This window comes from Saccopteryx leptura, chromosome 3, assembly GCF_036850995.1.
Source record: "Saccopteryx leptura isolate mSacLep1 chromosome 3, mSacLep1_pri_phased_curated, whole genome shotgun sequence".
Taxonomy (NCBI): Eukaryota; Metazoa; Chordata; class Mammalia; order Chiroptera; family Emballonuridae; genus Saccopteryx; species Saccopteryx leptura.
The window spans coordinates 251,141,764-251,285,942 of record NC_089505.1 but is presented as its reverse complement, the minus strand read 5'-3'; positions in this window follow the sequence as shown (position 1 = coordinate 251,285,942).

The following is a 144,179-nucleotide window of genomic DNA, read 5'->3' as shown; positions in this document are numbered from 1 at the left end:
CCTCAGTTTACGGTTTCATCATATTTGGTAATATAACAAAAGAGCAGCACTGGACACTTGGGTTCTAGCATTTGCTTTGCCTGAAATAACTGAGTGATGTGGCCCCAAGCACTTCTTGTGCCTTGCTTTTCTCAGAATATTCCCTTAGTCCCTTTTGAATCTAGCAACAGTGTTTTCTGTACAAAGAAGACATTCAGAACCTGGAATTATTTTTATGTAGACAGGTTACAAGAGATGTCATTTCAGACTAGATTTACTACAAACATTTGTTATCTTGTTATGTTACTTATTTTGGAAGTAAGACTATCAAGGCAGTTATGAGTAGCCTGTTTATTTTGTGTTTCATTCTTTTTTATTTTTTTTGTATTTTTCCGAAGCCAGAAACGGGGAGGCAGTCAGACAGGCTCCCGCATGCGCCTGACTGGGATCCACCCAGCACGCCCACCAGGAGGTGATGTTCTGCCCATCCGGGGCATTGCTCTTTTGCGACCAGAGCCATTCTAGCGCCTGAGGCAGAGGCCACAGAGCCATCCTCAGTGCCCGGGCTGTCTTTGCTCCAATGGAGCCTTGGCTGCGGGAGGGGAAAAGAGAGACAGAGAGGAAGGAGAGGGGGAGGGGTGGAGAAGCAGATGGGCGCTTCTTCTGTGTGCCCTGGCCAGGAATCGAATCCGGGACTCCTGCACGCCAGGCCAACGCTCTACCGCTGAGCTAACTGGCCAGTGCTGTGTTTCATTCTTTAAGTCTGATGGTCCATTAAATTAGGATAATTATAAACATGCATGGAAAGGAAGTTAAGATGAAGGAAAAACTAATAATTTTGGCCAAACAAGAGGATATTAGTGCCCTTACTTGAGAGAAAAGCAGATATTGAGGAATGAGCCATTCTTACTCACAATATGGTCACATTCTGATTCAGAAGAAATCACCTCCTCAGGGCTTCAGTATCCTCCTCTGTCAAGTGACAGATTTGAACTAGATGATCTCTAAAGTCAATTTTTTTTAATCTTTCCTTTAACATATTTATTAAAAAACAATTACTGAGGGCATACCATGGGCCATGTGTTTTTCTAAGTAGTGAGTAAAACAGACAAAAATGCTTACTCTTGTGAAGTTAACTTTCTAGATGGAGAAGCACACACAAGAAACAAATACATAATAAAAATCATAAATACAAACACATATACTGTATGTATATTTTAGAGGATGTATCAGCACGATGCTTTTTATGTTCACCCGTGATCCTTTGTCAATTAATAGTCTGTGTATAGATTAGCATGGCTTTAAAATAGGGGCCTGCCTGGCATAAATGAGAGCCTTTTTTTCCAAAAAATGAATCAGACTCTTGCTACTGAAAGGGAAATGTAGAATTAAAGTGTAAACCATGTCCCTGGTGACTTCACTGCTGGATTACCTATCACATTTCTCCCGTTTTAGGGACACCTTTTATTAGTATCAATGGGCTTCTTTCTCCCTTTGAGTGTCAAAGGAGCCCCCATGCTTGACAGTGGCTTGTTCTCGCCCTGCAAACATTTAGCTATCAGTTCCAGAATCCCAGTCCTAGGGGCAAGACCACTTGGTCTTTCCTATCACTGATAACCTAATTATTTAGCCACCCCATCAGCCAGTTAGTTCCTCTGCTCCATCTCTACTGCAGGGTGGAGCAGCAGTCCCAGTTCTGTGGCTGCAGGTATCTGGCACACAGGTGTTAGTTTTGATACTGAACCAGGTGAAAGGATTCCACTGGAGTTGGTGAGGTTCCCAGGCTCCTCCTGTAGCTCACTGCTCTTTTCTCGCCCTCCCACTGGCTGGTTTGAATGTCAAGGCAAGCAGAGTGGGTATCTGAGGCTAGGGTAACTGTACACCTTGGGGCTTGTCTTTGAGAAGCAGTTGATCTTCCTTGTGATCAATTACAGAACAGGGCCAGCCTAGAATAATCAAGGGAGGTGATTTGGACATGCAAAAAAGCACACCTTAGAGGTGTTTTGAGAGTACATAACTCCAAGTGCACAGTTTTAATGACACGGTAAAGGAAATGATTTTCCTAGAGAAAAAGAAATTGCATTCTGACAGGTGACTTGGCAGGGTGTTCAGTTAGCCACTTGCAGATATTTCTTTGATTCCCTGGTACAGCAAAGAAGGCCATTATCACCGGGGAGAGGCGTGGGAATAGTCAGTGGTACTCTTTAACAACCCGCCCTAGCCATTCACACCTACAGTCTTCCTGAGCAGCTGATGGGAAACAGCAGTGCAACCACAGGCTGTGTAATCAAAGGGTTTGTTTTACCTGACGGGTCTTTTCTTCCCCATGATACAAAGGTTTCTTCTCCTCTTTTGAAACCCTAGGCTTTCAATGGATGACTACACAGTGATATATCCTATAGTGGAATATTATGTGATAATCTAAATGAATAAATTAGAACGTGTCAAAGTGGATGTATCCTAAAAAGTACGGAGTAAAAAAGACCAAATTACAAATGCACTGCATGATACCATTTATGTAACATTTATAAATGTTCAAAATGATTCTGTGTCTAAAAGTTAAAAAGATGCTGCAGGGTGATAACTTCCAAGTCCAGCAGAAGGTTTTCCTCTGTTGGGGGATGGAGAACAATGCATTTGGGGAGGGGTACACAAGAACTACAATTGTGCTTATAGTATTTAAATTTTTAACCTGGATGGCTGTCCCAAAGGTATTCTATATTGTTATTCATGCATTTTTGTATATTCAAAAACATTTAAATATATAAATTTAACATAATTAGAATAAGACTATTATAGGTTTTTTAAATTCTCTAAATCTTTAAACTTCTAAAGGTTTATTTACTATTTATTCATTTTCACTAGTTACTTAATATCAGATTTTGGCAAAGAAATAAAGTTGAGAATGAATGTTATGTGATCTCAAAACATCTAAATATCAGCCCTGACCAGTTTGCTCAGTTCGTTAGAGCGCCATCCCGAAACACCAAGGTTGCGGGTTGGATACCCGGTTAGGGCACATATGGGAAATGACCAATGAATGCACAGCTAAGTGGAATAACAAGTTAATACTTCTTTCACTCCCTCTCTCTAAAATCAGTCAATTAAAAAAAACTTCTAAATGTCAATGAATTGTTCTTAGAAGGCAGTTTTATCCTCTGAAACAAATATATAGTATTATTTCAACCTAATTAATGATGTGGAACACAGCATATTAAATAAATGCTGTCATAACCCTTTTCTCAAAGAATTCTATGATTTATGTATTCATTGATGAAGTATTTATTGAGACTGCTATGTCTATTGCACTGTAGTAGGTTTCATAGTAGGGCAGGGGTGGAAAAAATTTCACTTTACAAAATGTGGAATACCAAATGAAAAGCAGAAAAAACCACAATGAATTCCAGCCTGTTTCCAAAGAGGAAATGCAGCAAAGCACAATGGACATGAACCTACTGGGAGCAGCTGTCCCAGGATGAATGAGGGGTTTGCTGAGTCACTCCAGCCTCATTCCAGTCTGGAGTGGGGTCGTAAGAGTTGGATTTGGGTCAGGAGCATCTGTAGCTGCCCAGGCCCATCTGTCCCTCTTTCTCTGATTAGCAAGGTCCTGTAGCTCACATACTGTGGGAAGAGAGTCCTTTGTCCATGAAAATCTAAAAAAGCTACTCTGAACTGGGGACCCCACTGGCCTGGCCCAGAGCATGGGCCATGCTGACACCAGGGTGCTTGAGGATGCAGGTGGCAGCCTGTGCGGATAGAGATGTAAGGCAGGGGAAGAGAAATGATGCAATTTCTTTCCCAGCTAAGGAGAAGGATAGCAGAAATGAGCGAGATCTGTGAGGAAATTTATATTAGGGGATAAACAAATGAGTTTTGTGCCCACCTCTTTAAGTCTCTTCAATGCCACATTCATTTCTCTTTTTTTGATTACCAGGTAGTACTGTCCTCAGTCTCTCGGGGCTTACTTCTTTCCTGATCTGGCACAAACTACCCCTCAGGGCTTAAAGACAAGCGCATGACAGATGATCAAGGTTTGCATCTCTTAATCAAGCTGCCTCATTCGCCCATCTAAAGAGCTGTTTAAAAAACACATATAGAAGATATCAGCCACCAATGCTCACATCTTATTTACTCCAACTTTCATTTTTGAAGAATCGGAAGAAATTTTCATTCAGGCTGTGGCCAAAGGAGGGGGCAAGCTGAACATTTCCTTGTAAGGGAAGGATACGTCTTTATTTTAAATTCAGTTGCTAATTTTATTAGCTGTTGTCTTGACCTTCTGGCCAAATTAAGGATTGTGTAGGTTAACAATGAAAATGTAAACTGGTGTAGCCAAGAATGCTTTTTCTAAATAATGCTGTCCAGGTAGTTCTTTATTTGTTGGATGATAATGACTATTGTCTCTTTTGACTTGAAGCTGAAGGGAAGTACTGTAGCACATTTTTCTTCTCTGTTTACTTACTGAGCCTCTACCATGTGTCCAGCCCTGGGCTGGGTCCTTTCTAACCAGTACTATCCATCTACCAATGTAATGATTTTCTTTATAACATTTTTTTCTTTAGCTTACTTTATTATAAGAATACAGTATGTAATTCATGCAAAATATAAAATATGTGTTAATTGATTCTTTTATCTTAATGCTTCTGGTCAACAGTAGGGTTAAGGTTTTTTTGGGAGGAGGCCCTGGCTAGCTATCTCAGTTGGTTAGAGCATCTTTCTGATACACCAAGGTTGCCGGTTGGATCCCCAGTCAGAGCACATGAGAATCAACCAATGAATGCATGCATACGTGGAAAAACAGATCAAAGTTTCTCTCTCTCAGAAGTTTTCAGCAAGTCAAAAATTATACAGGAATATTTGACTGCTCAGGGCCTCGATGCCCCTAACCCACACATTGTTCAAGGGTCAACTGTACTTTTTAGTATTTACCCTTTGCAGGAGGATTTTGGTTGTTTCTCTTAACATTACATGGGATATCAACCTGTAAGTTTGCTATCATAGCTAATGAGCCTGTTCACACAGTGAAGTTTTACGTTTTGATCTCACCAGAGATGAAAAGTGTGGCAATATGACATGTAAACATTACACCTAACCTCTGCAAACCTTTCAGTGGCAGGAAAATTGCTTCTCTGTGGTACAAAGGAGACCTCCTATCTGCCACTTGGAAAGCTGGGATAAAATCAGGCCCTATTTGGGGTTGTTTTCGGAGGGCAAAGGGTGACGCTGTCTATCTGATTGCACTTAGCAATACATTTAAATCTATGATTTATGCAACCTGACTCTGACGTTCATTTAGCTCAGATTACAAGCAAAGTAATTCGCTCCTTAATGAAGTGTACCCTGCATGACATATTGACCATGTGAGCTGACAATCATTGCTTTAAAACAGGCCTAGGTTACAATTTCTTTTGTCATTGAAAGTAGGTTGTCAGTTAATAAACTTAAAACAAGGCCTGCTGACCCGCCATTCTTCCAGAAGTACTTTATTGGTGCATCAAAGAAGCACATATTAAATCAACTACTGTTATTGAGGGAAAGAGTAAAAAAAAAAAAAAAAAGCATGTATTCAGTGTCATTCAAATGAAGGGCTTTCCCATGCATTTATGCAAGCTTCCCTCAACTTTTTATTTTGAAAAATTTTGAACCTATAGAAAAGTAGAATATATTGTACCACAGATATTTGTATACCTTTACTTAATTCATCAACTATTAACACTTTGTCACACTTGTGCACCCCTTCTCTCTTTTTTGTGTATGTTATATGTGTTTGGATTATTTTAGAGAAAACTACAGACATTATGACGTTTCGTTCCTAAATATTTCAGCATGTATTCTGTAAGAATTAAGATATTCTCCCATATGACTAGAATGCCATTTTTACACATTAAGAAAATTAGCAATTAGATAATATGATCTAATACACAGTTTATATTCCAGTTTCCCTAATTGTCCCCAAAGTGTGTTTTAAAGTTGCCATTTTAAAATCCAGAAATCAATCAGAATATACACCATGAGTCTGGTTAAACATTTATACAGAATGTTATGAGTAAAAATGAAAGCACTGGAACTTGATCCGCAATGATCTGAAAGGCACAGTGATCTGGTGCCAGTAATGTCTGGTTCCAAAGTATTTCTAATAGATGCCACTTGTAAGGCATATAATCTACATTAATGGTTATTTTTCCCTACAGTATTGCAATCCATTCCCATTTTGCTGTATGTAAATGGTGGGCATATGGAAATATTATTACCTACTTGTAACCTTAAAAACTTTAATTTTATAGAAATATTATGTTATATTTTAAAATTTCAAAATAGTTGTAGGGTTAAAACCCCAAATTTAGAGGATTCATCGCAGCTCCACTCTGAAAGGGGAAAGAATCATGCACTTTCCTGCTTAAAGCAAAGTTTTTTGGAAAGATATTTAGAATGAATTATAAGTTTCAGATAATTGAGTTTTCTTTTAATTTAGACTTCTACTTATTCTCTTGAAAGCAAAATGTGTTATAATTAAAATTGGAAGGAATCATTAATTTTAGAGACCATTCACTGGGGCAAATGATGGTTTTATTACTGCTGTGGACATTCAGAGATCAAGTTTAAGAGAATGTGGTTGAATTCAGTGTTATCAGATTCACTTCTCTTCTGTAATTACACATGTTTAAGGTCTTGTTAAATGGTGATATAATTGCTTTAGAGTATTTAAAGAAAATATTGAGAAGCTTCATTCTATGAATTACATACAGTTTGTGTGGATTTAAAAAATATTATTACTGATTGATTTTAGAGAGACAGAGGAAAAGACTGAGAGAGGGAGAGAGAGAGAAAGAAACATTTATTTGCTGTTGCACTTAGTTGTGCATTCATTGATTGCTTCCTTATGTTCTCTGATAGGGGATTGAACCTGCAACCTTAGTGTTTCAGGACAATGCTCTAACAGACTGGGCCAGCCAGCCAGGGCCTGTGTAGATCTATGTACTTTGTCATATTTTCATTAGTAGGCAAAATCTATTGCAGAAAATAGAATCTTTTATGTTACTTTGTAGAAGATAATAACTTTGTTTTTAAATAAACAAAAACAATATTATCCTTTTTCATATCAAAATATAAAAAAGGTTCATGATCAATGCAATATATATGTATATATGTATATATAAAACAAAACAAAAAACCAAAAAACAAAACTCCTGTCCATTGGTGATTGTTACTAAATTTTAAATTAGCTAGAAGTTTCCCCAGCATTCTTTTTGAGAGTGCAAAAAATAAATTTTATCACATTTAAGACATTTTTCACCTTTTAATATCTGAAATAAGGCAAAAGAGGTGTTATGAAAAACTTAAAATTAGGAGCATTTTCCCTTTCTTAGTAATATTACATAAAATAATTGTTTCGCATTATGCTTAGTGAGATAAGTCAAGCAGAAAGACAAATACTATATGATATCACCTATATGTGGAATCAAAAAAATCAAACTTCCCTGGCCAGTTGGCTCAGTGGTAGAGCGTCAGCCTGGCGTGCAGGAGTCCCGGGTTTGATTACCGGCCAGGGCACACAGGAGAAGCGCCCATCTGCTTCTCCACCCCTTCCCCTCTCCTTCCTCTCTGTCTCTCTCTTCCTCTCCCGCAGCCAAGGCTCCATTGGAGCAAAGTTGGCCCGGGTGCTGGGGATGGCTCTATGGCTTCTGCCTCAGGTGCTAGAATGGCTCTGGTTGCAACAGAGCAATGCCCCAGATGGGCAGAGCATTGCCCCCTGGTGGGCGTGCTGGGTGGATCCAGGTCGGGCGCATGAGGGAGTCTGTCTGACTGCCTCCCCGTTTCCAACTTCAGAAAAAACACAACAAAACAAAACAAAAACCAAAAAAATCAAACTTGTAAAAAGCAGTAAAATGCTGGTTCCTGGGGGTGGGGCACAGCTAGGACTGATGGTGTTTAGGGGCACAGATTAGTAATGAGCACCTGGGGTAAGTAAGCAGTGATGACCACAGACAAGAATATTGCACTGGCCCTGGCCGGTTGGCTCTAGAATGGCTCTGGTTGCAACAGAGCAATGCCTCAGATGGGCAGAGCATCGCCCCCTGGTGAGCATGCCAGGTGGATCCTGGTCGGGTGCATGCGGGAATCTGTCTGACTGCCTCCCGGTTTCCAACTTCAGAAAAATACAAAAAAAAAAAAAAAGAATATTGCACTATAATTATATAATATAATAACTATTCCTACAATGGCAATCATATTACAATATATAAATGTATCAAAGTAACATGCTATCCATCTTAAACATACACAATGTTACATGTCAAATTTATTCAATAAAAAGTAATTGTGCTTCTTATCACTAACGGCTTCTTAGTTTCAATGAAATATAATATTCAACAATACAATATTATGTTAGACTATACCCACTATGAGTACTCTATAATAAAGAAGAGTTTTTATGAAGGTTCTAGAATTGAGTGTTTCTATGGTTGAAAAATTAGATGTGTGGTTCCAAAGACCTGGAACACAAAGGATGTGGTATCATTGGCTTAATCAACAAATAAAGATTAGAATAGATTTACTCAAAAATATCAGTGGCCAATTTATCAAGTGTCTTTTGGGGGAATATACTTAAAGGTTTTAATCTAGTCAGCGTCTGCATTTCCATTTCTGGTTTTGTTGGTTTTATTAGAGAGTATCAGCTTTCTGTTCAGAGTGTCAACCACTTCTATAATCAGAAGTTATGCTTTGAAGTCCAGGCAATGTGGATATAGCCTGGTACTCACTCAGCCTGAGAGGACTGTTTCTGACAAACCATTTTGTTACCAAGAGCAATCTTAACCCTGGAAGAAATAATTCACAGAGTATTCTGAAGATACGAAATAACGTAGTCATAGCACTCTTTTGTATTTAAAAGTGTTAAAAGGAGCTGAATTCTTCTCTTGGAAAATATGTGGTGGCCCAAGGAAAACAACTGTTTCAACATTTATGATTGAGTCTGGCACCCAGGGTGATTCAGTGTTGTTACAGATAGCGGGTGAGTCTTGTCATGAGATGTCTCTACCTGTTCTGGTCCTTGGGAACTACCGGACATATGCACAGGCTCTGGGAACTATGTCCACTTTTCATGTAGTTTAGGTTTATTCTTGCACATCAAATAAAAATTTTGTGTTTAAGATACAGCTTCACAGTGTTGCATTGCTAACTGTCACTAACAAGCAAAATTCACATGTGGCCCAAGTCAGCCTGGCTGCGTCGGGCTGCAGCGCTAGAATATTAATTCAGCATGAGCCAAACACCCTGAGCTTTTCATGAAAAACCAGGCTGATCTACACAACTCTCTATAATGAATCTAAGGTCCTTTTAGAGAAACACTGGGTCCCAGATTCCTGGACACAAAAGGTCAGCCAGAAACTAACTGACCTCCCCACCCCTCTGTATGCCACAGGCTTCACTTCATAAGAGAATTAAGATTTTTATTTTTAAGTACCTTTTTTTGAAGTATATCTATATATAATATATATAATACATAAATATATATATACACACATATAATACATAAATTTATAAGCTTAACGAATTTTCACCTACTAGAAGTATGTGCATAACCAATACCCAGCTCAAACATCCAAATATTTCCAGCACTCTGGTAGCCTTTCTCATGTCCTTTCAATCCAACCACCCAACGGGACCTTTGGTACCTTACTGGTTTTGATCTTCACAAATAAGCTTGCTCTAAATTTTGCCCAGTCCCATTACTTCAATGTCCACAAACTCATCTTCATTTTTATTAACATACTCAGTGCAGAAGGCACTATCTCTTCGCTTCTGTGTTTCTCAAAGGCGTCTTCAGGGGGTTGGTAGATATGATAGGAAAGTGACATCTCAGTTTTCCTCACAGAAAATTCTCAAGGGATGCAAACATGGTTTTTTTCACCTTCATGTTTGCAGAGTAACTCTACTTTATACCCTACTTTCAAAAAGAGACTGCTGAGAAAAAATAAAATAGGGTGTTTGAAAGCATCTCCCAAAAGAGTTGTAACAGAGGCAGAAGGAATTGTCCTAGAACAAGTTAACAGCAGTATTTATATAGGATCTAAGGTATAGCAGAGGGAAGACTGGGGATTTCTGAGTCCAAGAAGCAGAGAATTTAAATGCGTTAAATGCTGGCAAAATCTATAGCCTTGGATAGGAGACCTTGGATAAATATCTCTTTACTCATGAGCAAAGGTAATATGGACCACTTTCTGTATCCACTAGTGTTATTGTCTACCTGAGCTCCCAGACAGCATCAGTGTGAGGATCAGAAGATCCACCCTGTGAACCAATTTGGGTATTGTCTTGCTAATGGAACAGCAAGAGGGGTGGGGAGGTCAGTTAGTTTCTGCCCATGCTAAAGGGTTATGGACTGGAACCATCAACTCCTTTCTGCAGGGCTGTCAATACAAACTTTAGAAAAATAATTCTAGAGATGTTAATATTTGACTCCACGGCTTTCATTGCATATGGCATGGGTATGGGGGCGGGGCGGATATGTCACTGAAACCTGCAGCTGATGCATGTCCACCACTCTGAGAACTGTATCCCCTGCCTGTATGATTTAGCATGACAACCAGATTACATTTATATAATTAATTAATGTTTGCTTGACCACTTTTATCCAATTTCTTTCCATAGCACATAAAAGGGAACCTGACATAAATTTCTCTTTCAAAACAATTGACTTAGCAACTGCTGACCTTCTGTTCTGTCATTCTAAGGATTGATTGGATATTGTGGAATTGTTTCATTCTACAGTAATTAAACATAAAATTAATTATGCTAGTAACCCATTATTTCTCTGAACCAAGGACTAAGTCATTTGTTTTCGCTTGGTTACTCTGAGAATCAGCCATCAGCTGAACAGGGGGGAAATCATATGTTGCAAACAGAAACTAAATATTTTAAGACTCGTGTTAACGGCTAAAATATAATCTGAAAGCTTCTCATTTCCATATGCACAGCATATTGAATTTGTTTAATGTAATTTAGGCCATAAATCTTTTACCTTATGATATGGTCATTTAAATATTTTCTCAGGTGGCTAATCATTTGAAAACATGTCAAAGAAGAATGTATGTTAAGAAAGAGAGACGAATTGATAAAGCTACGAGCATCAGTGAAGTCATCATGAATCTCTAATTCTTGATTTGGTTTGCTGCTCAACTGAAAGGAAATTTAGTCCACAAGTCATTTTCTTTGTTAGTTTTGCATAGAAAATGCTTAAAATTACCCAGCTATTTTGAGCACTGACTCTCACACTGAGAGGCACACAAGTCTGACAAGACTAAATTATCAAAATGTATGTGCTGATAGAGACCAAAATAGGTTCTTATGGTTTTCATTAGTGCAGGTCATATTAATTTAATTAACATGATTGAAGATGATATCACTGGGTGAGGCAGCAGATACCTATCTTTGACCTATCTCTCACCTGTAGGCTATAAAATGATGCACCTGACAAATGGGTATGAAATTTCTTAGATTTCAAATATGAAATTGGCCTTTTGCTATAATTTTTCCTGTGGTTTTGGGATATATTCTGAACTTCATCAGAGGAGGTTCTTGGTGCTTTTCAAAATTCATGGCTATGGTCAATATTGTAATTATTGAGCAGATTCTTGGATATACGTAGTTATACCCCATAAAATTTGAACTGTCATGGTATCTATATGCTTTTCCTGTTGAGTACCTTGTCCTGGCGGTTGTGCCTGACTCCCCTTATGCTGAGAATCTTCTACTAACCTGCCTGTGGTTCTAGTTGGGGCTGTGAATCATGATAGCTCACTATTATGGCCACAAGTGGGGGCTTGGGGTCCAAGAGAGCCAATTAATAGCCTTTTTCAGAATTTGTCTAGTTGGAAATAAGAGAGGAATGCCTCATGGCAGACAAGTTGCCCACCCAATATTTATTCTCTCTCTTTTTTTTTTCCTTAGTAACAAAATCCTGGGGTGTTTTTTTAGAGTAGTAATATTCCCAGTTGAAAACATCCATCTCTGCACACTCTCCTGAAGTCAAAGGTGACCTTGTTCTCCATTTCCAGTCAGTGTGACATTAATGAAAGTCCACTGCATGGGACTTGTGGAAAGTTATTGTTCTGATAAAAGGGGTCACACTCAGCTGACAAGTGACTTTTGCCCTTACTTCTCTCCCTTTTTTCTGCTTGAAACTTGTACACAATGACATGTCATAAGCCTGCTAAGGCCAATGCAGTAGGAATTAGGAGGACCTTGAGTCACTGGGACTGTCTCAAGTGGCTGCACCAGCCTCAGTCTGCTCATCTTTATAATTCCTTTTTAAAATAATTTGTTACTAATTTATTGATTTGGAAAGAGAGAGAGAGAGAGAGATTGATCTACTGTTCCACTTATTTATGCATTCATTGGTTGATTTTTGTATATGCCCTGACCAAGGATTGGACCTGCAACCTCAGTGCATTGGGACGATGCTCCAACCAACTGGGCTCTCCAGCTAGGTCCCACTTTATAATTCTTGCTATGTGAGAAAAAGAAAAACCTCGGTTTAGTTATGCTATTTTGTTTGGGTTGTTGTATTCCAAAGGACATAATCCTAATGAATATAGTCCTTTCCCTATGTTAGGGAAGCTTCATGGGAAGGTCAAGCTGAGGAAATGAAGTCAATTCACAAAATAAGTCAAGGGACCAATAACAAGTCCAGGTGTCTTTTGTCCCGAATTTCTGTGTAGCCTGGAGCTATTTTATATGAACCAATGGAACTCTGTTCTGCTAAAATTTTTTAAAGTTTAGAACCTGTCACTTGCAAATGAAAGAATTCCTGCTGGTAGGAAATAAAAATCAACACAATCTCCATACAACAAATATCCAAAACCAGCTAATGCTTTCTTTAACTTCCCATCTGCTGGGATGGAAAGAAGAACTTGGGTTCTTGATTTGATAGTGCTGGTTTAGGGGTTTTGGGATGTTTCCTAACATGTTTGAACCTCAGTTTCCTTATCTTCAAAATAATGAGAGCAGATTAGTTGACTCCTAGGGTCTCCTCAGTTCCATTATGATTCCCTGCTTGTTTTGGCAATATGGGCTGGCAGAACTCATATGCAAAAAATAGATCAATTATAAAAGAAATGTATTTGGAGATTTTTCATAATTGCTCACTCCTACAACTTAATTCAAATGAACGAAGTAATCACACAGATAGGAATTTGCTGTGTACGTGGTCACACAGGTCCTAAGTGTTCTTTGTTTATGAAGGTGGTATGGATAGAATGAAGGAATGATACAGGTATTCCTGAGGATTAGATTACTATTACTTCTAAGCATCAAATTTTAGATCTGAAGAGGACTTTCATCATCACATATTCAAAACCATCATAATAATAACAATAGCTAGAGAACTATGTACTATGAACTCTGCTATATATTTTGCATGCATCATCCCATTTGTCCTCATAATAATGCTTTAAAATATAGAATCATATTATTCCCATTTTATAGCCTTTTGTTTTCCTTAAAGTTATAATCTGAATAAGTTCCCATTTGAAAATAATTAGAGCTTAGTTATTTGCTTTTTTTTAAATAAAGTAGAGAAATCTGAATATCTAAGCTCTTTCTCCATTTTCTCATTGCATGTTCAAGGAAATAGTGGGTTCCAAAGGAAAAGTTGATCAGGAGTTAATTGTGTAATTACACCCAAAACAATGTAGTTGATTAATATACCAGTGCAAGAAAGTCTTTTTCTACTCTATGGGTTAGTGGAAATTCAGAGGTACTTATTGAATCAAAGTTGTCTTCACCTGGGAGAAGATATGAGATGAACAAAATCTATATACAAAATTGTTTTCTAACAAATACTGAATTAGACTTATGAATCATATAGTTTCTGTCCAGACCTTTTTTTTTTTTTTTTTTGCCTTGTGGACTGGGTTTTGAAAGGAGACAAAACTAACACTTGTCGATCCCCTTCTGAGAGGCAGGCACTGGGCTAGATCTTTTCTACAATGCATTTCATTTCATCTCCAAGGCAGTCCAGTAAAATAGATATACTTCATTCCGTTTTACAGGAGAGGACCAGAGAGAGTAAGTAGCTTGCTCAAGGTCACATGGGCAGGGAATGACGGATGGGACTGTGAATCCAGGTCTGTCCCCCACTAAAGTCCTGGCTCCCACAGCGAGTGGGAATGCAGCGTGTCTGTTTTCCAAGTCCCACAAGGAGAACCATGGGAAAGTCTAGATGTCTAGTGAGGGAGAGCAAATGTTAGCTGTAGCTCATAACTGGTGGTGTTTTTCAAGCTGACAACGAGCTGAGAATGAAGAGTTTAACCTGAAGAAGATGAGTTGCGTGGGCTATAGAACTAAATCTGTTTTTCTTCTCCAGTGGTTTTCTCTAGGAGCTCTGGACCCATGTTGAAAGCAGCCTTTTGGTAAGTTTTACTGAGTTCATGTCTGGGATTTTTTTTCAAAGGAAATAGATGTGACCCTTTTGATTTGGTGCTTTCTTAGCACAAGGAGTAGAAAATCAGAAAGGTGAAATGCCCTATTTGAACTGTTCTTTTGTCTCAAGGAAAGGGTATAAATTAAGCCATTTCAATGCCCTGTGAGTCTGAAACACTCCTGCAAGACCAGAGGGAACAATTACATATCACTCTGATGGAAAACAGGAACAAAATATTTAGTAATCCGGTTCACCAAAAGGTAGTGGAATGGGTTTGGGCCCACCTGAAAATAACTGGTGCCCCTGATGTCATCTGTTTTTCCTTCTCCATTTAAGTAGGATATATACATTCTTAACCCCCTCTCTCAGCCCCCCCACCCACCCCGGCGCGGGGAAGCAGATAACAAAAACTTCCTCTTGTAACCTCTAAGCCCATCTCAGTACTTAGTAACCTTACGGGGGGGTGGGGGAGGTTTCCCTCTAGAGCAAAACTAAATCATTATGACGTGGGTTAATTCTATTTCCTCTTTTTTCTCTAGTGAGCAGAAGGAATAGCTGTTGACCATCTTCCCAAGAGGAGAATTGAACACGCCTGAACAGACAGGTGTCGGATCATCCTTGGACTTTCATCATTTAGACCAGGGGTCTCAAACTCGCGGCCCGCGGGCCGCATGCGGCCCGCCCACCAATTTTGTGCGGCTCACACGAAGTTTGATTAGTCTGCGGGCCGCACAAAATTGGTGGGCGAGCCGCGAGTTTGAGACCCCTGATTTAGACAATATAGCATTGCTATGTCAGTAGTTCTCAAAGTGGTTGTCTGACCAGTGGCTTCTGCATCTGCTGGGAACCCACTAGATGGGCAAATACCCAGGCCCCACCTCAGACCTGTTTAATCAGAAACTCTGAGTGTGGGCCCAGCAATTGATATTTCAGCAAGACTTCTTGGGGATCCTCATGCTCCCTAAAGTTTGAGAACTACTGATATGGTAGATATTTTGATCAGATATGGCCAATTATTACTAATAATAATTCAGTAATTCATAATAGCTTTTTAAAGTTTGTGTGTATGTCTGTTTATAACCATGCAATATTTACGAACTTATTGACATGAGACTCATTAGCCAGCAGTTGAACACAGACTTCTGTGTAAAGGAAGGTGCCATCTGTCCAGGCACAAACATTCAGGACTGGCAGTGTAATTATGCCTCCTTGGCTTTATACAATATGCATCCAATTTGTAAAATAAGAGAAAATATAAATGAGAAAACAGAATATAAGAAGAAAGAAAAACCCTCTGACTAGGAAACCATTATTAATTTTTTTTTCTGCGTTATCTCTCAGACTTTTATTTCCTATGCAAAACGGATAGATCTCTTCTCCCAAATGAACTCATACTATGTATATGGTCTTCTAATCGTAATTTTGAACTTCAGACTATGCGATGAATGCCATCAAGACCCCCCCACACACACACACACAAAGTCATTTTTAATACTTTCATGGTCAGATACCTATTGACAGACCATTTGGTTATTTTCAGTTTCTCTTACTCTTTTCTTTTTAACCATTACAGGAAACTGAAGTTTCCATTAAGCACTGAATAAATTGGTTAAGATAAATCTCAATATCCTCAGGCTTGTGTGGTCAGGACCTCACTGCTCTGTATCAGCTTTGTAAAAGTTAAAAAACCAAGTGTTATCTGGGCTTCCACAGATAAGGCCCTCCATTTTGGGGGGAGTGTTTTTCGGGTATTCTTTGGGCTTATATTTAAATATGATTGGAAAGACTTTTCTTAGGGAATACTGATGTGTGGTACATTATACACACAATATTCCTATTCTTAAGTAATATATTTTGAAAGTTTGATCAATTTATTTGTAAGCTGCTTCATTGATATTTTCCCCCTGATTGGCAGTGACCGCAAATATGTATTTTTAGGAAGACTACTTGCATTTAGGACCAGTTGATACCCGTGAGATATGGTAGAACTAATTAGAGAGCATGAGAATTGTGCCCTTGGCCTTGGCTCCACGACTACACATTGGAGCAAGTCTAAGGATTTCAGTTGTAGTAAGAGCTGTATGAAAGAGGTACAGCCTAAGGAAAAATGTGAGTTTCTCCCAAACACTTAAAAAGCTGTGCTGCAGTACTTGTGCAGTCTGTCGCCCCTTCATTTTGAACCTTTATACTTTACAGAAACGTTCATGGCTCCGTGACCAACAAAATGATAAGCTGCCACGGTACCACAGACACGTGTCTTTTCCACCAACTCTCATTAAATTGAGCTATGTTAAAGCACTCTTTCTTTGTTTTTCACTCAGGTTTAGCTTTAGGAGCTTGGGTATACTAAAGTGGGACGAATGCCTTGAAATGTTACCCAAATCCCTTTACTAGAGTCTTGATTATTCAGATTGTGTTGCTCAGTCCACATAACCCCCATTCTTAGAGGAGCTGGGAAAACACATCCAGATTGGAAGACTAGTGACAAAAGGGTTTTCAACATTGTTTTAAATTATTTTTTTATTTATGAATTTTTAGAGAGGGGGGAGACAAAGTAAGAGAGAGAGAGAGAGAGAGAGAGACAGGAAGCATCAACTTGTAGTAGTTGCTTCCTATATGTACCTTGACCAGGCAAGCCCAGGGATTTGAACCAGCAACCTCCGTGTTCCAGGTCAATGTTTTATCCACTGAGCCACCAGAGGTCAGGCGAACATTTTCACATAAGTATTCATTAGCCCTCATGGACACTTTGGCATGGTCATGTCTGCTTAGTTCACTGGGAATAACAACACCTGGCCCAGGTAAAGATTCAGGGAATACTTGCTGAAAAGGTGAATGAAGAAAAATATTTTCATGACTTTTTCAATGGGGCAACCTGGAATGCTTGTTTAAATGTCAGCTGGAAGGGTATAGAAGAAAGTTTGTAGAAAACTTCACAAAAACGTTCATCCAGGCACATGTCCTTAATAATAAAAAAAAACAAAAAACTACTAAAAATATTTGTTTTGGGATCTCGACTCAGGTTAAGATGTTCCAAAAACATGGCATTTATTTGCTGAAGTCCAACATTTAGTAATAAATATTTGCCAAGGTACATGTAGCCTAAATATCCAATGCTTATTTAACAAAATAACTTGCCTAGAATAATGCAAAGTTCTCAAAGAACTATTGGTTATGACTAAGGTAGGCTATTAAGACTTGAAACATATCATATTCCAAATCCTTTGAACCCTTAAAGATATATATTTTTTCATATATTTCACATAGTTTTTGCTTTGCATATTCTTCCCTATGTTGGGTAGAAAAAACCTCCTACCATTTTTTTCCATGCTGTCACCTTAAGATGTAATGTGGTTTTTCTTTGAATAGAGTACAAGAAGAAAGATCTTATTTTCAAAATAACTTGAAAGGTATAAATATTATTTTTAATTAAACATTTCTATAGCAGACAGTGCTATATTGCACAAATATTAACTCAATATTTATATGAATGGTATATATCCATTAGTCTGGTGTTGCAAGGTAAATTGAGGCACAATGAGGTTATATAACTAACTTTCTTGAGGTCATAAGTCTAGAGAACAGAAGAACTGAGATTCAGACATGTATAGTTAGGCTATCATCCATGCTGTTATCCATGAACTACTGTACTATAAAGCTTTTCTGGAATTATCGCTCTATTAGTCCATCAAAGGTCATTGCCTCCAACCTTGGGATTGGGGCGGGAAGGAAGGTTCATGTTTGAGGGTTTATGGATTAGAAGCTGCAGCAACTGCCCTGATTTTTTATTTTACTCATATAAAAGTGATGAGCTTAAAAAATCTGATATTTGTAAAGAATAATCATTTCTGAATTGGGAAGTAGGCTTTTTTTTACTGTTGAAGTGGGAATTTTAAAGGAATAAAAGAATTCACTGAGAGAAATAGGATGTTTTGTATCTGAATTACAATAACTTTATCTTTTCTAATGGAGGTTAGCACCTCAAAGGGACAGTTGGTGACGAAAGCTTGAGCTGGAACCAGGATGTTCGCAAGCAAACCCCCTCTTCTTATTTTGCTCTTTTCCTTCACCCAATTATGTGGAAAGTAGAACTGCCAGGAAGAAAAACAGGGAAAATGATACTATTAAATATAGCACAGGTGCTATTTTCATAGGTGCTCACGGTGTTAGGAAGTGTTAGCTTTCCTATTTTTTACATTCTCTACGAAGCTTTATTACCATTTTTTTCCGACATACACATATTGCAACAGAGTCCAAGATTACTAGGGCAAGAGGTTTTATTCACTTCCCTTGTTTTAGGAAGGAGGACAATGTGAAGGAAGAGATAAAGAGTGAGAGCCTTCTAGATCAGGATCTAACTTAACTGGGAATGCAATTGGATGAAATTGTTGGAGTGGAGGAGTACAGCTTTCTGGTGTTATTTATTTTTTATGGTGAATCTTGTTCAACTTTATATAGAAAAACAGAAAGAAAAGAAAAGTAACTGCCCCGGTTCCAGCTTCCCTAAGAACAGAACTGAATTAGGCAACTGCTCCCAAAAATCACCCCCCATGGAACACCTACCAATTCTGTTTTCAGTTGAATTCAGTAAGAAAAGAAAGATATCACAAAGTGTTGAAATCATAAGAAATTTTTTTCAGAGGAAGTAAGGTTTTATGTAATTCAACTTGTAGACTCCAACACTTTGCAAATTGAGGAAGCAAAAGGCTGGAGCCTTTCAACTCAAATCCATGGACAAAGTCTTGATCCTTAACATGTAACGAACATATGTAAATAATAAAAAAATATTTTTCAACTGCTGATTCTTTTGCCACATGGTCATGAAGATTGTTTCTCAGTTTCAAACCTCACTGAAGTTAGTTTTGCTTCCTTTTCTTCCTGTAGTAAACATATTCTAAATTTGTATGTAAAATCCCCATCTCCTTTTGGCCTCTGACAGAGAGCCTAGACAAATATTGCAAACAAGCAGTTAAACTCCGTCCATTAAAACTTAGGACAAGACTATTGGTACACGAATCATCTTCAAGGTTATGTCAAGGTGATTAATCCCTCTGTTGTTATCTTTATTTTTTTTCTTCACTCTTAAAAGTGAAGTTAAGGATGCTAAGGAATAAAAATGACTAGACACAAGATGCTTGAGGACCAAGTCACCTGGATTTTCCACGTGGTCGTCTTCTGTTGGAGAGTCATTTACAGAAGGAGCTGACTGCTCAGGTTAACGGTAGGGTGGAGGGGTAGGTGGTCAGGAATGAGGAAGATGGGGGTGGGAGGAGTGGAGTGCAGTACAAAAAGAGACCACAGTGTTTCACCATGCACTGCTGGAGTTTTCAGATTAAGATGGGGGATTAAGGAATTTTACTCAGCAATTTGAGATGCTTTGTTAGGGACTGAGGAGATTTGAGCTGCTTTGTTCTCAAACCACATGTTAGTGAAAAAGCAAACAGGCACTTAATCCTGACGGACAGCAGAACTTGACATCAATTTGCCCCTTGGGAGGTGACCAGGAGTTCTCTCTGACGGGCTAAACTGGCCAGCCCTTGTTTTCCTGAAGCCTAATGCCAACGTTTCGTCCTAACCTGTATTTCTTCTCAGCAGTTTGGCCATAACTCAGACAGTTGGATTGACCAAGAGTTTCTAGATATTAGAGACCTGTGTATTTTTTCCAAAAAACAAAACAAAACAAAAAATCTTTTAAATGCAAACAACTTATAAGATGCTAAATTTTAAAATGTATTTCAAACAGGTCTAACATTTTGGCCACTCAGTTTTAAAATGAAATATAAAAAGGCATTAAGATTCTTTCCTTTTGAAAGTAATGGATGGTTTCCCTAAACAATAAAATCACAGTGCAACATATCAATTTTTGAGTCTATACATGGTTGTGAAATAAACATCAATCTTATGTAGATCTTTGAGGGAAGTTCTACTGAATAACCAATTGTACTTTAAGGTCATGTCCTTCAAAGTCACTGAAGTAGGACAAAAACAAACAAAATGAATAGAAAAGGAATTAATGGCTTTTTGAATTGGATTTGATACATTAGTAAACTTATATGTACACAGTTATGTAGTCTGGCATATAATCTAAAATTGTGGTGTAATGGTAAATTTTGCCATCTTGAGTTTGTGTCACCCGTAACCATTGACCTAAAATGCACTTTTTCATGAGCTATTGATTTACTAAACTTTGGTATGCATAAGGAAACCATTTAAAAATCAGAAATGAAGAATACTTATGAAGCATATTTCAAAAACAAATCTTATTATATTAAAAAGATGTTCTAGTTGAATATTTAGATAATCAATAGCTCCTGTACTGTGGTAGGATGCAAAAATCTGCTACATCTCAATAATTAAAAAACAAATTTTGCCAACAGTGCAAGGTTGTTACATTTTTTCACTATTCACACACAACTTTGAGCTCAATTACATCTCTGCCCCACACCTTCTGCCCCCCTCCCATATAAAATCAGGAAAACCTACCTCCTCATTAACTAACAACTATTAACTACTAAACCCACCTCAACACTATTATAGGTGACTTTCGCCATGTGCTGTGGATTCAAAATTTTCTTCTTAAGTAACCACAGAGTTATTATTCAAATAATCATTCTTTTGGGATTGGTGAGACCTTCTTTATGTTTAAATAGTAGCAAGCTAATTTTTTAAATGACCATGAACACATGATCATAGAACAACTTGTATAAGAAAATTAAATCACTTCAGTTTACCAAAGACAGATGGTTGCCTTCAGTTTTAAAGTTTTAATTTGAAGAAAACATACTTTGCATTGGCCCGTGGAATAAACACATAAAGGTGTTTGTAGGCTTGATTGCCTATTCTGAAGACCAGAGACCATTTCCAATATTTTGTATGTCCTTAATTACAAATACCAGTGGGAAAGAAACCTGAGACGTAAAATACATCTAAGAGACACAGGTTCATTCATTTCATTTAAAACAGTCTATGCTAGCCTGTAGATGGCCTTTGAGTGGTCTTGTTGCTCTTTGTTTTTATGATGGTTTACCAAGCATATTGTAAGGATCAAGTACAGGGTGAACTGAAACCAGAAGCACAGTATTCATTCATTTAACTCCAGTACAGTAGAGCAAATTCAGGGTGACTCAAGGGACACAGTATCTTGTAAAACATATGTACTTAATAGAAAGGTCATAAAACTTATTAAATTAAAAGCCAGGTTAAAAATAGGAAGAAAATTTATGCTGCTGTCTAAAATAGCAATAATTTCCCTTTGGCCTTTCCCTTTCGAGGTAATATGGATTCTGGTCAAGAGGAACAAAAAAGACAACTTACAAAATCTTCATTTGGTAGGACCAAATGCAAGTCTCTTTTAACTACATCATACATTCTAATGGGCATGTGATATGGCTGAAAAATAGAGGAGAAAGATACGATGTTCAACTTTCAAAAGTGCACTTGTGCCTGGGTTTCAAGGTGGCATTGTTCCTGAGCCTGAACAGCCAACCCCATCAGTGTGAGCTGGTATCCAGGAAGAATAAATCAAGAAATACGAGACAATAGAAATAATATTTTTTAAATAGTCGAGCTGGCTATTTAAACACAGCAATACAGTGAACAGAAGCATGGGCCATAGACAATCCGTTTCCTTTTGAACTGCCTGGTGGTGATTCTCTTTTCCTGACTGCATCCTGAACTAAACCTTCTATCTTTCTTCAAGCAAAATTTGACCTCTTATTTGCATCTTACTAGGCCGCCTTTGGGCCACACTGGGGTAGAAAATGACACATTACCTTGACAGACATCTTCAAGGGTTTCAGACTGAGGGTGGTCTCAATGTTTCAAACACTTGTATCTCTTTTTAATCCACACCGCTAAGCTACCTTGTTTTATGTTACCCTCAACATGATAGCCATTATCCTAGTTGGTGCTCCTAGGTGTATCATCTTAGGAATTTGAAACCAAAATAAATATCAGTTTCTTTCCACTGTATTCACAAAGGAATTTTAACTTCACACAAAACTCTTAAGGCTGTTTGCTGAGAAGGAGCCTTGCTTGGTTATTTATCTGTTTGCTCTGAGACTTAGATGCATTCCCGCCTCCCCCCTCCCCGTTTTGTATTCTAGCAGGTTTAAGCCAGCAAAGTACATTCTCATCTGGATTTCACAAACATTCTGCAAAGGGAGACTCTGAGCAGAGAGTTGGGGAGAGGCTGGGATATTCCAGTCTTGCCACCCCTAACCTGCTTTAAGTCTGGTTCTGGTCATGGCTGCATCTACTGTGATGTCCCAGAACTTGACCCCTCCCCTTTGATCCTTCTGTCTACACGTGGCAGTGGCTTTGTACTGTTGCCAGATTCTTGGGTGTTCTCCACTTAGCCTTTTAGTTCTTCCAACACCTTTGTAACTAGTTCCCTAGTTTGTATCCCTCTATTGAACTGCCTGGTGGTGATTCTATTTTCATGATGGGAGGATGTAAAATACATCAAATATAGCAAATACTGACTAATATAGCAACCAACTACTTTTGCCACTTATATGCTATTGGTTCAAATGGTAAGAGATTCTGTTTGAAGTCATGGGGTAAGGGGGGGGGGACATCTTATTTGATGTTGGCCAGTGGGTAGGTGGCTGGGTCACAGTGGTCACTTGGGCAATTGGCATTCTCTTTAGTAGATGTGGAACAAACAGGTTAAAAGGCAAAATAAGGAAGTAAGATCCATGAGCCTTACAGGATGGATGTTTTAGAGGTATAAGAGAAGGCTCCTGAAAGGGGCCGTGTGGACATGCTATTGACCTTGGCTAACTCCCCTGAATGGGATAGCACCAAAAATAGAGGCTTCCTATGGACCTTGGGAAAACTCTCCTAAAACCCCATAACCCATTTTTCTTTTGCCCTTGAAGTCTCTTTTATTTTTTTTATTTTTAATTCTGCCAGTAACGATCCTGCTCATGTAAAAATAGCCTCATCTGAACTAAGATGGGCAGTGCACACACGCACACTCAGAGGTCCTACTAACTTCTTTCAATCAATAGAGGAATCTACAAAATCCTAAAATAAGTTATCTCTCCCCCACCCCCTTCCTGAACTTGCTCCCGAACAATCTACAAGTTGATTTCCTTGATATAACTTCATAGGCTGCTGTCTGGAATGAGTTTGAGAGAGTTCTAAATGCTAGGGAAGAAAAATACCCAAACCCAAACCAAACGGTTTGCCTTTCAAAATGCCATCTTGAAGGTTGACATTTGCAAGGACCTTGGGAATACAGCATGTGGGGACTTTCATCCTGTTTTTCCAATGATAGCTGGGCCTGGTCCAAGCAGCTCTGCCACTAACGCTGTCACTGGGTGGCATGAGTGGAACTGGAAGGGAATATGATTTTTGCTTTGAGCCTGGAGCCTTTGGGCCTCCCTTCACCGTTTAAGGAGCTCACGCTGGTCTGAGGCATATTTGCATCAGGCTCTTGGTAAGGCTTGAAAAGCTTGAAAACGAAATGCTCATTTTTTTTTTGAAGTCTTTCTTTTGAACCCACTAATTTTACGAAATTTAAGCACATTGTTCATTGTGTAATTACAGATGAAATATTAGAGAAGTGGACTAATTACACACAATGCACTCAAGCCCAATTAAACTAGCATCTGTGGTGAATGTAAGGGTATTCTCTTTCACTAATAAGAAATACTTTCTGAACAACAGAGAATAAAATCGTTAAATTGGATATGCTATAGAGATTATAAATATCCTATTAGCATATAAAATGAGGATTAACCTTACTTAATCACTGTATGCCAGACCATCAAAAGTCATATTTAACCCCTGTAATGTTGCTGTATCCATTCTGCAAAATAAAAAACCCACTCTTAATAAACATTGCTGTCTAGATGCTATTCCCGTGCACTAAATTAAACTGTTGGAGAAATTCAAGTATTTCCTTAACTGCTTAACAAAATAGCAAAAATATAAATACATTTACCTCTGGATTGCGATGTTATGGCTGATTCAGATTTATGTCATCCTATATCATGTCATTATGTTGGAAAGGTGTGTCTCCCTGGCTGGGCAAGCTAGCCTACTTCCAAATAAGTCAAATGTATAATCCATCCCAGCCAGCACTACAGGTGACCTTTGGAAAATGTAAATTAAGTGTTGCACACACTCGGGGGTGTGTTCCCAATGAAAATGTATGTGCTTGAGACCTTGTGTCACCATTGCTTTGGGTATTAATTGGCAGACTCTGAATCCAGGGATATTTGTTTTAATCTGGGTCACAGGATGCGCCATCTGAAAGGTACTCATAACCCTGATTTTTGTGATAAATACTCAGATCTGGACAGAGCAGCCTCTGGAGTTCAGCAAGAACAAGGGGTTATTCACATGCAAGTTAAAGCTGATTAGACATATTGGTTGTGTACAGTAACAGGAATTCAGTGACAGCAAAGCTGAAGGCAGCAGGTTCATGTACCACTTTCGGGGGCGATGGCCTTTCACAGCTCAGGGACTGAAGTTGGAACAGCGATGGGAGCCGCCAGTGACTGTTGGGTTAGAGCGAAAGAGCTGAAACCAATCTTGCTTCCTCTTTCTTTTCTTTCTCTTTCCTTCCTCCTCCCTCCTTCCCTCCCTCCCTTTCTTCTTTCCTTCTTTCCAGTTTGTGTTTATATTTCTTCCAAGATTTGAAGGCCATTTCCTTTCATTCTTGTGAAAATCTTATTGAGCCTGAAAGATAAACATATTTATAAATATTGAGAGTGATTGTGGCTATTACAACTTCATGTTCCTAAATAGGTGTATTTATTTTTTAAAAAAAATTAACATGTATACTTTTATTTTTTTAGTGAAGCCCTTCTTCTTACTTTGCCTAGTTATTCTAACCCGAAGAAACAAGTTCAGTCCAAACTCCTGTGAAAACTCAGGCGAAATTCGAAAGAAACCGAGAATGAATTAACTGGAGTATCCGGCATGCAGGAGGCAGCAGTACACCGCTGCCCTGGCCCAGGGGCAAGGACTGAACCAAGGGATTAAAGAAAGGTCTGAGTGGGAAATTGAAACTTGGAAAAACACATTGAACACATGAAATAATACAAATTATTTCACAATGCAAAGAAAACAAGGTGTATTTGCAAGAGAAACTGTAGGAACTCCTCTTGCGTCCCCGCCTGAAGCTAGCTCAGCTAAGCAGCTTTGCTTTCGGTTCAATGCCATTCACCCAGGTCAGTTCTCCTTCAGGTTCCTTGGCTTTTAAAGCCACTTACACAATTAAAAAAAATAAGAGGAAGAAGAAAAGAAAAAACATATAAAATCTTCTACAGCTTCTTTATGCTAAGAACGCTAAGTTGAAGGCAATTTACTCTTTTGAACAAACCAACAATTAAGAGTTTCAGCTTTTATTTTGTTCTCCTTAAACCCAATTGAAAGGTACTCTGCCTTTCAGAAGCCATTTTTACGATTCATCGGAAGGGCTAAATTAAAGAATAACCTATACTTTTGACTTTTCAGTAAGACTGTGGATTTGCCATGACAATATCACTTTAAGTAGACCTTTTTCTTTCTTTGTTTTTCTTCCCTTTCTCGGTTCTAGCTTGCATAGCAATTTAGCCTAGCCTTAGAATCATTACATTATGGGTAAATGGTTTGGTTGTGACACAGGATCATTTTGACTTCTGAAAAGCAGTAGACAGTGTTTAGAAGGGAAAAAAGGCCTTTAGTGAGACGATCAAAAGGGATATAAAGACAGAAACCGACTTTCCCTGAAACAGGACTGGGGACCAGGTCTCCAGTGTTCTGACTATAATTCATTGCTTGTTTTCTGGGCCCCATGGTAGAATTATTCCATAACAGAGAGAGGACTTTGTGAAATTGTAAATGAGTATGACTTCAAGCACTCTGTGGAAATATATTCTCCCTCGATAGCCCATACATTATTTCTGCTTAGTGATGGTGGCTCACATTTCCCGTAACTATCAGAGAGAACTTAATTCAACTCACACCACATCACTTTAAAATTGTGCGGCTCTCTTAATCAACCTTTGTATCAGCCACAAATGTGCACTATGACCTAATTTGAAAATGTCTCAAAGTGCTGACTCAAACTGTTAGTGAATAAAGGTTAGTCATTACGATTATGACACTAATGTGATGCAAAAAAAAAAAAATTGGGTTGCATCAGCTGAACATTAGTTTGCAAAAATATTAGTGATTGAACCCATTTTTTGTTCATATTTTATTTATACTTATCTGTATATATACATATGCATATGCACACACACACATATTTTGAAACAGCCATACAGTGAATTCTTAAGTACAGAGGAAGTAAGTCACATTTTTAACACTGACAAAGCTACAAGATTAAAAGTAGATCGTATGTAACCATCATCTCCCTCTGTAAGATGAACACATATTCTTGCTGAATTCTTATTAGAGATTTATTCACAGATAAGCCATACCACATGAAAATTATCATTTTCCCCTGCACCTTGGTGTCTGATTCCAAGATTTCCAATAGCTCTGGTGCTATTTACTTCTTAATACTTCGTATCACTCAAAAATTCTCTGACTTTTGTCTTTTGAAATAATAGGATTTGAAATTTACCTATTTTATGGACCCCCTTTCCCATTCTTTCACTTGACCAAAAATTTTTTTCTTGAGATCAAAGTAGTCTTGAAATAGTCTTTAGAGAACATTGGTTATTAATTACTTTTGAACAAAAGAAAGTAGGATATAGGACTAAAAATTATTTAGTCTCACCCCCAGTGATTATACTTTACAAAATGTAACATAACTCATCTTTTCGTTACACAATTCAGATGGTTTTGAAGGAAAATGCATGTGTCTGTGTATGTACTAGGCATATGTCCTAGAGCTAGTTTGGTTTCTACCTATCAACTGATAATTAATAATTGAAAGTATATCAGCATGAATCTTTCCTAATTTAGAGAAATTGTCCCAATGGTCAATCAGAAATTCTGCCTAGCATCTCATTTTGTGTCTTGAATTCTAAAAATTCTGAGTTCTGCCTTAGTGAATCAAATACTTCTGGTTTCATTTTTTTTATCAGTGAAAACAAGCCAAGCACAAGAGATTGGTTGTTTCTTTAAAATTTTCAAGGACAAAAAGTTCTGGCTAGAAAGAAATTAACCTGCTTTAGATTCAGAGAATGTGTATGTATCCATATGTATGTATATATAAAATCTGCATAATCTATCACTACAAATGATCAGTAGAAAATACAGCTAAATTAAAATGCTGGCAAGCTCAGAAGCTTAGTTCATTCACTTTAGAAAAACAAATAAAAACCCTAAAGCAAGATATGTAAAAATTTGCAGCCATGGGATGACTTGAACATTTTAGTCCATTTTACATTGTGTAATATGTGGCTTGGTCCGGTTTTATGACCTATGTTTTATTTCCACATTAAGATAATCCAGATTTGAAATAAGTGAGTCTGAAAATTTTTAAAGTGGACTCGCCAAACCTAGCGCTCGGGAGTCTGGGGGCTTTCGAGCACACACACTCAGGCACGCTTTCAATTCACCTGGAAAGAGAGGGTCGCCTCTTCTTCAGCTAAAATACAATTGTTCTTATTTTTAAGTTACAGGGGAGAAAGGTATGTGGGTGTGATTGCTGCAAATGGATTGCCAGCTTCTTAACAGTTCATCATTCTTAAATGATAGAAGTGTTACAGCGCCCTTCTGAGAAAAATCTTTCCTGCGGATTTCACTTTGTCCGTGCCAGGACAAATTGCGTGCTAAGTTGGAGTAATTCTGAGATGTAAGACACCTCTATGACTGTCCTTGGAATACTGAGGAGCTGACATTCCTCTTTGGAAGATGAGGGGAGAATGCCCCCTGCCCTCTTAATTGATGATTTACTGTGCTCTCCCCTGGGGCCACAACTGATGATCTGTAAGCTTGTTGGATTTTGAAGCAAATACTAAATATAATCAATATATAAAAATTAAAAAAAAAAGGGAGAAAAAAAATGCAATGAAAATTTATGACCTTAACATTCCTTCAGGGTCAAGCAATTTATCAAATTCTCTCACTTTCTGGTTTCAATTACACAGCCATTGTGGAAGGAACTTATTTTAGCAGGTTCATTTGCCTCAGTGGGGAATACAGGACTTTGGCCTAATGCTTCACCTTTAGTGCAGGCCATTTGAGCCTTAGAACAAATACCAATCATCACTCTTTGGGAAAAAAGAATCTGCATCGGCGTGGCCTATTGGAATGGGGTTTCTGTCAAGGTAAACGGTTGTCGGCAATGACTGTGGTAGAGTGGCGATAAATCCCATTTTATTGCTGAAAAATTCCAGCTTCTCTCCATGCCTGACAGCTCCCCACATTCTCATACCCATTTGGGCAATTTCTGCGCTATGTCCATCTGGTTCTCATTACCTCTCAACCTGCCTGCGTCTGATCCAGAAAAAGTGCAGGTCAAAAACAGGGCTGAGGAACCGAGGTGATGGACAAAACAGAAAGCGGGGTGTGCAGGGTTGGCCCTTGGGGGTCGGGCTAGAGGTGAGAGAACAACAGGAAAGTGGGACTCTCAGCTTAGACTCTGACCAGTTGCTGGAGGGGGCCATTTAGATATATTACAGAAAGACAATGACAGAGCCAGGGCCAGGAGGCCAGAGGAACCTGTATCTTTCAATTCAGTCCTTTCAAAGGCACCTGCTTTAAGGTGAAGGGGCAAGAGAAAACATGGGAGGGATGGACCGATGGGGGAAGATTAAGGGAAGCGGAGAAGGAGCAGTCCAGCCCATCCTCTCTGTTAAAGGGCACCGTAGCACGGGGTGGAGAAGGGCCTGGTGGAGAAGAACATCAGATTAAGCATCAAGCATCGTGGAGCTAGGAGTTTCATGTACACGGTTGACATGCTTCTAAATGTGGGTCTAAAACTCCGCTGGAGAGACAATTTTGGTTTAAAAATATAATTTTTTGAAGAAGAAAACTCGAGGGCCTCCAATAACAGTCTCAATTTATTTCTTAAAGAGAATTAATATTTAAAGATGGACTTGTCCCAATTAGAACTTTTAGGGAAGGTTCATTCATGGAGTGACAAGACTAGTGAGTCACCCGGATAGTTATTACCCTATATATGATCATTTTTAGAACTGCTGTGAATTTATGCCTTCAGAAAGTTGTCTTCATTTTCTAAATCTGCAATCCTTTTGATCATAATTGCTTCTGACCTAAAATTACCCCTAGTCACCATATGATGCCTCTTGAGGACAAAAAAAAAAAAAAAAGTGAAATATAATAAACATCCAATAAGAGATATAAACAATAAGCTCACTGAAATCCTAACTTAAATTAGACTAGGATGGAACTGCATAACTGTAGATGTATAAATATAAAATTTACTTATTTTTATTGTTATTGTGATGGGGTCTTGGTGAACCCTAAAAATAAGACAATAGAAAGTATATTAAGAAGAAGTGATTATCTGAGAACTTAGAATCAGATGAATGCTTAGATGGATGGTAGTTATTTCATCACCTGTTCTGAAGGCAAAATTGTATGCAAATGTCTTGAAACCAGGTAGATCATGTATTCTGAAATATGTTGGAGAGCTGTGGCATCGCTATGATTTGTAGACAGAATCTTTGGTTAGATATGTCCAGACAGACAATATGTCTCAGTGTCTTCTGGGCCTCAGGGGTGCAGAGTGCACTTCAGATCCTCAAAATTCACTTTTTGATAGTCAGACTTCTAAGGGCTCCAGTGGACTTCTGTTTTTTATTAGTTGGATTCTAATATAAAAATTATATTAAATTTTAGTTGATGATCTGAACTTGGTAGATAAGAAACAGTGGCTCCCAATATTTAAGATGTAATTTCTAAGTTTTGAACCCATCTAGGCTCAAAATAAATTCTGGAAAACGTACCTGAAATCATAAGTGAACTCCATCTGGGACACTGACGTGGATAAAGAGACTGTTTATAAACCTTTATATGATTTGGACTGAAGTAAATTACAGAGGATCAAAAAATGGAAGTTTCTTATTTGGCAACTTTAAAATGAATAATTTTGGTCAATGAATACAGTTTTAAAACAGAACTTTCATATGTACATATTAAAAGGCATAAACCTCTGACTAGTATTGCATAGCCATTCAAATGACCAGGATATGGCATCTTTAATTTGGAAAGTAATTTCAGATTCTTAGCCAAAAGGAGTCTCACTTGAACTTTACTTTTCTGGGCTGCACGTATATCAGAGATACGTGATCATTGAAACTCTGAAGGGTATTTGTTTCTTTTAATAGCATAGCAGAAAATTAATGGCATGGGGGAGGGTGAAGTGACAACTTAACTTGATGCTTGATAGCTGTTTACTGATAAATGTGTGCCCAGATTTCAGTGCCTGTAAGAGAAAGGGAAAATAAAGGAACCGAAGCATTCATAGGGTTTTTAGGGAACTTAAGACACATGGAAGAAAGTGCTTAGAGGGCTATTGAAATATTTACAAAACAAATCATTTACATTTAACTTTTGTATATGTAAAACTCTGAGCGCCCACAAAAAGACAGAATCAACTTTGGCTATAAGAAATATTTTGGCATCAAAATGGTTAATAGTATTATAGCTTCAAAAGAGCCTATTGGCTCACCCTCAAGGATGCCCTGCAGTTGTTGTTAAAGTCATCAGATGAAGCTAGCCTTCTCCGCTAGCCTTTAGATTTGTCTGCTAACAGTAAAAATACTATAATAAATCGGTAACATATGTTGCCAGGCAAGGAAAAGTGATATAAATAAAGAGACTAGGAGACCCAAACCAAGTACAATGTGAAAAGAATTTAACTTTCAATCTATTCGTTGGCTAATTACCATCTGAAAAGTAATTTTAAAGTGTTACTGTTATTTGCTTATATTCTTCCTCATCTTTCTTTCTTTTTTTTTTCCTCTTCAGAGTGCATTCTTACCCAAATACTCTTCGCGATTGCCTGTTTTGCGGCTTTGGGGTAAGTCCCAGTTTTCCACAACCTTAAGAAAAAAAAATGCATAACATAAAATATGCCAAAAAGACTTATGTGTCCTGATGTGCGGGTTTTGTGAAATATACATGGGTTTGTTGAGGTGGGGGGGGTGCCGTGTGGGTAATGAAATAAAGAGAAGGGGTTTGTTTCTGCAAGGATCAAGAGTGTGGGAACGTGTGCATTGCAAACGAGCCTCCCATCAGGAAAGCCACCTCTGGAATGGAAATGACAAAGCTTGGAACACACACAATCAATTATTTTCACTAGCATTTAAAATATAGAAAACAAAATCTGCTTGGGGAATTGACTGAATATTTTATTTAGCTTTTTTATTGAGACATCCTTTGAAAAATGGCATAATATAAATAGTTTTACAAAGCAACAATATAATCAATCTCTAAACTAGAATATAAATCAAGGATTTCATTAACTGCTGGTAGCCAATTTAAATTGTAGTCTTGTCCATAATGTCTATCTATCTATGTATGTCCAAGTTATATTAAAAACCTTTAAATGGCTTTGTAATATCAGCTACATCTAGCTATTATAATAATTAATGGTACTGTTTTATAAATCAATACATGCATTCTTGATAAATTCATATCCAGTTAATGGTGTAATTTAAATAAAAAATTAATGTAATAAAAGACATACAGAAACGGGCAGGAAATCTTTAAAGGTTAAGAGACAAATTTGTCTAAATTCATTTTTGCTGTTTTGGAAAAGTTTATATTTAAAATCAGCTGAGATTACCTTGTTCCTGTAAAACAAATCTTGCTATATTCACTGGTATCTAGTATTGAATTTGTTAGGTATTGTGTTTTTTAACTGTTAAGTTTTAATTACATACGTACAAAACCATAGATATTTTACTACCATTATCCTCTTGCAGTTATTGAATATTCCCTAGAAAAATAGAACAGAACAAACTAAAACCTTCAAACCAGTAATTCATTTTTTAATACATGAATGAAATGTAAATGCTTTATTTCTTTTATATCTATAAATGACCTCTTTTGAAAATCTCCACAGATATATACAGATTTTAGTTAAGGGGAAAAAGGACTGATTAGTTCAATGAATTAGCATGTGTAAGAGCCCGGCATTTTTACTGCTTTCATTGAATGAACACCCTAGGAATTTTAGAAAGAAAAGAAAAATGCAGTGAAGAGTCCAAAATGTATTTTAACGCTGCACACGGGTGGAGAAACATTCTACAAAGAGACATGACTATCACTGTTCTAATTTTAAAAAATACATACCACAGGCATATTAAGGCATAACAAGATTTAGAAAAACAACCAAGTGTTGTATGTTATCAAATACAATCTTCAACCTTTCCAAATAAAATTTCATTGGGTTTATAGAGTAAGCATTTTACGAAAAATATCTTTCAGAATTATGCAGACCAGCCTGCCCTGCCATTCTCCGTGACATGGTGCAGAAATGTTACTTTAATCCACTGAGCTTTTTCTGACATTTTTCTTAACATTGCTGAGCGTTATTGAGAGCAGCGAAGGGGACGTGTACAGTTTCCTTTGACACTGATGGGTGTTTCAAAATGTTACATGAGAGAGAGAGAAAAAAAGAAAAGATTTGCTGCCAGTCACTTCATCAATAAAGCTACGTGAGCAATTATTATTTGTTAAAAGTTTACATTTCCAGGGAAGCTAAATTTTAAAGAAGGCTCATCCTTTTCAAAGAGCTGCTGCTTGGAAGAGGAGGGAAGGGAACGGACATTCCTGATTACATGTTAAAGTGCACTCAAGTACTGGACATTTAAAATGTATTGTGTTTTCAGAAGAAACCTACAGCACAACCACTCCTAAGAGGCTTAATTTAGGTTTTATAGGAGGACCATAAAAAAGACCAGGTTACAGCAACACACTGAAATATGGGGTACATTTTAAATATCTTCATTTAAAAAACGTATGTTTATTTCCCCTCCTGGGATCGCTAACGTGTGTCTCGACAGGGAAAGCAAGGACATGCTACATTCTTAAAAATTATCTGTTAAAGGGATCACATTCCAAGACAGGTTTGAGCATTTTTACTATTCAGATAACCTCTTAATTATGTCACTGCCTTCCACTTGTTAATCAGGGACATTCAACATGGTTAGCCAGAGTATGGTCGCCTGAAGAAGACTCCGTTATCATTAAGAATTAGAAAATAATTTTCTCCCCATCACCAGATTATTGCATGTAGTGCTGCTAAATACTTACTGACTGGCTTTAATACAAAACACCTAAGAAAAAGTCTGGATGCGTAAAACGATGTTAATTACTTCAAACTGTGCAGCTCATGCAAAGCTTTAAGGGACAGATAATTTTACTTTTCCTGTCTCTCCCCTTCTGCCTGCCCCCACCCCTCACACATTCCTATATGAACCAATACTCGGTTTCTTCTGCAGCCGCCAGAGCCTGAGATACTCAGGGACTCTTTCAGAGAGCAAGGTGTAAGTGGAGTAAATAAAATCATGTTTCACTGTTGCTTTATCAACCCTCCCAGGTAGTTTTCCTGCCAGCCAACCTGTGCTGTTAGACCCATAAAATTATGCAATAGTGACTTCTTTGGAGGTTCTCTAATCAGACAATGGCCAGTGTTGAGAGGGAAGGGCCCAAGGCAATGGTGCTGGCACTTAACACAGGGGTTGGTCATTTCTTGTCTGGTAGAGACCAATAAACAGCTGATTACTATCCTATAAGGAGCCAATATTTTACATTTATCCTAGTTATTTTTTTTCTTTCCTTTTCAACTTCTTATAAGAGCAAGGATCTGTCAAGAAGATCTATGAGGAATAGCCTCACAGGCCTCTTAAAAATAAGAATCTCCCTAGCATGAAATGATGCCTTTTGTGGAATGGTGAGAATGATTTTGTTTTTTACTAGAGCAAAGGTTTGATTACTTTAAAGTCCATTTCTTTCAGATGTGGACATTCCCAGACACGATCCTCTACTCTCCTGTCCCCTTCTGTCCTCCATGACAGGTTCACAGGCTGCAACCAAGGGTTTTTAAAATGCAAATATTTATATTGGAGTTCTGGCACTAACAGAGTCATTTTGCTTCCTCTGTTCGCCTGTGATAATTGATGCTTCATACCTGGAACTATGTTTCATTTATCTCTTTACACATGAAGATACCATATAAATAAAAGATAACATGGAATGAAACTAGCCATTTGAAGTAATAATCCCAAATTTGACTATATGATCTTTTAAAGCTTAAAGTTTGAGATGCAGATTTTTACTTTTAAAGAAAACTTGACTGCAACCTGGGAAATTTCACATTTTTGAAGGCATATTTATTTAAATGCCTACATGGGTCAAAAAAAAAAAAAGAGGGATAAAAAGGCAGGAGAGAAAAAGGTGTGAATTTTACATGTGCTTTAACCTAATGTCTTCAACCACATGTTTAGTCTTCTTGTAATAATTTTATTGACTTTCTCTTTATATCTGAATATAATTTTTAATAGCTAATAGCAAATCGCACAATAGCCAGTGGTCTAAACTGTCCTCCCTTCTCTAGGATCCTCGTCCTGGGATGCACAGAGGTATACCAGAAGAACTGGCCCCTGACTCCACAACCTCACACAAAGCCAGGCAATTCTGGAGCCAAACAAACAAAGGGGGTGTAAGCAATTTCATTTATTTTGATAATCCTGCTTCTGCACAGGGGCATTTTGCTGTCTTTGTCAAAGTGAATGACAACAATTTGGCCAACTCTCTCTGAGCTGCACTCAACAGTGACAGGCAAATTATCAGAGGCCCTGCACTTCTTATTATCAGAGGAGAAGCCATCAGGGGGACGCACGGAGGATACCTCTCCCTTGTCACTATTTGTCAGTGGGACAAGGGCCACTGCTATGGGTAGCTGACAGGTAATTTCAACAATAACAATTACTCCTATTACTGGTGTCATAAACAATTCGCCCAAGGCATGACAATAGCAAAGCTTTATAATTCAATGCCATATAAATAAATGCCAGGAGGTAACAAGTAATTTAGCTCCAATCAAGCCTTCACCCCGGAATTAATATTGTTATTGCAAGAAAATAGAAAATTGAAAAAAATTCAATATGTTAATGAATTAAGAGAGGGTCAAGGGCTAGACAAGAGGGGTTGAAAAAGGGAAACCAAAATTATTATGGTGTCATATCTGGTGCCATCCTGGGGGCCAAACGGCAGTATAATTACTTCAAGCAAAGCAGGGGAACCAGGAGGGCTGCCTGAGACGTCAGCGCTGGGGAGAATGTGACACGGCCTTTCACAATCCGCTTCTCTCCAATTTCTGAAGACTATGAGGAGAAATACGAGAATGTATACATAATGTAGCATTTCACTGGCTTTTTTTTTCCACCTGAATATTTCACATGAAACAGAGGCATGAATATCAAAGAAACATTTCCAGCTGTTTAAGAAAAACGCATCAGCACCTGCTTCCTTTACAGTAAGTCCCATAATAAAACTATTTTAACAAGACTATTTTTTATCTGCGGTGAAGGGAAGGCTGAAAATCCCTCTGGGCTCTCCAGCTGCCCACCTTTGGGAAGTGGACTAGAAGATACAGTCCACCTTCCTCTGGAACACTTCCTGATCAAACAAATTTGCAATTTCAGGATTTGTCCAGCCAGACAATGTGCCATCACAGTGACAGCAGTAAAAGAATTTGAAAATCTCTAATTAGGAGGACTGCCGAGCAATTAACGCATGTCAAATTTCACTTCATCAAGTGCCACTCTAATTTTCCCTCTAAAAATTAATGGATTTTTTTTTCCTTTTGGTATGTGTGTGTGTCCCCTTAAGGCAATGTTGATTCAAATCTGCTCAAGATGCAGTGTTGCACAGCTAAGCATCTCCTTGATTACAATCCGCCACACTTCTAACTGCTCTCATTCGCACTGCCACGGATACTTTGTCAACAGTCAAATTACACCACACTGATAACAATGCATAATGGTGTTCCTCCTCTGAGGCCCCTAGCAGGAGATGGGGTTCATAATATGGGATGTTTTCTTCTCAACTGCTTCTAAAGGAGGTTGGTATGACCAGGTCACTAGTCAGGCGTTACTTTGTTGTTTTTTTTTTTAGATTCATATGTTAATTTTAACAAAATAAATGAAATGAGGGCATATGAAAATACCTCCTTGAAAAAAAAAAATCAGAGGAAGAATGAGGAATTGAGAATATCTGTGGCCAAAGTTTTGCTTAAACACTTTGTTCAGAGACATTTTCAAGAGCACTATTCTTGGTTAAATACCAGGGTTTTTTTTTCTTCTTCTTCTTTACTTATGTCCTATAAACATTGGAAGCCTCTCTTGAACAGACAGTATTTAGATTGTGAGAGAAGTTTGTTTAACTGCCATATTTGCCAGAATCCTCAAAACATCACAGGACACAGAAGATAAATGACTTTTTTCTTTCTTTTTTTTTTTTTAAGGCCAGGATTGTATAATCCAGATAAATGTTGATTCATTTTAACTATTTTTTGTCCTAACCGCTTCTTGCAGATCGGTGAGTCTGAGTCATCAGCACATGTGGGGGAATATTTCTCACTGAAAAAAAATGAAAGAAACGCAGTGATTAGAAGATGATTTGACGTTCAGTCTTCTTAGGTTATTCAGATTTTATATTACTAAAACCTGATCAGATCTGGAACAAATGGGGAAATTCAGAAAATGCTAAATGTATTTCTTTGCAGATTCTTCAGGGAGTAGAGAGCAATCAGATGGATTGATATCCCAGTTTCTCATCGTGTAAGTGTATTTTTGGTTATATGTTTTCTTTTATCATATTTATTCAGTAAACAACCTGAATTCATGAAATATACACCTTCATCTTTTAAACTCACAGGCTGAATTCAGCTTCTCATTCACTGACAGCTAACTCAGAAATCTAAAACTTGATATTTTGAGGTTTCTAGCTCCAAATATTAAAAATCTCTTCCTTCTCTGGTGGCCCCACCCTGGCTCTTAAATGGTCTATTTCAGACAAAAGAAAATGAGATGCCCCTTTCAACTAGCAAACGTTAGAGTCTCTCAAAACCGATTGGGAATTCACTGGAAGTTTTGCAATTAGATTCATACAAATTGAATTATTTTTGTTCTTCCAAACATCATTCTTTGAACTCCATAAATATAACAATACTAGGTTAAGAGTTTCGTGTGGCTTGTTTACAAATAAAGGTATCGTGATAAAAACCAAGCCCTGCGCACTTTGGAAAAACAAAGCCCTAGAACAATCTCATATTAAAACATTACCAAAGGATTGTAAAGGGAATTTAAAGGGAGAAAACTTGATTATATAATGCAATCCAGCAGTAATCAATTTTACCTTCAATATCTTGCTTTTGTTTTCAAAATGCTAAATAAACAATACATAATGCATCCCTCATCAGCCAAACCATGGAGGCTCTGTGCTCAAATAACAGGAAACATATTCAATTTTCCTAACAGAAGACAGTTCATTAAGCTGTGCCACATCAAATAAAACTTTAATTTCTCCAGCATCAGAGTCGCAATGAAAGCAATTGAAGAAGATGAGCCATATGGTACTTCTATCAGCAAACACATATTGCTCATTCCCCCAAAGTTTTCTAATTCTGCTCCCCAGACCTGTGTAATATAGATAATGTGCTCTGAGAGCAGCAACCATGAGCTATCTAGTGTACACTTCTAATACTGTATTTAATGGGAAATAATGAATCATAAAAGCCTGGAGAAGACGGCTTTTGCTAACCTAAATCTCAGCTGTAATTTCATTGTTCTGTGCCTAAGATGCTGTTTGCCCTTTTCAAACAACAGCAGTTGAACATAATTATGCTGCTTCAAACCTGGGCTTGGAAAAGCATCCCTAATATAACCAAGTTTCTATTAACTCCTGAAATTCTGAATTTTATGACACACCCGATGCAGACCTTGGGATAACCGAGCATGTGTCATTTTAAAACCCAAGTAAGCATTTTCTCCTTCTTCTCTTTGGCCAGGCTGCTTAAGCATTTATGTTCCCTTCTCCGCCCCCTAATGCCCCCCAACCCCATCCTGCCATGCCACAGGAGTGGCATGATTAAAAATGAGGAGATTTTCTTGTTATTAGCAAATTTGACATTTGCCTGATGAAATGCACATAAAATGTGAAAGCTACACAGTATGCAGAAGAAATGACTCCACTCTGTTCCAGGCTAGCAAAATGAAATAATTTAGGTAAAGGAAACACGGAGATCCTTTATATGTCTACTAAAGAATGCTAGGATGGTGTTATAAATGAAAGGACCAAATATTGCTGAGCCTTTAGAGTGATCGCATTTTCACCCATGGGCAACGTGTAGTGTTTCTTCTCTCACCTTAACTGCTGTGATTATTAACCTAAACATAACACATATGCTCAAATGCAGCAATTTTCATGTCAAGGGTCCAGCTTCTTTCTGGGCAGATCTTGGGGCTGGGGTTTAATTCCCATTTAGGAATTATTTTAAAAAAATGTAAAAAGTGTTCCTTCCCTCCTCCCCTCCCCCCCAAACAGGTTGATGATTTTAGCTTTTCTGTTTTTAAAGCTCATCAAATCACTATTTTACCAACATAATGCTAATTTTAAGACACCATCAAATAGCACTGCAGATACATATTGAAAACATATTTTAATGGTTTTGTTTGTTTTGGCATCATATGAACCAAGGACGATTAAATTAAAAAGAGACTTTTAAAAGTTAGAGATTGCCTTTTTAAAGCTTATTAAAATCAGCATGTTACATGCCTGTCTCTGAATTAGCTCTCTATACACTTGATTGCCATCATTAAAACTAGTTGTTTGGGTGCTGTTCTCTGTGATGGTTCAGACCCTTCCTCAAAGCCAGTTCTTACTAGTTATTAACTTGAACCCTCTTCTCATTTGAAATAAAAGAAAATCATTCTAGCCCATGGAAGAAACAGTCACCAAAACGTGAAATAGCACAGCGAGACAGCAACATTAAACCATGAAAAGACCAACAGGTAAAATAACTCCAGTAACATCTAAAACACACTCAGGGAAAAAAAAAAATCACAACAACACAGAAGCAGTCCATTGATTATATTTCATGAATGCCTTAAAACAAATGTTTAAACAGTTTTCTGAAACAGTGCAGAAAGCCGGGGCATGCTCCGCTGGGCTGCAATGACAATGGTCTATTGCAATGTAAAACACGCCGGAGGATAAAAAGGTGCTTTTTGTTACCATTTTATCAAAGCTGTTCATCTTCGAGCTGCAGGCAGCATTTTGCTGGAATTGCAGATATTTCTCTGTCCAGGCTCCTTTGTTTGTGCATCTCATTTGCATCTATTTATCTCCAGCTGAGGGTGCTTTCTGCTCATTAAGGTCTCCCTTCACATTATTTCATAAGCCAGCTGCTAAGAGGGATTTCACCTGTGGTGACTGAGAAAAGAAGGGTGAAAAACTAAATTCTTCATAAAAAAGGAAATCTTCTGAGTCTCTTCCCCTATAAATGGGCACCATTTGTGTTAAACAGCCTCTTGTCATGATAGATGCCTCCAGAGGTCAGGGGTTAAAGTTGATTTGAAGGTCAGCAGTAAAACAACAGACAAACCAGACGCCAAACTGGTTCCTTAGCTGTCGGTGGGAGCTGTGGTACAAACAGGTCTTGAACCTTTTTCAACCTCTAATAAAACAGGGGATGAATCTGAAGTGGATCAACCAGGCCCCTGAGGCAGCAGCACAGAAAAACACAAATAATATCAATATCAGGCGGCCACAGGAAACAATGGGGCATTTCTCCGCGCTACATGCATGCTGCTATTGTTTCAAGGGCTAGGGAATTAATTCCACTTATTTATTTAAGGCGTGTCAACTCACTGCCTAAACCTGTTTCAGTGTCAAGATGAATAAAACTTTTATGGCTCATAAAATAGAGCCATTCATCTCAATGTTCTTTGTGGTGCATGTTTTTTTTTTTTTTTTTTTTTTTTTTGGCGGACTGAGTTAGGCCTCTGCTCCTAAATGGTTACATCTGAACCTACTGTTGTTATGATCCACACCATATTAGAGAAAAAAAAAACCCCAACTATTTCACTGGCAAATGGATCTCAACAGAAATGACGTAGGAAAGCACGTTAGTCTCCAAATTCCCTAAAAGTACTCCTCATGCAGTCGCATCTGTTCCGAGCACGCATTGTTTATAAAGAGGAAGTTTCGTTATTTTAGAGAAAAGGGAAAAACTCATACCAATAATCAAATTAGTTTTCTAGAATAAGATCTAGTTCATTTTACTTTAGTAATGCAACCTTGCTAGGGCAGCCCCTTCCCACTCAGCATTTTTTGCCCGAGTTTTCACTGTTGTATCGTCAGCTTGCACCCATATCATAGTCAAGTGCCCTCTTTAGCTCTCTCCTGGTTTGAATTTTATGTTTAACTTTAAACATAATATGCCAAACAGGGATGGAAAAAAAATGTCTTTAAGTGCATTTTTGAATTATACATATAAAGTTTTTCAAAGTTCACTTAAAGAAGTAATTTTACTTTTGATCTCTGACTAATGATTTTAATAACAATATAGTACTCATAAACAACTTAACACTTAGGAAGTCCCCCACACAGTGCTAAGCACGTGCATTTTCTCATGCAATTATTAGTGATACCTCAACCCAAGTCACATAAACCCATGTAGAATCGGATGTAATAATAACACTCCTCATTACCCAGGACACATCTTAGTTAAAACAAAAACTTCCAATCAAACAAATATCATTGTAGCAGATAATTTAACAGGGCACCATATTTAACTTCATGGGCACCTGATTGCCTTCTGTTGAGCTAAAAGAAGCATTTGGGTGATATTTCAGAAATTCTCCAGTCACTGCTCACATCATAGACATTGCAGCTCTTTGCTCTATTACGATGTAAATTGACTTGCAGAAGATTCATGTACCATGGTGTCCCGGTTGACTTTACTCTTGAGGTGTGCATGAATGGTGGAGCTTTTACGGAGGATGCTAAATTCTTTCTAATTTAGTCACTTGGTAGGTCAAACTTTCTCCCCGTGAACTCCAGTTTTCCAGCAGGTAGATTATTTGAGAACAGCCCGCGTAGAAGGGGTACTTTAGCATTTTGCCCTCGCACACAGAGGCAGCAGTGGAGAGCGCTTGTAGGTTTACGGGTGCCAAGCACTGCTCAAGGCTTAATTGCTCTCGACTTTCCATTTGAACGGGTGCACGTACCAATTTCTTTGCCTAGGGGTGGCCCATTTACCAAGCAGTTTTGTTTGGAAATGGACTTGCTTTCAAGTGGGCCACTAGGCCCTGAGAAAAATATTTCCAACTCCAAATTGATCGAGATTTAGTAATCTGTGGCAATGTGTTCTCATTTAAGTATGGAGCAGGAGGGATTTTCTTCTATAACCAATTACAGTTTCAAACATGCAAGTAGTCTTGCTTCACTCAAAGAGCTCAACTTGTGGTTGGAGACATTTTCCAACTTATTAAGTTGTTGTTTATATCCTCATCTTTGCCTTCCCAAACCCTCTGCCTTCCCAAAGCGTTTTATAGCTCCCTCTGTATCTGACTTATCAATTTTCTTTCGGGCCTTCCGCATTACAGTTCACCTGGCTCTCACCCCCAAACCTAGAACCTCCAAGTTAACTGCACGAAAGCAGAAATACAGTGTGCTCCCTGCCAAGTCTGCACCCATGCCTCTCATTTTTCTTTTACTCTAATCTAATCGCTAATTCTTAAGCTTGGCCAAATAGTTAAAAATGTTAAGTGCTAGCAAAGCCTTTTTACCTCCCCCTCATATCTGTCTCTGTTTATAGAATGGGCCCGGTTTCCTTCTCTTCTCCTTCAGCCCGGGGTCTTCAGGTCAGAACACTGTAAATACACGATGCCCTGGCAGACCCATAAATCTGAGCAAAGGGCAGGCTTATATATTCAGATAAGTGCGGTGGGGTGGGGGGCGGGAGGCCAGGTCTGATGCTTCGCAGTCCTGTTCAGAGAAGACAACGAAAAAGGCCAAGAACCTTTAGTGGGGCAGGAAAAAATATTTTTGTCTCGAAACATCCCTCCTAATTTCTAATGGATGAGGTTGGCACTGCTTCCTCTTTTTTTAAAAAAAATTTATTTCCTTTTATTACTTTTTCCACATTGCTTGTACTCACATCCTTACCGAACATATTGTCTCAGAGGCAATCAAATTAAACACTAAATTTCATTTATTTGCAATGTCCTTTTTTTACTCTTAAGTGTATTTTTTTATGTGTTTTGAACTTTATGTGTGTGGTTTGTGTGCATGTGTGTGTGTGCGTTTGTGTGTGATGTGAATTGGAGTCATTTTACCAGAAATTCTTCTGGACTGTAATTTTTCAAACTCAAGGTCTTTGACTAAATAACCATGTTATTAGTCACCACCCTGAATCCCAAAGAAAAATATGTCTGAAGGAGTTAGGAATGACAAAGTGATAAATAAATGGTTGCATATCGTTCAGTATTCAAGGCTTCTACACTCTTCCCACGTCCAAGTCTTTTCTGTAGGATTTTTTAGATATCAAAATTGTGACTCTTCAAAGACCTTTTGGAAGAGGTGCCCCTTGGGAACACAGATACTGTCACAGTGAAAGGTGCTGAGCTAGGTGTCTGTGGCTGAGGGCACACTCCTGATAATTCCACGGCCCTGGTTCTTCATTAGATGCAATGAGCCACACCTCAGATTTGCCTTCATCATTGAAGATGCTTGGAAAATGTGGCGCTAGATTTATTTTCAACCCATATTTTATATTTCATTACCTATACCTATTCACAATTTTTCTATGATTTCTCTAGGTTTTTCTTTTGGCTAATAGAAAACTGATTTTTAAAAATGGGCTAATTAATGTTCTTCTAAAAAGCTTCTTTCCTTGGATTGAGAAATTAGTAAAAATTCCATGTAGCTAAGAGAACTTTATGAGAAAAATTGCCAAGAGAGTAATTGGGCTGGTAGCCTGGAGTATTGTCTACACCAGGGGTCGGGAACCTACGGCTCGTGAGCCAGATGTGGCTCTTTTGATGGCTGCATCTGGCTCACAGACAAATCTTTAATAAAAATAATAATAACATTAAAAATATAAAACATTCTCATGTATTACAATCCATTCATTTCCTACCGCTCATGTTCATGGTTGCGAATGGCAAGAGCCAATCACAGCTGTCCTCCGGGATAACACCAAATTTTTATTGGATAATGCATAACGTACATGGGTCGTTGTATTGTTCTCATGGAATTACATTTTAAAATATGTGGCGTTCATGGCTCTCTCAGCCAAAAAGGTTCCTGACCCCTGGTCTATACTCTCCAGGCGTCCCCAAACTACGGCCTGGCCTGCGGGCCACATGCAACCCCCTAAGGCCATTTATCTGGCCCCCGCCGCACTTCCGGAACGGACACCTCTTTCATTGGTGGCCAGTGAGAGGAGCACTGTATGTGGCGACCCTCCAACGGTCTGAGGGACAGTGAACTGGCCCCTGTGTAAAAAGTTTGGGGACCCCTGCTGAGTCTAACCTGTCCTTGGACAAATCCTTTATGTGATAATAATGATAAGAATATTACCTTTTATTGGCCACTTACTTTTGGAAAGCAATGCACTAATTTTTTAAGATATGTATTAACTTAAATTCTTGCAACAACGTGGCAAATGAAGTTGTTATGGTCTCCATTTATAAGTGAAAAACTCTGATTTGAAATGTGAAGAAACTTATCCCACAACATACACGTAAGGTTGGAATCCAGACATGAGTCTGGCCCGCTGAGCTGCCTCTCATGGTCTCAGGGTCTGCATCTTCAAGATGAGGATCTTGGGTAGAATGGTGTCTACTCAGTGGTGGTACTCCATGTCTGGGTTGATTTTTTCTAGCCCACATCACCTCTCCTGAAGCCTACCTACTCTTGGCATTGTCAACAGCCCCTGGTGTCATGGCCTGGCTCTCACAGACCTGGACTACATGTCTGAGGCTGCATTCATGGATTCCTACCCGATCTACTTCTTCTCTGGGATCCACGTGGTATGTCCTGGGAGCATGCCCCACTCCACTCTATAGTTCAAGAGAAAGGTTTTCTAGCTGCCTGAACTCTCTCCTGTCTCACTTACCACCAGCCAGCCTGGGTGTGATGTGACATGTCTTACTACTGAGGCTAAAATCCTGGTTCCCCTCTTTATGAGCCATGGGGCATTGGACAAATTACTTCCCCATGCCTTGATTTTCTCATCTGTATAATGGAGTCTAAAATACCACCTATTTTATAAGTCTACATCAGATTTTTGGTATTGTTTGACTGAACTGTTAAAATAGCCTTTAGGCTGGTTTCTCTATGGCCTGGCTCTCCCTTCTGGAAGCCAGCCATACTCTATTACCAGAGTTGTCACTGTAAAATAATAAACATAATACTCACCTGCTTAAAAATCTTGAAGATTCTCTATTGCCCTCAAGTAAAACTATTGAATCAGGCAAAGTCTTCCTAATCTCTCGCCACTAGCCTATCCAGGGTCATTTCCCACCATGCCCTCCTCAGCAGCTTGCACTCTGGAAGCAAAAAAAATTAGGACATGTGATATTCTTTCATGCCTCCAGACTTTTCCTGTGCTGTGCCCTCTGCCAGGAATGTTCTTCCTTTCTATTTCCATCTAGTGAATTGCACTTTTTGTGGCTCTGTTCAAAAGTCACCTAATTTTTTAGGACACCATAAAGTGAGTCAGTCACTTCTAGAGTGTATCCCTCTGTTTTGGAACCTAACATATCAAATGGTAATTACATGTGCTATAATTATTTGTCTAACACTAGGCTGTAGATTCCTGTGGGTAGGGTATATGTTTCAACTTGTTGTCTTTTTCTCTAGAGCATCACATATAGTGGGAGCACCCCCCCCAAAATTTAAATTAATGTATAAAATACCATTATCACTACTAAAAATGACTTAAAGTAAATGTGAATCAAATGTCTGTAATGCTGTTAACTAGTTGAATTAACTCTTGTTAGCTTAAGATGATAAAAGACAGTGAACTTGTAACAAAATTAAATAAAAACTAAGGGGTGCCTGACCAGGCCGTGGCACAGTGGATGGAGCATTGGACTGGGACACGAAGGACTCAGGTTCAGAAACCCTGAGGTCGCCGGCTTGAATGTGGGCTCATCCGGCTTGATCGAAGGCTCATCGGCTTGAGTGCAGAATAGCTGGCTTGAGTGTGGGATCATAGACATTACCCCATGGTCACTGTCTTAAACCCAAAGGTCGCTTGCTTGAAGCCCAAGGTCACTGGCTTGAGCCCAAGGTAACTGGCTTGAGCAAGGGGTCAATCGTTCTGCTGTAGTCCCCTGGTCAAGGCACATATGAGAAAGCAATCAATGAACAAGTAAGATGCTGCAACAAAGAATTGATGCTTCTCATCTCTCTCCCTTTCTGTCTGTCCCTATCTTTCCCTCTCTCTCTCTCTCTCTCTCTCTCTCTCTCTCTCTCTCTCTCTCACACACACACACACACACACACACACACTCACCCAGGTGCAATTATATTGCTCTTATTGTCTCCAAGATGAAGCCTTCATGTGGTTGCCTAGCACACATTTCACATGTTACATTTTTCTGACACCTTAAGAAAATATGCTAATGGAAATTCTTTAGAACATCATTAGAGTTTCTATATTTGATACAACATCTCATTAGGAAAGGAGCCAGCTTTTTGCCTTATCTTCCCTTACTCTAAACATGCTATTTCATAGGAGGCAGTATATTAGTGATTACAAGCATAGGCTCTGAAGCCAGAATGCCTGGGTTTAAATCTTAGTGCCACCACATACAAGCTTGTGGGAAACAATTTTCTCAGGGCCTGTTCTCTTATCTGTAATAGCAGCATCACAGTAACATCTAGTACAGAGAGTGGTTGCGAGGATCCAGTGGGTTAAAGAAAGCATCTCAGCACTTAGACGAGTGCCTGACTTGGAGTAGAAACTCAGTGAAGGTGCCATATTATTTGGTTGGTGTTTACAAGAGAAGACTTGGCATCTTAGTATACAGGTAAAGGGTGTTTCCTCATCAGGGAACAGTGAAGCAGGATCAAAGAACCTTGACAGGTAGAGAGTTGGCCCATTCACTTATGCGGAGACTAGTTATCCATTCAGATACCATTCCAACAGTTAAGCCATTTAGCTTTTTCATTACATCATTTACCCATGAGCTAAATCTAGAAACAAACCTAACTTAGCAGTAGAATGTTTGGCTCCAGAATCATTCTCTCTGGGTCCAAATCCCAACTCCATTGCTGGTTGTGTGATCTTGGGCAAGTTTTTTCATTTCTATAAGTTGATGTTTTGTCATCTGGCAAATGAAGAAAAAATTTTTTTCACTTTCTTCTTATTGTGAGAATTAAGTGAAAATAAAATCATTTAGCATGCTTATTACAGCGCCTGTCACTCAGTGGGTGCTTATATGTGTTTACTACCATTCTCTTGTTGAAAGTATTATTGCAATATTTTTACTCTATGATGCACTTATTATTTTTATTTGCTTTATTGTGAAATATGTCAGACCTATAAAAGAGTATAAAAACATTTATGTAGATGTAAAAAATAAGGTGAACACTTGTATACCTACCACTGCAGTTTAAAAAATAAAATGTTGCCAGTTCTTCAGAGTCGCCTGCCAGCCTTTCTAAGCATGTTCTGTCCCACCCATCAGGAAGTTACTGCTTTCCTGAACTTTGGATTATTGTGTATATTTCTACTTCATCATTTCAGTTCTTATAAATGCTCCACGTAAATAACATGTTACTTGATATTATCTTTTAGGAATTTTATATAAATGAAATTGTCATATTTATATCTATCTATTATCTATCTATCTATCTATCTATCTATCTATCTATCTATCTATCTATCTATCTATCTATTATCTATCTATTCTGTGCCCTGCTTTTTGAATCCAACAGTTGCAACTAAATTGATGTGCATAGTTCTTGTTCACTCAATTTCAAAACTGTATAGCATTTTATTATATCAACATACCACAATTTAATTTGTTATATTTTTTCTATTGATGGTCATCTGACCATTCTTGATTACTCAGTATTGGAAACACTGCTTCATGGAACATTCTTATATGTGTGAAAGTCTGGAATAATTTTTAGGAAGTGAAATCTAGGAGTGGCACTGCTCAGTTGTAAAATATGTATATATTCAAGAGTACTAGGTAACATGCCTGACCTGTGGTAGTGCAGTGGATAAAGCGTCAACCTGGAAATGCTGAGGTCGCCGGTTCGAAACCCTGGGCTTGCCTGGTCACGGCACATATGGGAGTTGATGCTTCCTGCTCCTCCCCTCTTCTCTCTCTCTGTCTCTCTCTCTCTCCCTCTCTCCTTTCTAAAATGAATAAATAAAAAAAAAAGAGAGTACTAGGTAATGGTAAGCTCTTTACTAAGCAATAGTGTAGGTAGAGTGCAGGGCTGCATTCCTAGCAGCTGTGGCTTATGCAATGCTGTGAGAACACTCCAGCATCTGAAACCCTCCTAGGCACACCCAGGAGGGGGCTCGCCCGCTGTAAGGAAGTGACTCAGCGCCAACCAGGCAGCTCCCTGACCTTTTCAGCCATTGGCTATGAAGAACATGCTGTAACACCCTATAAGCTAAACCTGTGTATATAAGCTAGCTTACTTTCTGAATAAATCAGATCTGCATCACTGAATCTGGTCTCCGGAGTCAGGTCTCTGCATCTCCATTGTCTTCACCCCCGGTGGGCCTTGTCCACACAATAGCACATAAAGGAATTTTTGACAGGTTATTATATACATATTTTGGGTCTTCATAAAAATTACTCAGTGGGTTTGTCAGTCTCTCAGATTTTATACATATGGTTGCAATGTAAAATCCAAATGGTCACTTTCTCTTGGCCTCCATACTCTCTTCTCACATTTGCAGTGTGGTTTTTTCCCACATTGTAACAAGGTTGGACCATGTGACAAATAGAAAATGGAAAAAGTGATGGTTGATTAAGTTACAAAAGTCCTTAGGATCTGATTGGGGCAAGCTCTCCCTTTCTGTTTCTCACTCTGAGGGCAGCAGCTGTCATGTTATGAGCAGCTCCATGGAGAGACCAGTAAGGTGAGGCACAAAGCCTTCGGGAAACGGCCAGCAGGGAAGTGTGGCTTGCCAACAACCTTTTAAGTGATCTTGGAAGGGCATTTTCCGGCCCCTCAGATCTTGAGATGACTGTAGTTTGATAGCTTGACTACATAATTTCATGAGAGACCCTGCATCAGAATTGCCTAGCCAATCCACACCTGGATATCAGACCCAGAGTACTGCAAGAGATTGTAAATATTTATCTTACGCTAAATTTTGGAGTAATATATTATGTAGCAAAGATAAATAAAACATATTTCATTAAAAAAGCAAAAATTTTAAGGTACTTTAAGATTTTTTCAAATAAAGCAGAACATTTAAAAGCTAGACTTGAAAATAGATTACGTAAAAGGTTGATGCACTAACAAATCTAGGTGTTACTTAGTTCAGTCTTTTTCAACCTCCAGTCATGGACCAGTCCACCAGAAATTTTATGCTGGTTTGTGAAAGAGTTAACCACCCTAATGTTATATGAAAATTATAAACTCAATAATCTTATTTGAATTTAGCTTATGTTTGGAGTGATTCCTGTTTTAGTGGTCTCCGAAATAATTCTATTTTCACCAGTCCCCAAGTGTAAAAAGTTTGAAAACCACTGATTAGTTGGTCATGTAAGAAAAAAATCACTGTAAAGGTGGGGAACCAAAGATAACTTGTGATTCATAACCTGTAGAAACATGTGCCTGTTGTCTTCAAATTTTTAATTTGCTTTTGATTTATAATCATTCGACTCCTTTAGATGTCTGCATAAGTTGTTCTTATTTTATTGATTGATTTTTAGAGAGAAAAATGGGAGAGAGACAGAGACAGAGAGAGAAACATTGATTTGTTTCGCCCATTCATGCCGTTATTGGTTGATACTTGTATGTGCCCTGACCAGGGACAGAACTCGTAACCACGGCAGTCGGAACGATGCTTTAACTGAGCTACCCAGCCAGGGCCAAGATATGTCTGTATAAGTTATTCTTAATACAAAACATTCAATATAACATAATAGCAAAATACCAGAAGTCATCTAAATATATAGAAATAAGAGAATAGTTAAAGGGAGTAATAAATCCACTCAATAGACTGTTATGAAGCCATGACAAATATTTTTTAAGAAAAGCAATAACATACTCCCAAAATAATGTTAAGTGAAGAGAATGAGATATACTGTACAACCAGGATAAAACCAACTGTATTGACTTAAAGGTAAAAATGAGCATTCTCAGTTGGATTATGTGAGATTTCTTTCTCATTAAATATTTTCTGACTTGGCAAAATTCTCTCTAATAAACATGTGTTAATTCTCTCATTATCTGAAAATGTGACACCTAAAGAAATTATTCTTGATTTACTTTTAGCACTACAAAGGAATAAGGACCACAAACTTCTACCTTAAATTGGAGAAAGAAAAAATTCTATCAGCCTGACCTGTGGTGGCACAATGGTTAATGCATCCGCCTGGAAAGCCAAGGTCACCAGTTAGAAACCCCAGGTTTGCGCTGTCAAGGCACATAGGAGAAGTAAGTGCTACCAGTTGATGCTTCCCGCTTCTCCCCCTTCTCTGTTTCTTCTTTCTCTTCTCTCTAAATCAATAAATAAAATCTTTAAAAAATTCTGTCAAGTAGATATCACCAACAGAGCATCTGTTAAGGTTCTGGTTGCTCTTTCAGGTTGGGTCCTTCTAAATCATCTTGGTTTTCAGGCATAGTCATGGTCTTTCATATTGTTATAATTATTAATTCTGTCGATTTCTTTTATACAAATAAATGTAATCTGTTCATTGCTTTTGTTGACATTAAAGACTCTGGAGAGGGAAACAGGGGATAAATTCATGGAATCTTTAAAATTTCACATTAATGTAGTTTATATTCTTTAGTTTCTACTCAAGGAGTTGAGAGCAAGAAGATGAGGTAGATGATATCTCATGGAGGGGCAATGTAGAAGTGACAGTTGTCTAAGACCTTTTTAGATTGGGAAGGGTGTTTATCTGGGGCAGCCAATGGTGGCATGATTGAAGGAAGAGCTTAATTAGACTGAATGGGGTCTAGAGTTATTGCCCCAAAATTGGTGCCTTATAATAGAATAAACATGAATATTTATTTTTGATATTAGAAAAAAAAGTCTTAAACCTTAGTATTTAAAATGACTGAAAATATATTTTCTTTTAAAAATTTCCTTTATAAAAATATTTTTGCCCACTAATTTAAACTTGGAAAAAGCTTTGAAATAAGATATTTAATTTGAAGGAATTCTCTGAGGTATTATCACACAAGGAGAACTGCTTCCACATTTTGGTGTTATAACACAGGAGGCCCAAACCCAGGAAATTGGTCTGGTGTTGTTGCAGGATTCCAAAGAAACCACAAGAAGCGGCAAATAGAGCAGATATAGCCTTTATTACTTGCATACAGGGGCAGCACTGATGGCGCAGTTCAGGGAAAGCTCCACATTCTGTTGAGGGGGACTGCAGTTTTTACAGCTAAGCCCTGGGCAATTGCTTAAGTGAAACTCTTTATCTACAGGCAATAGGCAGGTGAGCAGGCAAAGCATGGAGTAAGGGGGGAAGTGTATGCACTATTCTGTGCTTTTTCTCCTTGATAATATCTGGTAATTCAGGTTCTTTGCCCTTAGTAAAACCTCAGGTACAGTTTTATTACTCTCTTTTCCATAGCTCATGGCTAGGATCCATGACCACAGTACCAGGGATTGGAAAGAGAGAAAAGCTATGTCCAGCATCAACCTACAGGTGTATATCATCTAAAATGTATATATATATATATATATATATATATATATATATATATTTTGTGTGTGTGTGTGTGCGTGCATTTCCATTGCATCTGGTGCTTCTACCTTTAATGCTTCATTGTTATTGAAACCTTTCTTCTAGATTGTTGGCTTCATGAGTACAGGGGTTATGTCTTTCTGACTTACTATCATTTCCTCAGTCCTTTAGAACATATTGGGTACTTAATAATCACCTGTCGAATGACTAAAGTGTTTGGACAACACAAGGGAAAAAGGAGATCCAGGGGAAGTGATTGAAGCTTCAGGATTAGGAAGAAAACATCATGGCTTCTAGGTTTATTTGAACCATCTAATACTGGATCATATTTTCTTTTCAAAACAAGGAACTATTTTAGTTTTATCATGTACAAAACGCTGGCCACAAATATTTTAGGCAACAGGAAAAAAATGTTACTAGTATCGGCAAGCACTGGAAATTTATAATTTGGTGACTTCATAAAGATCTAATCATTCCAACATCACGTTTCCAAGCATTATTTTATTAAGCACTCCATTTATAGGGAATCTTGTAGCCAGAATTTATTGTTTGTTTAGATGTTTCCAATGCCCTCATCACTGAGGTCCCTGGTTGCATGTGTAGAAGATTAAGAGATACAATAAACTAAAAAGAGTAGACCAAGCAACACATACTAAATCTATGCCAAACTAAATAAATATGTCTATTTCTAAGTGCTAGAGTTCAACAAGAACAAAAACAAATTCCTACATATAAAATAAGTAAAATTTTCATAAGGAAGATACTTCAGCCTTAATTTGTTCTGAGTTTGTCCAAGTTAAGCAAGTTGTTTAATTTATCAGCTAGAAGTCATAATAATTATTTTATGTCTTCCAATTATATTTTGAAAATCTATGGGCCACAAGGAAGCACAACCAAGAAGTTAAAATGAAAACTTCCCAAGGTATGAATTAAGAACAAGGCATGTGTTTCCAACACAGAACAAACGATTCTAAGATCCCATTTGAATCACTGTTAATAAACTCAACAAGAACAAAACACAGCTAAATGTAATTCCTCCTAGTGTTAAGTTAAAAGCCAAATTCCCAGGGTTCAATTTCTAGTTGGATGATGGTGGACAAATCGCTCAATCTCTTTGTGTGCCAGTTTTCTCACCCATAAAGTGGGGACAGTGAGAGTATTGATCTCATTGGGTTGCTGTGAAAATCCCTTGAGTTAATGAGTGTTTAGTTCTGAGAACAATGGATGGCACATAAGTGCAAGATAAATATTAGCTGTAATTATTAAACAATAGAACAAAACCATTGCCCGTTGTTATACACGATCTCATCTTTTTTCTTGACAAGAGAACACCATCTCTACAGTTGCAGTTTTTCTCTCATTCTTAACTTAGATTCCTTCTTTCAAATAAGAATGCTTCCCCTACTTCCTTGCTGTCAGTTGGGCAAATATGATCTCTTTTTAGTTAGAATGCTGTAATATGTTAGTGCCAGAAAATGGCTCAAGTCTCATTCCTTTGGATATTAGTGTCCTTGTATCTCCTAGCACTCTAGAATTAGCTACAGCACTTGAGAAGACCTTTAGACATCTACATGGAAACATAGGCAAACTCTTAAATTGCTTCTCTTAAAATAAACCTCTTTAAAATTTTTTCCCAGAGTACAGAGGATTGAATATCTCATATTGCTATTATTTTCAAATGGAAAAAATAAAAGGAGCATTTTCTGTGTCAGGATTATTGTTGATGGGACTATGCATAAAGAAACTGAATATAATTCCCCCCCCCCCCAGGAGATCTGAAGTGAGAAACCAGTTGTCCAATTTGCTGCTTGTTCACTTGCCATCTCTTCCATGGCAAAGGCCTATAGTGGACAGAGGTCCTCAGATATAGCAGGAACCGACGCTCTGGTTGGTGTTCTACCCATGATTGCAAACTCTTCCATGGAGCAGTTGCTTCTGTTTCCAAGCCTCAGCTACCTTGGTTATATTATTCCGGCTGCACAACCATGCCTGCATCAAAGCAGGGATCTGGTCTAGGTGGCAGTGTAAGTAAGGTCCAACCCAACTCTTAGGTCCATGACTCAGCTTACTTGCTTTACTGTGAGAGAATTGTAACCTCTCATACCAAATGTAACATCTTTAAATTCCAGCCCTTCAACAAAATCCTCCTGCTATGGACTTTCTTCTGGATGGACTTGCCTTCATATATGGGTCTGGAAAGCCTCTTGGAAAAGAACATTTCTGTCCTTCCATCAAGGCCATAGTAATCTTTCTAAATGCCATGTGTATCGTGTTACTTCCCTGTATAAAATGGGGTAGCATAACAGTATTTGCATGGCATTCATGACCCTTCATGACAGGTCGCTGGGCTCCACTGCTCCACTGGAACTGGGGGCCCAGCACTAACAAGAGCGACACTTCCCCTTGGTTGCTGTCTTCTCTCTTCCCAATGCCTTGTTTTGGGGAGGATTAATTACCTCCCCTGAAGTTAATGTGCTTCTTTGCTTTCTCTGCCTGGTAAATGCTCTTCTTATATTAAACTTGTCCCCTGGGAAGCCGTCCTGAACCTGTAAGGAGGACTAGATGGCCTTCCTCTGTATCGATCTGACCCTTCGTGTTTCCCACTGCAACAGTAGCTGTGCTCTGTTTTACCTGCCTTTTCATGCTAATGTTGCCAACTAATCTAGAAGCTTCTGAGGACAGGGACTGGAGCTTTCATTTGGGCAATTCCTACAACCAGTCCCAGAGCATGTGGTAACAGGGTCTATGCATGTTTACCGAATGATTAAATAAATTCTAAACGTGACAAGATCTCCCATCTGATAATTAGGGACATCATAAACCTAGAGATTAGAATTAGGTTTATAGTTAAGAGGACACTGTTCCCAAAGAATTTGGAGATGGCAGGCCTAAATCCCACAAAAAACGTGATGGTTTAAAAGAATTAGAAAGGGTGTGGTACAGAGGCTACTGAACCAGAGGACTTCCTCAATAGGTAACACACCCAAGCGATTTAGGTGTAAATGGACACTGATGAGGTATAAAATTCTGCTTTTTGATGAATTAAGAAGTTCACTAAACAAGTGAAAGTTTTGAGAAGAGCACTTGTTTCAAAGGGACTCAAAATGAGCCAAGAGAGTAATGGAAACAGCTGGAAACTTTTACTATTTATTGAACACCTACTATCTATTGAGCATTTTCATTAGATGCTTTAAATTTATAACCTCCTTCACTTGGACCTCTGTACCATCTCTGTGGAGTAGGTGATATTAGCCTTGTTTTGTGAATGAGCAGACTGAGGTTCAGGGGGATCAGACAACCTGCCTGAGGTCACACAGCTGGGAAGAGATATAGGCTATTATTCTAATGGGTTCAGGTCAAAAGAGGGGCAGCTCTGTTCATCGTGGGGAAAAGACAGGGTCCATGCTGAGTGCCCATTTTGAGGTGGTCATAAACAAACTCGAACACCTACTGAGAGGGGAGGCCGATGACAGAGGGGTGACAATTATGTCTCAGATTGCTGCATCAACTGAGGAAACCACAAAGAAGTCAGACATTAGCAATCCAAATGTCAGCTTCTTCAGAGGAACCCTGAGCTATGGTTAAACAGACGTGCATAAGCCATACCCCGAACCCAAGCACTACACACAGCAGCCAGAACCACATCTGCCTGGAAGGGGTTGAGCTTGCCCAGTAAGCTCACCACAGGGAGAAACTCGCACTCGGAAGCCTAGCGCTTCTGAAGTAGAGGGTCCTGTGTGGACTTAGCCTCCCATGTTCAGTGATGACCCCTGAATTTGTCAATCAGGCAGGCCAGTGTAACCCTGAATCTTCTCAAAGAAGCACAGAGCCGGGGAATGAAGCCCCTGTTTTTAGCACTGGCCCGATGCTAACTAATGTGTCGATGGAAACGGACTGCTGTGATGGTTAATTTTACGTGTCAAATTGGCTAGGCTGTGGCGCACAGTCGTTTAGTCAAACACCGGTGCAGATGCTGTTGTAAAAGTATTTTTTTAGATGTGATTAACATTTATTTCAGAAGACTCTGAGTAAAGCAGGTTATCCTCCATAATGCGGGGAGGCCCCATCCAATCATTTGAAGGCCTTAAGAACAAAGACTGAGGTTTTTTGAGAAAAAAATTCTCTTCAAGATTGCAATATGAACTCTTACCTACATTTCTAGACTACCAGCCTGCCTTATGGATTTCAGACCTGCTAGTCCCTCTAAAATCTTCTATTGGTTTTGTTTCTCTGAAAAACCCTTCTAATACAACTGTGAATGTTGAATTTGCTACTGATAAGTTAGGGTGTAGACAAGATAGTTGTTGTCACTTGGGTTCCCATAGGACAATATTGGCTTATTCAATATGTCCCATAAATGTGGACTATTTTGAGATGCTTTGAGCATCTAAAAGAGTTTAAATAAAGCTGATGTTCCTTGTCAGTGGTGCTATAGGAAAGATGCTTATGTTATGAGAACACTGGCTCAGATGACTGCTAGGTGCTACTTCAAACGATTTTGAGGGCAGTCACATTATATTGTGCTTTTATTACATAATTATTATAATGTAATTTTTTTCACATTTTAACATTTGTGAAATTTTCTTGTGTCTATTAATTTATTGGTTTTCCCATAGTGTCTAGCGTAAAACTAGGCAATTAAGGAATTGAGTTGATTGTAATAATGACAAATAAGGACCAAATTTCAACTTTAAATTAACCTGCATGTCTCTGTTTTCTTCAAAATGCTTTGTCCCTATGCATTTCTTTTTAAAAACTCATTTTGTGTGACCAGCATATTTTCAATGTCCTATTATTACTTAGTTATTTAATTATAAATTAAAATGCATAGCTCACAGGAATTTTTGACCAGAACTAAGCAAGAAATTAAAATACAAATGAGAATATAACCTAATTTGTAAATAAGATTTCTCTGAAGTCAATTATCTTATTTTTTTAATAAGAAACACAATTGGAAGGAGAAATCTGTTAATTTCATCCAACAGAATGAGTAATTGAAATATAAAAAAGGACTGCTTCTTTAAATTTTAATAAACACCAGCTTTATCATTTCTTCCTTTTATTTTTTTTGACAGAGAGAGAGTCAGAGAGAGGGACACATAGGGACAGACAGACAGGAAGGGAGAGAGATGAGGAGCATCAATTCTTCATTGTGGCTCTTTAGTTGTTCACTTACTGATTTCTCATATGTGCCTTGATTGGGGGGGGACAACAACAGCAGAGCGAGTGACCCTGTGCTCAAGCCAGTGACCTTGGGCTCAAACCAGTGACCTTAGGCTTCAAGACAGCAACCTTTAGGCTCAAATTAGCAACGATAGAGTTATGTCTATGATCCTATGCTTAAGCCAGCAACACCGCGCTCAAGCTGGTGAGCCTTTGCTCAAGCCGAATGAGCCTGTGCTCAAGCCCATGACCTCAGAGTTTCAAACCTGGGTGCTCCGTGTCCCAGTCCGACACTCTATCCACTGCCTCACCACCTGGCCAGGTTTTATCATCTCTAAAGGAAAGAGTTTTGTTTTAGTTTTACTTTTCCAGTAAAAAAAATGTACCTCCTCCTGTCTGGCAAAAGGACACGGGCTTGAACTTGGGATTTGAGACCATGTAAATACCTGGAAATTCAAAGACAATTCTATCCGCTTTCCCTCAAGTGCACTCCTCTTGGCTCCTTGTATCATATTATCTTGTCAACATTCATGGTTTTTCCAGTGTTGCTATGACCACCATGTCATGCCCAGCTGCTTAGCTTTGCACCCTTTGAAGAACAGAGGGGTCTTCTTGAAGCCCTGACACCAGCCTCTGTTCAGATCATCTTGCAGGGCGGAGAACACAAACCTGAGCAGACGGTATCTCAGGCAGGTATCTCATGCAAAGGGTATTAACCAGACTTGTTCTTGCTAGTTCGTGTTGAAGACTATTGTAGCAAACTCCAGCAAAGTACTGAGGTGACTGACGTCATCTCTTTGGAGGGGGTTCAGCCCTGCAGCACTGTGGAGCATGGCATCCTCAGACACAGTTTACAGCAAAGGTTTGTCCCAGTGTGGTCCCTGGACCCACATCAAAGCATCAGCATCACTTGGGAATTTATCAGAAATGCAAATTTTCAGGCTCTGCCGAAGACTGGCTGAATCTGAATCTCTATGGTCAGGGCCCAGCAACCATAAGGTCAAGGCTTCTCAGGATTCTGATGCACACTCTAGTTTGAGAACTGCTAGTTAATAACACTTCAGCTTCTTACAAACACAGATATGTTATATATATATATATAACATTTGGGATTTTTAAAAGAAGATAAAAATCATATATTCATGGAGTGTTTCCTCAGTAAAGAAGCCTTGGGTCACATCAATATCAATACACCGTGAATGTGTGTGTGCAGGTGCACGCTCATGTGTGCGTACACGTGTGGCATTTGAGGGTAGAAGTAACAATCAGAAGGCCCAGCTCAGAGATCTCTGAGTTTCTGACTGCAGTGACTGGCAGAAGCGATTTTTAAGGACTGTTTTTATCAGTGTGTACACCTGCATTCCCGGAAGTCTCCCCTCTGGACCCCCAGGCCTTCAGGGAGCGAGGGCAGGTCAGCCTAAGCCTTGGTACAGTGTGGCCTCTGGGTGTTTAGGCTGAGGGCAGGTTGGGCAGCCTGCCCCCGCTTGGCCGGGTACACTGTGTCCTCCTTCCCGCTCCTATCAGAAAAAACTGGGCTGGGCTGGGCTGGGCTGGGCGTGGAGGCCTGAGCAGGAGCCTCAGTTCTACCTCTACTGAGCTGTGTGACCTGGGGCAAGTCCCATTCTCTCGGGTCATTGGTGGGAGAGTTGGTCAGACGCATGGCTATTCGTGGGGAAGGAGCCATGATGGTGCTGACCTCACAAGCCTCCCTGCCGCTCTGCACTTCCTGTCACGCACTGAAAACTTCAGCAGGAAATATTTTTCCACCAAAGACCTCTCCTCTCAGAAAAAAAAAAAGTTTATAAAAATGAGTGATTTCTAGGTTCATTTCCAGCTCTAACAATCAGCAGCAGGCCTTGGCCAGGGTCCTACCTTTGAAGCCCTGTGGTGATAGGTTTCATACATTGTTTCAAAGGGCTGGAGCCCCTCTCTGAAGATTTGTTTTCTGGTGGTGGGTTTAGCAACTCTTATCCCCCCCCCTATTTATTTTCTTTTACAAAGAACAAATGCCCCCAAGTACAATTTGCTCTGAGATTACTAGACTCTCCACTTAAACATTACCAAAAGCTATAATTTAAAAATTCTTTTATCTATCCCAGGCTAATAGTTTTGCATGTCCTTATATTGTTTTCATCTGTTTCCCCAAGCCCCCTCCCCTTCAGTTTTTGTGTCTGGAATACGTACGGGCTTGTTTAATTTTAGTGCTGAATTTGGGATATGGAAAAGATTACTCTTAATTGTATTACTTATTTATTGAAATGTAATATCTCCATGCGGTTGTTCTGTGTGACAGAAGCAGGGTGCGCCTTTGTGAGGATGTTGCTGAGTACTGCCGAGGTGGGGATCCTGGATTAAACAGGATCTGAATGTAAAGCAATTCAGGAATAATCAAGCCTTCAGCCTCTTGAGACAAACGTCTTGAAACTTCCTTCGATGTGAAACATTTATCCTGGCCTGGTAGCCAACCCATTCAGCGCTGTTTTTCTCCAACTCACTGGAACCCCGTTAGGCACCTTCTAAATTAATCACCACAGGTTCTAATGAAGATTTCCCGCCCAGGGAGATCGTGCGCATTGAGCTGGGTTGCGTTGATGGGGCTTTTTCTCTCTTGCTGGCCTGGTGATCACAACCCTGCCCCTTAAACTCCACCAGGTCAAACCATAGCCCAAATGACTTCGACAAAAGATGTAAAGCCAGTAAAGAAGAGAAAAACAAATCCTTGGTCAACCTAACCAAGAAGAAAAATATTCCATCGCAGTGAGTTTCCCACTTTGTCAATAAAATGACCAACCTCAACTTATTCCGTATTTCTTCGTGTCCCCTGGCAAATCAGAAGTTGGAAGTTCGTAGGTTTGGATGTGGTCGTAGGGCCCAGTCACCACGAGCTGCTCTGTCATGAAAGCAGGACTGTCTAGGTGATTTGTGGGCCCAGCACTAAATGAAAATGAAGGGACCCATGTTAAAGAACTAGTAAGGATTTCAAAACGGTGACAGAACGTTAAATCAAGCACCAGGCTCTGAGGCACTTGTCACCCTTACCTGCACAGTCACACACTGTGAGTGTAGCCCTGTTTCAAGGAGAGGCCCAGCTCAGGAGGAGGAAGCATCCATTTTCTTCTTTCCCTTTCTTCAACCCAAGTCAGTGAGGTTTGTCTCAGAGGCCTGCATTCAGTCATCCCAGCTCAGAGAGCTGCCTCTCTCCTTTCCACATTCGCTCTGCATTTGAGACCATCTCTAGGCAACATGTAGCTTATAGTGCCAAGCAGATTGCGTTGCCAATGGGTCCTCAAAGGGGAGTCGCCAGAGGGGGGACGCGGAGAGGAGGCCTCTGGGCTCTCCGTCAGGGCTGCTCTGCTCCCACAAGGTAAGCAGTTTGCCGAGCCTCAGCTCCCAACTCCGCTATGGAGTTGTATCTCCCTTTAGTCTGACAAAATCCCTTGTAATTCTCTTAAATGTTCCAGGCCTTTTTAGCTTTTTCAAATAATTGTTATCAATGCCTGCCAAATGCCTTAGATCTTTCCCTCCTTGTCTTTACTGTAAATACCATCCTTATTCCTCAGCGGCAGTAGTAGAGCTATTCATAACAGCCCCGTCTCTGCAGCTATCTGGTTTTCTTTATCCTTATGTTCTCAAAGAATTCCAGGTCTCACTCCAGTGGTGTTTATATAATTGTTTGAATAAAAATGAATTTCTTTTATAAAGAAAGCCTGATGCCTACTCATAATCTCTTCTACAAAAGGCTATCTGCCATCTGCACTGTCAGTGGCATTACAGGTTTCCGACTGGACAAAAAAGATGGATTTTGTGACATTTTAAACTGGAACTCCTATATGGCCTAGGGGTAACTTTGTCCAAAATGGGAGCATTTGGGAATTGCTGCCTCTAAACCAAAGTGCTATATATTCTGCAACCTAGAGGTCATCAGAGGAGAGGGGCAAGGCCTGACCTGTGGTGGCGCAGTGGATAAAGTGTTGACCTGGAACGCTGAGGTTGCTGGTTCAAAACCCTGGCTTGCCAGATCAAGGTACATATGGGAGTTGGTGCTTCCTGCTCCTCTCCCCCTTCTTTCTCTTGCTTTTCTCTCTAAAATAAATAAATAAAATCTTTAAAAAAAAGGAAAGGGGTGAGAGGCACTTTACAGAATATTGCTGCTGATGTTCATCACCATCAGGCAATGATGTTCATAAACATTAACAAATGGATAGTTTAATGCATAAATCAAGTTCAGGTCTTCCAAATTACCTCGCCAAAGAAAAATTGACACTTGCATTGAACGTGCAAATAAAATGGCAGTCTGTGTGACCGGTTCTGTGTTCTGTTCGGAGCCACCACTTGGAAGGCCCAATTCTGCATGTGGGGTCCACCTCACTCTGGGCCTTAACTCTTCCTGCTGGCAGGCTGAGTGTGCAAGTGGCTGGTGTCCCAGGCAGGAGGATCAGAAGACAAAGACATGGGTCATTTTCTCTAATGTTCTCTTTGCTCCTGAACTCTTATGTGACTTTAGCCAGGTGACACTGATTTCCATTTTAAAACTGTTAAGTGTATCTGTCAAAATAAGCCATATTTTCTTCATAGGGAGGTGAGTTGTATGGATGGAGGAGCTATCTGTGATAGCATTTACAAATATCTGAAAGAAAGTCTTCTTCTTTTGAATGTGATACACCCACCTCCCACCCAGATCTTCTTATTGGATTTTTCACTACTTCTTTGTTCTTTTCTTTCTTTCTTTCTTTCTTTTTTTTTTTTTTTGTATTTTTCTGAAGTTGGAAACGGGGAGGTAGTCAGACAGATTCCCACATGCGCCCGACCGGTATCCACCGGGCATGCCCACCAGATGATGCATCTGGGGTGTCACTCTGCTGCAACCAGAGCCATTCTAGCACCTGAGGCAGAGACCACAGAGCCATCCCCAGTGCCCGGGCCAACTTTGCTCCAATGGAGCCTTGGCTGTGGGAGGGGAAGAGAGAGACAGGGAGGAAGGAGAGGGGGAGGGATGGAGAAGCAGATGGCCGCTTCTCCTGTGTGCCCTGGCCAGGAATTGAACCCGGACTCCCACATGCCAGGCCAACGCTCTACCACTGAGCCAACCGGCCAGGGCCTGTTCTTTTGAAATATAAGACAGTAGGAGTCACAGCTTTGAGTATTTTGTATGATTATTTCAGTATGTAAACAAATGTAGACTTAGATTTTAGATTCAAGGCTTCTTGGAGAAAAGTCCCCATGAAGCCTCAGAGGGTGAGTTCTTCATCAATTCACTTACCTGGTTTGTGTTGTCATTCTGGTATAAGAACGTCAAGCTAGAACCTTGATTTATCTTTCTTGGTAAGTATGGTTCTTTTCTTTCTTGAGGTGTTCTAAGGGTGGGCCTGTGTGTCCAGGTAAAAAGGGAACTGATAGAGTTAAAGCCACTGACATTTTTTTAAATACAGTTTTTTTAATTAATTTTTTTTTTTTTGAGAGAGAGAGAGAAAGAAAAGCAAAGATTTTGCTGTTCCACTTGTCTATACATTCATTGATTGATTCTTGTGTATGCTCTGACAGGGGATGGAACCTATAATGTTGGCATATCAGACCATCATCCAGCTACCTGAGCTACCTGGCCAGGGCCCAGCCTTTTATGTAGATTGTTTTCTTATGCCTAACAATTGTTATGCAATTTCTGCTCAGATAATAGCATAGTTGTTCTTCCTCTTAATGAAATGAGATTGGGAGGAAATAGCCTTTCTGCATGACTGTAAGTCAGCAAGCAGCTTCCTACCCCTCTCTGGGTTCCTCAGAACATCAGTGCTCTTCAGAACTCTGCAGAGCAGATTTCCTCCTGCCAGACTTTCCATCACTCCATCATGCCACCAAATACATTTTGCTAATGTGGGGCAGTTTCAGTTTGTCTCGCCAGAAAATAAATCTTTATTTCAAAGCTTTTCATCCTTCCCATGTTACTCTAAACACATGTTCACTGAGTTTCTGTAGGCTCATCAAATAATTTCTTACAGACTCTTTCCACTTTATAAGAGTGTTCCCTACTGTCTTCCTTGACATCTCTTTCCTGACTTATCAAACTCTTTACTTCCTGGGAGAAAAGATTGGTAAGTGAAAAGAGCATGAGATTTGAAGTTTTTTTTTTTTTTTTTTTTTGTACCCTTCTGAAGCTGGAAACGGGGAGAGACAGTCAGACAGAATCCCACATGCGCCTGACCGGGATCCACCCGGCACGCCCACCAGGGGGCGATGCTCTGCCGCGACCAGAGCCATTCTAGCGCCCGGGGCAGAGGCTAAGGAGCCATCCCCAGCGCCTGGGCCATCTTTGCTCCAATGGAGCCTCGGCTGCGGGAGGGGAAGAGAGAGACAGAGAGGAAGGAGGGGGGGGGGGCCGGAGAAGCATATGGGCACCTCTCCTTTGTGCCCTGGCCGGGAATCGAACCCGGTCCCCCGCACGCCAGGCCGACGCTCTACCGCTGAGCCAACCGGCCAGGGCCAGCTTTGGAGTTTTTAATGCCAGTATTACCTACATATAAACTCATTGTGGAAAATTAAGCCGTTTCTCAGCCCCCAATTCCATATTGTAAATGGGAATGATGAAGTCACTTTTCCCATAGAGGCATTGGGAAGGTTACTTGAGATAATACACATTGAAGTTGTTTTTGGATATTTTTATTGTGTGTTTACTATTCTGTATTTTTTTCTCACTTTTACTCTGATAGAATTTCCTAATTCATGCATATAATACATAGCCTATTTGTAGTGTAAATTTAATTATTGACTCACAAAACATGTATTTACTTTCTCCTAACATTAACTGTTGGTACCAACCCAGGTTTTTACCTTTTTTTACTTTAACCTAAGGAATTTAGAGTCAGAAATAAAAGGTAAAATTATAAGGGAGAGACTTAAATATAGTTCAAGTCCTCAAGTATGCTAATTAACACATCTGTTTGCCTTTGGAACATCTGGGAAAGCAACTATATACTAATTGTCTTAAAAATGATTTATTTAAACATTTGTTAAAGATTCAGGTGTGTGATTTTAATTGCACAATTAATTAATTATCAGTGATATCCTTTTATTTCTTTCTAGTAATCAACATAATAATTATGTTAGAAAAGAAAATTAACTGTTAAGTGCAGTTTTCATTTTTTTTTTTTCAGTTTTCATTTTTATTCTGAAAGTCTGTTTAAATAATTTATTTTTGGTGTTAACTATATCTTTTTCCTTTCTTTTCCTCTCTCCTTTCCTCCCTCCTTCCCTTCTTCCCTCTCTCCCTTTCTCCTTCCCTTTCTTCAGTTTATGTAAACAAAACACAGTAGTGAGACCACTATTATATGAATGTTATATGAATGAATTTAATCTAAAAATATGTAAGCTGTGAAAAGATGGAAAAAAAAAGACATTGATAGCAAAGGCTAATCTGAACTATGTCTATAAATTAATTAGGTAAAGAGAAAAAAAAGTGGCTGGTGTTATATAGTATATATGTGTGAGAGTGTGTGTATGCATGTGTTTGTACACAGTCTGGCACACTGATGCCTACAGAAGAGTTCATTCCTTCCAGCACTTTGTTGATAGAAATATGATTCTCTTAATTATCCCTAATCTTTTGAGATGATCTATTTTCTTCTTGATTTTTAGTAGACATTGAGTAGGCTTATCAATTTTCAACTAATAAAATGTGGGCTTGATATTTGTAATAATCTTGTCAGTGGTAAGTGTTGAAATTTATACATCTACCCATCTTCAAATTGTACGGGTACCTGTGATGTTCTCCGTTAGTATGTTTTCTGGGTGAAGACTTCAAAGGTTTCTGATGAAATGCAAATATGCTCTTGAAAAGACTATATCATGAAAACATATGATACTTATCCATTAGTAGTTTTACTTGAATGGGTATCTGGCAGTAAAAGAATGGGACATGATCCAAGGAGTGTAGGACTATAGGAAATTCAGGATGTAGGGACATGGCCCTTCAGTTACAGCCAGTTCTTTTTCCCTTGGTGTGCAAGCCCTTCATCTCTCTGTGGGAAGACGGTGCAGACAGGGCAGGACACTAGTGACAAACCTTGCTCTTCACAGTGTGGCTTAGAGTGCTGGTCTGAATAAACACATATATTCCAGTTGTGGCTAGAGGAAGTATGTGGTTTGAAGGCAGAGTTTTGGAACCATGCAATTCCACCTCCCCTGCTGATTCGCTGCAGAATCTCTACAGTTACTTAAAAGTTCTGCAACTGTAGTATTTATTTTGTTGGGTTGCAATGATAATTAAAAGGAATAATGTTTATAAAGTATTTAGTACCTAGCCTGTACTCAGTAAGCATGGATAAACTATTTATTTACATGACTATCTATACTGATATCTAATTCTATGTCTCATAATGCATCTTCAATTATATATTACACAAAAATCTAATTCAAACTTAACCATGAGGACTTAACTGTAAAGGGATTTATTGGCTCACACAAACGGAAAGCAAGGTTAGGCAGGCCGTGGGCTTGGTTTGTTTCAGTGGTTTAGTAATATCACCAAGGCTCACATAAACTTCCTTTTCTCATCCTTCCTTTCTGGTGTTAACTTTATCCCAAGATTGGCATCTCTTTGTGGTTGGGAGATGGCCACAAACACTTCCTGGGTCTACATGTTTTCCGCTCTGAGAAGCCTCTCAAAAGAGTGAGAAATCTCTTTCCCAGAGCTCCCTCTGTGTTTGTGATCCAACCTGGTCTATACTCATCTCAGACACCAAAACTGTGACCAGAGCAAGGCATTTTATTGATGAATTGGGGCTCCGTCACAAGCTCCAACATGCTGTCAGCTTCCTCCAAAACATAGGAGTTGTAGAGGGGAGCTGTGTATATCCAAGAAAGGGGGCGTAGATGATGATGAGACAACCATGGTGTCAATTGCAGTGTTAATTGCATTACAAGCATTGCCAGCAAATCTAATGACTGGAGGAAGTTATTTCCTCTGTAGGCTATTTTGAAGGAGGTAGGAGGTCTTAGAGATCCTTTAGATTCGGAGAAGTTTTATCACAGACCTTGTACACTGAATCTCTTCCTCGTGCTACAATGGAGCTCTTCCCACCACACAGCCTCTATCTCTTTAGAGCTTCCTGCAGTGTCCCTTTCTAATTTTACACCTGGGAAAGTTGAGTGTCAGAGAATGCAAGGGATTTCTCCCAACTCACACAACTGTTAAACTGGAACTCCCTCCTCAGCTTAGTGCATTTCCCATCATTTAAAACACCAGTGGACAACCCACTGTACTGGTATATGCAATGAAATCTTTTAAGAAAATTAACGGTTGTTGTCATGCACATGAATATTTATTTCAACATTTGTTTACAATGATAAGTTCCTAAAAGCAGCGGAAATGCCCAACAAAGGGGAAATGGTAAAACATTATATTTGTCATATTAAAAGGAATGATGTAGACTTATATGTGATAACAACTTTCATATAAATGTTCACCAGGCTACAGGTTATGGGAAGAAAGCTATGATTAAAAGAACATGATATTATGTCCCTACGTGTGTGTGTGTGTGTGTGTGTGTTGTGTGTGTGTGTGTTTAAGTGTGTGTGTGTGTAGACAATAGCTGTTCTGGGGAAGAAAATTATGGATCTGATTGAGATAAAGATATTTTCACTAGTTGCTTTTTAAAAACTATCACCAAATTACATTTTCACTTAACTTGAGTATCAGTCAAAAGTGAATAATTTCATAGCATTGTGATCTTCATTTCTCTGAGACTCAGTTTTCTCCTCTGTAAAATGAAGATAATGTATATTGCTCAAGATTATTATGCAGATGAACTGAAATAAAACTGCCATCCAGTTGCTAGTGATTGCTATGTGGAATTTTTCTTGAACATTTCCTCTGCTCCCATCGCAGACTGCCCTATCCCACTGCCTTTGGCATTGAGTGTAAATAATCTCCTTATAGTTTCTGTTCAGCCAGGAGCACTGACTGAGAAAAAAGATGGAGGAATTAATGGAGGTCTATTTTTGGAGTCTATCACCCTTATTTCACAACTTGATGAACATTTTAATTATGAACTTGGTTTTCCTCGTATCCCAGCCCAATTTTGGGAATTGAGATTCAAAAATCCACACTCTACTTTTGCCTGTTTACAAAAGATTACGGTGCCTATGAACTCCAATTAATATTATTTCTTTATTCAATTGAGCACCAACTGTATGCTACACACTTGGGCTGGGTGATCTGGACTATTCTCCTGTCTTTTGGAGTGTACAGTAGAGCAACTCAGCAAATACCTATTAACTATTGTGTGAACAGTAATAAGCATTTATTTTAAATTAAGGAATAAGCAGAATACATATCCATTAACTCCTGTGGTTGCAGTTACAATAATATCCATGAGTGCCAGTTTCTAGTTCTTCATTGCTAATATAAAAATGAAGTACCTACCTGCCTAAACTTTGTAGGTGCCCATACACACATCCTAGACATATTTCCCCAAATTTAACAATGCTGAGGGGGATAGTAGGAGCCAGAAACATAGTTTTCCCAAGGGTTTCATCATGCCTTCTAACCTGGGTCTATAAGTGTGGTCCTTGGCATCTCCAGGCATGAGCAGAGGGCTATGAAAGTCAATGGGAGAAGCAGAGCAAGGAGAATTCTTGGGTCAAGAAAGACATCAGCATTATTGATGAGAACTTGGGAGGAGCAATAGACCATAAACCAACTTGGGATCTTCTTTCATAAAAAGACCATGATTCATATGCAGCAGCTTTTCCCCCTCACCAACCCCCCCCTCACAAACTTTCCTACTCACAACAGAACTTCACTATTAGAGAGTTGAAGTCAAATAACTCAGGCCTGAAAAAAGAAACCTCTCTTGTTAGAACACAGACATCATTGACAATTAGCCAGGATTCCAAGGAGAAAAAAATGGGAGGCCCAGGCAAGGTAAACACATTTGTGTTTATATAGTGTGTGATGTGTTTTGAAGTTTTCCCCAAGGAGAAAGGCCCTCTCTCCTACTTCAAAAGCCATTTTCATGTTTTTGAAATTACTAGAAATTATGGGCTAAACCCCCTTCACACGTAATTTATTTCACCCAGTATCTCATATTTTGTGATAACATGCAAATACCATATGTTGCACTTTCTCTTTATGGATGGAGGAGGGAAGGAGGGAGAACTGGCAGAATTATCACTAGGCACTGCAAAACCTTCCAGTGAAATCCACATTTACCATGGTGACGTTTACTGGTTATGGCAGAGCTGATCAAGTGCAGATTTTCCTGCTGCTGAGGCTAAATTGCAAGCTGCTCATAATGCCATCAGATGCTGCTGGGTTTTCAGCCAATGGGAACTTTGGGAATGCTTCTCTCCCTCCCTGTTTTCTATTGCAGCTGAGCCCCCATGCCACCACTGGCCCACCTTCTACTGGGTTTGAACTTGAATGACCTCACACAGCACACTCCTGGAATAAATGTATCTCCATCATCTTATGCGTTCTAAATACTCCAACCAGAAATTCTAATGTATTCCCGGGGTCTTCATTTTTATTTTTCTTAACAGGCATTTATTTTCTTAAACAAAACGGTCAATATTTAGGAATATATATTATTTAAGAGATTGAAAGAGAGAGAGAGAGAGAGAGAGAATACACATCTTATATTCCACTATTCTATTTCATCTGAGGCAAAATGTTTTATGCCAGGCCAAGTGAGTCAAAAACACAAAGCTATTATTCAGCTCCTAGCTGCTTCAATCATTTCTCTACCAACAATGGTGAAAAGATGTGATTTTACAAGCAAACAGGAAGAAAAGGCTTGAACACACCCTGGGAGCGTGTTTAAGGATTTGATTTATGTTTCATGCTGAGTCTTACACCTGCAGTTCAAGCAAAACCAACTTGGCTGCCCCAAAGAGTCTGGTTTATTAGGTATCAAGGAGTCGCAAGAAGCCATGTAATTAAAACTGTAATTAACTGGAAAAGGAAAGTGCCACCTGAGTTTTGAGAGGCTGTCAATTTTATTTCCATTACAGCCCTCCTGGTTCTCCTCTGGGGCTCCCCCCACCCCTTTTGCTTGATAAGAAAACAATATACACATACACACTACATACATACATATATATTTTAATGTATTAAAATATGTATGAAGGGCTGCTTCTTATGGAAAAGGTCACAAGAGTTATTACCTGTTTCGTGTTTTCTAGATCCACTTCTCTGTGGGAGGACCCTTGTAGAAGGGCGCTACGCGACACTGTCGCCACCAGCCACACGCGGCTATTGAGCACTTGAACTCTGGCTAGTTTGAGCTAAGATACACATCAGATTTTGAAGAAGTAGTACATAAAAACATAAAATGTCTCAGCGCTACTTTTACTGTTGATGATTTGTTGAAAAATATTATTTTGGAGGTATTGGGTTATATACAAACATATTTTTGTTTAATCTCACCTGCTTCTTTTTATATACTTTTTTAAGAGTGGCTACCAGAAAACCGAGAATTACCTACATGGCTCACATGATATTTCTATTGGGCAGCACTGTTCTAGAGGTGGGGTACTGAATTGAGAAAGGAGGCATTGAAAATACCTTTTCTTATCCTTTCTGCCATCCCTAGGGCTGTGAGGGCTGCCAGCACTGAGAAATGGGAACAAGGGTGTTGGCACAAGTTTTTAAAGCACGTGTTTGTGATTGCCGGAGTGTTCAACTCAATTTCTCAATAAAAGGCTCAAAGGGAGATGAGTGAGCAGCACAAATGGAAGTTTAAGGGCCCTTTCTTCTCTGACTGCCCCTTGGCCAACAGAGGTTCAAGCGCACCATGAAATATGTTAGCACCGAAACACAGAGTGCGAGAAACTTCAAATGGAGGCACTGAAAGCGAGTTCAAAACCAACATGTGGGCATTAATTTGTGAATTAAAGTGCTGATAAAAGCAATCTTTTGAAAAGGGTCAATCCGTTTACATTAGATTCTGTAAACATTCATTTCACATCATTACACCATCTTTCTGAAGCACATCCTTTGAGTATAATAAAGAGGATTTGTAATAAAGACACAATTGTGTAATAGTTCCAAAGGTGGCTAAGGATGGAAGCTTTTGGTGCTTTCTATCAAAAAACAGGCAAGATTTAAAAAGATATCTTAGCCTTCCTCTTTCCCCTTTTCGTGTGTTTTGGGGTGGAGGCAGGTAGCAGGGAAACGTAGTTTGAACACATTAAAAAATGTATGCAACATCTTGTTTTCTTATTGCCCATACGACAGTGACAAATGTATTGATAAAAATTGCCCAAGGAAGTTAAGAGACTAAACCCACCTTTCTTTGGGCAGAGGAGAAAAAAAATTATGTCTCTTTCTAGCCTAAATCTTCCCTCACTTCTGCCACAGTGGCACATTTCTACATTGCATTTGTTACAAGGTAAGGGTCTCTGGAATCTTCCAGTTCAGAACAGAAACATGTTGGTACATAATTTTGGGAAGTGAGCCTGAGGTACCCAGAGCAGATGACACACGGGGCTTAGGTCCTGATTCAGCTACAAGTCAGCAGGGCACCCCAGGACCATCTGCGTTCTATAAATTACAGTAATGCCGGCACATGCGGCTTGTAAATCACCAGCGAACAGGCTTCACCTTGTGACACACGACATGAACCCTGTTGTATATTCCAATAAACTCCCATAAACCATCTGATATAAACTCCGGATTATGTTTCTTTAGGGGTTGGAATACTTGGACTTTTCTTTGCTGGTCTGATTTCCCTTCAACATGTGAATTGAATATACACATCATGTTCCTTCTCTTTCCCATGCACGAGACATTTTGCTATTTTTCAAGTCTAGAATTTTGCTTACTGGCTGACATGGGCAATTTGGTGAACTTTAAAGGACCAGTCTTTTTTTTTTCTTTCGCCTTCTTTAATAAACTTGTTTCTTTCAACACAACTGTGAATGTCAAAGTCTTGTGGTTACTCTGTGAGGAAAATACGATTTATAAACAGCAAATTAATGGCCAAATTGTCAGTAACCTACTTCACTGAATATAAATAAACGTGAATCACAGAGGGTCATATCGTTACTATGGCTTTGCTGGGTTTCTGGTAACCTACATGGCTGCCTTCTACAATCTCTCCCTTACTCTCTTTCTCTCTATCTCTTTTTTGCAGGAGCATAAGGAGGAAGACAAATTGAAGAATGGAGATAACATTCAAGTCCATTTACAGCTCCTCCATAAATGGTTCCCAGCAATTATGTTTGGTTGGTCCACAGTGTTACCCCATTCATGGAGTTAGTTCTCTATCATTAGGGAAATACTTTCTGAAGAGTCACTTCTTAAGGCTGTGATAGCTGACTGGCTGGCCCACAGGTCATAGAAAGTGGCAGAGAAATATCCAAACGTGAACCCTTTACAAGATACCACACTTCACTGCTGTTAAGAAAGATGGTAAAAGAAAATTTTCCTTCTCTCTCTTTTTAATTTTTTAAAAAGTGAAAACAACAACAAAAAAAAATCTAAATTTTCATATTCATGATGAAAGTACTTTATCTCTTAAAAAAAGTTCTTTCAGTTCAGTGTCTTTGATGCAACTTTAAATTATTCCCTTTGTGTGACTTTTTATACATGTACAAGTATAAAAAGCAAAAAGATAGATCATTATATTTTTGTGTGGAGTTTAAATTGAACATATAATAATTTTTAAAAATAATTACTAGATTCTTAAAGAGCTAAAGGATGAGATAATTCAAAATTAATGTTACTGATTTGACATCCTGCTCAAATTTGGCTAAAAGTTGTTTTAAATTTCCATGTTCATTGTCTAAGAAAAGCATTAACTATTATTTTCTGAAGTAACCCTCAAGTCTCCATAAAGCAAGCACAGCGCTGTTTTTATGATTGGTTCAACATTTATAGAGAGTTTATGTATGCAACAGAAATTAGATAAATTACTTCAAAGTTCTGCGAATCCTTGAGATATAAGCAACTAATTGTACATAAAGTGTAAATGTTCAGGTTCTGCTGAGAAAATACCTCTATAGCTGGCTGCAGCTTTCTTAGTGAAAAGAGCTAAAATTAAGTTTTGCTAAGACACACAGCAACACTACTGTGAATTCAAAAACATAACTTCTAGGAACTTCTAAATACATAGTACCATTCTTTAATTAATTCAGTTTATCCTGTAATTTTAGGGATTTATTGATACTGGCAAAAACATTTGCAAATAACTTAGAAAATTTCATGACATATTATGCATCTCAAAGGGTTTCATTCAGTTTTTCCTTTTCAACTGCAATCAATAATTTCTTTCAAAACTCTTAATATACTGAAATGGAGTATAGTTAAAAGATTGTTGGAAATTCTCAAAAGAAGGATTTAAGGAAACAAATATGAACAAAGATGAACTTTGTAGAATTTTCTTTCATTCACATAATTTTTGAACAAGTTCTGTCTCTGTTTTCTATTACACCTAAATAGTTCTCATTTTTTATTTAACATCAAGAGATATTAATGTGGGTGCATCAAATCAGAGTTTGGATTCTTTGAACCTATCAAACTATTTTTTCCCAAATATTTGGGGTTTGATAAAACCTAAAATGCATGCAAGAAGCACTTTTTCCATTAATTATTAAACCCATGTGCATTTTGAGGAAAATTTGATCCATATGGGTTCTGGTTCATTTATCCTTTACTCATCAAAATACTTTTTCTTAAAGTCCATGTCCAAGAAATCTTTTGAGCCCTATTAAGTTTTCTGAGCTTTGCCAAGAACAAACAGAGTTGAACACCAAAAGATTTAAGTTGGTTTGTAATCCTATACCTATGGAGCATTAATGGGTTCTAAACTTGGATTAAACACATGTTCTCATCACTAATGGTTGGATATACCTCCAGAGGGATGCTTGAGGCCTGGTACAGAAAGCAAAAGTCAGACATATGTCAACAAAGGCACCAGAAAATTCCCAATGCATCACAATTCATTAAAAGATTACGCTGATTATATATGTTTTGAGTTCATGTAGAGATGTTCCATAGAAATTAAATTGGAAGTTTAAGAGGTATCTCAAGTAGGTAATAAAAAAATGTATTATTATCTAAAATGTGAAATCATAGTACAGTGTTTGAATAACATTTCCTAAGTATTGGAATTTAGTTAAAAATAATTATGGGAAGCATGCAATATTTCATCTATATGATATGATCTTGGGATTTACTTCAAAATTCAATGAGAGTTAAGGATATGGGGGGAGGTACAGATAATGCAAGATACATGTTAATGCTAGATGCTGGGTATGTTGGTGTTTACTATACCATTTTGTTTCCTTTATTTGATGCATGAGACATCTCCATGCTTTGGGTCCACACTCGCCATTGTGGTAGCAATCCCTGAAGCAGCACCTGACTTCCGCTGCACCATGAATCTCTCCTACTCCATGGTACCTCTGCAGGAACCTCTGATGTCATTGTGATGCATGAACAAACTTGAAAATGTAAGGATGTTACTCTCTGAACCCTTCTTTACAAGTGCTGGACAGAAGCTGGGGGACAATTCTATGGCACATCTTACATAATGACCCAGAGGGTTCCTAGTGGAATTCTCAATGTCTTCAGTTGATAACATGCTCTTTGATGGGTCTTTCCTCCTTCCCTGTTATACTCTTTTTGGTCTTACTGTCCTGTTGCTTAAGAGTACTTTCTAAAATAAACTGCCTGCATCAAGGTCTTATGATAAATTTAAAACATACATAATATATAACAATACATGATAATTTCTAAACAACATAAGCACTTGTCTCAGGCTAACAAAGCTATTCAATATTTAAGTTTGAGATTTTTCATAATAAAAAGTGTTTCTTGGCCCTGGCCGGTTGGCTCAGTGGTAGAGCGTCGGCCTGGCGTGAGGAAGTGCCGGGTTCGATTCCCTGCCAGGGCAAACAGGAGAAGCGCCCATCTGCTTCTCCACCCCTCCCCCTCTCCTTCCTCTCTGTCTCTCTCTTCCCCTCCCGCAGCCGAGGTTCCATTGGAGCAAAAGATGGCCCGGGTGCTGGGGATGGCTCCTTGGCCTCTGGCCCAGGTGCTAGAGTGGCTCTGGTTGCGACAGAGCAACGCCCCGGATGGGCAGAGCATCACCCCCTGGTGGGCGTGCCAGGTGGATCCCCGTGGGGCGCATGCGGGAGTCTGTCTGACTGCCTCCCCGTTTCCAGCTTCAGAAAAATACAAAAAAAAAAAAAGTGTTTCTTTTTAAGTTTATACTCTCTCTATAGCTATAATAAAATCTAATTTTTATTTAAAAATACAGGAGTAAGCTCTTCTTTAACAGTTGGAATTTTATATTGTTTCTATTTTGTGATTTAAAGCCTTTTATTGATTACTCAATCATAATTCTCTGTCATAAAAATATGTCTCTTAGAACAAGTTAGAAGACATGCTTTCATCTCTTCTGCTTTTTTTGAAAATTTGTAAAGAATTGGTTCAGTTCATTCTCAGGAGGATCAGTTTTATAAAAGTGGAAGAAAAGTCTGAACAGTGTGGTTGTATGACACTTGTTACTTATGTCAGGCTTTTAGATATTTGTATATACTGTATATTCTATTTTTCCTACTATAATTATAAAGTCACTCATCTATTAAACACCTATTTAGTGAACATCTACTATGTGCTAGGCATTGTGGAAGGGGGCAGGTACCACAATGAACAACATAATCCCTGCCTTGCTGGAGTTTACAGCTGAATGATGGTGAAAGATAAAAAACAAGTAAAGAGCAAATAAACACTTATTGTTGGCAGGGATAATACCTTATTTCTGTAACATCATCTTCTTAATTTCTGGTATAATGTTTTAAATTAATTCAGCACACAATAAAGATGGAATAATTTATTTTGTTTGGGAAGATTAAGTTATGCACACAGAGTAATGTGAGAATTATACAAGACCAAAAAATAATTTTATAGCTCTCTTACTCTAGTAGGGGAAAGATATATATAAAATTCAAAAACCTAGCTCTCAAAGCCCGATGAATAAAGACAGGAAAACCCCCAAACAATTCATCTTATCCACAAAGCTGCCCACTGTACATATTTATGTCTCACACACCAACATTTCTCCAACTGTCACATGCAGAAAAATCACCAGGGGATGTTTTTTAAGTGCATATTTTGATTCCACAGGTGGGAGGGACCCCAAGCCCCTCCATTTCTAGTAAACTTCCAAGTGGTGCCGATGCTTCCGGTCGGTAAAACCATGCGTTGAATGGTGAGGCTCTATAATCTCTCCTTTCTGTCCAAAAGCAAAGAACCGAAGGAGAGCTGATGAATGAACAGAAAAAATTTCCTTCAGATTTTCAGTTGTTGTGAACTGTCTGTTGATGAGAAAGCCCAGCAAGTCACCAGGGTCTGCATACAACCCGCAGCGTCCTTGGAGAAAACCAGCAGAGAGGGGCTAAGGGAACTCTTATCTTCCTGAATGATGTCATTTACGCTGAAACTTAATTATAAGCGAACATCCATCTTGCCTGTCAAACAATGCCGTGTACATAGGCCAAATCATTTTTAATGTAAATATAAATGGTTCTTGTGTGTAGCCGCTGGGGAGATGGTTAATGCGGGCAGGGAGGAGAAGGACGGAGAGCTAATTCTACTTTGTAAAGGGAAAATTGCCTCAGGGCCTGTACCTATAAGGAAACAAAACATAAATGTTAGTAAGAAGACATTGGCTTGCTAGTGTTCAAAATGCAGAGATTTTTTACCTTAAAATTTTTTTAATTTATTTGTGTTTTTTAAGTCAGATATTCAACCTAGAAATATATGCTTTTCTTATCAGCATGATGGCTCCCCCACCCCCATTTATATGGTTGAGTTTTCTGGCACATTTCTCTTCCCACAAACAGTTCTCTAGAGTTTTATATATAAAGAAGCTTTAAGTAAAAGACCAATTTGCTAAAAACCAAAAATTACTCATTGAAACCAGTATACTATGTTGTGAAACCAGAAAATATAGAAACCGTAAGCTCCTCTTATTGGTGTATAAACTCATGTATTTGGGACTGTGCACAACTAAAATCCTCCAATTTCAGATGCTCGTAAAGTTCAAGATGACTGTGAATCTCAATGGGAAAAGCAGACAATCAGAGTCACACTGTGCATCGGGCACAGAACTCGCAGGGAGCTGCTTCCAGGGAAATGAGAGCGTGACACTAACCCACTAGTGCAATTGGGATGAAAAGTTCCTGTAATCTTCTAGACATGCATGCAGACATCACAATTTTTATGTATTAAAGACATTAATATAGTAGACAATTTTGGAACAGTTCTAAAGTCAACATTCATTAACTTGTATTTTTATGCCTGCAAATGTCCTTGGGATTGTATTAGGTAATGTGAAAGGGTATATACAAAGGTATAAGGCATTGTTCCTACATTTAGGAAATTATAAGGAAGCCCCGGTAAGTACTCTAAACAATCACTAATGTTGTAAAGTAGTGTTTCTGTCAAAGAGGAGGTGGGAAGGAAGAGAGAGAAAAAGAGGGGGAATGTATTTCTGTCTGTGATTCTAGAAAATACATGTTTAGGAGGTTAGAGATTAGATCTGAATCATCCTGGTAAACCAAGGAAACACAGGCTGTGCCCCAGGCCCCAGGCCCCAGGCCCCAGGCTTTAGAGACCCTAATTCCTACTATCCTCTGTTGTGCCCTCCCCGTGGGACAAGAGTCTGTGTGGTCAAGTGGATGTGCCACATAGATCCCATGTCCTCTTTTCTATGATTGAGTACTTGAAACTCTGGAATTGCCCAACTCTATGACGCTGGGCTTATTTCCAGCATGTGTGGATGTGGGCACCTCGCAGCTGCAGTGTGCACTTAGGCCACCTCACTGTCCTTCATCTGCAGGGCCAACACCCCTGAGCCCACACGGTTACCTTGGGCTAAGCACTGCCACAACCGGATCTGACGAACGCTGTGAGGCTCTGTTGAGGGAGCTTTGTGCTTGTAAAAAAATGAGATTTTTGTGTTGCTAGGGGGCACACAAGTTTTTTGTTTTGTTTTGTTTTTTAATATCTACCTACTTTCAAGTTTTGATGAGAAATTGGAATCGAAACTTAACCTTGGGACCCAAGCTCAGTATCTTTTCCCTGTCTCACATTTTTTCAACTGTATATTTTCATTCCCTGCCCCCCAACCCCAAAATTCAATTTTTAGGTTTTTCTAAGAATAAACAGTAAAGTAGGGAAAAAAATTAAAATAACTGACTTCCCATCAAGTCTGGTTTCTCTCAAACTCCTTACTCCATTTCTTTCTCCCTTCTTGGTTTAGAGAGAATCAGAGAGGGGAGAGAAGAAGACAGAGAGAGGCTGGGAGAAAGAGGGACAAAGGGCAAAGTGTTCTTTGAAACTGTTTCTATCTGCCAAGGTGAAGAGAACTGCTTGATGGAGCAGGAAAGAGAGAAAGACACTTACAGCTATTATCAATATCATCTATCTCTCTATCTATCTATCTATCTATCATCTATCATCTATCTATATATCTATCTATCTATCTATCTATCTATCTATTTATCATCTATCTATCTATCTATCTATCTATTTATCATCTACCTATCTATCTATTTATCATCTATCTATTATCTATCTATCTATCTATCTATCTATCTATCTATCTATCTATCTATCTATCTATCTATCTATCCATCCAGCTCTTCATCCTTGCTTACTCTAACTTCCAGAGCTGTCCTAGAATTAAGATACTCTTTTTCTTAATCCAGTGCCTGGAGCAAAAACCAGTGGCAGTAGTCTGTACTTCATGCTGGTTACACTTTGTCTGACTCGGTTTTGTGGTTTGGAAAAAAACTTATTCAACAACTTTCTCAAAGAAAGAGCTTCGATTGTTTCCATCGTACCAGTGCCAGCTGCCCGTGAGCTTGGTGAGTAGGTGAGGAGGTGTGGAAGTCGGCTTCCTTTGTGTTCTATTTATGGTTTTATAAAATTGTGGGTTGTGTGTCAGAAGCTACTGTTTGCTTTTTATTATCCTGTTTTTGTATCAGTTAGGTTTCTAGTTGAAAATGTTTTTCTTTTTCTCTTTTTATGACTCTACAAAATCCAAAGTTAACATTCTCTTCATCAACATGGTCTTTCTCCAACACTGTCAAGCTACTCTTCTGACAGAAGACTTTTTTTGGACCTAATGACCCAGCTACAATTACAAAATTCTTTAGTCTAGGTCTCATAAACCTTAGGAGTACATAACATCAATAGAAATTTTTAAAAAAAGGAAGATAAAGCCTACAGTTTCAATCCATCTTTTTTTAAAGGGAAATCTCAACAGTAAATAAATGGCACCAGCCAGCAACATTGACCACCTTTACAAAGCTACTTAGGCTTGAGGGGAATTAAAAAAATGCGTCGAGTGTGGCCATTGCCCACAATGGGGTGGGAGATGCAGTAGGAGCTGCACCAAAGATGATAAACAACCAAAAATGAAAGTTTGTTTTTCCAGGTGGAGAAATGAAATGTTTGTATACTAGAAGAGTTCTGGGAGGTTTTGAAGGAAAATGTGTGATCTGGACCTTTATTCAAATATAACATTTTCTTGGTTGGTGTTGTTCAGGGCATAGCCCTGAGAACCATTAATATGCATGTTATGAAAAAAATATTGGCTGAATGAATGAAAGGGAAACATGCTATTCAGAATCTAAAAAACCTTTGCTTGTAAGATGCACCATTATTTTATGTATTACCAAGAAAGAAAAAGCATTGCTAATTAAATTATGCCGTGTCATTGATTGGAAGGTGCACCCCAGTTCCGCTGATATTAAAGTTAAAAAAACAAATTTGGGTTCTAGACTTGATAACATGTGGTGTATCTTCTATTTAAAATGTTTTTACAACACATCTTAATAGCTTTCAGAAGTACAACAGAGAAGAAATCTGAATAATTTAGCTTTTCCCCAATTTTATAACATGCAATGCTCTTAATGGGAAAATATTTTTATGAACTCATATGCAAAAATATATGTGATAGATTTTAATTCATTGCTATTCTAATATTGAGCCTCAAATTGTTGCATCTTTGGCCATGACATCCTCTTCCTGCTGTGTCCTGAGTCCTTTTGACATGACCCTACTTATCTTTGAGAACTTTCGTGCTTTATGGTATATTAAGAATGCCTGAGCTCATCTTCTATATTTCTTACCTGATTCCTGGAATCAGCTATTTGAAATATAGTGTATTCTTCATGATTTAGTAAAAATATCTTTGATTCTTTTTTTGAGTTCTGTCATTTCATTTCTTAGTTTTTATTTTGATTTGTGATTTTCTTTTTATGTCTTGTATTATTTTCTTAATGTCTTTTAGCTCGTTTTGGAATAGGATGCTAAGTACTAATCTATTTTTTTAAATATATCTCTCTGGCATACTTTTATTTTTTTGCAGCAAAAGTGTTCTGATCCTTATTGTCTTTTTTCTATATTAACTTTGTTTCCATTCCTTTCTCTGTGGGATCATTTTAGTGTGAAATTTATTTTCTTGAGCTTTTAGAAGGAAGCTGGATTCAGATAGCTTTTCTCACTTCACAGAACTCCCTTTTCTGTTGCTTTTGTGTAGTGTCAAAAAAGTATGGCAGCTTGTTTTCAGACATTTTTTGACTCTGTTCCTCTCCTCCATTTTATCTGCACCTTCTTTTCTTCATCTTTGTCATCCCTGACAAACTAACATTTAATTCCACTGCTACTAGTTTTCCTTTAGTGTGGGGTTCTGTCTGGGAAGCAAGCCATGAATAATCTGTTGAAGAGTTCATAGTGACTAGATAGACTGTTCCAGGCTGTTTAAGTGGGCAAAACCCCTTCCAGCTTCAGGGGCTGTTCTCATGTTAGCTTGCTGAGCTTTCCAATGAATATCTATTAATTATTTTGGGATTCCTTTCACTTCATTGGTCCCTTTGGCTTTTATCTGCACAGAAGTGATAGCATGCTAGGTTGAGGCTATGGTGGCTTGATTATTTTTTTTGAGATTTGTGGGAATACTTTGTTATCTTGTTTTGTTGTAAATGTTGTCTGTGAACTTCTGGTTTTGCTATCTAATTGGTCTTCCGATTTTTATGTGGGAATTCTGGAAGATATAACAACTATGCCTCTACCACCACTGACGTGTTTCTAGAATACCTTGTAATTAATACTTTTTGAAAAAAGCATTGCTATTAAAATCTTACTAAGCAGTAATCTGTAGAGCCCTGGTTTGTTAAATGTTACCCTAATTTATGAGGAATATTAGTACTAGCTTAAGGATAGTCTATTCAGTGCTTGAAACAAAAATGTTATCTTCAAGTTTGATGAAAATCTGTAATGTCAACCAGAATGGTAATTATGACCTCTTCAAACTGAAAATACAGTGGAACCTTGAGATACAAACAGACCAACATACACATTTTTTTAAGATACGAGCTGCAACTCGGTCTGTATTTTTGTTCAAGATCCGAGCAAAATTCCGAGACATGAGTTGTGATTTGGGAAGCTGCCGCTAGTTGGCGCTTTGGCACACGGGTCCAGTATCGGCAGTTTGAGATACAAGTTTACTGACTTACGAGCTCAGTTACAGAACAAATTAAATTTGTATCTCAAGGTACCACTGTAATTGCTTTTCATTTATAGAACATGGGCCCAACCATTATTTTAGTTAATCTCACTAACAATCCTATGAAAGGGGTAGAGTAAGTAGTAATGCTCTTTTGGAGTTAAAGATTTGGAAACTTCAAGATCATACAGCTGGTAGGTGGTGTGGCTGAAACTTCTCACTACCAGTTCAGTGCCATAGTCACAGTACCACGTCATTTACCTGATTAAGCAAACAAGCTGAGGTGTTTTTCCTTCGGTATAACATATCATTCATGTTGGCTCTGTCTTTGAGAGAAAGGGATAGAGCCTTCTGCTCAAGGAAGATGTTCTGGGGAGACTGTAGGCAAAACCTGTGGTTTAGATGTTTTCTTAGTCTGTTTGGGCTACTTTAATAAAAATGCTATAGACTGGGTGACTTGAACAGCAAACATCTATTTCTTACAGTTCTAAAGAATGAAAGGCAAACATCAAGGCATAGGCAGATTCAGTGTCTGGTGAGAATTTGTTTTCTGGTTCCTAGACAGCCATCTTCTCGCTCTGTCCTAACATGTAGGAAGGGGAGTGAGAAAGATTCCTAAAATCCTCTTTATAGGGATTCTAACCACTTCCCCAAAGCCCTTCCTCAAGATGCAATCACATTGGGGATTAAAATTTAACATATAAACCCAGGGTTTGGGGGTAGAGGAAAACACTCAGCTCATAGCCTTTGACTTAAACCATCACTGCATGGAACCTCTTGGTGTGGTGGGGTGTCTCATGTGAGTCTTAGATGCTCCATTGTTATAGAGTAAGGCAGACATAATGGCCTGACCAGTGCCTTTATTTTTCTGAATCATAATCTGAACAGATGTTAGAGATACTTCCTTGACACATTAGCCTTGGGAAAGAGAGAGAGAAGCCCAAAGAATCACAGTCAAATGTGGGACTTTAATAGGAGTGTGCCACAGGCACCCATGAGATATAAACATCCTTTATAGTCCCACTGGAGGCCTCTCCAACTAACTTCTACTCTCTATTCTTACTCCCTGCTTGGTGCTGAGACACAGTGGTGCTACTGGTCTGGATCTGAGGTTTTTCTTATTTGGCGCTGGGATGGGGGGTGGGGACATTGGCAAGTTGAGAGGGTGTAGATGGAGAGAAGATTAAGTTGACTTTTGTCTATTATCGAAAGGAAGTCAACCCAATGGGAAAGTAATTTAGCGGGAAGTAGTCATGTCCTCCTCCTTCAGAAGTCAGTGCTTCCTTTTCTATATGAATCCTCTCCCTGCAGGCTCTCCAGTTACCTTCCATTTTTGGACTTTCCCATGGCTCTGCCTTCTAAGCATCGTGGGGACCTTTCTAACCCTGGACACCTATTTGTCATTTGTCATCTTTCACTTGTTCTTATACACATATTTATGTTTCTGTCAAAGAAATGTAATTACGTCTTCTCATGACACTTCCAATAAAAGTATTAGCTGCTTGAGGCAAAGACTGATTGCTTTTTCCTTTTTTACTACTCTCAAGACCTAATATAGAACACTCCACCCATTATTAGCTAATAAGAGATTCTTTCTTTTAAGAGATAGAGTCAGAGAGAGAGACAGATAGTGATAGACAGACAGGAATGGAGAGAGATGAGAAGCATCAATCATTAGTTTTTTGTTGCAACACCTTAGTTGTTCATTGATTGCTTTCTCATATGTACCTTGACCGGAGGGGCTACAGCAGACTGAGTGACCCCTTCCTTGAGCCAGCAACCTTGGGATCAAGCTGGTGAGCCTTGCTCAAATCAGATGAGCCTGCGCTCAAGCTGGCGACCTCGGGGTCTCGAACCTGGGTCCTCCACATCTCCGCCCGATGCTCTATCCACTGCGCCACTGCCTGGTCAGGCAAGAGATGTTGACTGATGGTATTTACAGGTAAATATGTCTCAATTTCTAAACAAGAAGGAGAAACAACTTTCTTCCTTAAAATGTCACCTACAGAACTCAACAGCAATCATGATTCTAAAGGGAAAGCTATATCTGAAGGGAGAAACAAGGTACAGGTTTGATTAAAAATAAATAAATAAAAGGTAGTTCTGTGGACATAAAAGAACATGAGAAGCCAGACTGACTGATGGTCACATCTAAGATCCAAGTAGTAAGCTGTATTTCTTCCTGAGAGCACAAATTGGCAAACTATAGCCCATGGGCCAAATATGGCTGGTTTCTAGTTTTTATAAATAAAGTTTTATTGAAACAGCCATGCTTGTTTGTTTACATGTTGTTTATGGCTGCTTGTATGCTACTATGGCAAAACTGAGTAGTTGCAACAGAGACTTCATGGCCAGCACAGTCAAATAAATCAACCACCTGGCTCTTTGCAGAAAAAGTTGCTGATTCTCCAGCACAAGAACACTTGCATAGTATTAAGGCTGGGGGGCATTCCCCTTGCCTGGGATTAGCTTCTACTCTCTCCCTGCTGACTGCTTTAAATGTCAAAAAGAGGTGGTAATGACACCTCATGGGCCTTGGTGCTCTCCCTTCTCTCCTGGAAAATCAAGTATTTTGCAAAAGATAAAGGAAGAAAGGGGAGGAAGTTCACAGCATGACTTTCCCATCCCTTGAGAACTCACCTAGTTATTGGCCCTGGTTCCCTGGCAAGTGGAATGTGAAGGTGATGCTAAATAATGTATTAAATATATCTTCCTTTTCTCTGGAAACAGCTCTTTGGGAGCATCGGTGCTCATCCCCATGTACATATATCTCATTAAAGATTATATTGCTTTAAAATGAGTTCCTTGTTGAAATAAAAGTATCGGATCAAGATTTAGTTTATGTTGAAATGGTTTGATTGGAATATCATAGTATGAGGAAGCAAGGAAAAAGCCAAATGTGCTTACATTAGATGTAATTCAGTAAAAATGGAAAGTTCAGGCATTTCTGGCATATAGAGAACATTTATAAGCATTTTGGCTTTTCACATTCATCTTTTAAAGTTCCCAGTTACAACATTTTCTTTTCGTGGGCCCTTAAAAATAATGAATGATTTTGCTCTGTACCCATAGCTTGGAATATTTTGGTATATGCTAATTCAGAATATAAAATTTCTTTGGGAAATGCTCACTTTAGTCTGCATATTAGAAACAAAAAGGCTGCTAGCTAGAATTCTAAAATTACCAATATCAGTGGGTTCATTTCTTTAAATTGTTTTGAGAACCTTATTCAGAGGTGTCAAGTAGTAACTATCCATTCAGAATAGGAAGCTCTGAGGGGGTTAGGATACAGATGATTCTTGCCATCCGCCCCGCACTTTTTTTTATCGGCATTAAACCTGCACTCCAATAAGCATTAAAAGTTAGCCTTCTTGAATAGTCATAGCTGTGCTCTGTCTTAGGAGGACTAAATTTCTAGGAACTGTTAAAAAATTTTATTTCAGTGTTTATTGTTCACCAAAATTTGTATTTTTCTACTTCCAGGCGGTTGGTAGAATATTTCCTTGTTTTCTTTATGTTAGCAATGGCCTTTGCTCTGAAGTATAAGAGAAAGTTTTGAATGTCACATCTGGGTGTGAACTTTTAGGACCTACATGTACATTGCCACTTTCATTTCTTTTTTTCTTCAGCCTTAGCAATCAGCAACATTTTACAAAGTGTGGCCACTGTGCCTTGAGTCCCAGAGTGGAGTGTTGTGGAGGTGAATCCTTGGTCAACTTGTGTAGGTTATATAGCCAGAGCGAGAAAACACCTTTGTGTTTCCACTAAGGGGAGTGTGTGGTTTCTTTTGTTACGGTAGCATCCCCTGACCCTTCCGGATTGATTTGGCATGTCTGGAATGGCTTTAAAATCATGATTTGAATTTTCCATAGAGAGAGTTGGTTCTATGGAGAAACAATCAATTATTTCCCAAGGAGACTTATATGAATGTCTGGCATGGTGTTTTAGTCAATGATTTTATGTTAGTGTGCCTCTGGGATCCAATACACAATTCATACTCTCTGCTCACTTTGTTGTTGTTGTTTTTCCCTATTTATGTTATTCCCAAGGAAGAAGGCATTTGAAGGAATGTTTTAGAAATTGAATATATGAAAGGCAGCCTAGCTCTCAATCAGCATCCCTTGGAGAAAGCAACCCTAAGGAAGAATTGAATGGTATTGAGCCTGGGGGAAATGCAGCTAGAGAGTAACAAGCTATTAGCAAATTGGGTTGCCTTCAGCATAACTTAACATATCATATATCATATTATATCATATTATATCATATCATCATATCACATATATCATAACACAATATTATATCAGTATAACAACATATCATGACATAATATAACATGACATAACAGCATAGCATAACATACCATAACATCATGTCACATCATATTATAACACAACATATCATGACATGACACAACATAACATAATGTAACTATGAATTAGTGCTGCAGTCCAAGTTTTTACTGCAAGAGATACAGCTGAGGAGTGAAGGAGTAGCTGAGACAAAGTTTTAGCCAGAAAAACATTTCTTTTGGTGTATGTCAGCCCACTCGCTCTATTTTTCTACTCATTTCTAAGCCCAAGCATTACAATTTGTCACTTTTTTAATCTCACAGTGAATGAGGCTCTTCCCATATTTTTGCAAATTAGGTACTTGAACACTATTCATTGCAGTAGCCTTGTATAGATAGCTTTCTTTTCTCTTCATCTGTTTAATTGGCAAGAAATTTTCTCAAAGGTTTTCTGTAAGAACTAGTTACTTCATACCTTTGAGAAAGCGGCCGAGGAAAGAAAGAAGCCACTTAAACTGGTCAATGCACCTGACCAGGCGGTGGCGCAGTGGATAGAGCATTGGACTAGGATGCAGAAGACCCAGGTTTGAGACCCCGAGGTCGCCAGCTTGAGTGAGGGCTCATCTGGTTTGAGCAAAGCTCACCAGCTTGGACCCAAGGTTGCTGGCTCGAGCAAGGGGTTACTCGGTCTGCTGAAGGCCTGCAGTCAAGGCATGTATGAGAAAGCAATCAATGAACAACTAAGGTATAGCAATGAGCAACGAAAACTAATGATTGATGCTTCTCATCTCTCCGTTCCTGTCTGTCTGTCCCTATCTCTCTCTCTCTCTCTCTGACTCTCTCTCTGTCTCTGTAAAAAAAAAGAAAAATTTAAACTGGTCAAAGCAAGTTATACCTTCACAGAACAAAATGGTGTTCTTTGCCTATTGTTCTATTTATAGCCACATGCACATATTAACAGCAATAATAAAATATTGCTCCATTATCCCCAAAGCATCGGTCTCTGTCTGATAAGATAAAAGCTTTTCTCCCAGAGGGGTTGGTTATCGTATGGGGGTGGGAGATTGGAAAGGAAGGCATGCATTAACCTCATGGTTCTGATAGAAATGGCCTCCTCTGTTATGAGGGAAATGCACACGTTAAACATGTGTGACTAGCAAAATCATAAGAGATCGGTTACCTTCTCACTCCACTTATCTCAGTTCATAGGACTCGTAAGTGGTTGGAAAGCTGCACACTGCTCAGGATGAAGTGGTCCACAAAAGACATACAATGAGTTAGATTGAAAAAAATAGTTGGAGGAAGAGAGGCTATTGAGTTATTGGGTGAGTAGGAACTCCGAATATATCCCAGATCTCTGTAGTATTCCTTGTGAAATCTGTGCACTAGTCATTTTTTTTTGTCATTTCCTTGAATGAAGCTATTACTTCTGGCTTATTTTTCTTTATTACCTTCTTCACTGATGGATATATGCAACTTACATGTAAGCAAAGAAGCAGAATAATAAAACGAACAGTTGTGAACTCAGCACCCAATTTACTCCTCTCATGTCACATGCTTCTGCCTCCTCCCAACCTGGGGATAAACTTTGTGTTGAATGTTGCTTGTTTTACTAAAAATCATTTTACCACATGCAATTGTGCACATATGTATGTCCACATAGAGTGTTGCTTGGTTTTCATGTTTTTTGAGCTTTATAAAAATAATACACTAGCATAGTCTGCTGGGACTTCCTTTTTTTACTCAATATGCTAAAATGCACACAGGTTGTTTGTGAAAGACCAGTCCACTTATTTTTCCTGCTTTATTTTTTTTTAAATATTTTTAAAAGATTTTTATTTATTCATTTGAGAGAAGAAGAGAGAAAAGGGAGAAGTAGGAAGCATCAACTCCCATATGTGCCTTGACCAGGCAAGCCCAGGGATTTGAACCAGCAACCTCAACTTTCCAGGTTGATGCTTTATCCACTGTGCCACCACAGGTCAGGCTTGTTTTTCCTGCTTTCTAACACCCCACTATGTGACTACATTACAATATATTCACCCACTTTCCTGTTAATGGGCATTTGAGTTGTTCCCATTTGTTTTTATCTGTTGTAAACAGAACTACTATAAGTATTTTTTGTTCATCTCTCCTGGTGCACATGGGTAAACGTTTTTTTAAGTATTACTTTTGGTTGTAATATTATTAAATACTCAACTTTTCAACATATTACCATATTTTCCCCAATATTGTACCAGTTTGCTTTACTATCACCAATATATATGAACAAAATTTTCCATAGATCCACATTCTACAACCTTTGATGTTGTAAGATGTCTTAATTTATGTCATTCTAGTATATAAATGATCCTAATTTGCATCTCCATGATTGCTAATGAGATAGAGCATCTTTGCAAATATTTATAAGCAATTTGTGTCACCCCTGGCTTTTTTTCTTTTTCTTTTAAACTAGCAAGGTATCCACACATTCACTTCTCATTAAGAAGGAAAGAGAAGTCAGTTGATTAAAGCCTTTTGTAATTAAATCTCCAATTGGTAAATGATAGATGACTGGAAACTTAGATGAGTGTAGTAGTTTCTCCCTGTAAAGCACAGCTGTGTGCTAGAGTGTCCTTGGGAATCCTTAAATCCTATACTTTTATAATAATGTGTGCCTAATAAGAAACAATGAACTATATCTATAAATAATGATACATGATAATTGGAGATTTTCTGTATTCTCACAGAGTTCACTTAGCATTTTGTGTTTGCAAGCAACAGAAACCCACTTTGGCTAACCTAAGCCCCAAAAGATTGTTTATAGTCTTCTGTTCACAATAGAAAAAATAAAAGACGAACTGAAGTGTCTACCAACAAGAGAATAGATGAGTCCCTTGTTGGCGTCATGGCATCTTGTGTGATGGACCCACCGAGACTGCATGTGATCCTAAAGAAAGGGGGCGTGGATGCCTGGAGAAAAACAACAGATTCCAAATATCTTGTCTCACTGAACTCTTCCTTCAGTAAAATGATAAAAGAAGTTTCTGGTTTCTAAAAAAAAAAACAAACCCACAAATGGTGTTCGCATAGAAAAAAGCGTGTTTTTATCATCATCCATCATGAGAAAATAAAGTTGGACTATTTTTCTAACTACTTGACATTCCTTTTGGCTGAGGCTCTCCAGGCTAAGCTAATAGCCAATGAGATATGTTAATTTGTGCTGAGATGTGAGAATGGTAATGACTGGGCTCAGGGAGAGAGTATTCCCCAGCTCCAGTACCAGCTTGGACCTGTGGTATTGGTTGCCTGGGTGTTCATGAGCACACTCAGGTCCTCATCCTAGTAATTGTGAACCACAATGACTACATTTCCACTCACTAGGGGGATGGCTGGATGCTAGAATTTTTTGGACCCCATCACTGTCAGGAGCCATCTCTAAATCTTACCTCTTTGTCAAAGTTTGAGATTGATATTAATTTCAAGTAAACATTAAATTCTACATCTAAGAAAGTCAAATAGAGACTGCCTTGGTCCCTGCAAGGCCTGAGAAACCTGGTAGGTAGGAGGGGTAAGGTGGTGTCCTCCATTTATTTGGACACAACAATGAGGGGAAGGGCAGCACTATTTTGAAATCTAAAGGTGATGTGACCAACAACAAGGTGATATGTAGTCAGAATCATTATGCTCTAACATTTATGTTCAGAAGGAGACTTATCAAAGTATATGACAAGAAAATATACAAGCAATGTAATTGTAAATTTGAGCAGTGTCAATAATAATAATAATAATAATAATAGCTGCCCTGGCTAGTTAGCTTAAGAGCATCGTCTGGAAACAACAAGGTTGTGGGTTCGATTCCCAGTCAGGGCACACATAGGAAGTAACCAAAAAAATGCTCAACTGAATGGAACATCAAATGTTTCCCTTCTCCCTTTCTTACCCTTCCTTTCTCTATTTCTCTAGAAAGGAATAAAAAATAAGCCTTGGCTGGATAGCTCGGTTGGTTGGAGCGTCATCCTGGAGCCTGGAGGTTGCCAGTTCTATTCCCTGGTCAAGTACCTATAGGAGCAGCTCCATATTCCTGTCTCTCTCCTTGCTTCTCAAAATAATAATAATAATAATGTTATTATTTATTGATTTTCCCCTCTGTCTCTTACCAAGAAGCCTATGTGTCTTATTTCTGACCCTCATAACAACTGTTGCAAGTAGGTTTTTATTTTTTTCTATTTTACGGGTAAGAAAGCTGAAGTTCAGATGAATTAAGTAACTTACAGAAGGTAGCAAGTGATCCTGCTGGGATGATGTCACATTTGGAATTATTTGAGTTATGACCAAAGTGAGTTTTGGCACACATTAGACTTTCTCCTGTGAAGGGAGATCCAGTATTATGCTAACGTACAGGATTTGATGACGATGCCTGATATTTCTGTGCAGGACTACATGAATATACCCCGATGGTATCTGTTTATGAAACAATTAGGGTTGGAGCAGTTTATTTTGAATTGCTGGAGGGAAATTGTGGAACACTAGGTGTTCTCTCTCCCTGATAAATAGTTTTTGACATTTAGCCTCTCATTTGTGAAATGGCTTTAGAAAACTCCTTCGTTTCTCCTTTGTAAATGGTATGGAGAAGCAGAAGGACACTCAGATGAGATCTACCTTTTTGCTAGGTAGAATATATAGGGGGCTGGAAAATGTCAACTTGTTCGGTGGAAGAGTTTCACGTCTGGATCTGTTGTGACACCTAGTCTTGGGGCAATACAAAATTTGACCTGTCTAAATAATAGCATCATAACACTGCATTATAACTTTGTTTTTCATTTAAAAGATCTCAATTTATAAACTTTTAATCCTCTTATGTGAGAGAGTCTTCTAATGCTCCACAGAACCATGATCTTTTTTCCTCTTATGATTTGTTGGCCAACAACTCTCCCATCTGAGTCAACTGGCCCAGGTGTGCTGCACCTCTGGTCGATCCACCACGGATTGTTCAGCGTTTTGGGCAGTTGTTATCTTTCAGCTCGCTCTCTAATCAGCAGTCTTGCACAGCTTGATCTTCTTTTTAAATTAGAATTTGTCTTCTTTCTTGGCTGCTGGCTGACTTGAGAAAGAAACGAGCATTCTCAGTGAGTAAATGTAACAAACTCCCCAACCCTCACCCTCTTGCCACCCCAGCAATCATTAGTGAGAACATCTGTTCACCCTGAGTTTAGGACACGATAGAGCTCACACAGGGATTTTTGGTTAGGATCTTTTCAACATTAATTATTTACTAGACTGAAAGTTCTTTAAAAAAAAAAAAAGATCTGTGTTCTCTATGCAACTGTAATTCTGATATTGAGCATAGAACTGGTACCTATTAGGGCAAATATATATATATATATTTAAAAATATATATATTTTATTGCATTAAATATTTACACAAGACATTAACTCAAGATGGTTGGTAAAAAAGAGGAATCAGAAAGCCACATTTTGTCAAAGATTTATGTTATGACTTATCCTTCATTGAAAAAGAACCATGTTAATAACTTTATTATTATTATTGCATTGTTTTCCTAGTGCCTTTGTCCTTTGTTACCTCTGTGAGGCAGTAGTGGCAGGTAGGCTCTTGAGCCAGGCAGACTTGGGACAGATCCCAATGTTGTTGCTTTCTAGTTTGGTATCCATGGGCAAGTTTCTTGAACATTAGAAGCCTCAATGTTTCGTCTCTAAAATGGGGACAAATAGTCACAACTATCTTAGTGTAGTATTTTGAAACAATATTTGTAAAGTACATTCAGTAAGTGCTCTGTGAATTATAGCTATAATGATGATTATTTTATAAGAAATAGCAAAACTGATATTTACACTACACTGAAACTGTTGCCAACTTTTTTTTTTTTTTTAGCTTCAAAGGTATAAAATTTTATGCAATCTAAAATAGTTATTCAGCCCTGGCCAGATAGCTTGGTTAGTTAGAGCATTGTCCCAGAGTGTAGAGGTTGCTGGTTCAATTCCCGGTCAGGGCACATGCAGGAACAGATCAATGTTCCTGTCTCTTTCTCTTTCTCTCTCTTTCCATTCCTCTCTTTCTAAAATCAATAAATAAAAATGTAAAAATGATAATTATTTAGAAAGATAGTTATTTGCTTTCCTTACATGTGCAGTGATAGATATTCAAAGCTGTTTGTAATAGAATGATGATTTTGTAACTTAAAATGACTTTTTAACCCTAACAACTCACTTTAAAAATATTTTTTTAATTGGCCATAAGAAGATTTCCAAACTCATTTTTCTCTATGGGTTCTTGTTTTTTTCAATACCACATCTTGCAAAGTATATCAGTCAGTTATTGCTGCATAAAAAAACCATTTCAATTATATAGTGGCTTAAAATAAAGTCATTTATTCTCACCCACAAAATTGTGGGTTCTGTGAGAGTCATCTAATCTAGGATGGGCTTGGCTAATTTAAGTTGAAGGTCTGACCAAGGCAAATTCCTCATGGCAGGTTAAGTTCAGGTCTACTCCATTTGTGTTCATTTATTCTGGCCCGAGCTATTCTCATATTGATGGCAGAGGCAGAAGAGGACAAGCTCATGCCTACAAGCAAAATTTAAGCCTTTGTTCGTATCATATCTGTTAATAACCCATTGGCAAAGCAAGTCAGAGTCTAAAGTCAGAGAAATATATTTCTCCCATGAAAATAAGTGGTTAGCAATAATCAATCTATCATTAAATATAACAACACGAGAAATTCTGCACGGAGGCCAGTGGATATCTTAATAATTTCTTCCCCAAGGACTCACATAGCACTAGTGACTGATAAAGCAACTCATTTTTCTAAAGGTACCATCTCCAGCCAACCTTGTACCATAAAGTGCTCAGAATTTAGAATGTTCAGTTCAGTATGTCTAAGAGGGAGGTATGCAACAGAGCTTTAAAAAATAGCACTTAGGAAAATAGACTGAAGTGAGTCCTGGGGGATATACCTAGAGATTGCTATTACTTCTAGCAATACAATTTTATACTTCCTGCAAGGATACTATTTTAGGATTTTTTTTTTTTTGAAAGAAAAACTAAGTTGTACATGTGCTGGGTTTAATTATTTGACTTCTGAAATATCAAGCTTTGTATCTTTGTATATAAATATTGGCTCTGTGTATTTGGCTTAGGAGGAACTTTTATTTTGGGGATATTTCAGTCTCAAGGTTATATGGACAAAGAGAACAGCACATTCCACATTCGTGTGTTGGGGGGGAGGTGGGTGGTAGAGGGTAATGCTCCGACACTCTTGCTTGCTTTCAGTGAGGTATTATAGAGAAGTTCTGTCTTGATGTCTACTGTCAGCCTTAGTATGGGTAGCTTTATTCAACAATATATGGTGACTGAAAACAGATCATTTTGATGTTTTCCACCTGCATGGGAAGGTATGTATTTGGACAAGGAACTTGTATGTTTTGAGTGCAATTGTATTAAACTGGAGGTGATTTCCCCCTTCATCTTCCCCATTTCCATTCTCAAGGTTAGCCAGCTGAGTGCTCCTCATTTTCTGTACTTTGTGGGGGGGAAACAACTTAATCTAAAGCAGGGGTTTCCAACCTTACCTGCACTTTGAAACCATCTGGGGAACTCTGTAGATAATCATGTCTAGACTCCACGTGAGAGAAGCTGATTTAACTGGTCTGTGATAAGACTGGGCATCAGAATATTTGAAGTTTCCCTGGTGAATTAATTGTACACCTAGGGTTGTGAATCTCTAACCTAAATCCTGGCTAACTTCATCTTTGTCATCAGAATATCTTGGTGTCTGTAGATGTGCATTAAATGCAATACAAATGGGAGGGTGGGAATTAACTAAGTGAATGTCCTCATTGTGACTGGAGCTTGGGATATTATCTCACTAAATTTCATCGTCACAAAAATCCCATGAGACGGGGGTTTTGCTACCCTCATTCTGTAGATTCTGAAACAGAGCCTCAGAGAAGGACAGAACTTGCCCTCAATAACAGTTTTTCTTTTAATTTAAATTATTTCTTGATTTTAGAAAGAGCAGAAGAGGGAGGGGGGAGAGAGAGAGAAACATGGATTTGCCATTCTACCCATTTATGCATTCATTAGTTGATTCTTTATTTTTTATTATTTATTTATTATTATTTTTTTTTAGGTGAGAGGAGGGGAGATTGACAGACTCCTGCATGTGCCTCAATTGGGATCCACCTGGTAACCCGATCTGGGGCTGATGCTTGAGTATCGAGCTATTTTTAGCACCTGAGGCTGATGCGCTTGGAGCAATTTAGCTATCCTCAGCACCTAGGGCCATGCTCAAACCAATCAAGCCACTGGCTGCGGGACAAGAAGAGGAAGAGAAGGGTAGGGGGAGAAGCAGATAGTCGCTTCTCCTGTGTGCCCTAACTGGGGATCAAACCTCAGATGTCCATACACCAGGAAGATGCTTTATTGACTGAGCCACCTGGCAGGGCCTCATTGGTTGATTCTTCTATGTGCCCTGACCAGGAATCAAATCCCACAACCTTGGTGCATGAGGACAACACTCTGACTGAACTATGCAGTCAAGACTCAAACACAGTTTTTAATCACAAAGTTAGGATTCTGCTACCAGCTATCACCTTCAAAGCCCTAAACCTTCTTATTCTGAAGTAAAGTGGACTAGGCAGTTTCTACAGACCTTTAACATGGAGAGCAGTTTTTCATAGCACATGTTAGGGGCACATAAACAGACTGAGTAGTAAGGTAAGATACAAACAGGCAGCAATAGTTTGTTCTAGATGCACATTGAAACCAGGTGTGATACATAAAGGACATGGAAGAGTCAGGGGCAGTTAGATTGGAGGCGGATAGTGTTACTCTGTATATTCATACATATACTGGTTAAAGAAGACTTGCCAGATGTTTCTTTGGTTGATTATAGAAGGATGGATTAAAAATATCAATTTCTGAAAATGTTTAGAAATTGGAAAAGAGACTTTTGAAAAGAAATTCAGGATATCTTGTAGAGAGGATGGTTAAGATGGTTCCAGAGGAACTGGTTTTGGAATAAGCTTGGAGGAGGGTGTGAGGGAAAGAGAAGGGAAATCACAGAGGCATTTCAGATCAAGAGAAAAGTGTGTGTGATGGATTGGAGAAGCCAAGGGGTATGGCAGCCAGCAGGACTCTCAGGCTGGACAAATATGGCAGCCCCCGGCCCCGCCGTGCAGGAGCACTGTGTCTTGGCTGCTCTTTGTCTAAGTGGTAGAGCCCTTGTAAATTGTTTCACAGAGGAGTTCGACCTTTGAGCCCTTGGGTGACATTCTGATGGCGTGTAACATGAGAGGAGTATCCCCTTGGTGGGGCAGCTGTGTTAGGCTTGCTCGCTGGTGTACCAGCTGCAAGCACTTGGCTTGATTAAAGCATAAGCACCTAGCAGAGCCACGTGTGTGTGGCCTATATAAGGCTATGGGTGCTTGTGCTCGAGAGAGATGGGGGATTGTGGGTGGCGGATTGCCTGCCCACCACTGTGAGGGACCATTTTGCTGTTTGTGTGCTTAAGAGGAGGTTTCCCCTGCTTGTGTGCTTGCCCACTGTTGTAAGACTTTATTAAATGGAATGGCCCAACCCTTTCTAATTCCGCAGTTTCTTTACTGTCTGCCCGAATCGAGTGTGGACCTGCCTGGCCTCTGCCACCAGCATCACACCCCTCAAGATGGAGCTTGACCGCCTGTTGGTTGCATGGCCTCATTGAGCCCATGGAGGAAGTCTCAGTATTTTGAGCGATACTGTGGAGGGGCCAGGTCTGTTTTCAGAGCTCCATGTTCTCATGTCCTAAATTCTTAAAGGAGAACGCAAACCTCAGGGAAAAAAAGCAAATGAGATGGATGTGAAGTGAAAAAAAGGGGGTCTATTCAGTAGAGCTCACAGACAATGAATGAAGGTAGGCTTTTCTATAATTTCCTTCAGCATATTGTTAGGTACTCACAGCATGAAAACTTAAGGAAGTAGGTTTTACTCTGATGTTTCAGCTTAAATGTGGGTTGATTCCTCACAGCTGAAAGTGCTTCCAGGCGCTGAGCTTGACTGCTCTTGTACATGGCTCCTTGTGAATGTTTGTGAGTTGGATCTGGACTTACAGACGAATCAGCTGACAGACGTTAGCGTTCCTCTCTTGGTGTCTCAAAGCTGAAGAGTGATTTCCACTTTGGCAGAGTACATTAGTGAATTAGAAAGCTGCATTTGCATTCTCAACCGACTAATAATAAAACTTTACAGTGTTACAGTAAAGTGTGTTTTTATTGATTATAAAGTATTTCTGGGTACGCTATCCCATTTTATTTTTACAAAATCCTTCCTAATAGTCAGAATGGGCTTTTGTTTTATACTCATCCTACAAGTAGAGGAACTGTAATGAGTCTGAGCGGTTGTGTGAAGCGGCTGGCTTCCATGAAGGGAGCCCCAGCGCGAAAGTCTCTGTGCAGCGCAGTGTTCTTCAGAGCCCGCTTCCGGCTGGAACCGAGAGCCACGTTTGATCTCAGAGGAACCCAGGGTCAGGTGAGGCAGGTTTGTCCTCCACCTCCTGGAAGAGGAAGCTGAGACTCGGAAAGGAGGGGTCATTTTCTCAAACTCTTTGGATTACACACAGCTAAGTTCACCAAGGCCTTCTCTTTTACATCTGGGTCTCTATCTTTTGTGATGATTCAACAGTGCTGGGGGACATCACTTCACGACGGGAAGAAATAAGACAGAGCAGGAACCAGCACTGCTGTTCCTGGACCGTCCTTCTGACTCCCTCCCGATACCCACAGCACATGTCAAATGTGTTGGTTCCGATTCTTTTAAAATAAAAGTCCCACTTCCAATTTTACAGTGGGTTGTTTTAATTATGATAAACATAAATTTAGGATGTGCATTTAACCACAGACTTTTTAATTTTGTTCCAGTGCAGAGCTTTTGTTTCAGTCACCTTGCTGTTCTTTCTCATAGGATTTGTTTTTTTCTTTTCCCACATCATGGAGTTAGGTTCCTCCCCTTCACGTTATTCAGGGCGTGGTCTTCAAAACAGGCCGGACAAAATGATTCTCTGGGAGTGGGGATGCTAGTATTGTCTCTTCTAATCACTCCTCTTTCTCATCACTTCTTAATTTAAATGTTTGTGTTTAATTTATAATATATCTGACATATTAGTAGATTGGCCTATTATATATGTGTATAAAACACACATATATGTATATATCTATCACACAAGCAGGCACAGACATATTGAGGTATATACACAAGCTATTTTAGTTACTAGGAAGGTATGTTCATAAAAGTTTGGAGACCCCTAGTGTTAGGGGTTGGATTGTGTCCCCCCACCCATGAACACATGTTGAAGTCTTAGTCCCCAGTACCTGAGAGTGTGACCTTACTTGGAATGAAGGTCATTACAGATGTAAGAAGTTAAGATGTGGTCATACTGGTGTAGAGCAGACCTCTAATTCAATCTTTATAAGAAGACAGCAGGTGAAGAAGAGATACACAGGAAGAACTCCCTGTGACGACAGAGGAAAAGAGCAGAGTGACGCATCTACAAGCCAAGGAGCACTTACTCAGGCGTGCCAGCATCACCAGAAGCCAGGACAGAGGCGTGGGGCAGTCTCCCTCACAGCCCTCAGAATGAACCAAGCCTGCCAGTACTTTGGCTTCAGACTGCTAGTCTCCATAACTGTCAGACAATGGGTTTCTGTTGTTCCAAGCCACCCAGTTTGTGGAGCTTTGTTATGTCAGCCCCCAGAAAGTAATTCACTTAGTAGATACTGACAAAAAAAAATCTGAAACATTTTAAGAAAACTTGACAAATTTACACTATTTCCAAGCGGTGCAATCTATCAATATGATCCGTTAGTTGGGAAACCTAAGCAGACAGATTTGAAGTCTGAGGGGGGACGGGGAGTCAGGGAGAGGCAGACACCCAGCGCTTTGAGTGACATCTCATTAGCAGGAGGAAATCACGAGTGTCTCTACTGAGATAATGGGTCCAGAAAATTTGGGAGAGACTGGGAAATGCCATGGGGCTTTCAGAGCCAAATGTTGAGTGGTTGAAGAAAGACATTGGAAGCGTACAGAAACCAGAGAGGCCTGGGGCTAATTTTTGCTGTTTTATTTTTTTCCCATTTGTTTATTCACTACAAGTCAGATTTTGGAGCAATTAGCAAAATATCATGCAAATATTCCCAGTGTGACTACACATGAATAACTTTGATTCTGCTGAGCATTTGTCTTGTTGCTACAAAATACATCTGCTATTTGCATTAACTTAATCTGTTAAGATATTGTGAACCAAACCACAGACTTCCAGAGACATTTAGGAAGCAACTTCCCATTTTTATTGGACACTTGTGACCAGCAGAATCTGCTTTTGTGATCACATGACTCCACCCCAGAGCCCTCATTTCCCAGTCCTGTTTCAGACAATAGAGAAGGGAGCATAATGGAGCTTTGTAGAAGGGTGGTATTGATAGAGCAGGAAGAATGTTTATTGGTAACAGAAGCAAGCAGTGGAATAAATAATTAAAAGCAATGTTGCAACACATATTCATTCTGTGTATTTGAGAGAGGGACAGAAATTAATTGAACCCTTGACATGTGTGAAGTACTGTGTTACGTACTTCCCATAATTCATATCATGCAGCTGTCATGACTACTCTTACAGGGTAAATTTTGGGGAGTCAAATCATTAATCCTACATTACATAGAGGATAAGGAACAGGGTCTCAGTGTTTCATTGATGTATAATGTTTATTCAGCCCCTACGATATGCTAGGCACTGTTCTCGTTACTGGGTATAAAGATGTAAAGGAAAAACAGAAGGCTACTATTCTTAGAGAGTTTAGTTTTAGAAAAAAGATTCACACATATAAAAGCAAACCAACAAATAAAGACACTTTAAGGTAGACACAATGGTTTTATTCCAATCTCTTAACTACTCTTGTGACCTTTTCTCCACTTTTACTGCCACTGCGCCATCCCTCTGCAACCCACGGTCTCATAAGTTCACCAAGTGATACCGTATTCGAAAGCAGGACCTTTGAAGTTGAGCTAAAATATGCTCTGATATTGACCCCACCGGAGAATATCTACTTGACCCAGGGCGGGTGAGTCTGTCCTCTCTGAGATTTGATTTCCTCATCTGTAAAATGGAGATGGTGGGAGAACCTACTTTGTAGTCGTGTTAGGAAACCTGGAAAAGATAGTGTATTAAGTTGCTTAGGATGGTGCTTTCTTGGTGTAACTGCTCCTTTCATATTTCTGTTCCACACCCTACAAGTTCAGTACACTTCCTAGTGCAGTGTGGACCGTGGTACAGCTACTCAGTGAATCGTACATCTCAGTGAATACATACATCTGACTTTCCATCCTCATCTACAGTTAAGGTTTTAATTCTATTTTAGTAAATGACAAACTATAGTGATACAATTTCCTGCCTTTTAAAACTTTTTTCATTAAATTTTTTAACCTCTAAATTCTTATTCCTGGGAAAGTCCACTTTGAAGTTACTTTCTTTCCCCAGAAGAGAGCAATTTATCAGCTCTCTTTATTTAGAAGAGGATGATTCAGCAGGGAGCTTATGTAAGTCCATTTGGAGCCATAGGTTCCTTTGAGGCTTCAATACAAGGAAGGCACATTCAAGCCCTCGCTAACAGGAGTCTTGATATTTATAACACACTCCCAGTCTCTTGCATCTCAGGTTCATCCTTCTCCCATGACACTGTGATCTGGGTTACTTCATCGGGCGCACCCCAAAAGAATTTGCTGATTATTCACAAAACAAATAGATCTGCTCCTTGACCCCTCTTTCCCAGTTAGTCTCCTAATGAACCACGATCACATTCGTCTTCTTCAGCTCTGATTTCTCAATGCGACGGCATGTGTCTGAAACATGAGGCTGGCTCATCCACAGCCAGTGTCTCTGATAGGATCTCCTGGAGAACATGGCCCACTTCACAGTGGTCCTGTGCAAGGGCAGCCCCCCGGAGGATGCCTCTCTGCCTCCCTGACACTGGGAAATGTCTTTGTAGAGGGCCATTTTAAAAAATAATCCTTTCGGTTTGTTTTTTCATGCTATTCAATACAATGTGGCAAATATACCAAGCTGAAGTGCGGTTTTTGCCCAAAACACATCAAGCAAATGTACCAAAGTAGAACAGAGAGCTTATCTGTATCCATAAGTGGAGATCCAAGTTGACATTTAGAAACAATGCCTGATTTCATTGGTTGGGTTTTCTGGTTTTGGAAGGGGGAGGGGTCTTAGAAAATGAATTCATAGTGTGTGAATATCCATATAGACACACATGAACTTGGATCTGTATGTATTTCTTTTGTGGTATTTTTGAACCACATAGTGACATTTTCCCTTAAGTTATTTGTTATATGTGTCTTCAAACCAATTGTAGTTATGGGACTTTCTTTATATTGGGGATTTGAGACATCTACTGCCTTGTCCTCTTTTCACTCTCTAAATGTTGAGAAAAAATGAGCTATCTCCACTAGACTGCTTTCTCACAATTTGAATAGCACATTTGAATAAAATTACTGGTCCCCACTTTGACTTGCCTTTTAAACTCTCTCCCCAGAAATTCTTGTTTAGGCTTCATGTTGAAATTGAGTAACTAGAGAGAAGACCCAGTGCATCCTTTAATTTGAGATCAGGTTATCTGCTTGAGAATAAGATGGCACCATGAATGATGTTCTGGGGATTGTCATGCCTTCCGTCAAGAAGACCCGAGGAGGTGTGTGTGTGTGTGTGTGCATTTGCATGTGTGTGCGTGCATGTGTGTGGAGTGCCTGCAATCTGCTTTGCTTCTTTCTTCTCAGAAAAGACAAGAAATACCACATCTTGGTTTTCCATGAAGCTGACAAGACTGATATTAATCTGTGACTTTGAACTTTAGAATCAAGAAGTCGCCCCCCTAAAAGAGCTGACAACCACATGAAGAGACAGGTGGGCAGGATAAGAACATATTACAAGAATGAACAGGAGTCACGGAGCAGAATCCTAAAAGCAGCTTTATTTTTCTCCTTACTTCTCCCTTTATACCTGCTCAAGAAAGGGCTTTTATCCTCTTGGATAAAAATTCAGAGTCCTATGACCTTTCTGCTTACTTTCAGATGATAAAAGTCCAAAGGTCACTTTAAAGAAATAAGACCCAAACACAGTCTCAGTTTGGAAGTTAGGGTGGCTAATTCGAATCAACTTTTCAATTTTCATATGGTGAGAAGTCTTCTCCTCCCTTCTCCAACCTCCCCACCTGCTCACTGGCTGCTCCTTCCCTCTTTCTTGTGCACCACCTCCTCCGCCTCCAGCTGCCATCTCAGGCTCCTCTGGGGTTGTGGAGAGAAATCAGGGGCAGGGGAACATTCTGTCATGACTGTTCCCATGATGAGCTGACTTTGCTTTCTATGGATTGGACATCCTAGCAGGTGATTAAAGACACCTCTGTCTCCTGTGGGAAGTTCAGGGTTGTGCAGACATCATCTGTTGGACCTAACCCCTGCCCTTCTCTTAAGGTAGGTGTTATTTATTTCTTGACTTGTTCTTTGAATACCCACCTTTATTTAGCTCCACCCCCACCTCGATAGCCTCTTACTGCTGAGGCTCCTTATATCATCAAGTCTAGCCCTCTCTAGGGCACAATCCTTGTTTAAAATGACCTCAGGTTGATTCTTTAGGGGACAAGTTGAATTTTTGGTCCCCAGGATTTACCACGTTTGACTGGTCATAAGAGGGAAGCTGAGTCTGCTCACAAGCTGCTTGACCTTGTCATGTAACAGGCCCTCTAGACTATCCCCCATGCCCATTTCCCTTGGGCTTACAGGGTGGTCCCCACCCTGCCACCAGAGGGAGAGGTTTGAGATGGCTGAACAGCTGTTACCAAAATATTCCTCCACAAATGAGCTCTCTTAATTCCTTCATACTCTCCTTGTGGGAAAGATGTTTGTTGACTTGCGAAACATGTTCTTAGTTATTTCTTCTGAAAATCTGCACTGGGCACGTCATGGAGTTTTATAGATATCAAATTTTTGTGCATCATTTTAAATTTTATTTTATCCTCTTGCTACGTGTTATATAGAGGGTTAAAGTCATAAAAATTTAGGTTCTGTTATGTAGATGTTATATAATGATCAGCTGAGAGCTGAGAGAAGTGGAGAGTTGTGTGTCCTCTGCACGCGGGTGGCATTCTTAAGGAAGATGGTAGTGTGTGGGGGAGGCTGTCTCAAGGGAAAGAAAGGAGACGTTTTGGACTGACATAGAGGACAGAAAAGACTTTGCAGTTAAGAGGGTGTTGTATTAGCAAAGCCACAGGAGGAGCTGTGCGGACATGAAAAGGCATGATGGCCTCCTACTTTAGGCAGGATTCCAAGATGCTGCTTGGTGACTCACATCGTTGTATAATCCCCTCCACTTGAGTTTGGCTGGGACCTGGGATATGAGGGGATGTCACTTCTGTGATTATGTTATATTATATGTCAAGGAAAAGAGCATTTTTCAGACACAATTAGGGTTTCTAATCAGCTGACTATGAGTTCATCAGAAGGAGGATTATTCTGGGTGGGCTTGATCGAACTGGGTGAGCCTGCAGAGGAGACAGACCCTCCTGCTGCCTTGAAGAAATCACACAGCCACACTGTGAGCTGCCATGGGGTGGGGTGGCCTCAGGAGCTGCAGACGCCAGTCCCACAGACACCCAAAGCAGAATTCTGTCAACAACCTTGATGAGCTGGAAGGGAGTCTAAGTCCTGGCCAACTTTCTGGCCGTAGCTTTTGGAGTCCCTGAGCAAAGGACTCGGGTATGCCATGCCTGGACTTCTAACCTATGGAAACAGAAATAATAAATGGTGGTGTTCTAAACTGCTAAATTGGTGGTAATTTGTTACACAGCAATAAAAAATGAATACCTTTCCTTTTATCAGATTCTTTCATGTTGGAGCATGCTGAGAAACAAGGATAGAAAAGCTATTGAGAGACCTAATTTGGTAGGGTTTAGGATGCTAGATTTGTTGGGAATGTACTATTCAGTATCAACCCCAGGACCCAAGCAGACAAGCACCTCCTCTGTGGTGTTGCCAATGGCCATGGACCAGGAGAAGAATGTTAAATTGCATGAAAGTGTTTACAGCTTCAACCTGAAGGTGCTACTTTTCACTTTTACCCACATTTCATTGGCCAAAGTGACTCACACGGTACACCTAAGTTTAAGGGTAGAAGGGACAAACCAGAAATAGAAATATTTGGTGAATTTCATTATTCAGTGTGCATTATTCATTTTAGATTCTAGAACAAGAAGGTGACTTGATGACAGCCTGGTCTCCTAATTTATATCCCTCACCTTTCTTCTTATCCCGAATTCTGGAAAAGTATGTAAGGGTTCACTGCAAGCGCATGGCTTATTTAGTATTTCATATTTGACAGTACACAGAACCATGGCCAAAAGTAAGAAACGGGTGTCTTTTCCAGTATTAATGCTTCCTTCCTTAGCACTCCTGATAGATAGAAACTGAATGTTGAGCCCATATTTATACTGGGAATTTCCATTTTCCTGCCTCTTCTATGCCTTCATTCACTTCTCATATCTCCTGAGTCTCCGTTTGCTAGTGAATTCAGCATCAGGCAACAAAGACTCACTAACCATTTAAAGAGAGATGCTGGGGAAAATCGTGAGAGGTGTTCTAATCACAACTGCTATAAGTGGGAGTATGAGAAATACAAAGCTTTCCCTAAGTAAAAACCCATTGTACTTGGGCCAGTTAGTAATCATAGAACTACAGCTTTAAATCTCATGCCACTCTCACCTCCTGATGGCTAATATGGAGAAGACAATTATTATCCCACTTGTGGTAAGTGAGAAATTGAGAGAAGATGTTTGATTCACTTCTCCTCCTACCCTCTTTCTCTCATCAAAATACATTTTTTTTTCCAGGAAAGAGGTTGTAGGTATTTTACTTCTTAAGGGATTACCTGTGTTTTAAGCCTAAAGCAAAATAGAATCCACCTGACCAGGCGGTGGTGCAGTGGATAGAGCATCGAACTGACACTTTCTCCGTTTATAATACAGATCTTTCTCATGGTGATATTTTTTTTTTAAATTCCATGAGGTTGTATTCTTCACTGTATCTATCATCCCACTTACCCTTCTTCTTTACGGAAATCAGTCTGCCCACAACCATCTAGCTTTCATTCCCCTTTTACTAACCAGGTTCTTGATTTACTGCATCCACAGAACTCTTCACCTTCTTCCTTTCGGCTGACTTCTCTGTGGAGTTTGATGCTTTCCCCTTCCTTCCTTTTGGGAACTCTCTCTTGCTTTGAATCCCATAGGCCTTGTCTCCTACTCCCCTCCTATCCTCTGGCTACACGTGCACCGCTTTGCTCCTCTGCCTCCTCTCCCACCAGCACTTCCATGGGCTTGTCCCACTGTACCTGTTCGAGACCCCCAGGTTCGAGACTCCAAGGTCGCCAGCTTGAGTGTGGGCTCATCTGGTTCGAGCAAAAGCTCACCAGCTTGGACCCAAGGTTGCTGGCTTGAGCAAGGGGTTACTTGGTCTGCTGAAGGCCCATGGTCAAGGTACATATGAGAAAGCAATCAATGAACAACTAAGGTGTCACAATGAAAAACTAATGATTGATGCTTCTTCTCTCTCTCATTCCTGTCTGTCTGTTTCTATCTATCCCTCTCTCTGTCTCTGTAAAAAAACAACAAAAACAAAACAAAACAAAACAAAAAAACAAAAAAAGAAATAGAATCTGTTTCCTGGGAAAATTATTGCAGGCATAAACCAAGCTGTGGCAGAGCCTGGCATGGGATGGTGAAGTCACAGATGGTAAACACCATCACACTGGCCCTTGTGGAAGCTGGGCACAGAGAAGGGGGCCAGGTCAGAAGAATGTGAAGATGAATGAACAGGTAGAGTGGGACAAGCCCATGGAAGTGCTGGTGGGAGAGGAGGCAGAGGAGCAAAGCGGTGCACGTGTAGCCAGAGGATAGGAGGGGAGTAGGAGACAAGGCCTATGGGATTCAGAGCAAGAGAGAGTTTCCAAAAGGAAGGAAGGGGAAAGCATCAGACTCCACAGAGAAGTCAGCCGAAAGGAGGAAGGTGAAGAGTTCTGTGGATGCAGTAAATCAAGAACCTGGTTAGTAAAAGGGGAATGAAAGCTAGATGGTTGTGGGCAGACTGATTTCCGTAAAGAAGAAGGGTAAGTGGGATGATAGATACAGTGAAGAATACAATCTCAAGGAATTAAAAAAAAATGTCACCATGAGAAAGATCTGTATTATAAGCAGGGAGAAAGTGTCAGCAGGAAGAGAAAGGGCCACGGTGCAGGTGAGAGGTGACATCCTGACTGGACCACGGGGCCTGCTGAGGCTGAGCTCAGATGGAAGCATTACTCTCCAACAGGAGGAAGGGGGTCTCCTCTTAGAAGCAGGGGGAGAAAGGAAAGGTGGAGCTTCATGAAGATGAGGTGGGTGGGACTGTAGGGTGAGCCAACTCTGGAGGGCTCACTTTGCTTTATAATCATGTGGGAAACTTACCTGGAGGGGAAGGAAAAAGAGAAAAGACCCAGCTCACATGGAGTTTTGCAAAAAATGGTACTTTGCCATTTGGAGACAGTTGTGCAGCATTTGGGGAGAGGTTTGCAGAGCACTGTCTTGCTTTTGGACAACCCAGGAGGGTAACTGGCCAATGTTGGCATGCCGTGACCGAGGCAGGGGACAGTGTCAGAGATGGGTATCCTTGATCAGGTCTGAATGGAACACAGCTTAGGATAAGGACTTCTGTGGGTGTTGTCAGGGCATGAATATACAATCTGTGAGTTGACCATACTAATCTGGGGACATCTATGTCACAGAGGAAGATAATTTTGGTGTCTTTTTTTCCCCCATTTACATCTGTGAGAAAGTTATTTTTCAACCTGTGAGGGTTTTGGGTTCAAGCTTAATGCTTTCTCTTTGTGAGAAATGCGTTTTATGTTTGGGGGGATTTGTCATTTGTTCGGTTGAAGAGTGTTTCATAAAAGACCATGTGTTTTTTAGGCAGCTGTTATCAGTAGAACTGGAGGAGGGTTTTTTCATCTGCATGGATTAGGTTGATGTACCAATCTCTTTCTTCTCCCGGGTTTTTAAGAAATCTTCCATGATTGGCTGAGCATGAGGAATCTTCCAGTGACAGCTCTATAAAGAAAGAAAGACAATAAAGACAATCTAATAGGCAGTCAGTCGATGAAGATTTTTTTTGTCTGGAATAAATTTAGCGCATCTCATAAAGTTTTTATAGATGCTACCTTTCATATGCTTAGAATATTATTATCTAGCCCAACGTTGCTCTGTTCTTGATTTTCCTTATCCTTGCTGGGGGAAAAAAAATGAAGCACTTTTAAGATGTTCTTCTGGTGTCTATTTTAAGCCCTTAGCAGAGTTGTTTAAATGACTGATTTTTCTTTTTCCCTCTGCTTGGTGTTCTTTTCCTATGGGATTTAATTATAGTCTTCCACAAAGATCTGACAATTAGTTGGTTTTGCAATAAAATTCATGACTTGTATCTTCATTTGGCTTCACTGTATAAATCTCAACAGGTCTTTCATAAGCGTGAAGTTTCAACATGGAAGAAAAATGAAATTCGGAGCGAGATAAAATACCTGATCATTCCGAAGTAATCAACAGAAAGTGATTCCAAATCCAGCCTGCAGCAACTAAAAACAAGTCATTTAAAAATTCACCTTATAAGTGAAAACAAAACAGAAAGTAGTTAGGAGCTGCATTGTGAGAATTCCATGTCCTCTTTTATGCAGGGGTCTTTGCAGGCATTCCAAGTCTCTTTTTCTGTGGCCTTCAATAAGATTCTCTCTCTCTTCCCTCTCTCTCTCTCTTTCTCTATCCCTGTTGCTGTGCTTTGGGGAGGAGTAAGTCCGAGTCCATGAGGAAGCAAGGGGTTCTGAGGTTGCTGCCGAGGAAATGTGAATGTGCCAGGGAAAAATATATTCATATCTTTCCACATGGATGGTGCTTGATGAGCCTGATTTAATGTCCCTTGGGTCTGAGGAGTTGTGCAACTTAACAGTATATTTTATTATTTAATGGGAATAAAAGTGTTATCATTACGGTGAGGCACCCATGACATCCACAGTCCTGCCTGAGACCCTCTTTATGAAAGAAAGCGTTTGCTTCATTCTCTTGAAAAAGGGCCTGGGAGGATGGAGGGGTGAAAGAGAATTGAATCAAGGGAGAATTATCTGTAGAAAACCCGCCTCTTCCATAAATCTTTGTAAGTGGAATGCTTTGATTTCTGCTAAGGAAGCCCTCCTTTGCAGCGAGGAAAGAACGGTGAAAAGATAGGTTTTAGTTGTTTTTTCCCCTTCTACAGCAAAAGACCCATTGGACGTATGAAATCTTTTCCTTTTTGTGATGTTGCGGTCACTTCTTTACCTCATCAAGGAGAAATCAGCTATTATAAAAGTTGAGATGAACTTTTCTTTTAACTTAGAAAATGTGTACTTCAGAAAATACCCAAAGAGGGAATATAGATTTTAAACCAATGGCTGTGACACCTTTGCTTCCTGGCTCATGGGGTGAGAATGCCCAGTGTGGAGGAGGGCAAGGTCCATAGAGTGGTGGGAGCAGGTGTCCACGGATGTGTCTCTGAGATGTCCTGGACAGCCACACAACCCAGGTCCTAGAAACGAATTGCAGGTTCTCATGGTGCTCCCTGTTCTCTAGACGGGTAGAACATACCAGATGGAGCCATCAGACTTGGCATTTTATTTTGGGAGCAGAGAGCGGTAAGAGAAAAAAAGAAAAAGTATTGCTCTGGGAGTCAGAAACTATAAGCTTCTCTACAAGCAATGCTGTTCGCTCACAGTATGACCTTTGGCAAGTGAAGCCACTTAATCTGGCTACATCTGTGTTCTTCTATAAAGGGTGGGTAACAGGCCCTGTCCTGCCTATCTCGGGAGTGTGACATGGGTCAGGGTGCACAGAGAATGTGGCCACTTTGAGTTTAGATTAAAGAGTACTTTGTAAATTCAAAAAGGCTATGATTGAGTGCTTTCTCTGTGCCTGGCCCTGAGCTAGGTTCTCTGGGTGGGAACAGGAGATGCACAAGAACTACAGATCATGGTCCTCAGTTCTCAGGAGCGGCTAATTCAAGCAGAAAGAAGCAGCAGTGGCGCTGGGGCCCTCAGCAGGACTGTCCTATTCAGCAGTGGGAAGATGTGTGATTTAATATAGCAGTGCCCAGACCTCCTGAGGGGTAGAGGGGCTGTGTGTGCAGTTGCAATAAAGGACATGGAGTCTCCATTGCCATATTTCATTGTCTCTGAGACACATTCCTACCCCCTCCCCACTTAATATCTTTAAAACAAGAATGTCCTTTACAGTTAATGGTTGCTTACAGTTTAAATAGCCTTTTTTGATGTTGTTGTTAGCAGTACACAAAATAATGGATCATCTTAAAAAACGACGTTTGTTATCCAATAAAATACTGTACAAAAAATACCGTATTCCTGATATCCAACAGCACTAAGTCCAATGTTGAAAAGAAGAATTTTAAAGTGAGTATGTCAGCATTAAAACAATTTATCAATCATTGGACTAGTTTTACAACATGGGAAGGAGGAAATGCTTTCAGATGCATGTCTCCATCCAGAGCATTCAATTTTGATCTCTAGAGCATCCAAATACTTTATTCTTTTTAGAAATTGGTTGATTTGTACAATTTTTTATTTAAATATTGAAAATAGAATCTTATCTGAGGAGGAAAACTCAAACAGCTTTGGTCAGACACTAAGGAAACCATTGAGTTTTAGCCATGGGTTTTTACCGTGAATGTTGCTTTGAACTCTGGAATGCTGTTTCCAGCTCCAGGCAGTCAGTTCTCAGTTGATATTGTGCTGCTTCTATTCTCTTTCCTGACTCACATGTCCCACCCACTGTCTGCTCTATGCCCCATACACAGTGTCTGCAGAGTCAGATTAGAGAGACAATAGCTCTTGGGAATCAAAAAGAGGCTGGGTAGGCAATGGAGGAACATGAAGGAGGAAGAAGGTTGTTCAAATCCTTATACATTCTTTGAAAAAAAGAAATTGGATCTACTTACCATTTAAAGATGTTCTTTTGATTTTGACTTGGACTATTGCCCAGAGCCCTGATAAATGGTAGCCTCCTCAGAGCACCCTTATGCCTGCTCGGGTGCCCATTGAGTTCTGCCTTTGGGGGTCCCAATTCTTCTCCTGGCATTTTTTTTTCTTTTGTGCCTTGACCTCTTTGGCTGTGATCATTAACCAGCCTGAACTGTCAGCTTAACACTACCCTCCTGCTTGTTCCAGCAGGTGAGCTAAGCCCCTCAGCTCCATCAGCTCCCTAGCCCAACCCCTCCTGAGCATCTGTCACAGTATAATCCATTTCTTCTGTCTCCTGGCAGTTAAAATGTCAGACAGGCTCTGGGTTCAAATTTGCTGTTTGCCAGTTAACCCTCTAACTATCATTTCCTCAGTTATCAAATAGGATAATAATAATAATAGAGCTCATCTCATAGGCTGTCGTGTTGTTTAAATGAGTATGAGTCAGCACAGAGAATGGTCGGCACGTGGAAGCTATTCTTCATCTTCTTAGCAGTAGAAATAGTATAGTAGCTGTTGTTGTGGTGGTGGTAGTTATGCTAGTGATATTTGGGGTCACAGAACATTGTATTATTCTCTGTGTTGGGGAAAAAGAAAGTTAAGTTAGGAAGAAAAGCCTTTGTTGGGAAACCTAGCTCCAATAACTTTTGTATGACATCCCCATGGTGTTAATTCTCTAGCAGGCCTTCAGAAGGGCTGCTGGATGTTTTAAAGTCCTAATACTCTAAGATATCAATTGTATATAATGAATTCTTATTTCCTCTGCATCTAGAACAGTACCAGCTAAGTACCTTCTTTGGGAGAATTGAGAAAACAGATACTGGAATCATTTTCTGTGGGGCTTAATCCTCTTAAAGAATCTCAGTTGGTAAAAGATGATAAAGAATAGATTTCCATAAGTCACAAAATGGAGTTTGTACTTGAAAACCTTTTGACTTAGAAGAATGAATGTGACCCAAAGGGGAATAATGCTAATATATAAATTTTAAACACACATGCTTGTAAGGTATTCTGAAGACTCTATCTCCAAGATGAATTTTTCTGCTGTTGCATATTGTCCTCTGTAGACCTGATCCTGAAACCTAGTTCCCAACTAATAATTTTCATTTTTATGTTATTGAGTCTGAACGCTGACCATAGCCTTTTCTTGCAGGTGGCGCTAAATAAGAATGTTGATGCATTTATTTTGGAAGCCATGGGGGAATGTTGTCCAGGATTTTAGCCGATCCTCATTTTTGCTGCACAATTCTTATTTAAAAAATGAAAACATGCTTTTGGTTGACATTCAACAAGAAGACAAGGAAGGGCAGATGTCTGGGATAAAACAGCCACATCAAGTCTTCCCTTTCATTTGCCTCGCCACGAAAAGCAAAGTACTGGTTGAAGACATGAGAAAACTTTACAAATTCATATAAATTCTGAAGGCACAAACCCCAAAAGTATCTAGATAGTGACGGTTGTTGTGAGCTGTGGTGAGGCATTTGGCTCAGAACTACCACTTAGACTGGAGGAAGAGGGGGGCGGGGGTGCTCTCTCTTTGACAACATCCAGATCTATGGAGTAGATAGAAACAGAGTAAGGAAGTCAGGAGGACAGTTGGAAGGATTATCTTCCCCTCAAACAAATCATCTGGTTAACGGAAGGACTGACCTTACTAGAACTTTAAAGGGCTACTTGGCTAGAATGTATTACTGTTCGAAAAGAAAAGGTGTTTCCAGTCATCTTTTTGCAAGCTGTGAAACAACAGTGGTTTCTCAGGCTTCTTGAAGTATTCTCTGACCGTATTATCATAGACTCATTTTGTGAATTCGGAGCAGTACTGTGAAGAGTGAACATGAATGGGATCTGCCACCATAACAACAGCATTATTCTATTCTCCTAAGCCCCATGTTCTGAACATACTCCACCAGCTCATTCCATCATACGGCAGACTAATTCAGCATCACGGTGACTCGGGCATACTGAAACCTTAATTATAGCTAAACATTGGCACAGTCATTCTACATTCTGCAATCTTGCATTTAGTCTCTTTCAATGGGCATTAATATTTAAGCTATTTAGCTAAATGAAAATTATTTTTATGGAAAGGTTAAGCTACTTATATACTTGTATTAAAAGGGATATTTTGCTTTTCCTGTAGAGATTTATCTTCACTTTAAAGATTAAACATGAAATAAGCCATGGAAAGAAAAAAGAAAAAGTAAACGGTAGATCAGAAGAATTCCACTTTCAACATTTTCTAATGAGCCTACAATTAGATGGGGATTGTCAACATAGCGTATGCCAAAGCCCAGACAATTGTTTTTTTCAGATTTGGTGGAGGTAGGGATGTTAGGGGAAAAGAAAGTTAAGTTAAGAAGGAAACCCTTTCCTGAGAAACCTAGCTCTTTCTGTGTTTGGGAACAAACTCCAGAAAATTGATGGTCCTCTGAACATCCGGAGAGCTCATCTGTGGAGAATTCCTGACTGCCCTCTTGCAGTATACTTTAAATAAAACAGGCTCTATTTTCTAATTCCTTTCAATGGTTCATTGCTGGGTGTAATACATCCAAATGCTTCCTTACCTACTCCCATCCTCACTGACGTAGCGTCAACTACATACACTAGAAAGAAACTTACAAGGAATAACATGCAAGTATTGTGGATTATTCTTTGATCCACCAGCTTGAAAACAGATTCTTGAAGGTATCCTAAAAGTGGGCAACCTTGTGCCCTACCATAAATGAAGTTGTGCTCATGTTATCTAAGAAGAGAGTTAAGGAGGGAGGGCTGGTGTGCTGTCATAGGAGGCAAAAACTCAGGGAAAGAAATATTGATGACTTCACTCAGAACCAGGAACATAGGCTTTGTGCTCTCAAAAATACTTTACCTTGATCTGCACATGTGGTCATGTGACACTGTGTGCATCCTGCTTGGAGTCTCTGATCAAAGGGCATGCTCTGATGGCCAATTAAGTTTAAAAATACCCTAGTAAGAATCTTTCTTCTAGATATATCTAGACCCTGAATGGAAAAGACCTTAAACCATCAGTCTCATTCTGAGCATGTGACTAGAATTCAGCCTCACTGTGCTCCCTAAAAACTGTGCCGATGGCATTTTTGGGGGCTGCTAATGAGAACCATAAAATAACACTAAAGAAAGATCAGAATGAACATGCCAGATGACTCCATTTGTGCTCCCTGAATTGGGTGTAAGATTTATGAATTGAGTTCAGGGCTGCCTTAGCATCTCGCCTCTCATAAAATTTGGCTTCAGCCCCTGTTTAAATAAAATGGAAGATAAAAGTGGTTTCAAGAGTGTGATGAAAGGATTGTGTTATTGAAATGCTAATTTAGACGTGGCAACGGCCTAGGAGATGGTCCTGCTTGTGAGACCTGGCCTGGAACACATGCCCAGTGAAAGCTCTTTTTCTACAATGTTGTGTGTGTGCCTGCACATGCATATGCTTTACTGTTTTACAAGCCTTTCTATAATGTCATTCTTGAGATGCTTCTACCCAAGGGACTTCTCTGTGGCTGTTTTAACACACATTGTTAATTATCATTGGTTGAACACATGAGCTCTCCTTTTTAAATACCACTGCATGCTTGACTCGATTTAGAACCTTTTAGAAAAAGGCCCTGGTCTCAGTGGCCCTGTTCACAGGTTAAGCAATTTGCTTGACTTAGACTATTCACCTGCAGCAAGAGCAAGAAAATGGGCAATTGCCCTGGCTGATTTGCTCAGTGGTAGAGCATTGGCCCAGTCTGTAGATGTCCCAGGTTCGATTCCCAGTCAGGGTACACAGGAGAAATGACCATCTGCTTCTCCACCTTTCCCCCTCTCTTCTCTCTTTTTTTTTCTTTCTCTCTCTCTCCCCCACTCCCATAGCCATGGCTCGATTGGCTCAAGCAAGTTGGCTCTGGGTGCTGAGGATGGCTCTGGGGCCTCTGCCTCAGGTGCTAAAAATAGTTTGGTGGTCGAGCAATAGAGTAACACCCCAGATGGGCAAAGCATCACCCATAGAGGGCTTGCCAGGTAGATCCTGGGACTCATGTGGGAGTCTGTCTCTCTGACTCCCCTGCTCTCACTTAATTAAAAATAAAAATAAAAATGGACAGTTGCTACCTAGAACTAGTTCAATGCAGATGCCATTCCCATAGACCTTTGACCTTGAACCCCTTTAGTGAAATGGTTTTATCCAGTCACCCCAGTTAGCCCCAGCAGAATGACAGGCTTTTGGAAACAGCCACCTGTGAGGCACTCTTGTCACTGTGGGTAAACAAATGTATACTATCTGAACCATAGGCTCTCCCTGCAGCAGTGCAAATCAAAAAGAAAATGTATTTTATTAATATTAAGGGAGAGGCAGGGAGGCAGAGAGACAGACTCTCGCATACTCCTTGACCAGGATCCATCCAGCAAGCCCCCTATGGGGAGATACTCTGCCCATCTGGGGCTGTTGCTCTACCCAGCAACCAAGCTATTTTAGTACTTAAGGCAAGGCCATGCTGCCATGCGCCCAGGGCCAACTTGCTCTAATGAGCCATATCTGCGGGAGTGGGAGAGAGGGAGAGAAAAAGAGAGAAGGGTCAGGGGAGGGGTGGAGAAGCAGATGGTCACTGCTTCTGTGTGCCCTGACCGGGAATCAAAATTGAGACTTCCACATGCCTGCCCAAGACTCTACCACGGAGCCAATTGGCCAAGGCCAGGAAATGCATTTTTAAACACACTAAGCCATGGATTGTAAAACTCAAGACTGTGGTAAAAACTGTCCAGCAAATCTGCCATTTGTGTGTGTGGCATCTGAGGGAGAATTCATCAGGGCTTGCGTTTACTTGTAAAAACAGGTCACCATAAAATGTGGTCAATATACCACTAATTGTGGGGAATATTTACTCTCTTCCTGTTGCTTTCTCCTTGAGCACAACCACGAAAACGCACTGTTCAGCCTCTGGAGTATTTCCATGTTCCTTTCTGTAGGTGCGAATGGGGAGGCTGCCGAAGCATAACACCTGGAAAGTAAGAAGGATCCAGAGAGCAACAGAAAATCCCCCGACAGAGATGGAAAATCCCACGTTGGAGCTCGCAACCCCTGGCTCTGCCGGGGCTCTCAGGTCATTCATCTTGCCTTTGATTTGTCTGCCTTTTCACTTCAAATAGGTTTACAGGTTTTTAGCTGAAACCAATTAAAGAAAGCCAATTGGCAGGGTTAGCACTTGTGGTGTTTATGGTGAGCATTGTATTGATTTATGCTGCTCACCAGCTACAGTGAAAAGCAAACTATATGAAGAGGAAGGGAAACCTTATAGTGGGTAGGCATGACAGTGCCCAGGATTAATGCGAGAACAATAATGAACAAGCCATAAAGAAAACTGCTATGTGAGATTGGGCAATAGTTTTGTATTTTTTTAACGACATACAATGGCAACAGTTTAGTGACAAGTAATTATGCAAGATGCTTAGTATTATTGACAATGCAGGGCTCTTTCATTTGAAATAGAAGAAAAGAATGCTGGGAAAGGAAATGCATTTACTGGATGTTTTCTATTGCCTTGAAGATTAACATTCAAGACAAAGACCTAATTTGGTCGCATCAAGGGAATAAGTTCCAAGAGAATGGTGTATGAAAGTTCTTGAGTAGTGAGACAAAGGTAACTTTCTTTTTAGACCTTGCAATATTGGAAACAGCCAGTGGATAGCTTATCATCCTGGAAGGGTGAACATATTAAGTGGGGTATTTTGGAAAATAGGAAACAGTGGGAGGAATACCCATAAAGTCATGTGGTGGAGAAAAACATGGAACAAATTCTGAGGTCTCTTTCTGCTTTCAGGCTGTACAGGGCTTAGAATGCTCCCTGTGATGTCCTGGTCTTGAGGATTTGTAGATCAATGATTTATACGCTTAAGCACTCAAAGCCATCCTCATTGGCAGGAAGTAGAAGGTGGGCAAAATATTGGCATTTGTGAACATAAGACTGAATGATTCTATCTTGGGGTAGAGTGGGGGAGAAGTCTAGCCTTTTTCTTTTTTTTTTTGTAGTCCTCTAATTCACAGGCTTATGAAAATCAAGAAAGGTAACCAAAATTCCTTTGATGAGTCTTATAAATTGTTGGAGACAAAGAGTTTTGATTATTGAAGAAAAAAATTTAAAGAAAGTAAATAACCAGTTTGGTTTTGGAAAATAATTCGGGCTGGATTGTCATATAAGACTTTTATGATTCAGTGTTAAACTTCATAAAGACAGGTGAGTCAGGCACAGTCTTGAATATTTATAATAATAATAATAATTATTATTATGGTGCTGATATTCTTGCCTTGTCTTTGTTTAATAAGTTATCCTTCTGTTTTTCTTTTAAGTATGATAACATACACACTTTGATTATCAAAACAGTACGGTAGGTTTGTAAGATTAGGCATCATTATCCTCATCTGAATCATGAAGAAATACTGTCAGGGAGATTAAGAGACTTATTGTGGCAACTGATAAGAGGAAAGGGAAAGGAACTAACAATTACTGAAGAATTATGACTCACCAGATCCTGCACTAGACTATGTGTGTGATGTGTTTGCACAAATATACATCTTCTCAAAACTAGGTATCAATATCTCCTTTTACAGAGGAGAAAGCTGGACTCAACCAGGTGAAGTAATTGCCTAGAGATCAGTAATGAGTAAAAGGAAACTTTGGGTTTTGAACCCACATCTCAAGCTCTGGCTACTCATACTTTTATTTTCTCTCTCTACTTCTCTCTTTCTCTCTTTGCCTCTCTCTCTCTCTCTGTAGACCATGATAATTATTTTATTAAAAATGAATTTTCATGATCTAACATGTAAGGAGCTTAGAAGTCATCATACTACCATAATAAACAAGTAAAGAGCTGAACAGACTAAAAAAATTAACATCTCTTAGATCCATTAAAGAAGTGAGACTATAGGGCCTACTTCTGCCCCTAAAATTGAAGAGGTAGATATAGAAAATCACAAATTAGACTAGCAGAAACCCAGAAGCAGGAACTTCCATGGAAACCAGTATGGAGACAGGAAATTCTGAACTGGGATTGATGAATTGCCAAGGCTGAGTATGGACAAACCTGAGAAATAACAATTCTAAGGGGACTCAGTCATAGAGTGGCCCACACAGTTTTGTGAGTTTTACCTCCAGGAGCTCAACATAGTTCTTATAAGAAACATCAGAGAAAAAAGTCCCCTTGGGCTTTGAGGGGGTTGGTAGGAGGGGGAGGAGTAACCACTCTGAAGTATGCCAGAGCATTTTTTTCCTCTTAAGAAAGATTACCCTCAACAGAAACTGTTTTTAAGAGTTTAGTCTACTAGAGGATCATTAATGCCTGCTTACCTGGGGGAAGGGAAATACTCAACTGCTGCTGGCTCTAGCATGTTATACCACCAAAAGAAATAATAATAATAATAATAATAATAATAAAACACTAAGAGACATTTGTGAAGTTCACAACCCAGGGGCATAAATCACCAAAAACTGTGACTCAATCCTATGAGTACAGAATCTTTCCCCTCACTATTAAAGATCTATTTATCAGAATTCTTCTTATCCAGTCTATATGCCTGTCATTCAACAAAAAGTTACAGGGCATACTAAAAAGCAAAAAACATAGTTTTAAAAGAGCAAAAGTCAAAATCACACCCAAATATGGCAGGCAGATCAGGTCATGTACTTAAAACAACAATGATTAATATGCTAAGAGGGGTTTTTATGAAAAAGGTAAACAATGTGCAAGAACAGATGGATAATACAAGCAGAGAGATGGAATTCTTAGGAGAATTTGAAAAATGCTAGTGATCAATAACATTGTAACAACAAAAAGTGCTTTTGATGGGCTCATTAGTAGAGTGGACATGGTCAAGAAAAAAAATCTCTGAGCTTAAGGATATGATAATAAAACTTCTAGAACTGAAAATCAAAGGAGAAAAACACTGAGAAAGTCCCCAGCATATATAAGAACTGTAGGACAACTGAAAAAAGTATAATGTACATGTAATGAGGATACCAGGAAAAGAAGAAAGAAACGTAAGCAATATTTAAAGCACTAATGATTGAGAATTATCCCCAAATTAAAGTCATTCACCAAACCAGAGACACAGGAATCTCTGATACCAACTAGGATAATGCCCAGAAAACTACTAACAGACACCACATTCAAGTTTTTGAAAATCAAAGATAAAGAAAAAAATCTTTCTAAAAGCCAGAGGTTTAAAAACACAGCTTACCTATACAGGAGCAAACATAATTATTGCATCCAACTTTTCCTCAGAAACCATCCAAGCAAGATGAGAGTGGAATTAAATACTTAAAGTGTTAAGAACTCCTCCATCCACCCCCCCAACACCAACCTAGAATGCTGTATCCTGCAAAATTATCCCTCAAAAGTATAGGAGAAATAAAGACTTTCCCCCAAAAACAAAAATTAATGGAATCTGTTGCCATAAGACCTGACTTGTAAAAATATTAAAAACTCTTTGAAGAGAAGAAAAATGATATAGGTCAAAAACTTAAATTTACATAAGAAAAGATCTTTAGAGGAGGAGTCAATGAAGGTAAAAGAAAAAGTTTTACTTCTAATTGGTCTAAAAGATAATATAGATCAATTAATAATAATAGCAGCAGTGGCTGAGTTACAGTTTATGTATATGTGAAATGAATAACAATAAAGATACAGGGGACAGAAGGAAAGAATTAATTATATATTTTTAATATCAACACACTTGCACTATTCATGAAGTGTCATAGTGTTATTTGAAAGTGGACTTTTAGTAATTGTAAACACACATGGCTAACTCTAGGCAACTACCGAGAAAGGTAAAATAAAATCAAATTATAACTGATATGCTAAGAAAAAAGAGAAAATGCTCAATTAAAAGGCTGAAGCAAAGAAGACAAAAGTTAGATAACAAGAATAATGAATAAAAAAAGTAACAAATATTTTAGATATTCACCTAAATATATTAATAACCATTTTAAATGTCATGGTCTAAATACACTAATTAAAAAATGGTAACTGTCAATGGATCAAAAAACAACTCAATTATTTAGTGTCTACCAGAAACTCATTTTAAATAGAGACACACATAGCTTAAAAGAAATTGGCTGAAGAAAATTTACTATGCTAACCTTGATTGAATGAAAAATGAAATAGTTGTATTAATTTCAGATGGAGAAGACTTTGGAGCTAGAGAAATGATCTGGATATAAAGGGATAATACCTAATGGTAAAGGAGTTAATTTTCCAAGTTAAAAAAATCCTTAATGTGTATAAGCTTAACAACAAAGTCTCAAAATACATGAGACAAAAACTGATACACCTGCAAAAAAATAAAAATGGATGAATCCACTATTTTAGTTGGAGACTTCAATGCCTCTCAATCAGAAATAGACAAATTGAACAGATAAAAAATCAGTAAGGACATAGTTAAATTCAGCAGCACCATCAATCATTTGTACATAATTGACATCTATAAACTACTTCATCTAACAACAGCAGATAAACCACATTCTGGGCCATAAAACACGCCATGAAAAATTTAAAATAATAGAAATCATACAATGAATTCTTGTATCACAATGGAATTAAACTAGAAATCAATAACGAAAAGATCGCTGGAAATTTTCAAAATAGTTGGAGATTAAAAATAACACATGGCCTGACCAGGCAGTGGCACAGTGGATAGAGCGATGGACTGGGACGCAGAGGACCCAGGTTAGAAATCTCAAGGTCGCCAGCTTAAGCGTGATCTCATCTAGTTTGAGCAGTTTACCAGCTTGAATCCAAGGTCACTGGCTTGAGCAAGGGGTCTCTTGGTCTGCTGTAGCCCCTTTGTAAAGGCACATATGAGAAAGCAATCAATGAACAATTAAGGTGCCGCAATGAAGAATTGATGCTTCTCATCTTTCTCGCTTCCTGTCTGTCCCTGTTTCTCTCTCTGTCTCTGTCACAAATAAACAAAACAACAACAAAAACACATAGGTCAAAGAAGAAATCTCAAAAAAAAATTAGAAAATATTTTAACTAAATGAAAATTAAAACAAAACTTATCAACATTTGTGAGATGCAACAAAAGCACTGCTACAGGGAAATTTATTGTAAGGAATAAATGTATTAGAAAAGAAAAAGCGATCTATACTCAGAGGTCTAAGCTTCCACCTTAAGGTATTAAAAAAAGAGCAAATTAAACCTTGAGTAAGCAGAAAAAAAGATTAGAGCAGAAATCAGTAAAACTGAAAACAAGAAATTAATAAAGAAAGTAAACAAAACCAAGAGCTGGGTCCTTCAAGGATCAGTAAAATTGATAAACCTCTTTTCAGGTTAACCAAGAAAAAAAAAAGAGAAGACATAAATTACTAATGTTCAAAATGGATGAGTAGACATTACTACAGAGACCATGTATATTCAAAAGATAACAAAGATATATGATGAAAAACTTTTTGCCCACAGATTTGATCATGTAGATGAGATGAACATCTTTCTTGAAAGAAATAACCTGCCAAAACTCACAGAAGAAGAAATAGTAAGCCTAAATCTATTATAGACTTTAAATCAACAATTAATAATCTTTGAAAGCAGAGAACACTAGGCTCAGATTTGTTCGCTGGTGAATTCTATCAAAGATTTAAGGAGAAATGATACTAATTCTCTACAATAATTTTTAGAAGCAGAGAGAATACTTTCTAATTCATTCTATGAGGTTAATATTACTCTCATACTGAACCCGACAACGACATTACGAGGGGAAAAATAAATACTATAGGCCAGTATTCCTTATAAACATGTAGGCAAAGATCCTTAACAAAATTATTAGCAAGTCAAGTCTAACAATGTATGAAAAGAATTATACATCATGATAAAATAGGATTTATGCCAGAAATGTAAGTCTTGTTCAATATTTGAAAATCAATTAATGTAATCCACCACATCAACAGGCTAAAAGAAAATAATCATATGACCATATCAATGGCTGCATAAAAAACATTTGACAAAATTGAATACCATTTATAATAAAAACTCTCAGCAAACTAGGAATAAATGCAAAATTCCTCAACTTGATAAAGACATCTATAAAAAAGCTATAGTTAATATAATATATTATACTTAATGGTGAGAAATTAGAAGCTTTTCTGCAAAGATGAGAAATAAGGCAACGCTGTCTTCCCTCACCACTCCTTTTCAACGTAGTGCTGGAAATCCTAACTGATGCAATAATACAAGAAAAGAAAAAATTACGTACAGATTGAGAAGAAAGAAATAAGACTATTTTTGTTCACAAGTGACATGATTATCTATGTAGAGTATCTGAAAGAACTTCCTGAAAAATTGGAACTTATTAATAAGCAATATAGCAAAGTTGCAGGATATAAGGTTAATAACAGAAGTCAATCACTGTCCCATACAACAGCAGTGAACAAATGGCATTTAAAATTTAAAACACAACACCATTTTCATTAGCAACTGGAAAATGAATATTTAGAGATGAATCTAAAACAATATGTACCAGGTCTGTATGAGAAGAACTTTTGAAATTTTAATAAGACAAATCAAATAAGAACTAAAGAAATGGAAAAATATGATATTCCATGGTCATGAAAAGAAAAGATTCAGTATTGTCTATAACTTGATCTATTGAGTCAACACAATCTCAATCAAAATTCTATTTTGAAGATATTGACAAACAGATTCTAAAGTTCATATGGAGAGGCAAAAAAACTTAGAATAACCTATTAATATTGAAAGAAAAGAACAAAGTCCGCGGACTGACACTAACCGACTTCAAGACTTACTTTAAAGCTGTAGTAGTCAAGACAGTGAGTCATTGATATAAAAATAGATCAATAGATCAGTGTAACAGAGTAGAGAGTCCAGAAATAAATCCACACAAATATAGTCAACTTATCTTTGACAAAGGGACAAAGGAAATGCAATAGAGAAAACAGTTCTTTCAACAAATGACACTGGAAGAACCGAACATTCATGTGCAAAAACCCTTAATTTAGACACAGACTTTCATCATTCACAAAAACAAACTCAAGATTAATACAAATAGATTTACATTTAATATGACAAACTATAAAACTCCTAGAAGATAACAGAAAAAACCTAGATGACCTTGGATGACCATTATAGTATCATACAGAATAGTTACACTGCCCTATTATGTATGATACTATAATGACGGGTATGTGTCATTATACATTTATCAAAGTTCATAGAACCCAAATGTAAACCCGAATATGAAATATCATCCATTATATTTATTGGTCAAGTCTAGCAATCTTACTCAATGTATATTAGCAGAATAAATGTTCTGAACATCTGTTATGTGCCAAGCATTCCACACCTTCTCATTCAATTATTTGTGCAATTACTAGTATAATGGCTGTCTCCCACACTAGAAGTTAAACTCTTGAGGGCAAGGACTACATCTGTCCTTGGATGATAATGATGTGTCAATGTGGGTTCATCATTTGTAACAAATGTACCACTCAGGGGAGAGATGTTGATAGTGGGAGAGGTTGTGCTTGTCAGGAGCAGGTGGTAGGTATATGGGAACTCTGTACTTTCTGCTCAGTTTTTCTGTGAAATTAGAAGCTTTTCTGCTCTAAAAAATAAAGTCTATTAATAAAAAAGGAGTTCTACACAAGTCTCAGTATTCACTGAGGTCAAACCGAAAAAACACTGTGTTCTGTTTCATATAGTTTAGATAAGCTCCCTTTTAATTCACATGTTGCTTCCTCTAAATAACTTTTTCTCATTTTTCTCAATACATAGAAATCCTAGATTTTCTTAGCTCCCGAGACCTGTGGCAATTTTCTTTACCATAGAACATGGAAGTAAGATGACCATATAATTTCATGTCTAAATCAGGACAATTTTGAAGTGCAAGAAGGCATTATTAATAATCACATCAGTTCTAGAGGGTTGGCTTAGTGGTAGAGCATAGGCCTGGCATGTGGATGTCCTGGGTTCAATTCTCAGTCAGGGCACACAGGAGAAGCGACCATCTGCTTCTCTACCCCTGCCCCTCATTTCTCTTTACCTCTCCTCCCCTCCCACAGCCAGGGCTTAACTGGTTGGAGCACACCGACCCAGGTGCTGAGGTTGGCTCCATGAAGCTTTTGACTCAAGTGATAAAAATAGCTCGGTTGTGAGCATGGCCCAAGATGAGCAGAGTGTCGTGCCCAGGCAGGGGTTGCTGGGTGGATCCTGGTAAGAGTACATGTGGGAGTCTGTCTCTCTCTCTCTCCCCTCCTCTCACTTGGAAAAAAACTAAAAAAAAAATAAAAAAGATAATAATTACACCAAGACAATAAGTAGACACCTGAACTGTCCAGGAAAAATTTTTTTGTTACCAATGGCAACATGCTTTTTAAAGAGAACTGAGCCAGGTAGGCATGCATGTGCGTGTGTGTACGTGAGTAATGGACTCTGATTATTTTTCCCTTAACAAGTTCACAGAGGTGGGCTGTGTTTTATTTTTCTATGTAACTGCTTTACTTTGTTGGGCCCGGCATGTCTCTACTACTTAGCAAATACTCAAAGTGTTCATTGAATGAATAAATGGGTAAGGACTTAGCTACATTTCTTATTTATTTCTTCTGTGTCTACTCCCTCTATTAGAATTTCTGGTTTCACGTATTATTACACTTTTCCCGCAGCAATCTTCTCTCCAGCTGAGTGATATCATGCCACTTGGACGTGGCACAATCAGTAGTATTTCTCTCTCATGCTGATTTTTCTTTTATATTTCCTGCTTTATGGCCTAAAGCTGCACTAACCCAGTAAATATAGCGAATTTGTGTGTTGGAATGTAGAAGGCTAGTTTGGTGGTACCAGCCTGGTGAAGTTGGATAGAGGAAAGCTTACAAAAATTGTATTTTGGGGCAAAGACCCAAACACTCTCTAATAGGAAGAATGGCAGACAAAAAGGAATCCTATACTGAGGTCTTTATGGAGGTCACTTGAATATAATTTAAATTTAAAATGTCCTATCAAATAGTTAATGCTATTTCCCTAGATTTTCATAGGGCTTATTTCTGTTCTTTATTTTCTGCTCAAATCTCCTTTTTAGTGAAGTCTTCTCTGATTATCCTATCAAATACGGCTTCTTCCATGTACTTTCTATCCCTTATCTTCACTTTATTTTTATTTTATAACACTTTTTGTCATCACATATTCTATTATATTTTTACTTGTTTATTTGTTACTATCTCTATGAGCCCTAGAATATAAACTCAAGGAAGGCAGGAAACTAGTCTTATTTATTATAATATACTCACTGCACCTTGAATAGACAGTACCTTCATTAGATTAGTTGCTCAATAAACTTAAGTTGAATACATCACTTTCTTGTTTCATATAGAAATGAGGTTAACCTGTGGTCACATGACCAAGACATTGGTCACTGGTTACGACCCACTGTGTTATCATAACCCTGTGTCAGTTAGCTTTTGCTGCTGAAATAACCACCCCAAAACTTAGTGGCTCAAAACAACAATTATTTATTTAACTTATAATTTTGTGGGTTTGCAATTTGTGCTGGGCTTTCAGATGGGTGGTTTTCGTGGTCTTGGCTGGGCTCACTCAAGCATCTGTGGTCAGCTTCGAGTCAGCTAGGCGGCTCAGCTTCTGGGGGTTGGCTGGCTGTCACCTGCGGTGATGGGAGTGACGAGGCATGTGTCTCTTTCATCTAGAAGGACAGCCAGGCTATTGCCATGACAGATGATCATGGCTTCAAGAGAGACAGCAGAAGGTGGAAAGCCCTTTGGATTTTATTTTCAAAATCAGTACAATGAATGTCTGTAGCAATGTATTGCCAGAGCATTTCACAATGGCACCCCAGATTCAAAGGATGGAGAAATAGACTCCACTTCTAAAATGATGGCATTGCAAACCCTGCTTCTAAGAACATGGATCTGCAAAGAATAAGTTTGTGTGATCTATAACTAAGTCTTCACTGTTTTGGTCTGGGGGATCTACTGATCCTGTTTGGTGCCTTTTCCCACTAAAGCATCATAAAATCAAAGCAACCTAATGTAGGAAGTTCAAATGCACATCTAAGGGCAACGTCCTCATCTGCATATTCAAGAAGCCTTCTCTGTGGGGGAGGACTGATTGTCACTCATCTAACAGCCACCTCCACTTCTTTCTCCCCCACAATACTGATCATGTTCCATGCTGATGAGTCTCTTCTCAGCTTCCTACCTTACTCCTCAATAAAAAAAAGATGCTGTTCCAAAATAAATAACCCGACACACTCTAAAGAAGCTGCAGATACTTAGAAACAATATTTTCTAAATATTTATAAGCTATACTTCAAAATGTGTTACATTCAGTGAATTGTGTAAATAAATATCAGACCTGCAAGTCACATCCCACAGCACTGGTGCAGCAAGTCCAATTACTCATCTATAAACAGACAAGTCATCATTTAAAACCTCGTCTTCCATCTTACAGCTCTGTCTTTGGATTCTATCCAATAAACAAACCAAAGTATGAAACTTGTTTCTTACTAAAAGAAATAAGAAGAGTGCCTACATTTTGGGGAGGAATGACAGTGTTGGTGTTATTTTTAAAAAATTGCTGTAGGGCATAAGGGAATCCATCTAGTAAAACTGATTCAAGTCTCAGCTGCAACAAGCAACAGGGACATGGGGGCAGGGTTCAGGAGGTGGGATAAGGTTAGAGGAAACATCTTTTTGCAGAAAGTCTGAGCTTAATTCCCCTGAAAATTTCCAGGCTTGCTAGAAGTACAGTCTGGACAAACAGGTCAGCCAGAAGTGATTGCTTAGGTCACAATTCTGGAATGATGTTCCAGTTCCCTTCCATGGCTGCAGGATGTGAGGATGAGAGGGAAAAAGGAAAACCCACAAGCAATTAATAGAATGTGTCTGTGAAGAGCATTCGTACTGTGTGCTGTTTCTCTGTCCTAGTGACGTTCATCTTCCAGGAAACTGGATCCAGAATTAGACAGAGAGATGACACGTTTGCAATGAAAGTCTGGATATAGTGAAGCTAACACATGGAGTTTTAACCGCAAGTCTGCAAGGGTTTTGGGAAGGAGTTGGTCAGTGTGGTGTGGAATTTTGGGGGTCTTTAATGTAAACTTTAAACTTTCTTCAGTGTTAGTTGCTGGTATTGTATTATAATTTCTTATAGAGAGGTTCTTCAAACAAACAAATAAATAAGCAAACAAGCAAAATTCCTGAACTAATGAAATATTCTCGCCATCATTCCTCACACTAGCCTTTTTTCTGTCAATAGGTTAAGATCAACCTTTTTGTGATTATTTGTATTGGCTCCCTTTTTTCCAGCTTTTCTTTTTCTTTTCTTTTTAAAATGTATTTACTGATTTTAGAGAGAGAGAAAGGGAGAGAAAGACAAAAACAATCTGTTTTTATAAAAAATTCTTTTTAATTTTTTTTTTTTGTATTTTTCTGAAGTTGGAAACGTAGAGGCAGTCAGACTCCCACATGCGCCGACCCAGCATGCCCACCAGGGGGCAATGCTCTTCCCATCTGGGGCATTGCTCTGTTGCAACCAGAGCCATTCTATTACCTGAGGCAGAGGCCATAGAGCCATCCTCAGTGCCCGGGCCAACTTTGCTCCAATGGAGCCTTGGCTGTGGGAGGGGAAGAGAGAGACAGAGAGGAAGGAGAGGGGCAGGGGTGGAGAAGCAGATGGGCACTTCTCCTATGTGCCCTGGCCAGGAATCGAACCTGGGACTCCAGCACGCCAGGTCGACACTCTACCACTGAGCCAACAGGCCAGGGCCTTAAAATTTTTTTTTAAATTTTAAAATTAAACTTAATGTGGTAACATTGATCAATAAAACTACATAGATTTCAGGTGAACATTCTTATAGCATTTGAACTGTTGAGTGCATTGTGTACCCATCACCCAAAGTCAAATCATTTCCTGTCACCATATATTTGTCCCTCTTTACTCTTCTTCCCCTTACCCCCTCCTCTGGGTAACACTTAACTTTTATCTATGCCCACGAGTCTCAGTTTTATACCCCGTCTGGTTCTGTCTGTGTCCTGACCGGGGATCAAACCTGCAACCTTCGTGTATCAGGATGATGGTCCAACCAACCAAGCTATCCAGCCAGGGCAATTTCCAGCTTTTCTAAGGCAGATAGGTGAGTGCCTAGTACAAATCCTTACTGATCTGTTTTCTTTATTTATTTTTTTTACTCTTACCAGATAAACCCATCTATTCCTCCTTGGCCCAATGCATATTAAAACTTTTAGAAGAAAGGTAATATTTTTATTTTGTAAAGAGATGAAAAACCACTCTTTAACTCATTTCACAATTTTTATTTAGAAATTCAGAGACAATATCTAAAAAATTATTAACTTTGCTTGTTACAAAAATCATAATTGTTTATCATAGAAAAGTTTACATCACAAGCAAGTGTAAGAAATAATAAAGTCATGGAGAATTTTAATTTACAGGGACAACTAATATTAATTTCTCTATGTATGGTCTCTGTTCTCTTGATCTAAACATTTACACACACTGGCACACCCATACACACACAGTTTTTGATCTAGAAACCGAAAAGAGAGAGAGAGAAAGACCACGGTTTTATTATTTTAATCTATGTTTTAGAAAAACAATCTTGAGTTACAGTTATAAATGCTCACGGAGAGGGAGAATATGTGGCATGAGTACTTTCTGAGAGTCCATCATGAGCAATTTAAAGTATTAGCATTTTCCTGGTTTACCCAAACCTGATAACTTAGAACTTCTTTCCTAAATTCAATGATACATTAAAAAAAAATCAAGGTCAAAATAAGTGCTACTGGGTAGGGAAAAGAAAGCAACAGAGACAGGCTGGCAATTATAGTGGTGCCAGCTACCAGAAAGGGTTAGGGGTCTCTTAATAACTCTGTTAGCATTTGTAGCACTGTCTAACCCCCTTCCCAATTTGAAATTGTACAGCTTCCACATAAATATTTTTAAAGACCCAAATTGGTTTTTCAAGTAATGAGTGACTGAGCTACTTTCCTTTATTTTTTAAAAACGTCATCTCATTGTTTGAAGACTTGAATGCTTAGCCTTTAAAACACAGTTTAACAAAAAAGAGGAACTGTAGTCAATGTAACATGTAATGTTGATAGTATTCCGCTCTACAAGAATTTAGGAGTCACTGAAAACACCTATCCAGAAAAATAAACTACTCAAAATGCTTTAAAAATGTAGACTTATTTCTCAAAAAAGTTTATTCTGAGTAAAAGATGCCTTTGGACTGCAAAGGGAAACCACTTTGAAAATTATGAACCAGGAAATAAGCTGGTATCTTTAATTAGTCTATACTCTCAGTAAATGTAGAGCAAAATATCAATATTGGGTGGAGCATACTTTTATCTGAACTTAGTTCTGATTCAATAAAAGTTTCTATTCTTTTTCTTTTTCTTTTTTCCCCCTAAAAGTCACAATAATGTAACTTACAAAGTTTGTGGAAATATTTATTGTATACAGCCTACAAGTTGAAAAGAATGTAACTATTATTCTTGGTTTGTTTTGAGGTTATTTACTTAGGGCTAAGCACCTCATTTTTCTTGTACACAAAAAGTAATTATGCAGTGAAAAGAAATATAGCTCATATACTTCAAAACATATGAAAAATGTAAAACTTTATTACACACATTAATTTCTAACAAAGGACATCTCTAACATCAGCGTAACTGGGACAAGCCAGATAACTGATGTATATATACGGATGTTTCTCCCGAATGGGTTTTATAAAGGCAAACAAACAAATAAACAATTTCTTCTTTTATGTCTGCCTCTCTTTTATAAATTTTCACTTCCCAATATAGGCAATAGCTTTGAGGATTTTTTTTTTTTTTGGTGTGTGTGCGTACATGAATATATTCTGTTCAAGTTAGTAGTGTTCCCACCCCCTATTATTCATTTTATTGTTTAAAGCTACTCAAGTAGAGTCCATTTCTACATGTAACAAAGACATGAAAACCTACAGATGATAAATTAAATATGTTACGGTTTTTCCAGTTTGGATCTTGTCCATTCTGACCTTCCAGAAATGTCAGCGTATTCTTGGAAAGCCACCTCAGTGTGAGCCAAGCGTGCTCTACTTGTCCTCATTCTTTCGTTCCCTGAGCAGCAGCTCTCTGAGAACAAGATCTGAGTCCTTGCCACTTTAGGCAGGAAGATTTGTGGGTTGACATCAGTTGTCTTAGGGCCCAAGACAAGTGACGGGTGATTCCCTGGGGGTGTCCTGTTACACAATATAGTGTGGGGCTAACATAAAGGCTGGAGGGGCAGAGTGGTGTTCACCTTGTATCCACCATTGATAACTAAGAAAAATCATTACATCAATGAAAAAAAAAATAACTGTAGTAACAGCAAAATAACAAAGTTTTATCTGGTATGGAATAACAGAATTTGACATTTTAAACTGTCAAACCAGAATCAGTCAAGGGAACTTCTCATTCTGGTTAAATATACAAGAATAGTTTTGATGTGTGGAGTTATCATTTTTTAAAAAATAAGTAAAGAAATTGTGAGAGGGAGGGTGATGGTATGTCTGTGTGTGTATGTTTGAGGGTTCATGAAGGGTCAGAGAGTGGCTTATAGCCATGAGAAATATCACAGAAAAAGAAAAAATAGTTCCTTCAGGACAGAATAATCTATGATAATATAGAATTTTTCAGAAAAGGAAAATATAGCTCTTACCGAGTTCAGTCAAGCAACATGATGTTTTGAACCCCTAAACAAAATAACTCTGTAGTCTAGCTTGATGAGTAACTAATTTGATGATAAAATGATTTAGCTTAGCAAAACATTGCATTTAAGACAATAACTGATATAAAAGTCACACATTACTGAACTATAATATATAATACCCTCTATTGTTTCTTTGTTTTCCCTCTGTAGTATTAAGAGGGGAAAATCTTTAAAGAGAGAACTAGCTATGAATCAGGTTTAGCAAACTTTTGAATGAGAATTAGAAATACCAACTACATTGGCCTGAATGTAAATATCCCAACATTAACTTTCTAAAAAATAAACATCAAGGTTTAAGTTTTATATCTCATCCCCCTTCAATTCTTTTAAGTTTTCTTCATGTGTTGTCCAATGTAGATCTGAGTGGTTGGGAAGGGCTACCAAGAGATTGTTAAAGAAATGACCATCTATATTCAAAAAATAATTTATATCTTGACATTCAACATTTAAACTTAAAGTTGTATGCTATTGAGTGAGAATGATTATTGTGCAGTCAAGGAAATTACACTTGCAAAACTTAGGGAATTACTGATGTCACAAAAGCACGTTTCTCTTTAAAGCAGACAAGAATGAGATCTTTACAAAGACAGCTCCTCAAGTGTGCCTATGATTTGTTGTCAAGTTATAAGCTATTTATGGAGATGATTCTAAGAAATATTAGTTTTCCTGAGAAGAGATCTCCGAGGTCCTTCACCCTCCTTTCAGAACTAGCATCTCTCTCCTAGTGTCAAGAGCCCACAACACTTCTCGGAGCCTACAAAAATATCTTAATTTCTTTATAAATGAGAACAAAAAGTGCACTTCTAGGTCAAAGAAAATATCTTAATGGTATAAAATATTCTTTATGTCCACACAATCATAAATTATAATGTAATAGTTCTTTATGGAGAAAATGGTCTACAAAGGCTAAAATGACTTTAGGGCCCTTGAGAGTCATAATGTTACCCTGTGTCCATTCGCTGTGTTCCTCCCTAAACCCTGCTTCCTTATTTGAACTTTTTAAATTCATGAGTTTCAATTTCTTATCAGTCAGATGAAAGTATTATCTCATAAAGCCATTCTGAGGATTCAATAAAATAGCAAACTCAAGAGCATTTTGTAAACAGTGAGGAATTTTTATAAGATATTATTATTTTCTTGGTCATGATCAATATTATCTCTCTAGTCACTGAGTTAAATTTGAATTCTCTCTCTCCATCTCTTCTTTCAAGTGGCCACCAGCATTTTTGATTTCTACCTCTGCTTGGCTCTGAAATTCTTATGTTCTTTCCTGTTGAGGAACTCTCTTTGTTTTGAAAACTTTTTTTTTTTATAATGGAGAATGTAGCCATATACAGAAGTAGACAGAAGAGTATAACAAATCCCATGTACCCCTCATGCAGCTTCCCAAATCATATCCCAAAACACCTTTGGAACAAATCTCAGGAATCATGTAATTTTCACCATGTTTATATCAATATATCTCTTTAATAGATAAGAACTCTTTTTAAAGAAATGTAACTATAATACTATAGTCATCCCTAAAAATAGCAGTAACATTTCAATTCACCAAATATTTAATCAGTGTTCATGTTTACAATTTTCTTGTAATTGCCGTAAATTTTTTTTAAAGTGTTTTCTTTTTAGTTAGACTCCTGATAAGGTCCTTGCATTATGCTTTGTGGATCTGTAAATCCCCGTCCCCCATACTAATTCTCTTTTTTATTTCTTTACCATTTGTGTATTAATTAATCTTTCCACTGTAGTATTACTGCAGCTTGGCTTCCTGTTTCCATATTCTCTCCTCTCTGATTTACTTCCCATGCTGCTGTTGACATTATATAAAATGGATTTGAGCATGTGATTCTATTCTTTTAAAAAAATTTTACTGGATTTGAAATATTTACAGGATGAAGCCCACTTATTTATTTGTTTTGTTTGTTTGTTCATCTATTTTTAGGGCTACTGAAAGTCTTCAGTAACATGATCTAAGTGCACTTCCAGACAAACTTTCCACCACCTTTCTTCCTGCTTCACCAGAGCCCTCTACATCCGTCCCTTACGATCTGGCCTCAAACGCATTCATTCCTCTCTTTCAGGACCTTTGCTGAGCCTGTTTTGATTTGTCTTTGCCAGCAAGGCCTTCCTCTGTTTCAGCCCATCAGAATCCTATTTATCCTTTAGAGGCCAGTTTGGATTTATTTCCTTTCTGACTTCTTTGCATTACTCCAGATCTAAATCAGCCTCCTTCCCAGCCTCATCTCCTGTGCTTCCCAATGGCATGCTGATAATGTGTTGCTAACGCTGATTATAATAAAGACAGCATCTACAAGCTTTAAATATTTTAGTCCAGTGTTCCCAAGCACCCAACAGAGGTGGTGGTATTATTACTCTTATTTACAAATAAAGAAACTAAATATCAGCTAATTATTTACTCAGTGTCCACTGGGTCCCAGCCACTCTCTCTCTGAGTATGAGTCTCATGGAGTTACCTTGACATAGGTTCTATTATTATGTCGATCATATATTTGAGGTAAATGAGTCACACAGACATGTTAAATAACTTTGTCCAAGGTCTCACAGGTAATAAGTGACAAAGCATGGCCTGGAACACAGGTATTTGGGCTCTAGAACCCATACCCTGAAGCACTGTGCTAGACTGCTCTTATGAACACATAGTTTTTATGAAAAATATATGAGCGCATATATGTGTATTTTATTTTATAGCTCTAATTCTGCAGCATATATTCCTATAGGCTACCACTTATCTAATTTCCCAGCATAGTACTATCTACCTATTAGACCAGGCATGGCCAACATACGGCCCGTGGGCTGGACCCGGCAGTGTAATGAGTTTATGCGGCCCGCGATTAAATTTTTAATATTCTCCGCTACTTTAAAATCTCAGCTACTCAGAAGTGGAAGCATCTCTGATTATTGGAAATCGAGATATTTAAGAAGATAGTGATACGCGGAAAAGAATTCCATGTGTGACTAATCTAGGGTTAACTTCCAATAATTGGTCGAATAGATTCGCAATACCTTTTTATTTTTTTAAAAAAATACCATTATAAAGATTTACAACTTTTGTACTCGTCTGTACTCAATATGAATTGTTTGACGTTTAGCTGCAATGTGAAACCCACATTCTTTTAGGCGGAGTTTGCCAGTGTGCACTCAAGGTCAAACAATTCGTTATTTTTGTGGTCAAGTGTGCTGAATCAAGTGGCATTGTAGCATAGACAATAGCTGCAATTGATAACTGAAAATGTGTCCAGGCTGTTTGTAAAATGAAATAATTGTTTTATTTGCAATATAACCCCTTCAAGCTCATTCTATTAATTAAATATTGTTTCTATTGATTGTGATACAATTTGGATATTTATATGGTATGTAATTATATTTTTATTAAAATATAATTGTATATTAAAAATTTTTTCACTCACATTTATTCATAAACAAATTACATAATAAAGTTTTGTGTACTTAAATCATTTTTTCCTTTTTTTATTATTAATTTAATAGCAGTGACATTGATAAATCAGGGTACATATGTTGAGAGAAAACATCTCCAGATTATTTTGACTTTTTTTTTATTAAATGTAATGCAGTGACATTGATAAATCAGGGTACATATGTTGAGAGAAAACATCTCCAGATTATTTTGACATTTGATTGTTGCATACCCCTCACCTAAAGTCAAATTGTCTTCTGTCACCTTCTATCTGGTTTTCTTTGTGCCCCTCCCCTCCCCTTACCCCTCTCTCTTTTTCCTCACACCCTCCTCTCCCCTCAGTTACCATCATATTCTTGTGCATGTCTCCGAGTCTCATTTTTATGTCCCATCTATGTATGGATTCATATAGTTCTTAGTTTTTTCTGATTTACTTATTTCACTTCGTATAATATTATCAAGGTCCATCCATGTTATTGTAAATGATCCGATGTCATCATTTCTTATGGCTGAGTAGTATTCCATAGTATATATGTATCAAAGCTTTTTAATCCACTCGTCCACTGACAGACACTTGGGCTGTTTCCAGATCTTCGCTATTGTGAACAAAACTGCCATAAACATGGGGGTGCATTTCTCCTTTTGAAACAGTTCTATGGTGTTCTTGGGGTATATTCCTAAAAGTGGGATAGCTGGGTCAAAAGGCAGTTTGATTTTTATTTTTTGAGGAATCTCCATACTGTTTTCCACAGTGGCTACACCAGTCTGCATTCCCACCAGCAGTGCAGGAGGGTTCCCTTTTCTCCACATCCTTGCCAGCACTTATTCTGTGTTGTTTTGTTGATGAGCGCCATTCTGACTGGTGTGAGGTGATATTTCATTGTGGTTTTAATTTGCATTTCTCTAATGAGCAGTGATGTTGAGCATTTTTTCATATGCCTATTGGCCATCTGTATGTCCTCTTTGGAGAAGTGTCTATTCATTTCTTTTGCCCATTTTTCATTGGATTGTTTGTCTTCCTGGTGTTGAGAGAAACAAATTGTTTTTATATTTAACATTTTTTTAATTTTAATATTTTGTCCAGCCTGTGAAAAAAGTTTTCTTTCTAATCTGGCCCCAGGGGCAAAAACTGTTGGCCATGCCTATATTAGACCGTTAGTTAAATGTTTGATGATTTCAATACCTTGAGTTTACCCTGAAGTATTTGCTAACAGTTACAAAGAAAGATCATTCAGAATGAAGGGCTATAATTTCTGAAATTCAGCACAAGCCAATGTAAAATCAAGATCAAGTTTAACAAAAATAAAAAAGAAGGGAGGATTTCCTTATACATTTTTAACAGCATATTTATTATGTAAAGCAATGCACACCACTATAGACCTAGAATACACTAATAACCAACCTACATGATTTTCCTCTGTAGCTCTTGAGGAAATGTGAGACAGAAAATATGAATGATTAAGCTACAAAATGATGCGTATTTCTAAGTTTCCCCAGATAAGCTATATTTCACAAATAAGCCCTCTGCCATTATTTAGGTGTCCTGACTGGAATTATGTACTATTTCTTCAGAGGTAGACAAACTATTTTATTTACTCATGCAGCCATCAGAGCTGGAGCTTGGATGGGTGTGGGGAGAGAATGGGACAAGTTGGAAATAGTTTTTGAGACTGCTTTGACCACTTTAATTTAAGAAAGAAGCAAAGTAGCTAATGAGTCTTTCCAGGATCTGAGATTGTGATTCATTTGAAATTAAGATGGCTAATGTGACTACAGATCCACTGGTCTTAAGATAATTGAGAAGCAAGACAGATGCTATTCACTTTCAGCTTGGAGCCATCTTAGAGACTCTTCCGGTGGACTTCCTGCAGCTTGCCAAATACTGTAGGAATATAGCTGCCTTTCTAAAGAACAAGAACCCATTTTTGAATGCAAGAATCAGGGAATGCCACAAGTAGGAAATTGGGGCCAAAAGTGATAGGTCTGAACTGTTAAATTTCTTGACGACATTTAGCAGAGAGGTTTTGTAATTCCATCCTCTGAACTCTGTTCAAAGACAAGGAATATGGCACGGAAGGACCCTCAGGAGCCAGCCACCATTCTCTAATGTTTTAACTTCACTTTGTAGAAAAAAAATTGACTTTTTCAAAGCAGCAGCAGAAAAAGAGAGGGCCTCCATGTTTGCGAACTTTCTCCCCTAAACATGTCAGTCCAGGAATAGAACTTCAAATCAGAAATATTTTGGAATCCCTAATGCCCAATTGAACTGATATCAGAGCAAAACTGCTTTGCTCAGTGCCTTCCTGATTTCCTAGTGGACAGCACCTCTTTAAGATGATTTGTACCTGGTGTCATAGATCCCCCTATGTCTCTTTTTCCAGGACACTGCCAACTCCTAAATATCACAGGTATGCCAATTCTATACAAACACAACTTTTCTAGTCCACCAGTCTTTGGTTTGAGCTTAACAAAGAGAAGTAAAATTTTTAAAAATATGCTTAATTCACTGTTTGTTCAGGATTGAGACTTGACTGAATCCTGGCTCTATATCTACTCTGTCTGGTCAAAGAAGCAAGGGGAAAGTTTTCTGTTTGTATTGTCCTAAAAAAGAGATTTAAAAACCATTGGCCAGTGGACAAGGTTGGTCTTTTGTGGACATCTCACATGATTTCTTATTGATGATTTCTGTTCACCTGGGTAGAAGCTTGTTAAGCATCTTTGTGAGAATTACTGAATTTAATATTATAGATAATGTAAACAAACAGGGATTGTGTGTGTCTTAAAGTTGCTTAAATAGTGCCAGTTTCAAATATTGTATTCCCTACTGGTTTTCAGATGAACAAATTCATTCAGCAGGAAGGTACCTTTTGTCAGATCCTGTGGTCTGTCTTTTACTTTTGTAAGATAGTCCGTGTATTTGAAAAGCCTGCCTTCAAGAAGCTTATAGTCTAGTTATTATGGTTAACTGTTCTGTATGACATTTAACAACTTCCTGAAATGTCATGAGCAAATAGCTATGGACACCATGTGCAGCCCAGGAGATGGTGGTATTGTTGCAAAGTAAGTGAGAGGAAATGATATACCCAATAGAAAAGATGACAATACAAGGCACTCCTGGGCACCAGAGTAAGTCTTTATTTATAGCAGTGAACAGGAAAGATTAAAGGAGGCCATGATTAGCATGACTAAAGGCAGATGCAAAAAGCAAGGTAAGGTTCACAGTCATTTTATTTTTGGAGTTTAGGATAACCCTGAGAAGTTCAAGACCCTCATGGAAGTTCTTCTCCAGAAACATTCTTCACAAAGAGGGGAAGATGAATGTTACTTACGAGTTTCTGGCCAACAGCCTAGCACTTCATTCCTTGAATTTACACTCCCTTTTCTCCTTTTTGGCTAATCTTCAAACACTACAAATGAATGGAAGGGTTGAGATATTTTGTAAATACAGCCTCTCAAAAGTTGATTTTTATATTTGACTTTTTTCCTGTAGGACTTTGGACGATAATGGAACACTCTAAAAAAATCTAAACTGTATTTCCAAATTCCAGACAAATTATGCTCTCTACTGATAGTGATTTAGGACATTCTTGATTTTCTTGAGTCTTGTGTCCATTTGTTTTAAAGAATGAAAAAAGTATTTAGCCTTTTTGAAGACTATGAAGTGGAGATTTCTGTTTTCTTTTTGTTTAAGAAGGTCTTGATGAACTCCATGATTAGGTCTTTCCTCCAGCAAATTATCCTCACTTTATTCATTTTATGATGACCAAAAAAGGAAAAAAATCATGAAGGAAACCTCAGCCTTAACTTTTCCTCCTTTTTCTTTTTATTACTTTAAAATTTTTTCATTGAATTTATTGGGGTGAGGTTGGTCAATAAAATTATATAGGTTTCAGGTGTATAATTCTATAATACATCATCTGTATATTGTATTGTGTGTTCACCACCCCAAGTCAAGTCAGCCTTATCTTTTAATATCCTCGTTTTTGTTAGTTTATGTTGCAACATTACTTTTATTTCCACATAAGAGTGGGGTTTGCAGGTAATTAATATTACTTTTCTGTACTCCTACCAGAGGAAAAATACTCCATTATTAATGCCCAGTTGTTAAAGCACAGAATAAAATGTGAACAACACTTTCTTCATGTGTCACTTTACACACAGAAGGTGGGTGGGTGGGGTGCTTTTTCAATGGAAGGGTGTTACGGACTCAGTTCCTCATCAGGCACACCTACACTCCCAGCCAGTTTGTGAATCTGAGTATGTAACCCTTTTAAGAGGCCCGATTAGAGTTTTGCTACTACTTCTACAATTGGGAATTTCTTGCTTTCTACTCCTCATTTGCCCATTCTTCATGGACCAAGCATTTTACACCTAAAAACTGAATTGGATGGAATTTGGCCATGCTCTTAGGAACATGTTTTTCTCCCCTTTTTGAATTCAGAGAGGCTGAGCAAAACCATATATTGATCCTGCCCAAGGTCCTCAAATATTTGTAAAATGCTTTTAAATAAAAATGGAGTATCCTAGTATTCTGCCTTTAAGTCAAAGAGGAGTATCCTGGTAGTCTGCAGCCTTACAAGGAGACAAAGAAGCTCTTTGGTCTCCCTAATATAGTTGCAATAAAGATGGTGGCCCTCAAAGTAAACATAAAATACTTGTAAGTAGGACTTATGCAAAAGAGCTTTGTTCTTAAATACTGGAGAGGCAGAAACCCTGAAACAATGGGGCAAATTAGCATGCAGCCAGCCCAAGGCTCTTTGATACACGCCTCCCCCCGCCCCCGCGCGTGCTCGCGCGCGCGCACACACACACACACACACACACACACACACACACACGCTCACAGTGACAAATACTTGGTGCTGGCTAGGAGGAGGCCAACACGAAGAGTTTTTCATGATAAGGCAGCACGTCAGATTTCAGACCCTTTCCCTACAAATGGGCTTTCGCTGCTCAAAGGGGGGGCTTTCTGATCCAGATAATAAAGTCCATTTACATGAAAAGATGCAGCTTTCAATGACATGATTAATTTCGGAAATACCTGGCATCTGAATGAAACAGAGACTTCAAGAAATGACTGATGATGAGGAAAGATAATTAGGCAAATGTCAAGAGTTTTGCTTGGTGACTGAGGGGCTGGCCTGACTAGGTTATCGTATCCTCATTCCAAATGGAAATGAAAGGGCTTTGTGGGAATCTGGGGATGATCAGCCTATGGTTATATGTAAACTCTCTTCAGCTCATGTTTCTCTGGGTTTTACTCCATCATAAGCAGTGGGCAGCTGATGCGTACCTTCAATGACTTCTCAGTGAATCCCAGACAAAGCTGGCCTTGTTTTTCTTGACGCCTGAAAAATGTAAATTTATCTTGCCTTACATGTCATTTGTTCAAAAGTGACCTTTCTGTTCTGAGCCTTTTAAAAATCTCATTGATTTCTCCTCCCTTCCAAAAAAAAAACAAAAACAAAAACACAAAAAAAACAAAAGAGGAAAAGCCAAACACCATTTAATACTCTTCAGAGAGGACTTTGCAGACAAAAGTTAAAGTGGGGGGTAATGCGAAATACCTCTCCACATTGTTTTTGAACAGTGTCTTTATCGTTTTTGTTTTGTTTTATTATTATTTTTTAATAGCAGTTTTCTATTGGTGAATTGGAGGATGTCAATGATTGGAGATTAGTGACTTCTACCCCATAGCGTTGATGGAAAGCAGGGTACTCCTAGTGGACTGAGTTCTCCAAAAAGAACCTTTTAGTGCTTTGGCTGGTGGCTTAGTGGATAGAGGAGTATGGACATCCTGGGTTCTAGTCCCAGTCAGAGCACACAGAGAAGCTCCTTTCCTCCTCACTCTCTCCTTTCTCTCTCTTTTTACCTCCTGCAGCCAGTGTATTGGTTTTAGCATAAGCTCAGGCACTGAGGATAGCTTGGTTGGTCCAAGCGCCAGCCTCAGGTGCTAAAAATAGCTTGTTTGATTTGAGCACTGGTTGATTAGAGCATCTGTTTACTGGATGGATTCTGGTCAGAGCACATGCAGGAGTCTGTCTCACTATCTTTCCTCTACTCACTTAAAAAAAAACTTTTAGAATAAAGAATTTGTAACAGGGGTAAGAGAGAAGAAAGTTCCTCTTTATTTTTTCTGTCTGAGAGTACATCTTAATTCCTCAAAAAAAAATTTATTATAGACATTTGTAGATCTATCATGGTCCATGAGAAATTCTTAGAAACCCTAACCTCTTCACCTTACTCTTTCTTCCTCCATGTAACTGATGACTAAAGGAAAAATGTACCTCTCACAATTACACCATCTCCTGGCAATGGAGCTCCTTCAAGAATAGAGGAGATGATCTTGAGAAGGATTCTGGCTAGCCATTTAGGCTTGAGGCATGCCGATTTAGGTTTACCTCTGATATGAGTTAATGGCTGCTATGGGTTGAATTGTGCCCCTCCAAAAGATGTGCTGAAATCTTAACTTTTAGTACCTCAGAATAGGACCTTATTTAAAAATAGTCATTGTAGATATAATTAATGAAGATTAGGTCATACAGGCATAAAGTGGGCTCCTAAGTCAATAGGTCCAGTGTTCTTTTTTTTTTTTTTTTTTTTTTTTTTTTGTATTTTTCTGAAGCTGGAAACAGGGAGAGACAGTCAGACAGACTCCCGCATGCGCCCGACCGGGATCCACCCGGCACGCCCACCAGGGGCCGATGCTCTGCCCACCAGGGGGCGATGCTCTGCCCCTCCGGGGCGTCGCTCTGTCGCGACCAGAGCCACTCTAGCGCCTGGGGCAGAGGCCAAGGAGCCATCCCCAGCGCCCGGGCCATCTTCGCTCCAGTGGAGCCTTGGCTGTGGGAGGGGAAGAGAGAGACAGAGAGGAAGGGGGGGGAGGGGTGGAGAAGCAGATGGTTGCTTCTCCTGTGTGCCCTGGGCCGGTAATCAAACCCAGGACTTCTGTATGCCAGGCCGATGTTCTACCACTGAGCCAACCAGCCAGGGCCGGCAGTGTTCTTATAGGAAGATGATGTGAAGACACACAGGGTAAACCATTATGTGACTCCAGAGGGAGAGATTGGAGTCATAAAATTGTAAGCCAATCCTGCCACGAATTGATGACCACAGCCAGGAGCTAGAAGAGACAAGGAAAGATTCTTCCCTACAGATTATAGAGGGAGCAAGGCCCAACTGACACTTCAATTTTAAACTTCTCGTCTCTAGAGCTCTGAGACAATAGATTTCTGTTTTAAGCCACCCAATTTGTGGCATTTGCTTATCAGTCTTAGGAAACTAGTACAATGGCCACGTAATTTAACATAGCAGGCTTATAACAAACTGGTAATAATCCCCTTTTTCCTAGCCCTAAACTCTTAGAGTCTTACCCCAATTCCATCATTGTAAGCAGATATGGGTTTACTAAGAGACAGTGTCACCTGTCACAAATAGTGAAGGGCATATAGCTCCATATTTGCCAGAAACAGGGGATCTGTCTCTAAAAAGCTGAACTAAATAGAAACATACTCCCAGACTGCTCATCAAGTGTCATGGCAGCCACCTGAAATGAAACGCTCAGCGTATTTAGTGAAATATTTATACTATATGCTAAGTAAATTGAGTGCACTATAAGATACTCAGGAGTTTAGAACATAAAACACCATTTAAACCAAGACACAAGGGAGAAACAAACCGAAGTGTTAGCCAGCTTTATTATTATTATTTTTTTGGAGAAAAATACATTAAAATATATTCATAGGAAATATGTGAGGTCTTTCACTAAATCTGTTTCTAATAGTGAAATAAAGCTGAAAAGAACTGGAATTAACCCATTGTGTGAAAATTTCTATTTAAAATGGAACAATTTCATCATTTCCCTATAATTTAAAAAAGCTATTCACCCCAAATAATAAAGTATGTTTAGTACTATATTATTAAGTAATACATATAACTTGGTATGAGCTAATTTCCTTCGAGTTTTAAAAACTTGCTTTAGAAATTACATTACTTAGCACCAGTTTGCACAAATGACAGACTATTAACAATACAAACAAAAAAAAGGATTACTACTCTACCTTACATAATTCATTTATATAACATAGTATAAATATATGTATATTTACTGAAGTATGCCATTTCTTTGGTTTTGAATGTTTGTTACTGTTCAAACCAGAATACTAACAGCTAAACAATTTTTATATATAAAGATGCTTTTTGCTTTGGGAGTAGAAAAATGCACAGTTGGGAGAAGGTCCCATAATCCCAATATGAAATGGTTGTGTCGTCCTGTTTGCTTTTAATCATTTATAATTCTTGAGATGCTTAACATTTTATGTTTAAATATTATCTTGGTACAAGCTTTCCCCCCCGCTTATGCATAATTTCATCTAGAAATTAATATCTCCCACTTGTAATGAATCAAAAAGTAGAAACATTTTCCTTCTTTAATGGTGTAGAAATTAGTGTAATTTTAGACCACTCAAGGATATAATTATTTGCATCTACTAGACATATTAGCTAGAAATATCTGATCAAGGTAGGGGGAAATTTGGAGAAAAAAAAATATTCCTTGAAGTTGTAAATAGCTAGCTAACTCTTTTAAATGCTCCTTAAAAATAAGTAATTAAACTATGTGAACATTCCATTTCTAGAAAAATGTACTTCTGGAATCCTTTGAAAACTACATGTATTTCTGTATTTTAAAATAGGGTAAAATACTTGAAGATTGTTTATTTTCTGCTGTGTTAATATATATGTATATATGGTTTTGGTATTGTTGGGAGTGATAGAAAGAAATAAATGAAGTGTTAATCTAATAAATGGGTTGCCAGTTGGGCTAAAATCGAATGCAATACATATATGTCAATTGCATGTATATACAATTGTAATATTTTTATCATTATTATGGAGTGTGCTTAGTTTTATAAATGCATCTGTTCCTTGTGATGATTCCTGCGCTCAGCTTAAATGCAAGTTATCATTTTTCTCCTCTTGTTTATAAAGGTTCAGTTTATATTTCTTCTGTGATTGGTTATATTCCTGGAAAGTCTTGGAATTGACCGTATAGTATATTTTTTATTGAATTATTTCACACACAAATGGCAGGACCCAAAGGGGATTCTGGGCTTACAGTATTTTTGTAATGAAAGTGTTCCTTTCATATGAAAGCTGCTAATTAGTGCTTTTGAATGGCTCAACATTGAATTGTTGGAAGGCATCATATCAGGGGCTAATATAAAACTGATTATGTGGAAGAATATATAAAATAAGAAGGTGTTAAACTCAACACAAACTGAGTGGCAGGGGTTACCCAACAGTGCTAATTTTATGTTTGTTTGGTCTCATTTAAAGTTAAGATGCCTGTGTTATAATCGTGATTCGGAACATGTTGTACATACAGATGGACTAAAATGTGTCAATTTAAGAGCTGCAATTGTCTGGCAAAGAAGTCAATGGGTAGTTTTTTTTTTTCAGGAAATAGCTATTCTTAAACACTAGTTTTTATTTTTAACAGAAACACATATGGGGACTTAAATATATATATATGCTTTTATATATGATGGTTATACCAGACATGCTCAAAGTTCAAATTCCTGCTAAGCATATTCATTGAGCTTTTTATAGTATTTTGCTATGCTTATATAACAGGGCAATAATCCATTAATAGAATTTGGAGTTTCTCAAGAGAGTTTCACTGCTGAAATTCAATGTACATATGTTTGAATTAATCCAAGAGTTTTGATATCAGATTCTATTCTCAGTATTATGAATGAATCACCCTAGAGCAGTGGTCCCCAACCCCCAGGGCCGCGAACCGGTACTGGTCCGTGGACCATTTGGTACCAGTCTGCAGAGAAAGAATAAATAACTTACATTATTTCCATTTTATTTATATTTAAGTCTGAATGATGTTTTATTTTTTAAAAATGACCAGATTCCCTCTGCTACATCCATCTAAGACTCACTCTTTTTTTTTAATTTTTATTAATTTTAATGGGGTGACATCAATAAATCAGGGTACATATATGTTCAAAGAAAACATGTCCAGGTTATCTTGTCAATTATGTTGCATACCCATCACCCAAAGTCAGATTGCCCTCCGTCACCTTCTATCTAGTTTTCTTTGTGCCCCCCCCCCCAACCACCACACTCTTGTCCATGTAAGACTCACTCTTGACGCTTGTCTTGGTCACATGATACATTTATCCATCCCACCCTAAAGGCCAGTCCATGAAAATATTTTCTGACATTAAACCGGTCCATGGCCCCAAAAAGGCTGGGGACCACTGCCCTAGAGGAAACCTGAAGAGGTCCCTTATTTCCACCCATTTTCTCCCAGCTTCCATACAGATCATTTAAAAACTTTCTACTTTTAATTCCTTCCAAGGAAATTTACCATTCTGTTTCGTCATTCCCCCCAAGTTTAGTGATTGGTTTCAAGGGTGACTACTCCATCATTATTGTAAAAATGGTCCTCCTGGCTTACAACTGTTCTATTTATGCTTTTTCCACTTTAAAGACAAGTGAAAGTAATATGCATTTAGTAGAAATCATAGTTCAGATTTTGAATTTTGATCTCTTCCTGGCTGGCTATATACAGTCTGGTACTCTCTCGTGATACTGGGCAGTTGCAGGGAGTCTCAGCTCCCAATCCGCCACCTAATCACTAGGGTCAACAACTACACTATGGTGTAGTATGAAATTCATTTTGACTCACAATATTTTCAAATTACAATGGGTTTATTGCGTAGTAACCCCATTACAAGTCAAGGAACATTTGTAGTTCCCTGGCCAGACCATCTCATTTCAAGTGAAGCACAAAGGGCCTACTGGACAATCATTCAGAAAACATTTTTACTAAAATATCATCCTTTTTTGCATCAAAACATATGAGTTTCAAATACACTTCTGTCTGGCTTTTTCTTATCATGTCTTCTATTACTCACTATAGAGGGGCGCAGTGTTAGAATGTGTTTTGTTGATTTGATTTTGTTTAATTTTTAGTGTCTTTTAAAAAACTATTCTTTTGAATATAAACACTTGGGAATTCTATGATGCTGGATATGGAAAATGATATATTTCTTATAGACACTCAACTAGATTTGAGAATATCATAATGACAACCACATGATAAATTTTAAAAAAATTAAAAAATTGATAAACTTGTAGCAAATTTGATTAAGAAAAACAAAGAGTAGTTATAAATGACCAATATCAGGAATTAAAAGAAGACATCATTCAGTTTCTTAAGATATCCACAACAATATAGAAGAGATAGAACTACTTAGTGATTAGAATGAAGAATCAGGTTGGATTAATTACTAAAAATGTACAAGATATCTAACCTGACACAGGATAAAATAGAAAATATAAAAATCTTAGGATCCCATGCAGGTTAATCATGTTACATGTATTTATCATGTCTGTTTAAGATTCAGCTATGACAATTTCTTAGATATTTCTTGTTTTTCTTGATTTTGAAAGTTCAAGGAGTATTGGTTAGGTATTTTATAGAATACTTCTCTATTGGAATTTAGATGATGTTTTTCTTATTATTAGTCATACTGGGAGTATGACTTTTGGGAAGGAGGACCACAGAGGTGAAGTGCCATTTTAACCACACATCACAGGCATATACTAGCAACACAATTTCACACTGTTGACTTGACTTAGATCTCCTCTCTGAGGTAAAGTCTGTCACATTTCTCCAGTCACTGGAAAGTTACAACCCCTCTCCTCTTCCATATTGTACTCTTTGGTACACGGGTATCCCACACTTAACGAGTAGGAGCTTAGGATCCCCTTGTCGAGGACTGGGTATCTACATAAATTATTTTTAACTATTCTGTATAAAAGATTTGTCTTTTTCCCTCATTTATCCAATTTATTGATATCAACATAAATTCATGGGTATTTAATTTATACTTCAGGTATTCATCTAATACTGCTTTTATTCTATTTTACCATGTATTTCAGCTTTGGCTGTTGGGAACTCTTTCAGTTGGCTCCTGTGTCTTTTTGACAAACTCTCATTAATGGGGATTTTCTTTTTGTGCCTTCTTACTTCCTGGCACTCTATTTCCAGGCTCATCATGTATATTTCTCACCCTATTCCTAGAATTAAGCATTTCTCCTGGCTCCTTTCATTGTTAGTTTATGTACTACCAATAAAAAATAAAATAACATTTCAACAGAGTAAGTTTTCCAATACTTAGGTGAAAATGTACCAAAAAGGGGATCAATATTTCTATACAGAAAGTTTTAAAATATTATTGAGAGATATTAAAGAGATAAGTAAATAAAGGAACACAGTATGTTCCCATATTTAAGATCCAGTATTGTAAGTTTGTTAATTTCATTCAAATTGGTTTATAGATTCAAATCAATCCCAATCAAAAGCTCAGAACTATTGTAAAAATTGATAAGCTGACTCTAAAATTTATAGTAAAAGCAGAAGGCCAAAAATAATCAAGATAATCCTTTTTTGTGTGTGGGTATGAGAGAGAGACAGAGACAGAGACAGGAAGGGAGAGAGATGAGAAACATCAACTCATAGTTGCATTATTTTAGTTGTTCATTGATTGCTTCTTATAGGTGCTGTGATCAAGGGACTCCAGCCAAGCCAGTGACCCCTTGCTCAATCCAGTGACCTCACGGTTTAGTCAGTGACCTTTGGGCTCAAGCCAGTGACCATGGGACTCCATGATCTTGTGATGAAGCTGGCGACCTGTGGCTCAAGTTGACCAGTGTGCACTCAAACCAATGAGCTCGTGCTCAAGCCAGTGACCTCAGGTTTTGAACCTGGGTGCTCAACATCCCAAGTGAACACTCTAACCATTGCACCACCACCTGTCAGGCTAATCAAGATAATCTTAAAGAACAATTTAATATATAGTTAGAGTAAGTAAGATAGTATGGTATTAGCTAATGGATAAATAGATAATAGAATAAACAATCCCAGAGAAAACCACACATATACATATACATGATTAATGTCTCTCCTAACCTTTTAATATGAAAATTTCAAACATAAAGCAGAGTTGAAAGAAGTTTACAGTGAATACTTATACTCACCACCTAGTTTTTACCATTATAATTTTTTTAATTATGTGAGAGGCGGGGAGGCAGAGACAGATTCTCACATGCACCCTGACTGGGATCCACCCAGCAAGCGAACTAGGGGTGAAGCTCTGCCCATCTAGGGCCACTGCTCCTTTGCTCAGCAACTGAGCCATTTTTTTAGCACCTGAGGCAGAGGCCATGGAACAATCCTCAGTGCTTGGGGCCAACTCGCTCAAACCATTTGAGCCATGACTGTGGGAGGAGAAGAGAGAGAGAGAGAGCAAGAGAGAGAAAGGGGGGAGAGAGAGCAAGAGAAAAAGAAGGGGGAGGAGGAGGGAAGCAGATGGTCGCTTCTTCTGTGTGCCCTGACTAGGAATCGAACCTGGGATTTCCACACCCTGGGACAGTGCACTACCTCTGAGCCAACTGGCCAGGGCTCTACTATTATCATTTAACAATGCTTGCTTATCATACATTCATTCAACCATCATATTTTTGGTTGCATTTCCAAGTAAATTATAGGTATTACTATACTTACTTCTAAGCATGTAAACATAAATACATTAACTAGAGTTCAATATTTCTTTATAGTTCTTTACTTCTGATGTCAAATA